Genomic DNA, 144179 nt, shown 5'->3' with positions numbered 1-144179 from the left:
GAGAGTTATGCAGGGCAACCGACGGAGGTGCCAGTCAGATTAGTGGGGCTTTGCTACTGGTTTAGTATTGGGCATGGTTCAGATTCCCTTTTTTGTGCCCAAGGAAGGACCTCCCACCAGATGATGCATATGGCCCACCATTTGCACATTCTCCACTGTCCATTAAGTAAGTCTCTTCCTTGACCGATTGTCTCTATTGGAAATAGATCCATAATTTTAATGACATGACACATTGTTAGACAGAGAATAAAATTTTAACCTTGATATTCCTTAAATTTTTAAAATTAATAGGATTTTTATTTATTTATATATATCGTTTTACAACCACTGAGGTCATATGTTATGATTGATGTATAATACAAGTGTTATTAATTTCTAACTCCACCACTAATCATATGTTTAGATAATCATTTATTGGTATAAACTTAGTCGTATGTAATGTTAAATTTATGATTGTCCATCATTTATTGTTGTTGATTACTTCAAATTCTCAATTCCAAGTATTGACTCCCTCTTTCTTAATTGTAGGACTGTGTGGGTTGTGAGCACGAAAAATAGCCCCCAAGAAATCTGTCTGGTCCGATACCGTCAGCTTTTAGATTCTATGCATCCTAAGCAGGTACCCAAATTGTGTTTCTTCTATTGTTTATGACTATTGTATTTATAACTGTAAAATAGCTCATAGTCGAAAATAATGTGACAGTTTTTAGACCCCTTAAACAATTGATTAAACCTAGTTAATTAGCCAAGTTGTTACTTAGTCCAATTAAACAAGTCTAGGTTATCACAGTAATAAAGAACAAATCATGCAAAGCAGCGAAAAATAAATAAGACAATGATATGATCACCCAAGAAACCAAACCGGTAAAAACCTGGGGAGGATTTGACCTAGCTATCCTCAAGGTAAACCTGAATCCACTATCTTGAAAGAATCGAAGTTCATACAAAAGGACTTACAAGCACCCCCGCTTGACTTCCTAATGCTACCAACCAGTAGAACTTACTGACACGACCACGTGCAAGCTCCGAATCCACGGACTCCTTCTTTCTTGGATTCCCACCAGCTACAAGCACCCCCGCTTGTGTAGTCTTTAAGCTTTAATGGCAGCAACTGAATTGATCATCAAGGTGTAGAAAATATCTCCTCCTTGAAAACCCTAAGTTTGTGTAAAGGAAAGCTCCTCTAGATCTCACAAGAGATTTACACAAACCGCAATATGAGTAACACTAAAACGTGGCTACGGTTTGCCTTTTATACTTAGGACAAATAAGAAACCCTAAAAACGTTTTTAAACAACTAGGGCTGAGTTGGACGAATCTGCAGAAAAACAATCTGCCCGAGCTTCGATTGGTCGAGCCTAAGCTTCGATCGATCGAGCCAGGCCGAAAACCACAGTGCTTCCTGCTTTAAACTCGATTCCAACTTTACATTGACGTACAACTTTGAGCTAGCTTTAAACACTTCTAAACACATTGTTTTGATCATGGTTTGCCAACAATACACATTAAAGTTCTAAATACATAAAATCCTAAACTTTAGAACCTAACATAATGGAACATTGCATAATGTGTTGCCCTTTTATTTGGCTACTTCAGGTGGTGTGGTAACCATATGAAGCTGAATTAGCCCACCTGCCTACGTTCTGTGTCGCAGGAAGGGACGTATGGACGGCGAGGGTGCCACTTGTATGTTTCTAGCTAGTAGAGAAACATACACCGGATCGTGTTCTTCGTCAGTTTGGGATGGTACAAGAAATCCCCCCATATGTTGATACTGACGACGCCCTTCATGACATAGACCTGAGGGGGAAGATTGCGGTGAACTAGAGGGACAAGCATTATGGCCATATCCAAGTGTGGAATAGTCGAGCACGATCTCTATGTCATGGAGTACGACTAGAGGGTGCTATGTCGCCTGCTCATCCATACTTCGATTGGTATGATAGGGTGACTTGGAGGTGCCAAAAACTTGTTGTGAAATTTTAAAATACTCGCAAGTGTACGAACCGTACCGAAGTATAGTTGGACAAGAACGAGGTCGATCCCGCAGAGACTTGTATGAATGTAGGAAAATTAATTAAACCTTAACCAAATTAATCCTAATCTAGTTTAAATAAAACTTGTTGGTTACAATAATATAAACTAAGCAATTAATAAAATTAAGCAAATAGTTAAACTAAGAAAAATATATAAAGTAATAAAAAGATGTAAACAATCAAGAGAAAGGAATTAAGGTTTTGGAATCCGCCTTGTAAGTCATATTAGCATATATTTATGATCATTAATTTTTCCCAACTCACTACATGATAATCTAGAAATCAATCTTGCTATCATGGAAAATATCATCATTAAAATCCTTATTTTTAAAAATCAAAAGCATGTTCTTCTTCGCTTCTTAAGTATAAAATCAAATCATCAATTGTATCCGTAGCCAAACAAATCACAAGATATATCCAATTCTAAAAATCAAATCATAAATTGTATCCATTGACAGACAAATCACAAGTGATATCCAATTTTATAATCAAGAATTAATAAACCAAGCATTCAATTAATTAAGACAAATCCTAAATCATGAGAAAAACATGATTGAACTCATATCTAGAATCTCATCTTAGGCAATTGATATGAAGCAAGAACAATTTAAATCATTAAAGAACAACTATTGTGGGAAAAATCAAATCACATAAATATTATTGATAATCCTTAACAAGGTTTCATCCTCAACCCTAATTATAAATTTAGCTACTCATAGTAATTGAAAGAAAACACAAAAATAAAATACTAAACATTAAACTAGACAAATAAAATAAAACTAACTGTCATGGAAGAAAACCAAAGAAGTAGCCGCACTCTCTATACATTCAGCCCTCAGCCCTAGCACTAGCCTTCCGCCTCTGCCTCCCTGAATTTTGCCCTAAAGAGCCCTTAAATAGGTCAAGGAATCCTATTACAAGTTGAATTCTCGTTTGGAGAAAATCCCAGATTTTTAGGCTTCACTTAACCGACTATTTTGGCCCATTTAACGTCAGAATTTGGACTTTTGGTAAACTACAAAGTTGTAGCCCTTTAAGTTAACATTCCAGCCCAACTTGAATCATCTCGATTGGACATCTGAGCCGAAAGTTATGCCAAAAATACTAACTGATGTGTAGTTTGGAATCCTAATCCGAATTGGACTTGGATTTGGAGCAAATTTCATTTGATTCCTTACTCCAATTGGACTTAAATTTAATTGGGTTGGTCTTTTCTTGAATTCATGCCTGGCTGAATGTAAGTTGGCTTGATTCAATTGGCTTAGCCCCACTTTGCATGTAAAGCCCTTGTTACCTACAACACAAAGATATTATATAATTAGTCACAAAATAACATAAAAGTAAGGCTAAATATGTAGATATGTGAGTACTTTATTGTATATATTTCATGCACATCAGTCGACCACACTACCGCGTCACTTCTTATTATGGTAATTGCTTCGACCTTTCTTTTCAAATTTTGTTGTGTATCACCATTTTTGTGTTAGATGTACTAATTGTATTTATTTACTTGCAGGTTGCTAGTCACAAGCAGTTGTTGATGCGTCATGCAGTAGGTAGTCCTGAGTACAAGCAGATTACAGCTGTACTTAAGGTAGTGGAACGCCTTCGTCGTATAACTGCCCAACTTCCCTTGGAAGAGACCGATAAGGCAAATCCAGAAGCGCCAGAAGAGACTGGACGACCAAGCACGAGCTCAACTCGTGCCAGCCATAGCCATGGTCAGCGTGCTGCACCCCATCAGGTTGTCAGTAGGTCAGGTCCCCTTCCACCCCCACATGCATCTCTTGCGCCAGAGTTCCCTCCACCCCCACATGCATCTCCTGCCCTAGAGTTTACTCCGCCTCCGCATGCATGTCCTTCCCCAGAGATCCCTTCACATACTGCTCATGTAGTTCCTGACCTAGAGATCCCTCTACCCACTGCTCATGCATCTTCTCACCCCAAGATCCCTTCACACACCCCACGTACATTTTTTGACCCCGCTCATCTTTCATTTACCCCGCCATCCTTTAATCTCGGCTATGATTTCAGTTAGACCCCTCCTGTCATGCACACTCAATCCCTCTCGTACAGCATTGATCATATAGACCATGTACCACCTCATAGTCAGTCCATGTCATTCATGCCCACTCCTGGATTGCATACAGATCCCATGACTATGGGCCTCACTCACATTTCATCTGCTACACCATCCTCCCTTGCAGTTGTAGGATTTTCAATTGTTGGGAGTCAAGCAAAACAGCGAGATGTGCATGTTGAGAATGAGCAGGTAGTTGGGTTACAGTTACCCCCACAAGGTCGACCTAAACGCACAACAAAAGCACCTCCTTGTGGGACAGGTGGTCACAAAGCAGGACACAAGGCTGGCCCCACGGTATGACAAGTCATTTAATGCATGGAGCATATTGAGTAATTGTTGTTATGGTTGGTATTAGAATTCATGTAATCCATTGTTTAGTTGTAACTCCATCTTTGCAGCAACGCGAGGAGCCTCACCAAGGAGATGTAGTACCCCTTCCCCCACATACCAGACGCTATACGAGACAGCATAAGCGTAAAATGCATTAGGATCAGCACCCCATCTGAATGTAGGTACTAGTAATGTTTTGTTGTTATTGCTTCATATCTGTTGATAATTTATGAGGTAGCTTCTATAGGAATACATAAATAAATATTTATCTTTGTGACTTGTGATATTCACATTACCTGGACTTACTTGATTTATCTGTTGACTTAACTTTATTATTATTATTATTATTATTATTGTTATTATTATTGTTATTTCTTCTTTTTTATTTTTTATTTTTTATTTTTTTTTATAGATTTACCATTAACCTGTTGGTTAATATGATTATTATTTTTGTTAGCATGCTGCGTTCCCTGATCTTGATCCATCCACTTCATTCTTTGCTGTTTACGATGACCATGGAGGTAAGAATTGGCAAGTTCAAGTACTTGAATCTATGATAGATGGCTGATTCTACTAATGTAATAGGGACTTGTATGTTTGGCATCATAGTCAATTTATCTTTGTGTTACTTTCCAGTTATTAGTTATGCTGTTATTAGGAATAGTATAATTTGATTAATTAATCCACAAGTGGTTGATTACATTACAATTTGAAGGGGATTTCATCAGATCTGATCTGCCTTTCTTCAGTTTCCTTTTTGGAATTCTAAATTGTATTTTTTTAATTGGAGGATTGACAAAACTTTTGTTGTATGCATTAATCATGCAGATTGGTTGCTATGATGCAAATTTATGTATTTATAAAATTATAATATAATTTCAAACATAATATATTTGGTTTTTTGGTGCTATTCTCAACTGGTTGCTACTGGTTTCATTATGTGTGGTTAGTTATGGTTTGTTGTTTCTAGTTTCAATCTCAAATCTTAGAACTGTGAAAATTTGAGCTCTGTTTTTTCTCTTTTTATTAACTTTAATTTAGTTTCAAATATATGTGCATGCTTTTGCTTTTCCAGTGAAGGGCAAGAAATTGTTTATTTGGCAGTTCATTTGTATGTAAGATTTCTTGCAGTATCCATCTTTAGGCTTTGTCCATTATAAATATATTTTCTGAAGCTATTTGAGAGCTCATATCTGGGTCAGCAAAGCTAAGGAACTAACACTGCTAGTTTGTCTGTATGTAATTTATATAATCATTTTGAGTCTATAGGTGAAAATGAAAAGATGTGTGGTGCTTAGAATAGAGTCTCATCCCAATGTCCAGAGCAGCAGGGCTTGATTCTACCAAATGGCATGGATTTTAGGTCTTCTCAAGGTTCAACACGTAATAAATATAATTCTTATATCTAGAAGAATTATATGGAAATAATTATATTAATTTATTACATGGAAGTAATTTTCCTAAAATCCTAGATTTAAATTTCTATTCACAAGTTACCTTTGCTAGTGTTATGTTAATGCAAATTCTTTATGTTATCTTGTAGGTACTAGTAATGACACCCCAAATATTTTTGGATGTCTTAAGAAAGGCATTCTTGAGTCCAGAAGCAGTATGCTTAATGATAATTGATGAATGTCATCGTGCTACTGGTAACCATCCATATACAAAAATAATAAAGGTGAATATCTATTATTTTCCATTTTCGTTGTTGTACACCATCTTAAGCTGATTTTTCATTCTTATTTTTGTTGTGTACTGCTATGTCATTGGCTAAGATAGGTTGGTCCAGTTTTTTAATTTTTTTATTTGCCATTATTTGTGTACTTTGTACTGTACATGTCTTAGAAACTTGTAGATTTTATGACCAAGCACAGTTTCCCAGTTTTAGTGATTTAGTCTTTAAAGCTTTAAATTGGCTACCAGTAGACAAGTATTGATAAGAGAGGATCATGCATTTCTTTAATAGTACCTATCTATCTCTCTTGGGTCAAGGAGGAAGGGTAAGGTTTGAGGCTGTAGTTTGGATTAGAAGCTTAAATTAGATTGAAACAAATGGCTGTTGGTTGAAGGAGGGGTTTATTTTTGATGATCTTGCTCAGATTGGGATTTAGTCTATGGTTGTCATCCTGGAACCAATGGTTTGAAGGGCCTACTATGTATCCAATCTGTTATCCACTACAGGGCTGGGCTATGCCCTTGCGTATTATGGAATGTGCAAGGTACTCAATTTAGTTTACTAAACACATTTATAGTGTATGATACTATGATTGTATCCTATATGTTCAACGTCATCTTGAATTTGGATGTTCTTTGCTGTATCGAATGGACCTTGTATTAATGATATAGCAACAGTTGTGATTTGCTAGGAAGTATTGTAAATACTTCAGGAACTTTTCATTTTTATTTTTTGTTTAGGAATATAAAATCTTACTACCTGACATTTTTTATTTTTCATATTTTATCTTTTAGAAAGTTCTGATATTGCTGCCTATAAGTTCTAGCTCAAATGGCACATCTTTCCCTTGAAATACCTGGGTAGAGGGTAGGTTATGCGTTCAAGACCCACCGAGTGCATGTGTTATTAAAAAAAAGAGATAAAAAGATTGGCATTGCGATACTTATAACCTTCATTCCTTAGTGCCATTCTTAACGCTATTTCTGATCTTTGTATTTGCTGATCCATGGAGTTTAACCGCAGGTTAACTCTTTTTTATGAATCAGATTCTTGAAGCACCAAATGAGGAAGAAGTTCCACTACTTCTGGAGATATATGGGTGATTTGTCTCTATTTCAATTTTCTTTTAATCCCTAATAACAGCTTCTTCGGCCTATTCTATTTGCTTGGAATCATATATTTGGTATATTGAAAAAAGAAGATGATCAGTGCATATTTCTGCCTAATATTATTTGATTTCCATTTAACTTCCTTGTGGTATGTTTCATAGAGGCTCTGTCTTACCGGAGGAAAGGAAGTTCATAATGCTATAATCAGCAGTGTATGTGATTTGGCAAAAGCATTCTCAGCATACCAAGATGAAGTACTGGTAATGACATGATATGCATGCTTATTGCATTAATGTGCACGTGTTTAATATAAGCATTATGCCCTTGAGTATCATGAGGAATGGACACATGAACTTGTTATCACAATTTGATTAGAGACTTTCTGTTGCTGAGAATTTTAAATCTTGAAAACTATAGATTCTTGGGTGTTTAAACTCACAAGAATTAGAATTTCCAAAAATTGGCATTTCTGTTTGGATATACTTAGAATTTGATTTTAACCATATTTTAGACAAACATTTTTAAAAACATTACAATTATACAAACTATATATATAAATTTTATTTGTTTAAAATTGTCTTATACAAACTCATTTAGGAAGAAAATAATTAATAATTTGAACATTATGGATAAATTTTAAATGAAAAAAATGCTCTTGAACATTGATAAACATCTTATTTGGATGAAAAATAATTATTTTATTTTCTAAAATTAACTCTATGTAGTAAGTTTAAAAAAAAAAAAAAAAACAGTCAAAATTTGAATTTTAGTGTAATGTAGGCAATTCTCAGAAATACAAGATATACGAGAATTGGCATTTCTTACTGATAAGATAGGATTCATAATTCCTGTGCTTCATGGGAATTGAGATGTTCATGGGAATTACAATTTGTAACTATTTTATTAAATAAACAACCAAATTTCATGAATTAACAAGAATTAAAATCCCATCATGAATTCCTACATAAAGAACACACCATTATAGAAGTTCTTTGCTAGGAGTTTCAAAAAAGCTTTATAAATTTATCATCATTGCTGACAGACACACACTGCTTCTTATTGGCTGACATTCAATTTTGCTCTCTTTATGTAAAAAGATTATTTTACTTTGGATCCTAATCTACCCATTGATCTATTTGATTTATTAGTACTAGTCATTTACTTATTTGACAGTAATACTAAAATATTGCCCCACTTTCCTAGTAAGCAATATGGTGCACTTCACATAAAAGCATTGCTGTTGTTTACATTTTACAAAGATGTTACAACTGGATTTGTTAGAGTTTATGTGATCCAGCTGCTCTCTCCTTTTATCTCTTCCTTTGATTTCCTCTTTTCAGGCAAAGCGAGAAGAATTGCTCCAATATGCTCAAGTTGCAGTTTCAGGATTGAAAATAAATGCTAATCATGAAAGGTGGTCAAGGATTTTTATTTTTTATAGTTGAAATTTGAGGATTACAATTAGTCTGCTGGTTGTTTTTGTAAGGTTGAATTTATTCAACCATCTAATTGGCTTTATTCCGTGCCAAATTTGCTTGTAATTCAGCATTTAGTAACCCTGTATTTAGGTGGGTTTGTTGTAAGGGTAGTGAGTGAGATAGAGTGAAGATTGCTCAAGAGTGTGCAAGAAAACAGAGAGTCGCGGCTGGGACTCGCGGGTGGACTCGCGGCTGCAAGCCGCCAGAAGCTGCACACGTGCCAAGCATGCTGGAAGATGAACAGTCATGCTAGCTGGAGCACTACAGGACAAAACAGGACAACTGGCCATACGGTTAACTCGCGACTGGATCTCGCGACTTAGTTAAGCCGCGAGGTCAAGCCGCGAGCCACCCCTGTTTTGTAAAACCTGACGTTTCACATTCCTCTCCCACTCCAGTATAAATACCCCTTTAACCCACGATTGAAAGAGAGCTTCCAGAGAGAATTTTGAGAGAGAAACCCTAAAGAAAAACAAGATTGTTTCACACACAATCCCTACCTTAGAGTCTCTTCAAATTCCCTTACTCTCTTCCTCTCCATTGTCAAAACCTTGAGAGGCATTATACCAAACCTGGTTCTCACCATCATCATCTCTATGAGACAGTCGTTTGGAGTTCTGGGAAGCAGTTAGGAAGGAGCCAATCTTCATTGGTTGATGCTACGGTCTAGTAGCAGAATCCGGGAAGCTAGAAAAGAAAAAGGTTCGGTGCAACCTCGTTGGAGAAAGAAGCTTGGAGGGCTTAGGTGCACTGGGTAGATTAGGCTTGAAGGGTCTATTACTGTCCTTGTATCCCAACTGTATTTTCTAGTGGATTGATTACCGCTTGGAGGGCGGCGGAGAGGTTTTTCGCCGAGGACTTCGGTTTCCTCTTCGATAACACATCGCGTGTTGTCTTTGTGTTTGCATCTTCCTTCCTCTCTATCTTTGCCTTTACATTATCTGCTGTGGTTTTATTTTGTTATGGCTTAGATAGTTTATAACCAATTTCTTATTATAGCATGTGTTAAGTTTCCACACACTAGTTGTTTAGTTTCCACACACTAGTTGTTTGACATATTACTTGAGTTGGTTAAGTTGTATTTTGGGGGTCTAAACGTTCAAAGGTGTTTTGTACACGTTTTTGAACTTTCAATTGGTATCAGAGCGGGTACACTGCTGTTGGTTTCATTACCATTGTGTGATCCTTGACTCCCTTTTGAGATGGATAGGTCTCAATCCCTAAATGCACCTCCATATTTTGATGGTAGTAATTATGCTTTTTGGAAGGTTCGTATGAGAGCTTTTCTGTGTTCTATTGATGAATCCGTTTGGGATGCTGTTGAGATTGGTTGGACCAAACCTGAGGCAGCCAAATCCACATGGGATAAGGCAGCACTTGCTGCATCTAATGCTAACAGTAAAGCACTCAATGCTATTTTCTGTGGTGTGTCTCCAGATGAATTTCACAGGATTTCTCACATTACCATTGCCAAAGAAGCATGGGAGATTCTGGAAACCACTTATGAAGGCACAAAGAAAGTGAAAGACACCAAGTTACAAATGCTGACCACTCGGTTTGAGGAGCTTAAAATGAGTGAGGATGAGTCTTTTGACTCTTTCTATGGGAAGCTAAATGAGGTGGTTGTCAGTAAGTTTAACTTGGGGGAGAAAACGGAGGACTCAAAGATTGTAAGGAAGATCCTTCGATCATTGCCGGAAAGTTTTCGTACTAAAGTGACAGCCATTGAAGAGAGCAAGGATCTTGACGACATCAAAGTACAGGAGCTGGTTGGTTCTCTGCAGACTTATGAGATGTCGCTGCCCAATCAATGGAAGAGTAAATCCCTTGCTCTAAAGACCATTAATGAGAAGTTGGAAGATCAAGACTCATCGGGAGAAGATGTGGTTGACAAAGATGTAGCCTATCTTGTTAAAAATTTCAGAAAGTTTTTGAAATTAAAAAATAATGGCAAATTTGATGATAAGAGAAAATTCCAAAGTTCTGGAAGGGAGAAGAGGGATTTCAAAAAGAAAGATGGAAAAGAATCCCAACCCACACAAGGTGTCACTTGTTTTGAATGTAACGGGCATGGACACTTTAAGAAGGAATGTCCAAATTATTTGAAATCGAAAGGCAAAGTGTATGCCACGACCTTGAGTGACTCAAACTCGTCTGACTCAGAATCTGAAGAGAGCTGTGATGGAGAGGGAAACTATTCAGCTTTTATGACTATTGCTCATGTTGAGTCTTCGGATGAGTTGAATCTCCTTGTACGAGACCTTGGAGAACATAGTGATGATGAATCACTAGGAATTGTTGAAGAATCAGAAGCTGAAGAAGAAGAAAGCACAGCAAATCTTCAAGAGAATTATAACTCACTCTTGGAGAAGTCGGGTGAATACACAAGGGTGGCCAAGGCTGCTGTGAGAAAAATGAAGAAGGCTGAGGAGGACTACAAAAGTCTCCTAATTCGATATAGGGAGGCCAAATGTGAGATAGAAACACTGAATGGTGAGTTGTCCGAAACTTACACAAAAGTGAGATTTCTTGAGAATGAGGTTGTGCAAGCAAATGCTAAAATAGAGAGGGTCACCACCAAGAAGCTAGATGATGTTATATCATCTCAATAGAGCTTTTCAGACAAATCCGGATTGGGATATACCGGAGGAAGTAGTTCATCTGGAAATGTCACTAAAGAAGTGAAGTTTGTAAAGGCCAAAGATCCAGTTGCAGCTGACCTTACTGGTGTGAAGCTCGAGGTGGAGGAGAAGAAGAATGTGGTGGACCAACGGATGCTGAATCATCGTAATAAGTCTGTGGGCAGATCTGGATCTCGTGCCAAGTCACGTCCACGACCACAAAGAGGTCCTAGAGGAACTTATGTGTGCCATTATTGCGGACTTCAAGGGCACACTCGACCAAATTGCCAAAAGCTGAGAGCAAAGAACAGTGCAACTCCTCAAAGGTCAGGAGGACCCAGAAATGATAGAAGAATTTGGGCAGGTGATCAATCTAGAGGTCAAAATGGAGATCCCGGAATGATGAACGTGATGAAAATGATTGGTGCATTCACCAACTGCTTGGAAAGCTTCTCACGAAAGTTTGAAAGCCCTAACTCCCGTACCCAATCCTATAAGGAAATCACCCTAAACGCAAGTGACGTGCGGGTGAATAAGGGTACTCATGCATAAGCATTACAACATGTCCATGCATTAATACTTCCTATGCTTTGCAACAATGCTTGTTTGATTTGTTTTGCTATTTTTGATGTTGGTTGTTTGCTTGTCCTCTTGTGAATATTTCTTAATTTTGTTTTATCAATCTTTTTGTTTCTTGTGTCAAAAATCCAAAAATCACATAAAAATTAGAAAATCAAAAAGCTTGATTGACTTTGTTGGGTTTTGTCTCAAAACTTGTTTTGCCTTGTACCTTTGTGCTAATGGCTTTGTGCATTTTCGAGCATTGCTTGTTTTCATGCACCTATATCTCTGTGGGAAAAAATCTTGAAATCTATGTGATTGTTGTAAATAGATCTTCAAACTTGTCATGAATGATTAGTGAATGGTTATGTTGATCTTGAGACATGCATAGACTTGTGTCTATATATCTTCCCACTCTTTATTTTTTTTATTTTTATAAAAAGAGCTCATCAAATGTAAATCTCCAAATGAAAAGAGATATTGAGCTGCAAAAGCCTGTCGCACATTCTAGTATTTGACTAGGAAAAAGGGTAAGCGACCTTATGTGAAAGTGAATGTTTATTCAAAAAGCCAAAGGCTTGTTCATTAAAGTGAAATGTCAAATATCACTCTCACAATGAGAGATGATTGCCTCAAAAGATCAAAAAGATCAAATGTTATGTTTGAAAGTGGAGTAAAATGATAAGCTCCAAGTTATGCTATCAAGTTGTGTGGGAGGTCATATATACATATTTCTATAATTGAGATAGGTCACATGATCTAGTGCTAATTGTGTATGCCTTGGTTGAATTGATCATTGAAGCTTCACATTAGACGAAGGACTATCTCATTGTTGATATCCACACACAACACACAAGTTTATGTTCAATAAATGCCATATTCATTTGTGTGATTGTACTTGATGAAATATGTTTTCACATGCTCAATCTTTGTTCATTCAAGCACAAAAAGATTTTTGAGTGTTTTAGGTGTTTTTGGAAAGTATTTTGTTTGAAAAATCTGAAAATTTCAAAAATACAGTTTTGCCCTGTTTTGGCTGCTAAGTCGCGGGTATGTCAAGTCGCGAGCCTCAGTCGCATCTTCGCTGGTCATTTTTGGCGACTTGTTCGCGAGTGGAAGGTCCAGCGCGAGGTTCACGCAGAGATTTTCGCGGCTCAGCTCGCGACTCACTCGCGGGTAGACCTTCCAGTCGCGAAAAACACTTAGAAAAATTTTTCAAAATTTTGTTCTTGAGTGCTTTGGCGGCTTGAGCTGGCGACTGTGTGGCGACTTAATCAAGTCGCGAAAATCGCGTGTTTTGCAGTAACAGGAGAAATTTTTAAACTTTTTCAGTTTTCCCTCGAACTTTTGTGACTGTTCATCTTCTCTCTAAACTCTCTCCCTCCCAAACGCTCCGTGCTCCCTTTTCCAATCTCTAGTGTTGCACTCTTGTAGCTCAAAATCGTCAAGTTACAGGTATGGGTTTTCTGTTTTACACTCTTTTCTACTTGATTTTGTGCTTTTACCCTTTGATTTTTCACATATGATTGTGTTTTTGAAATGGGTTTTTGTTTCGGTTTCTGCTCCTTGTTCATGCTTAGCTTGTGGATGCTGTTACTATAGTTTGTGTTGATGATTGTCATATCCTTATTGCTCTTCATCTTGTGCTTAGCTAAGTGTTTCTTTTATTTTAATCTGAACTTTGAGCTGTTGAGTTGTTTCTATTGGTTCATTTTGAGGTTGTGAGTTTTACTGTGCTAAATTTGCATGTTTTAGTGTGTTAATCTGTGGGAAGCTTCTGTTAGGCTCAATATACTGTTTGTGTGTCACATCATTTTTCCATTATCTGTCTCAATGTCATTTATCTGCCTTTAGGATAGTTTCACCATGTTGTTCATGTGTTTCCTATCCTAGGCTTGGTTTATCCATGTGTTTGAACTAAGTAGCTTGTTGTTTAAGTTTTTAAAGTTCATTTGTATGGTTGATATCTCTTTGTTAATTACATGGTACTGACTGGTTATGCACATATATTGCTCTATGTTGTTGTGGCCTTTTCTGATTGTTCACAGATGGTTCCCTCACCTCAGAAGAAGAAATCTACTGCAAAGAAGGCTGACAAAAGATTAAAGATGGATTCTAAACTGTTTAGGTCAGTTCACCACTTTGAGAGATACAAGGATAACTTCTTGAATGCAGGAATCATTCAAGAGAGATTTGTAGATTTGGAGGACTTAAGGCAAACTTTTATTCCCAGCTGTTTTGAAGGAAGAGGATGGGAAAAGCTTCTGAGTGGTTTCCCTGTTGTGTGTGAACTCTTAATTAGGGAATTTTACTCAAATGCTGTGATAAAGGATAATGAATTAAATTGCTGGGTGAGGGGTAAAGAATTTGTCTTGGATGCTCATGTCATAGATGATGCATTAGGGCTTGAAGGATTAGATGATGAAGAATTTATCAATTACAAGGGTAGGAGTGTTTCTATTGAAACAGTTCAACAAAGGATAGGTGGGCAGAGAGAAGGGAAATGTTTGAATACCACTGCCTTTCCAGTGGACATGAGGTGCCTTACAATAATTATGATGTTTAACCTCTATCCCATTAAGAAATTGACTACAATCAATTGTGCTAGAGCAGTCTTTCTGATGGATCTCAAAGAAAAGAACTTCATAGACATAAGTTCCCACATTTATGACACCATTGTGGATGAGACTAGAACAACCTCTAGGCCTAAATTGATCTTTCCCAGTTTGCTAATGAGGATTTTTAGAAGTAAGGGTGTTCCAATCCCTCAAGACATCAGTCCCATGTCCACACCCTCTGCAATCAACAAGCTTACCTGCAAAAGGATAAGTGTTAGGCTTCCAGGAGAAGAAGATGAAGGTGATGAAGGAGAGGCTGTCCCAATGGAGACTGAAGCAGAGGCAGCAGGGCTTGCATCAACCTCAACACCTAGGAGGAGTGGCAAAAGACACAGAGCTTCAACTTCTGCAGACACACCTCCAGATGCTTTCCAGATCATTCTGGAAAGGTTTGATGGGATCAGGGCAGTCCAAACTGAGCACTCTGACAGGATGAGAGCCATGCAAGACCAGATTGATGTCTTGGCTGCTAAACTTGACAGCTTCACAACTTAGCATGACCAGTGACCCTTTGGCCATTCCTGTCAAAAAGGGGGAGAAGTTCATTGATGATTGAGAAGCAGAAAAGCAGCTCTTAAGGGGGAGTAATTAGTTGAGGGGGAGTTGTCAAAAACAGAAACTTTGTTTATATATGTTTATGATTTGGGTATTTTCAGTGTTTTTATGGTTTTGATACACTGTGTTTTGGTGTATAGCTGTTTCTAACTCTAAACTTATACTCTTGGTTTAAACTTTAATATATGTTGATGATGTTTTTCAGGATGTTGTTGTTTTGTACCCATGTGCTTTTGTAAGCTTTTAGGGTTAATGTTTTATGCATAGTTTGTAGGCTTTATGGTTTGTACCATGCTTTATGCAGCCTTTATGCTTTTGTTGAAATCAGTACTTTAATCTAAATGTTATGCATTCTGGTTTTTGTACTGTCACTCTTGTGCCCTTGTAGGATTGTTCCTAGATGCATATGCCTTGTGTGCTATGCATTGGTTGAGTGTTGAGCATACAAGTGTCTTGCCTTGTGCTTGTTAACTTGTATGTCCTTGTGTTCATTCCAAGTGTGAATGAGCACTGTGATCACTACCTTGTGGTGTTCACTTGATTGATCAAGTCATGGTTTGTTTATTAACTCCATCTTTGCTTGATCTCATTTTGCCTGTTTCATATGCATTTAAAATTTTCTGCTTACAATGATCATGGTGTATTGTTGTGTTTCAGAAGTATTATGTTCATATGATTCAAGTACTTCACAGCTTCTAGAGTTAGGTGTGAGTGAGTTTTGTTCAACTGTTCCCAACTCACATGTTAAGTCTAGAGTCTGTTTTAGGGTTTTGTCACGGAATAGCCAAAGGGGGAGATTGTAAGGTTGAATTTATTCAACCATCTAATTGGCTTTATTCCGTGCCAAATTTGCTTGTAATTCAGCATTTAGTAACCCTGTATTTAGGTGGGTTTGTTGTAAGGGTAGTGAGTGAGATAGAGTGAAGATTGCTCAAGAGTGTGCAAGAAAACAGAGAGTCGCGGCTGGGACTCGCGGGTGGACTCGCGGCTGCAAGCCGCCAGAAGCTGCACACGTGCCAAGCATGCTGGAAGATGAACAGTCATGCTAGCTGGAGCACTACAGGACAAAACAGGACAACTGGCCATACGGTTAACTCGCGACTGGATCTCGCGACTTGGTCAAGCCGCGAGTTCAAGCCGCGAGCCACCCCTGTTTTGTAAAACCTGACGTTTCACATTCCTCTCCCACTCCAGTATAAATACCCCTTTAACCCACGATTGAAAGAGAGCTTCCAGAGAGAATTTTGAGAGAGAAACCCTAAAGAAAAACAAGATTGTTTCACACACAATCCCTACCGTAGAGTCTCTTCAAATTCCCTTACTCTCTTCCTCTCCATTGTCAAAACCTTGAGAGGCATTATACCAAACCTGGTTCTCACCATCATCATCTCTGTGAGACAGTCGTTTGGAGTTCTGGGAAGCAGTTAGGAAAGAGCCAATCTTCATTGGTTGATGCTACGGTCTAGTAGCGGAATCCGGGAAGCTAGAAAAGAAAAAGGTTCGGCGCAACCTCGTTGGAGCAAGAAGCTTGGAGGGCTTAGGTGCACTGGGTAGATTAGGCTTGGAGGGTTTATTGCTGTCCTTGTATCCCAACTGTATTTTCTAGTGGATTGATTACCGCTTGGAGGGCGGGGGAGAGGTTTTTCGCCGAGGACTTCGGTTTCCTCTTCGATAACACATCGCGTGTTGTCTTTGTGTTTGCATCTTCCTTCCTCTCTATCTTTGCCTTTACATTATCTGCTGTGGTTTTATTTTGTTATGGCTTAGATAGTTTATAACCAATTTCTTATTATAGCATGTGTTAAGTTTCCGCACACTAGTTGTTTGACATATTGCTTGAGTTGGTTAAGTTGTATTTTGGGGGTCTAAACGTTCAAAGGTGTTTTGTACACGTTTTTGAACTTTCAGTTTTTATATGCAATTGTAGATATTATGGATCAAAATAACCGCTGCATGCTTCAGTTCTGATAATCAGCAGTTGTCACTGAACTTTGTTGTCTCATGTGTGGTTAAATAACATATGTTTTATAGCTACATGTTTAAACCTTGATGAGAGGGAACTTTGATTTTATATGCAATAGTAAAATTTTTTATCAAAGTGACTGTTGCTTGATTGACCTTTTATGGGCTAGTACTTGGCTCTGTTACAATTAGTCACAGATATTGTGTACTAAATCTACTGTGTATGTTGTGTGTGGAGGGTTTGTTTTCTTTTGTTTGCCTCCAGAATACCTTTCAGCACTCTTACCTGGTAAAGCAAGGTTTTGAGGAAACCTTGTAAATTAGTTGATTTCTTGGCCAATGGATATTCCATATCCTGTAAGTTTGCGGTATATGATTAGACTATCAAGTCATCATCTACATGCTTTACCTATTGGATTCAAATCTAGCTTGATGGTTCCAAATCATAGTTGCTTCTGTGTTATTTATTATTGCACAATTGTTAAGGTTGAAATTTTAATTCTTTTTGTCCACTGTTTTGTGTGTCTTGTTTTCTGCTCTCAGAATAGATGCTGAAGTTAGCAGTCTAAAGGAAAAACTTGATATAATGAAGGAATCCCATCATTCTTTAATTGAAAGAAGTGCAAAATCACATGAAGAAATGACTTTTTCAACTGTAGAGGTGAGATTGATCTTCTCACTCACTCACACACGCACAAACACACACATGTCAAAACACCAATGATTGGATACTAATAACATTAAACAAATTTGGCGTGAACTTTCCATTGCTTGGCAATTCTTTTATTTGTATATATTTAGAAGTTCATTGTTCAACATCAGGTTAAAATTTTTACTTTAATAATTTTTCTTATGTGCACATAGTTATTTTAATTTCAACGTTTTGACATTTTTACTCCCATTATAGTGTGACCTCAATTTCTGTAGTGTTCCTATATCATTTTTGAAATTTATAAATACATAAAGGTAAAAAAAAAAAAAAAAAAAATCTCATACAAGACCTATGTATTCTCTTGGTGTCTTAAGTTAAAGGAACTTGTCAGAAAAAAAGAGTTAAAGCCATAATTTGATTAAAAAGTTGTCTTTTAACATTTTGTTCTTTGAGTTCAGCATATCCATTCTTCTATATATATTTTTTGTCATATTTTTCAGGATGCATTGAGTATTTTCATAATCATGTGCTTCAACAAATTGAATCAGGGTTTCCTTTTTTCAATGAATTTCATTCTTATTCAAAACACACACCCACGCACACAGATCATTCTGTTTTATTTTAGCTGATACGGAGTAGTTGTGTGCTGAAGGCAAGTAGTTGAATGGTGGAAATGATATGTTGAGACATATTGCAGTGATATCCTAACTCTTATTTACCAGGGAAAGTAAAACTATCAGAAGTTTTACTTAATGTTTAAAGGCACTCTTAAATCAACTTTGCATTTAAAGGCACTCCATGTGAAATGATAATTCAAGTTTTTAATGATATAATTTCTTCGCTTGATGAGTACTGTATACAGAGGCTAAATAACTGCAAAAAAAAAAAAAAGTATTTTTCATACAGAGTACTGTATAAAAAATACTTCCTAGTGACCATGTGTCTCCTTACATTTTTTTTTGCAAATTTAGATTTATTTTTTTGAGGAAGCTTGATAATCATTGAAAAAGAAAAAGGCTTCTGTTGCATGTACGAGCAATACTGTCTAGGTGTAATGCAGACAATTTGGGTAAATTTATAGCAATTTGATATAAAAATTTATCTTGTGTATTAGAATGGGCTGGTCTTTTAGATATTGAATTTCTCTTTTTATTGGCAAGTGGTGTGATGAGATGATTAATTTTTAAATCTAGCTGTTGTTTTTATTGGCAAGTTAATTTTTAAAATTGATCTAATGGACAAGATTCCAGCATGAGTTTTAAACTATTGTTAAGTTAATGATCTTCATCTGTTCGTCATCTGTTGCTTCTACTGTTTGTGTAGAGGCGGCGGCTGAATGCAGAGCGTAACTTAATGTCAAAGAAACTAGCACTGCAAGACCAAAAGAATGCATATGGTGTTGAAGAAGGCCCACTATGAAGTTATACTTTTATATAATGTTGTTTCTGCAACTGTTTTTAACTTCTTAATTTATACTTTTTCAAATTAGAAGGCCTGTTATAATGAATAACAAGGTCCTTTCGCTTATCAAAGAGGCAGAGGCACATTACCAGGAGTTTGAGAAAGACTGTTGGGTACGTTTGATGCCCTTCCGATGATATAGTGGTAAATGATTTTAATGATGATTTTAACAATATAGTGGTTAAATTTCATCAGAAGGCCATCAAACATACCAAACCGTCTTTCTCAAGCTCCTGGTAATGTGCCTCTGCCTCTGTGGTAAGAGAAAGGACCTTGTTATTCATTATAACTTCATAGTGGCCCTTCTTCTGTCGATAAAAGTATAATTGTCTGGTTAACAACAGTTGCAGCACAACACATGGAGATGCTGACACTTATCATAGAGAACCAAAGGCTTGCTGCCACCCATGTGGCCTTAAGACAAGAACTTGCTGCTGCACAGCATGAGCTGCAGATAATGCACACTCAAATAGAAGCTGTAAAGGATCGGAGAGAACAACAGATGAGGAGCCATATGGACAAGATTGCCAAGACGGAAGCTGAACTGCAATCAGCAGAGCCTGATTTCCGAACTTGAACCCGTGACCTGTCGCTTTGGGTGGAAGACATTTGCCATTACAATAAGGCCCGATCTCTAGCACTCCTAAAGGTCAAGTTCCTAATAAAGTTCCTGGAATTTCAAGCATAGCCTCTTTTCTGCCTTCTAATCACAGCCCAACAAAAAACCAATAACTTAGAATGCATAATAAGGCTTTTATAAATGGAATTCATAAAATTTCCGATATCCATAACCTTAGCTTACTGCATAACTAATCTGGAAAAATAATATTCGCATATGCCCCATTTCTAACAAACACCCCCCACCCCGCTGGGTTCTACATTGTGCAATTCTTACCATAATTTTGATAAGTGTTCTTTTGTTTCCACTAGAATTATTTAATGTACATGTCATACTTATCCTACTAGAAAGTAACTTTCTTTTTGGTTCTTCAATGTTTTCAGCCGCTCTTGTTGTTGCTTGTTCATTTTCTCATGAAGTTCATGCATACTAGCTGTTGGCTCAGTTATATAAACCCTTTTATTTAGATATATTCTTCATACGCCATATGTTGTCTGGTTTTACCACAGACAGCTAAGGGTGCGAAGATATATAGTGCTGTTGTAGCTGCTATAGCTGATGGTCATCCTCTAAAAGAGGGGGAAGAAAAGGTTAAGATGCACACTCATTCCTACTGTTGTTCGGATTATGCTCAGGTCTCTCTCTCTCTCTCCATGCATATATATATTTTTAATTTTTAATAAGTTCATACCTTCAATTTTTAGTGATTTAATTAGACAGAGAAGGCAAAATGATCCGTTACATTTTAAGGGTTTTTTTTAGGTTCAATCTTGATTATCCATTTCTCCAGTTAATCAGATGTTGACCATATTTTGGCTACTGCTAAAAGGCGTAAATTAAAAATGGTGTTGGTGTGTTGCAGATCTATGATGTCGTCAGGTACAGATTGCACCGTATGAAGAAAAAACTGAAAGATGAATTGGACAAGAAGAATACAGTTCAGGAGTATATATGCCCCAACTGTGGGAAAAGGTCTCATTAACTGCTGATTTTTCTTCTTAATTTACTTATCAAAAAAAAGAATGTGTAAGTCACACACACACACATGCTTGCATGCACAAGTCTGGATGAATTTTATATTTCTAAAAAGTTGAGTTTCAAATGTTCAGGTACACTGCATCATTACAGTTGATTTCTATGGAGGATGAATTTTTTCATTGTGAAAGTTGTAATGGAGAACTTGTGGCTGAGAGTGACAGTTAGCTGCTCAAGAAGGAGGAGATGGAGATGACAATGCAAGAAGGCGAAGGTGTGAAAAGTTAAAGGACATGCTTCAAAACTTTTAGTATTTCAACCAATATTACTTAACATTGTTAGTATTTAATTTTTATTCCAATCAATATTACATAACAAAACAGTGTTGTGCTCAGCTAAGAGTTTTTTAACTCAATTAGCACATCTTGGTTTTTTTTTTTTTTTTTTAATGAAAATGTATAGAGTTCTAATCCATCCCCCAATTATCAAATTATCAACAACCAAAAAAAATGTTGTGCTCAATATCAAGCTCCTAAGGTGGACTGCAAATTTCATGCTTGAAACAAATTGACTTGATTTCCTAGGAAGGATGTGCAATTACAAGGCTGTTTGATAGCATTCTATCAAGACGAAAAATATGAAGTGTAATGGCTTACCAGTAACAAACTACCAATGTTTAGCAAAAAAAAAAAAAACTACCAATGCTTCAACCCTTTAGAGAGAGAAGCTAAAAGCAGCAGCATCCAATGGCATTTTCCTATAAGAATTTAAGCTAACGTTATTTTAAATTTCAGCATTTATACAAATTCTCAGTACTTTTTTTTGTTTTGGGATCCATCTCCAGGACAAGTTGACAAAGCCTAAAAAACGCACCAGTATAAAACACTTGAGTGTGATAATTAATTTAGTTATTTTTAATTAAGGTTGAAGTGAATGAGAACCCCTTTTTTTTTAAGAGAGTGGGGTTGGAAGTTTGATTTATGTTCAATTACACAATTATGATAAACAAATTGAAGGGGAAAAATTGGGTCAGGTTTGCCCTCTTGAAACAATTTAAGTTAATTTCTTAAGAACATTTCCTTTAATCTCTTGAGAAATTTTAAAATTTCCTTTCTTTTCATACGTTGATTGTTGGAGCCCTAGCAATTGCACAATAACAACATATATACTGTGTAATTTAAAGCTAATGGCTAACAAAAAACCAGCTAATAAGAACCAATGGATGGAAGCAATCAACTTGAAGTATAATTAAAAACACTTAAAGAAATGCCTATTACAGATCTTTTTGTTTAGATTGGAACTATTTTGCTTTCTGCACGAGGTAACTTGAAATTGAACTTCAAATCACTAGTCTAAAAACAAGCTTTTCCATATATATATTTCTGCATATGTATATGAGCAATTTTCTTATTTCACAGATGGTATAAAAATTAAATGACCATCCAAACCAGCTTGAAGAACATCGCAATCAGACTTCCCTTTCCAATTTGCGGCTTCCCATCTAAGCTCTGAATCCCATCACCAACTCTTTTATTGATAAAACAGAGTCGAAGAAGTCTTTACCAAATCCTTCTTTTAGGCCACATTCATAGAATAGGTAATTTACTATTTTCCATAAAACATATCCATTTTTGCCTCATTTTAGGGATCTCTCTGGTAGACCATTTGTTAGTATTCAATACAAATTCTTATAATGAATAACAAATGTAGAAGACATGTGAAAGTTCAAAAACGTGTATAAACACCTTTGAACGTTTAGACTCCCGAATTACAACTTAACCAATTCAAGCAATATGTCAAACAACTAGTGTGCGGAAACTTAATATAAGCTATAATATGGAATTGGTAAAAACTATCTAAGTCGAAATAAAACACAATCCACAGCAGATAATAAAAAGGCAAAGATAGAGAGGAAGGAAGATGCAAACACAAAGACAACACGCGATGTGTTATCGAAGAGGAAACCGAAGCCCTCGGCGTAAAACCTCTCCGCCGCCCTCCAAGCGGTAAGCAATCCACTAGAAAATACAGTTGGGATACATGGACAGCAATAGACCTTCAAAGCCTAATCTACCCAGTGCACCTAAGCCCTCCAAGCTTCTTGCTCCAACGAGGTTGCGCCGAACCTTTTTCTTTTCTAGCTTCCCGGATTCCGCTAGTAGACCGTAGCATTAACCAATGAAGATTGGTTCCTTCCTAACTGCTTCCCAGAAATCCAAACAGCTCTCTCACAGTAATGATAATGGTGAGAACCAGGTTTGGTATAATGCCTCTTAAGGATTTGACAATGGAGAGGAAAAGAGTTGAGGAATTTGAAGAGACTCTAATGTATAGATTGTGGGTGAATCAATCTTGTTTTTCTTTAGGGTTTCTCTCTCAAAATTCTCTCTGGAAGCTCTCTTACAATCGTGGGTAAAAGGGGTATTTATACTGGAGTGGTAGAGGAATGTGAAACGTCAGGTTTTACAAAACAGGGGTGGCTCGCGGCTTGACTAAGTCGCGAGATCCAATCGCGAGATAACCGTATGGCCAGTTATCCTATTTTGTCCTGTAGTGCTCCAGCTTGCATGACTGTTCACCTTCTAGCATGCTTGGCACGTGTGCTGCGTCTGGCGGCTTGCAGCCGCGAGTAACCCGCGAGGCCAAGCCGCGAGTCTCTGTTTTCTTGCACACTCTTGAACAATCTTCACTCTATCTCACTCACTACCCTTACATCAAACCCACCTAAATACAGGGTTACTAAATGCTGAAATACAAGCAAATTTAGCACAGAATAAAGCCAATTAGATGATTGAATAAATTCAGCCTTACAATCTCCCCCTTTGGCTATTCCGTGACAAAACCCTAAAACAAACTCTAGACTTAACATGTGAGTTGGGAACAGTTGAACAAAACTCACTCACACCTAACTCTAGAAGCTGTGAAGCACTTGAATCATATGAACATAATACTCCTGAAACACAACAATACACCATGATCATTGTAAGCAGAAAATCATAAAATGCATATGAAACAGGCAATATGTGATCAGGCAAAAAAATGGAGTTAAGAAACAAACCATGGCTTGATCAACCAAGTGAACACCACAAGGTAGTGATCATAGTGCTCATTCACACTTGGAATGAACACAAGGACATACAAGTTAACAAGCACAAGGCAAGATACTTGTATGATCAACACTCAACCAATGCATAATACACAAGGTATATGCATCTAGGAACAATCCTACAAGGGCACAAGAGTGACAGTACATAAATCAAAATGCAAGACATTTAGATCAAGGTACTGATTTCAACATAGCATAAAGGCTGCATTAAGCAAGGTACATACCATAAAGCCTACAAACTATGCATAAAACATTAACCCTAAAAGCTTACAAAAGCACATGGGTACAAACACAAAACATCCTGAATAACATCATCAAAATATATAAAAGTTTAAACCAAGAGTATAGGTTATGAGTTAGAAACAAATATACACCAAAACCACAGTGTATCTAAACCATATAAACATCAAATACCCAAAACATAAACATATAAAAAACAAAGTCTCTGATTTTGACAACTCCCCCTCAACACATTACTCCCCCTTAAGAGCTGCTTTTCTGCTTCTCATCATCAATGTCATCAACAACAGAAAGAAACATCTCCCCCTTTTTGACCGGAATGGCTAAAGGGTCATTGTCCATGCTGGGTGGTGAAGCTGTCAAGTTTTGCAGACAAAACATCAATCTGGTCCTGCATGGCTCTCATCCTCTCAGAGTGCTCAGTTTGGACTCCTCTGATCCCATCAAGTCGTTCCAGAATGATTTGGAAAGCATTTGGAGGTGTATCTGAAGAAGTTGATGCTCTAGACCTTTTGCCACTCCTCTTGGGTGTTGAGGTTGATGCATGCCCTGCTGCCTCTGCCTCAGTCTCCATTGGGACACCCTCTCCTTCATCACCTTCATCTTCATCTCCTGGAAGCCTAACACTTATCCTTTTGCAGGTAAGCTTGTTAATTGCAGAGGGTGTGGACATGGGACTGATGTCTTGAGGGATTGGAACACCCTTCCTTCTAAAAATCCTCATTAGCAAGCTAGGAAAGATCAATTTTGGCCTAGAGGTTGTTCTTGTCTCATCCACAATGGTGTCATAAATGTGGGAACTTATGTCAATGAAATTCTTTTCTTTGAGATCCATTAGAAAAATTGCTCTTGCACAGTTGATTGTAGTCAACTTCTTTATGGGATAGAGGTTAAACATCATGATTATTGTTAGACACCTCATGTCCACTGGAAAAGCTGTGGTATTCAGACATTTCCCTTCTCTCTGCCCACCTATCCTTTGTTGAACTGTTTCAATAGAAACGCTCCTATCCTTGTGATTGATAAATTCCTGATCCTCTAATCCTTCAAGCCCTAGCACATCATCAATGACATGTGCATCCAAAATGAATTCTTTACCTCTAACCCAGCAACTTAACTCATTCTCCCTTATCACAGCATTTGAATAAAACTCCCTAATCAGGAGTTCACACACTACAGGGAGATCACTCAGAAGCTTTTCCCATACTCTTCCTTCAAAGCAGCTGGGAATAAAGGATTGTCTTAAGTCCTCCAAATCTACAAATCTTTCTTGAATTATTCCTGCTTTCAAGAAGATATCCTTGTATCTCTCAAAGTGTTGAACTGACCTAAACAGTTTAGAATCCATTTTCAATCTTTTGTCAGCCTTCTTTGCAGGAGTTTTCTTCTTCGGAGGTGAGGGATCCATCTGTGAACAATCAGAAGAGGCCACAACAACATAGAACAGTATATGTGTAGAACTAGTCAGTACCATGTAATTAACAAAGAAATTTCAGCCACACAGATGAACTTGAACACTTAAACAATAAGATACCTGATCAACCACATGGATAAACAAGCCTAAAATAGGAAACACAAGAACAACAGGGAGAATGCAGGGGAGAATAAAATCAGCAGATATATAAACTATCCTAAAGGCAGATATATGTCAATGAGACATATAATGGAAAAATGATATGACTCATAATCGGCATTTTGAAACTAACAGATGCTCCCAATGGATTTACACAATAGAACATGCACATTCAGCACAGTAAAAACTCACATCCTCAAACGGAACATTTTGAAACAACTCAACAGCTCAAGTTCAGATAAAATAAAAGAAACACTTAGCTAAGCACAGGATGAAGACCAAAATAAACAACTAAGATCATATCAAACTCTAGCAACAGCATCTGCAAGCTAGGCATGAAAAAAGAGCAATAGCCGAAACACAAACCCATCTCTAAAACATAAACAAATGCGAAAAAAAAACTAGAGGGAAAAACACAAAATCAAGTAGAGATGAGTTCAAAACTGAAAACCCATACCTGTGACTTGAAGAATTTGAGCAGAAAATATGCAACAATGGAGATTGGAAATGGGAGCACGGAGTGTTTGGGAAAGAGATAGTTTAGAGAGAAGATGAACAGTCACAAGTGTTCGAGGGAAAACTGAAAAAGATTTAAAAACTGCTCCTATTTTTGCCAAACACGCGTTTTTCGCGACTTGATTGAGTCGTCACAAAGTCGCCAGTTCAAGCCGCCAAAACACTCGAGGACAAAAATTTGAAAAATTTTTCTAAGTGTTTTTCGCGACTGGAAGGTCTACCCGCGAGTGAGTCGCGAGCTGAGCCGCGAAAATCTCTGTGTAACCCTCGCGACTGGACCTTCCACTCACGAACAAGTCGCCAAAAATGACCCACGAAGACGCGACTGAGGCTCGCGACTTGACATACCCGCGACTGAGCCGCCAAAACAGGGCAAAACTGGATTTTTGAAATTTTCAGATTTTTTAAACAAAATACTTTCCAAAAACACCTAAAACACTCAAAAATATTTTTGTGCTTGAATTAACAAAGATTGGGCATGTGAAAACACATTTCATCAAGTACAATCACACAAATGAATATGGCATTTATTGAACATAAACTTGTGTGTTGTGTGTGGATATCAACAATGAGATAGTCCTTAGTCTAATGTGAAGCTTCAATGATCAATTCAACCAAGACATATACAATTAGCACTAGATCATGTGACCCATCTCAATTATAGAAATATGTATATATGACCTCCCACAAAACTTGATAACATAACTTGGAGCTTTACATTTGACTCCACTTTTAATCATAACATTTGATCTTTTGAGGCAATCACCTCTCATTGTGAGAGTGATATTTGATCTTTCACTTTAATGAACAAGCCTTTGACTTTATGAATAAACATTTTCTTTAATATAAAGTCTCTTACCCTTTTTCCTAGTCGAATACTAGAATGTGCGACAGGTTTTTGCAGCTCAATATCTCTTTTCATTTGGAGATTTACATTTGGTGAGCTCTTTTTAGCAAAAACATAAATAAATAGTGGGAAGATATATAGACACAAGTCTATGCATGTCTCAAGATCAACATAACCATTCACTAATCATTCATGACAAGTTTGAAGATCTATTTACAACAATCACATAGATTTCAAGATTTTTCCCACAGTGATATGAGTGCATGAAAACAAGCAATGCTCGAAAATGCACAAAGCCATTAGCACAAAGGTACAAGGCAAAACAAGTTTTGAGACGAAAGCTCAATAAAGTCAATCAAGCTTTTTGATTTTCTAATTTTTATGTGATTTTTGGATTTTTGACACTAAAAGCAAAAAGATTGATAAAACAAAATTAAAAATATGCACAAGTAGACAAGTAAACAACCAACAACAAAAACAGCAAGCAAACAAACAAACATCGTCACAAAGCATAGGAAGTATTAATGCATGGACATGTTGTAATGCTTATGCATGAGTACCCTTTTTCACCCACACGTCACTTGCGTTTGGGGTGATTTCTTTATAGGATTGGGTACGGGAGTTAGGGCTTTCAAACCTTCTTGAGAAGCTTTCCAAGCAGTTGGTGAATGCACCAATCATCTTCATCACGTTCATCATTCCGGGATCACCATTCTGATCTCTAGATTGATCACCTGCCCAATTTCTTCTATCATTTCTAGGTCCTCCTGACCTTTGAGGAGTTGCACTATTCTTTGCTCTCAGCTTTTGGCAATTTGGTCTAGTATGCCCTTGAAGTCCGCAATAATGACACACATAAGTTGCTCTAGGACCTCTTTGTGGTCGTGGGCGTGACTTGGCACGAGATTCAGACCTGCCCACAGATTGATTACGGGGATTCAACATCCGTTGGTTCACCACATTCTTCTTATCCTCCATCTTGAGCTTCTCTTCATTAAGGTCAACTACAACTGGATCTTTGGCCTTTACAAACTTCACTTCTTTAGTGACATTTCCAAATGAGCTACTTCCTCTGGTATATCCCAATCCGGATTTGTCTGAAAAACTCTTTTGAGATGAAATAACATTATCTAGCTTCTTGGTGGTGACCCTCTCTATTTTAGCATTTGCTTGCACAACCTCATGCTCAAGAAATCTCACTTTTGTGTAAGCTTCGAACAGCTCACCATTCAGTGTTTCTATCTCACATTTGGCCTCCCTATATCGGATTAGGAGACTTTTGTAGTCCTCCTCTGCCTTCTTCATTTTTCTCACAACAGCCTTGGCCACCCTTGTGTACTCACCCGATTTCTCTAGGAGTGAGTTATAATTCTCTTGAAGATTTGCTGTGCTTTCATCTTCTTCAGCATCTGATTCTTCAACAATTCCTAGTGATTCATCATCACTATGTTCTCCAAGGTCTCGTACAAGCAGATTCAACTCATCTGAAGACTCAACATGAGCAATAGTCATAAAAGCTGAATAGTTCCCCTCTCCATCACAGCTTTCTTTAGATTCTGAGTCAGATGAATCCGAGTCACTTAATGTCGTAGCATACACTTTGCCTTTCGATTTCAAATAATTCGGACATTCCTTCTTAAAGTGTCCATGCCCGTTACATTCGAAGCAAGTGACACCTTGTGTAGGTTGGGATTCTTTTCCATCTTTCTTTTTGAATTCCCTTTTCTCCCTTCCAGAACTTTGGAATTTTCTTTTATCATCAAATTTGCCATTATTTTTGAATTTCAAGAACTTTCTGAAATTTTTGACAAGGTATGCAACATCTTTGTCAACCACATCTTCTCCCGATGAGTCTTGATCTTCCACCTTCTCATTAATGGTCTTAAGAGCAAGAGATTTACTCTTCCGTTGATTGGGCAGCGACATCTCATAAGTCTGAAAAGAACCAACTAGCTCCTGGACTTTGATGTCATCAAGGTCCTTGCTCTCTTCAATCGCCGTCACTTTAGAACGAAAACTTTCCGGCAATGATCGAAGGATCTTCCTTACGATTTTTGAATCCTCCGTTTTCTCCCCTAAGTTAAACTTGCTAACAACCACCTCATTTAGCTTCCCATAGAAAGAGTCAAAAGACTCATCCTCACTCATTTTGAGCTCCTCAAACCGAGTGGTCAGCATTTGCAACTTGGTGTCTTTCACTTTCTTCGTGCCTTCATAGGTGGTTTCCAAAATCTCCCATGCTTCTTTGGCAATGGTAATGTGAGAAATCCTGTGAAATTCATCTGGAGACACACCACAGAAAATAGCATTGAGTGCTTTACTGTTAGCATTAGATGCAGCAAGTGCTGCCTTATCCCAAGTGGATTTGGCTGCCTCAGGTCTGGTCCAACCAATCTCAACAGCATCCCAAATGGATTCATCAATAGAACACAAAAAAGCTCTCATGCGAACCTTCCAAAAAGCATAATTACTACCATCAAAATATGGAGGTGCATTTAGGGATTGGGACCGATCCATCTCAAAAGGGAATCAAGGATCACACAATGGTAATGAAACCAATAACAGTGTACCCGCTCTGATACCAATTGAAAGTTCAAAAACGTGTATAAACACCTTTGAACGTTTAGACCCCCGAATTACAACTTAACCAATTCAAGCAATATGTCAAACAACTAGTGTGCGGAAACTTAACATAAGCTATAATATGGAATTGGTAAAAACTATCTAAGCCGAAATAAAACACAATCCACAGCAGATAATAAAAAGGCAAAGATAGAGAGGAAGGAAGATGCAAACACAAAGACAACACGCGATGTGTTATTGAAGAGGAAACCGAAGCCCTCGGCGTAAAACCTCTCCGCCGCCCTCCAAGCGGTAAGCAATCCACTAGAAAATACAGTTGGGATACATGGACAACAATAGACCCTCCAAGCCTAATCTACCCAGTGCACCTAAGCCCTCCAAGCTTCTTGCTCCAACGAGGTTGCGCCGAACCTTTTTCTTTTCTAGCTTCCCGGATTCCACTACTAGACCGTAGCATCAACCAATGAAGATTGGTTCCTTCCTAACTGCTTCCCAGAAATCCAAACAGCTCTCTCACAGTAATCATAATGGTGAGAACCAAGTTTGGTATAATGTCTCTCAAGGATTTGACAATGGAGAGGAAGAGAGTTGAGGAATTTGAAGAGACTCTAATGTATAGATTGTGGGTTGAAAGTTCAAAAACGTGTATAAAAACACTTTTGAACGTTTAGACCCCAAAAAAAAATTAACTTAACCAAATCAAGCAATATGTCAAACAACAAGTGTACGGAAACTTAACACATGCTATAATATGAAATTGGTTAAACAACTATCTAAGCCATAACATAATAAAATCACAGCAGATAATATAAAGGCAAAGATAGAAAGGAAGGAAGATGCAAACACAAAGACAACACGCGATGTGTTATCGAAGAGGAAACCGAAGACCTCGGCGAAAAACCTCTCCGCCGCCCTCCAAGCGGTAATCAATCCACTAGAAAATACAATTGGGATACAAGGACAGCAATAGACCCTCCAAGCCTAATCTACCCAGTGCACCTAAGCCCTCCAAGCTTCTTGCTCCAACGAGGTTGCGCCGAACCTTTTTCTTTTCTAGCTTCCCGGATTCCGCTACTGCACCGTAGCATCAACCAATGAATATTGGCTCCTTCCTAACTGCTTCCCAGAACTCCAAACTACTGTCTCACAGAGATGATAATGGTGAGAACCAGGTTTGGTATAATGCCTCTCAAGGTTTTGACAATGGAGAGGAAGAGAGTGAGGAATTTGATGAGACTCTAAGGTAGGGATTGTGTGTGAAACAATCTTGTTTTTCTTTAGGGTTTCTCTCTCAAAATTCTCTCTGGAAGCTCTCTTTCAATCGTGGGTTAAAGGGGTATTTATACTGGAGTGGAGAGGAATGTGAAACGTCAGGTTTTTCCAAAACAGGGGTGGCTCGCGGCTTGACCTCGCGGCTTGACCAAGTCGCGAGATCCAGTCGCGAGTTAACCGTATGGCCAGTTGTCCTGTTTTGTCCTGTAGTGCTCCAGCTAGCATGACTGTTCATCTTCCAGCATGCTTGGCAGGTGTGCAACTTCTGGCGGCTTGCAGCCGCGAGTCCACCCGCGAGTCCCAGCCGCGACACTCTGTTTTCTTGCACACTCTTGAGCAATCTTCACTCTATCTCACTCACTACCCTTACAACAAACCCACCTAAATACAGGGTTACTAAATGCTGAATTACAAGCAAATTTGGCACGGAATAAAGCCAATTAGATGGTTGAATAAATTCAACCTTACAATCTCCCCATTTGGCTATTCCGTGACAAAACCTAAAACAGACTCTAGACTTAACATGTGAGTTGGGAACAGTTGAACAAAACTCACTCGCACCTAACTCTAGAAGCTGTGAAGCACTTGAATCATATGAATATAATACTCCTGAAACACAACAATACACCATGATCATTGTAAGCAGAAAATTATAAATGCATATGAAACAAGCAATATGAGATCAAGCAAAGATGGAGTTAAAAAACAAACCATGGCTTGATCAACCAAGTGAACACCACAAGGTAGTGATCACAGTGCTCATTCACATTTGGAATGAACACAAGGACATACAAGTTAACAAGTACAAGGCAAGACACTTGTATGCTCAACACTCAACCAATGCATAGCACACAAGGCATATGCATCTAGGAACAATCCTACAAGGGCACAAGAGTGATAGTACAAAAACCAAAATGCAGAACATTTAGATTAAAGTACTGATTTCAACATAGCATAAAGGCTGCACTTAAGCAAGGTACATACCATAAAGCCTACAAACAATGCATAAAACATTAACCCTAAAAGCTTACAAAAGCACATGGGTACAAACACATTATATTGAATAAAAACTTAAACAATATAAACTAAAAGTGCTTAAAATTTCTTCCCTTCAAAGTGATGAGAAGCTGTGATGCACTTGGAACATATATATACTTGTACCCTGAAACACTTGCACAAAACACATTAGACCCTCAAGGTAAAACAAGTAATAAATGACAAGTATAATATAACAAGTATAGAAATGACTACAATGATCACATAGCAAAGCAAATGATCATCTGAACATGCATTCAATGAAGCATAATAACATAGGGATATATGCATGTCTAAAGCACAAACATGATGCAATGAGAACAACAAAGCATAACTCAAAGCACCATAAAGTCAACAAGAAAACAAACAGAACAAAGTTTTCTAGATAACACAATGTCTTCTCCCCCTTGATATATGCATCTCCACTATGGAAAATCTCTCCCCCTACAAATGTGCATGAGAAATAGAATTTCTCCCCCTAAGGATGTGCACAAGAGTCATATAGAAATGACAAAATACTCCGAAACATACTCTAGAGTATACTCTCCCCCTTTTTGTCAGGAATAGACAAAGGGTCAAGAAGAAACGAGGGTAAGAGATGAAGGTATGAACAATGCTAATGATGCATGAGGGGTGCAAGATGAATGAGAAAAAGAAGCTCAAACCTAAGACAAAGTAACATGCTACAGAGCATAAGGTAGACATGACAAGCTAGGATGAAGAAGCAAGGTCAAGACCAATGCATGACAAGGGTAGCAAAGGTGTGTGCAAGAGGTGATTAAGTGCAATGCATGACCAATGCATGAAAAATGCACATGTGGGGTAAGGTGTGTTAAATACACAACCAATGAACCAAACATGTTCCTAATGAGGAAACATGAGAAACCCCAAAGTTTGGTACTCATCGGAGTCCAAATCAAGCAATATGTGAAATCCACCCTTAATACATGTTCTATCTGCCACAAGGGGCCAACATCCAATGCATATCAACAAAAGAAACCAATCCCATGAAGAAAATTGACAAAAAATAAGTTTTCCCAACCCCTATGATGAAAATCCCAACCAAGAGCACAAAACTCTCCAAAACATAATCTAAGGATCAAAATCAATGAAAAGAGTTTATAATTACCTTAGAGATGTTAATGGATTGAAAAACCATTCAAATTGGTTGGGTTTTGATGTAAAAATATTGAAAGAGGGGTTTTAGAGAGGATGGGAGAGGTTTAAAACAAGTTTCCCACAAAAAGCCCTTTAAAAAGCTGTTTCTGGGCGTTTCGCGACTGGGCAAGTCGCGAGGTTCAGTCGCGAGCAAGCCGCGAGCCGCGAGTTTCAGCCGCGAAAATCTTCGCGAGTCGCGAGTGAGCCGCGAGTGAGTCGCCAAAAGCTTCTGGATGAGCTCGCGACTGGGGTTTCGCGACTGGCGAGTCGCCAGCTGAGCCGCGAAAAACTCTGACACCTGTTTTTCAATTCAGAACATGTTTAAACATTGAAAAACAAAGTAAGCACTAAACATAAACACAAAAAGTGATAAAAATCACTTCCAAAAACATATAAAATGATCAAAAATCTTTTTGGATTAATCAATATAAGATTGAGCACACACACATCACATTTAGACAAGTACAATCTAACAAATGAATAAGACATTCATTGAACATTAGGCATGTGTGTTGTGTGTGTGTATCAAATGTGGAATAGTCCTTAGTCTAGAGTGAAGCTTCAATGATCAATTCAATCAAGTCATACACAACTAGTGCTAAGTCAAGTGGTCTATCTCAATTATAGAAATGAGCATATATGACCTCCCACAAGAAAATGATTACATATGATGAAGCTTTTCATTTGGCTTCTTTACAATTCATAACATTTGATCATTTTGAATCAAAACATCTCATTTTGAGATTGATGCCTGAAATTTGTGATATTTCAATTTGACGAACAAGCCTTTGGCTTTTTGGGCATCATACAATTTCATTTAAGTCGTTTTCCCTTTTTCCTAGTCGAATACTAGTATTTGCGACGGCTTTTGCAGCTCATTATCTCTTTTCATTTTGAGATTTACATTTATTGAGCTCTTTAAGCAATAAAAATAAAAGAGTGGGAAGAGATATAAGCACAAGTCTACGCAAGTATCAAAACCAACATGACTATTGACTAATCATTCATGACAAGCTTGAAGATCGATTTACAACAATCACACAAAGATGTCAAGATTTTTCCCACAAAGATATAAGTGCAAAAATAACAAGCTAAGCTCGAAAATGCACAAAGCCATTTGTACAAAGGTACAAGGCCAAACTCACATGTGATATGTGCTCAAACAAATACGATCAAACTTTTTGAATTTTTCATTTTTTATGAGGTTTTGGATTTTTACTCACACAAAATAGAAACATAAAAGTAAGATCAAAAACGAAACAATGCATACAAATAAATGCAAGATGCACAAAATGCATGAAGATATGACATTTAATGCATGAAGGGTCCTACAAAGATCGAAAGAATTAGATCAAGGACCAAAAGAGCAAAAGCTCAACCATAGGAACCCTTCCTCATCCAAACGGAACGATTGTTTGGAATGAGTGTCTCAAGAGAAGCGAGACGAGGGTTGGAAGAATGAGAACTGGAGATGCACATAGTCAAGGAGTTAAGAGCATTAAACATTTTCTTTAACAACATGCTATTTTCACTCAAATCCAGTTTACTCTTTTTAGCACAACTTCCAAAAAACTCAAGTTTCTCTTTTCTTTTGATTCTCTTAAGAGCTTGAAACTTAGAACAATGAGGTCTTAGATGACCAAAGGCACCACAATGGTGACAAACAATGTGTTTAGGTCCACTAGGCTTTTTGGGAATGGATCTAGCAACATGGTTTTGTTCCCTCTTCAACTTATGACATTGAGGTCTTATATGACCAATCACACCACAATGGTGGCAAGTTGGAACAAACTTAGATCCATCCAAAGCCTTAGGTTGAGACCTAAATGAAGGTTTTGACTTAACAGCCTTTCTCTCCACCTTTTGATTTCTTTTATGTGGAGGAATGTACACCGATTTGTCCTTTAAGGTAGAACACACACTAGGCACAAAATCGGGTACTATAACATGATTGCAACAAATATTTTCATCCTTTTTAACAATAGGTTCAGCAATCAAACACTTGGCATGCATCTTAAGAGATTCATTTTCACATTTAAGATCATCAACAAGTTTGTTAGACAAAACAAGTTTAGCATCCAAGTCCATATTCAAACATTCAAACTCTTTCAGCTTTTCATGAGAAATTTCAGCAAGTTTTTTATATTTCTCAACCAATTTGTTGGATTCATTGAGCTTAGCAATCAAATCATCCTTTTCACAAAATAACTTGCTCAAATTCTTTTGAAACTTCTTAGCATTTTTCTTTAAGAGTTTGTCAACACCACCCATAGATTCAAATAACATGTCATCACACTTATGAGGATTAACACTCATAGAGGCAATTTCACAAACACGTGGCATGTTACATTCATTACCAACCAAATCATGCAAAGAGTCATACAAAGCACAATCCATGGCAAATAAACACAAGGGGTCAAGGATCACACTTAGGTATTTAAACCACAACAAGTGTACCCGCTCTGATACCAAATGAAAGTTCAAAAACGTGTATAAAAACACTTTTGAACGTTTAGACCCCAAAAAAAAATTAACTTAACCAAATCAAGCAATATGTCAAACAACAAGTGTGCGGAAACTTAACACATGCTATAATATGAAATTGGTTAAACAACTATCTAAGCCATAACATAATAAAATCACAGCAGATAATATAAAGGCAAAGATAGAGAGGAAGGAAGATGCAAACACAAAGACAACACGCGATGTGTTATCGAAGAGGAAACCGAAGACCTCGGCGAAAAACCTCTCCGCCGCCCTCCAAGCGGTAATCAATCCACTAGAAAATACAGTTGGGATACAAGGACAGCAATAGACCCTCCAAGCCTAATCTACCCAGTGCACCTAAGCCCTCCAAGCTTCTTGCTCCAACGAGGTTGCGCCGAACCTTTTTCTTTTCTAGCTTCCCGGATTCCGCTACTGCACCGTAGCATCAACCAATGAATATTGGCTCCTTCCTAACTGCTTCCCAGAACTCCAAACTACTGTCTTACAGAGATGATAATGGTGAGAACCAGGTTTGGTATAATGCCTCTCAAGGTTTTGACAATGGAGAGGAAGAGAGTGAGGAATTTGATGAGACTCTAAGGTAGGGATTGTGTGTGAAACAATCTTGTTTTTCTTTAGGGTTTCTCTCTCAAAATTCTCTCTGGAAACTCTCTTTCAATCGTGGGTTAAAGGGGAATTTATACTGGAGTGGAGAGGAATGTGAAACGTCAGGTTTTTCCAAAACAGGGGTGGCTCGCGGCTTGACCTCGCGGCTTGACCAAGTCGCGAGATCCAGTCGCGAGTTAACCGTATGGCCAGTTGTCCTGTTTTGTCCTATAGTGCTCCAGCTAGCATGACTGTTCATCTTCCAGCATGCTTGGCACGTGTGCAGCTTCTGGCGGCTTGCAGCCGCGAGTCCACCCGCGAGTCCCAGCCGCGACACTCTGTTTTCTTGCACACTCTTGAGCAATCTTCACTCTATCTCACTCACTACCCTTACAACAAACCCACCTAAATACAGGGTTACTAAATGCTGAATTACAAGCAAATTTGGCACGGAATAAAGCCAATTAGATGGTTGAATAAATTCAACCTTACATGGGTGAATCAATCTTGTTTTTCTTTAGGGTTTCTCTCTCAAAATTCTCTCTGGAAGCTCTCTTACAATCGTGGGTAAAAGGGGTATTTATACTGGAGTGGTAGAGGAATGTGAAACGTCAGGTTTTACAAAACAGGGGTGGCTCGCGGCTTGACCTTGCGGCTTGACTAAGTCGCGAGATCCAGTCGCGAGATAACCGTATGGCCAGTTGTCCTGTTTTGTCCTGTAGTGCTCCAGCTTTCATGACTGTTCACCTTCCAGCATGCTTGGCACGTGTGCTGCGTCTGGCGGCTTGCAGCAGCAAGTAACCCGCGAGGCCAAGCCGCGAGTTTCTGTTTTCTTGCACATTCTTGAGCAATCTTCACTCTATCTCACTCACTACCCTTACATCAAACCCACCTAAATACAGGGTTACTAAATGCTGAAATACAAGCAAATTTGACACGGAATAAAGCCAATTAGATGGTTGAATAAATTCAGCCTTACAACATGTAACTCAGAAAAGCAACACTATTCTGACCTCTTGACTTGCTGATTGCATTCTTATTCTACACTATGACAAGCAAGGGTTGCAAGATGAGATTTTCTTAGAATGAGGATAACTGAATGATGCTATATCATGTTTTAGAGGGGGAAAAGAATGGTAATAATTAACAACTAATTGAAAGACAAAATTAAACATTCATAATATCACAATCTAGAAACAGGTACATTTGATATAAAATACTTCGATTACAAGTTCATTCAGTGATAAACAAAGTTACCATTGTGCCGATATAACCCAGTAGTAAGTTCAAATACACAATAAAGAGAACCCCAATTTACATCTACAATGCCATTCCAAAATTGAGTATCTGCATGCTTGACAAAAATTCAAATATTGTCGTTAAATACCAAATGCCAAAACATACGCACTAATCTATGCAACTTGGCTAATTGATACAATCATGGCATTTTATATAACAACATCACTTACCTAGTTTGGATCATTACTGCTTATCGAAGCCCCATGGGAAAGCGGGCATCTTCTATGGTTATGCCCATGTTGATGACACAGTCCACAACTCTGCTTTTGTTGAATCTCCCTCAAGTCAGAATTTGGCCTCCAGCTTCCTGGTTCTCGCCGGACCCCATCCATCTCATTCCCTATCCTAGACACCACAGGTCGACCTTTGCCCTGCAACAGGTTTGGGTCAGGCACCCACTTTGGACCGTCCACATCCCTCCACAATGTCTCTGACGTTGGCACCATAAATGCATGTGAGTAGGTGTGAATGACGTTCTCCAAACTATAGCATGGGTCAATATATGTAGTCACATCTTGCCCCAAGTGCTGAAGAGTTTTAATTGCATGTGAATCAGGGATCTTTCGATTTTGCCACTTTCCACAATGACATGTTCTGGCTATTAGGTTTACTTCATGACTATGGTGTCCCCTCTCCAGAGCTATGGATGTTGTATGCAGTAATTACTTGATATATACCATTCTGATAATTAAACGCATTTATTTGGTGGCTAAGAGATTTTTGTAGGTTTTGTCCATAGATTTTTAAGGCATATTTACTCCATACCTTGCCATTGGAGAGATCATGATTAATTTCTTTGTGTCGATCTTGGAAATACGCAACAAGTTTGCAATGAGTGAAACCATTGCAGCAATGGGTAGGCCATAGGCACCTTTGAGTACTCCATTGAAGCACTCCAAGACATTGGTTGTCATAGTCCCATAACGGTATCCACCGTCATGTAGTTGGGTCCACATGTCTAGATCCTCTTTCATTAGATATGTGTATGGCATGATGGATGAGTCGGGTTCACTTTCCTGCCGTTCGGTTCTCCGTTTCTTCCTAAGGGCCTCGATCTCGGCTTCCTTGATAGGTTGCATGTACAACTCAAACTTAGCTTCCTGAGTAGCATACCCCGCTTTCAAGGCCAATGACTTTAAAATGGCGTCTTGAAAATGCGTGTTGAAGTTGCTAGCAACATGTCGAAGGCAATATCTGTGAACTACTCGTAGTCGTCCATCATCATCTCTAGGCCAGTTTGCAATTGCATTTTGAATACCCTTATGTCGGTCAGAAATTATGCAAATGTCCTTATCTGCTATCACATCTTCCAGTGAGATCCTAAGGCGTTCTAAAAACCACCCCCAACTAGGCCTTGACTCTTTGTCCACAACGGCAAAGGCGAGAGGCAAAACCTTGTTGTTGGCATCGGTGGCCATTGCAATCAACAACACCCCTCGATATTTACCATACAAATGAGTCCCATCAATACTGATCACTGGCTTACAATGTTTGAATCCTTCAATGCATGGAGCAAAAGCCCAAAATACATAGCGCAATATTGTATCACCGAACTCGTCCCTAGTATGGTATGCCACCAATACCGGGTGCCAGTTTCTTGATCCAAGTATGCCAACAATAACTTTCTCAACCTTTGGTAAGACTCTTCCCAATCCTCGAATATCTTTGCAATAGCTCGTTGTTTCGCATCCCATATCTTATAGTAAGAAAGCTTATGTCCATAATACTTCTCTTTAATGAAATCTCTGAGGTGATAAATTGTTGCCGTGTGTTTTTCTTGCAACAATGGAACAAATTCTGTTGCAAGAAAATTACAATCCATCATTCTACCATCAAGGGCCGTGGCAAGGGGCATACAACTGTGAGGACCCCTATAAGATGTGACCATCCATAGTCCAAGTTCAGGCTTCGCGACTACCCCAACGTACCACATGCATGATTTATCGCCGCATTTCACAGACAGTCTACTTTTGGTCGACCTACTAGTCATAATGTTTCTGTTATGCTTTGCGGCGTAAATTGTTAATGCACATTTCACCACCTCTTTATTCGCAAAAATCAACCCTTTCGCAAAATTCATGTCCACATTCCAAGAAGAACCAAGTGCTTGCTGAACAACTTCAAGATCAACCATATTTTCCCAAGTATTTTCATAAAATGATGAGGCAGGAGGTTCATAAACAGGGGTCGTATTTGTAACATGCTGAACTCTAACATTAGCATCTGCATCATCTTCATCACATTCAGCCATATCATCAATATGAGGAATGAGAGTAATTTCATGGTCATTAACACCCCTGTCAAAGTCGCCATCGTCAATCCTCTCTTCGTACTCATCTCTATCGTCAAGATCTTCCCCAAAACAATCTTCGTCTTCATCTTCAACTACTGGAACTATAAAGGATTCACCTCGATGTGTACAAAATTGATCTTCATATCTATTTCCAGGTTCGCTCTCAATTGTTGCTGATGTCTCTTGAAAAGCGGGTGTATAGCCTCCTAATGTGGTGCATCAATCATCTAGGACTGCAAACTGTAGAGATGTAGTTGTTTGTACAATTTCTTCCTTTACGCCGACTTCCGCACGCGACTCCAAAGTGACGTACAACTTAAAATCTGCTGCTTGTTCCCATTTCTCCATCTTACTAAACATGAATTTCACATGTTTGTCCTCTATTATCGCCATATATCTGTAATTAATGTATCGATTGAGGACTTCATATGGAGAACGGAAAGTAATATGTATGTCATGCAAAGCAGGGTTCACTTGCAACTCTTCCATAATTTTTACTTTCAGCTCATTCAGGGTCTTTAGCTTACGGCGTATCATCATATAGGAGCAATGGATACCCGGACCTTGAAATGAGAATTCGTCATAAGGGTTGGCATTGCTAAGGGGTCCACCGTAGTATATATTTATATGGATCATTGTCAACCTATAGATCATCAAGTGCAATTGTGTTAGTGACAAATTTATAACGCTCAATCAACATCAATCACAAAACTTTGTGTATGAAATGCCAACAATACTAACCTCAACCAATTTGCATATACTCACCTTAGTAATCTTACAAAAATAGTCATTACCAATTTCATATTCTTTAAAAATTCTAAATCATTCTAGGGGCATGACTTTCAAAACCCATTCAAATAAGTTATGGTGAACAAAAATATTATATACCAACCAGTTATCCATTGAAATATCTGTTACAAATCTTAAACAAATATATCTTGAAATAATTTATGGTAAAAAGACTACTATCTTAGGTATCAAACTCATAATCCATTTTCATATCCATGATAAAGACCTAAAAGTACTAAATATTCCTAACAATTGATCACAATATTTAGTACTAAATATTCCCAATAATTAATCACAATATTAATTTTTAAAAAAAACTTAGCATATTATCACAATATTTACACTAACAAACAAAACAAATATTCCCATATGTTGTAATAACATAATAATCACAATATTTGGTACTAAATATTCCCAATAATCACAATATTAATTTTTTTTAAAAAAAAAAAACTTAGCAAATAATTTAATCACAATATTTACACTAACAAAAAAAAATTTCCCAATATGTTGTAATTTAATCACAATTATTTACTAAATATTCCCAATAATTAATCATAATATTACTAGTCACTATAGATATTTTTTCTTAAGTAGATTCATGATCTTATATAAATGTGTCCTAATATTAATTTCAAAAAAAAAAAACTAGCAAATAATCACAATATACTAACAAATAAATTAATCACAATATTTACACTAACAAATTAGAAAAACAAAACTTTTCCTAATATGTTCTAAATTTTTCTTAAAAAAAAAAAAAACTAGCAAATAATCACAATATACTAACAAATAAATTAATCATAATATTTACACTAACAAATCAGAAAAACTACTTTTCCTAATATGTTCTAAATTTTTCTTTAAAAAAAAAAAAAACTAGCAAATAATCACAATATTGTAAAAACATTACCTGAGAGTGTTGTGTGAGATGAGTGTTCTCTGTGAGTGCAAGTGAGTTCAGGAAAGTTGTTTCATAGAGTGTTTTTGAAGAGAATAAAGCTGAGTTTCTGAAGAGTATAAAGCTGAAGCTGTGAGAGACCCCACAGTAAGGAGGAAAACAGGTCCCAGTTGGGACCCACGACAACACGTGGAGGGCTGGGGACCATTCATGAAAATCGAGTCCTCTGGACTCGATTTGGGGTATGCCCACGTGACCGTTGCTGCTGTGGGATGAGACTGATGCTGCTGTGGGATAGACTGATGAGACTAGGAAATTGAGTTCCTTGGACTCGGTTTCTAGGCATAGAAACCGAGTCCAATGAACTCGGTTTCTAGGCTTAGAAACCGAGTCCAATGAACTCGGTTTCTATGCTTAGAAACCGAGTCCAATGGACTCAATTTCTGGCCTACGTGGACGATCTGGCCACCTCAGCTGCTGGCAAAATAATAAAATAACAACCCAGAAATCGAGTCCTCTGGACTCAAATTGTTAGAAACCAAATTAGTTTGAAACGTTTCCTAACTAATGATATTGTTTGGGTTTTGTAGTTATTTTCTAAAAAATCCCATAAGTAGTCGCTTGTTTGTAGCAGAGACATACTTTACACCAGCAAACCCTTCACACTATTTTCACTTTTGCAGAGTAAGGAAGAAAAGATGGCTGAACTTGTCCTCAATGTTGTTGTAGAGGGAATCTTAGTCAAGGCGATGTCACTAGCTAGTAAGCATATCGGTTCTGTGTGGGGTTTCAAGAAGGAGCTACGTAAGCTTCAAGTCTCATTAACCAAGATTCAGGCTGTGATACATGATGCTGAGAAAAGGCAAATAAGTGATGAGTCTGTGAAGAGCTGGCTACTGGAGCTTAAAGATGTAGCTTATGAAGCTGACAATGTCCTAGATGAGTTTGGGTATGAGATTCTTCGTCAAAAGGTGGAGTCTCAAAAGAGAAAGAAGGTACGCAGCTTCTTTTCACCCTCCAATCCTATTGTATTCCCCTTTAAGATGGGAAACAAGATAAAAAGCATCAACCAATCGTTGGATAGAATTAAGACTGATGTAGCTCTCCTTGGTCTTAGAGAGTCTTTGAACCCAATCCCCAAGATCAGTCTGGATCAGGAAACAGACTCTTTTATTGATGATTTGGAAGTTGTAGGACAAGGAGATGATGTCTTAAAAATTGTCAACTTGTTGATTGGTGCAAATAATCAACGAGTTATCTCGGTTGCTCCTATTGTGGGTATGGCAGGTCTCGGAAAGACAACTACAACAAAACTAGTTTACAATCATGAACTAGTAAAGAAACATTTTGATGTGAAGATGTGGGTATGTGTATCTGATAATTTTGATGTTAAAAGGATTTTAAGAGAGATTCTTGAAATCCTTGACAATAATTGTAGTGGGTTAGAAAATAAAAATGCTATACTTCACCATCTTCAAGAGAAGTTGCAGGGAAAAAGATATCTTCTCATACTTGATGATGTGTGGGATGAAGATCGTGAGAAATGGGATAGTTTAAGGAGTAGTTTGTTGGGAATTAATCAAAATAATGGAAATAATATTCTCGTAACTACTCGTAAGGACAATGTTGCACAAATCATGAAGACGAGTCTCATACATAAATTGGAAAAACTATCAGAAGATGAATGTTGGTTAATATTTAAGGAAAAGGCATTTGCAAATGAAAGAATTCCAATAACTCCAGATTTGGAGGATATTGGAGGAAAGATTGCTAAAAGATGTGGAGGGAATCCATTGGCTACAAGAGTTCTGGGAGGAATGATGCGCCTTAAAGAGGATAAAAGTGAATGGTTATTGATTCAAAATAGTAAGACTTGGGATTCGATGGAGGACAATAATGGAGTTTTTCCAATATTAAAGTTAAGCTTTGATCATCTCCCAACACCATCTCTAAAACAATGTTTTGCATATTGTTCAATTTTTCCCAAGGATTTTATTATTGAAAAGAAACTACTAGTTCAACTCTGGATGGCTGAAGGGTTCCTTCAAACACCTAAAAGAAGTTTTTCAGTGATAGTGGATATTGGTAACAAGTATTTTGATTTCTTAGTGGCAAATTCCTTATTTCAAGATCTAGAAAGGGATTCTTATGGTGATATTACTTGGTGCAAGATGCATGATCTTGTGCACGATCTTGCGCTCTCAATTTCAGAAGGGGAAACCTTGCATTTGGAGGGCAATTTGGGGGATGACATTAATGTCTCTCATACTCGACGTTTATCTCTTATATCTGATGGCCATACGACACCTGCAATCCCATTATCTAAAGATGGCATGGGTAGGTTACGCACAAAAGAGTTACCCGAGTCCATCGGTATGTTGAGACATTTAAGGCTTCTTCGCATCAAGGACACCTACATCAAAGTAATACCCAATTCTGTTAGCATGCTTTACAACTTGCAAACTCTAGTAATCAAGGGTTGTCGTCTTCTCAAAGAGCTTCCAAAAGATCTACAAAACTTGATTAACTTGAGACATATTGATATTGACAACATAATGAAATTGCCGACTGATATTGGGCGGTTGACTTGCCTTCAAACACTGCCTTTCTTTAACGTTGGTCAAGACATTGGTGGTCAAATTGGAGAACTAGGATGCTTAAGCCAACTCAGAGGAGAATTGAGTATTTATCATTTAGGGCACGTGAGAGATAAAGAAGAAGCCAAAACTGCAGATTTAGCAGAAAAACCAGAAGTACACGAATTGGAATTCTGTTGGTCTTGGCAGGATGAAAGGGAAGGCAACAACAATGATGAGGATGTACTGGAAGGCCTTCAGCCTCACCCAAATTTGAAAAGCTTAAAGATAGTATTTTTCGAAGGTGAGAATTTCCCTTCATGGCTATTGGGGAGTGATAATATTAGGGGTGGCTTGTTACTTTTTGATCATCTATTGGAGATTTGCTTAAGCTACTGTTCGAAGTGTAAAAAACTGAACGAAATGGGAAAATAGGCATAATTTCCCAACTATCTAGTTAATAGGTCCGGTTTTGAAAGAAATTGGGTTAGTAACATCTCGACTTTATGACAGTCGATTTTGGGGTGTGTAAATCGACTCTCACAGAGTCGGTTTTGATGGTCGGTGACATCTGATGTGGCGTTATTGCCAGGTGGCAGCCATCTGAAAATCGACTATCAGAGACTCGATTTCCATGTTGGTGTCACGTGCCATTGACGTGGACTGACGTGGACTGACGTGGACCCACGTGGAAGCCACCTGGAAACCGAGTCTATGAAGGTCGATTTCTAATAGGATATTTTTGAATTTAACGCTCTCTCTTCAGTCACCCACCCACTCACTCTCCCTCATACGTCTCTCTGTCTCAGCACACTCTCTTCAGTCACCCACCCACTCACTCTCCCTCATACGCCTCTCTGTCTCAGCACACTCTCACTCACCCTCTCCTTCTCTCACTCTCTCAGCGTCACCGTCGCCGACGACGGCCCCAACCCAGTCACCCTCTCTTTCAGTCACCCACCCACTCACTCTCCCTCATCAGTCAAACGCGACACTCTCACTCACCCTCTCCTTCTCTCACTCTCTCAGCGTCACCGTCGCCGACGCCGGCCCCAACCCACTCACCCTCTCAGCCTCACCGACCCAGTCTCAGTCACCCTCTCACTCTCTCGCTCACCTACGCGGTATCTGAAAGAAATAGAAGAAAAAAAGGTGAGTCCCTTTATGTATTTTGCAATGTAATCAGTTCGTTTTGTTTGTTTGTTTTTTTTTTTTTTTTTTTTTTTTTTCCTAGATTGTTGCTTCAAGTATGCCATTTCTCACTTACTTTTTTAGATTCGAATTTTATGTTCGAATTAAGACAAATTTCGAAGACCCATTTTAGATAACATCAGTATTTTTTATTTTTTTTTTTGTTTGAGTATATTATTGTGATGAAGGAGGACAAAAAAATGGCATGACATGTGGTGTAGCTTTGAAGGGGATGAATTTGGGTATTTGATTGTAGATAACACAGATGCTTCAGATTCATCTTTGGTAGGTTTTAGAAAGACCATAAGAAATGTAGAATGTACTGCTGTGCAGATAAACACTTAGAAATGAAATAAGACAAATTAATAAGCAAAGCACTTAAAAATCCAAATTTCTCTTTGACAGACCAATATATAAGATGCTGGTGTGTTCGTGTGTGTGCGTGTGTGAGAGAGAGAGAGAGATGCATTTGGCTTAGAAATTGAACTGCAACATGATGAAAAATCAATAATTGTGTCTATGCTATGTTATAGATAGTACCTCAAGAACCCCATCATGGGCAACTAATCTCCCTGCTGCTGATGTAGCACCTCCCTATAGAAAACTTGAGTGCTGAAAAACACCTTTCTTCTTCTGACCCACATACAAAGGCCTTGATGTGCTGAGCACAAAAATCCACTTAGAACCCTCAACTGTGTTAATAAGCATCCCTGTTTGCCTGTATAAAAGCTTTCCACTCTCTACAATTACTTCATATGCTTCCCTCTCTTTCTGTAATACCAAACGACAGAGAATGTAAAGTTATAACAGTGAAATATATGCACTTATCCACATTCATAAGAAGCCACTTAGTTATCTATCTAGGCACTTATCTAGGTTGCAAAGATGCTTATGGGAGTGTGTGCATGTAAATTCAACACAACAAATTTGATGAAGAAACAAGATTGGAGGGGGTCCATTTCACAGTTAAGATATTATTTTTTGGATCTAATGTATAAAGAGCCATGCTACTTAAAATTTTAAATGATGTTGCAGTGGATACACTTAAATTTGTAATATTTAATCTAAACCATGAAATGAACACATTTAAAATGGAGAGGGGGTGTATTATTGGAATGCAGTAACAGATGGTATGATTAGTAATACTTACTGGTCCAAGATACGCGATGCATTGACGTTGTAGAACAGTCCTTAGGCACCTTTCAAGATTTAGGTCTTTACCATCACCAACATCCAACCTTCAGTTTCAGAGGAGGAGAAAAATAAAGTTAGAAATGAGTGATAAAGAAGGATAAGGCTAAATCAAAAGCAATTATACCAAGAAATAAAAAGTTAATTTTCATGAGTACCAGTAGAAGAAAGGTTGGGTGCTCTTGCTATCAGACCAGACATCATAGTAGAAGTGTAAATTGTGTCCATAACGATGGCATGGATCAATCTGAAAAAAAACAAAGAGTAACAAAGCCCATTAGTCCAGCGATTCTACTTCCTTACCTATTAATTGGGGACTAACAACATGGAACCTATTAATATCCAAAAATATAAATCCATAGAAGATATGTACTTAGCTAGACCACTATTCAAAAGCCCAAAACTTGAGCTCAATTTGAAATTTCATCCAAAAAAAAAGTCACCAATTCCTATATAGGAAGCATACATTGGCCAAGTTTGACTCTCTTTTTTAAGTCTTATTATGAGAAGTGACTAGGAATACATGTCCCCTAAATTCCTAATATCTAATACAGCAGTCGTTTTTGAAACCATCACTTGACCAAAATTAGATTGTTTTGAGGAAAATATTACTTTCTCCATTTTTTGATGGAAACGTTAAAAAAAGCAGAAAGAACAAAACTGCATCAGATTTAGAAAGAAGCATGTCTGGTATAAGCATATGAACTTATAGCTTCAAGCCAGTGTTGTAGTGCTGTTGATGATTCTAGGGAATAACAAGCTTTAGCATTTTGAATATTGAATTCTTTTAGATAACTAAACTAAATTATTTTGTGATGATGCCGAAAAATCGTCAGTGAGCTACACGGCACTCACGTGCTCGAAACAACGCCTGCACAACACAAAAAGAGAAGACCTCGCAGAGAGCACCAGTGTGGTGCCAGCCAAATACCCTCCGAAGGTCAAGTTAGAACTTCTCACAACTCTAAAGTGTTAGAGAGGGTAAATTATGCGTCCCTTGGTTGGTGAGGGTATTGGGGTTTTTATAGTGGTAGAGGGTTGACCTCTCCTTATTGGATTAGAAGTCTTTTCCTTATAGGAGTCTTTTTATTTAACACCAAGTGTGGGGCGCAAGATATTTCTTTATATATGCAAACGTGGAGACCAAGCAAGGCCACGTCAGGGTCGTCAGCTTTGCCTACCCCCTCATCGAGGTCATCAGCTTCGCCTACTCCCTCGTCGGGGTCGTCAGCCTCGTTAGGGTCGTTAGCTTCGCCTACTCCCTCGTCGGGGTCGTCAGTTTCGCCTAATCCCTCGTCGGGGTCGTCAGCCTCGTTAAGGTCGTCAGCTTCGCCTACTCCCTTGTTAGGGTCATCAGCCTCGTCAGGGTCGTCAGCTTCGCCTACCCCCTCGTCGGGGTCATCAGTTTCGCCTACTCCCTCGTCGAGGTCGTCAGCCTCGTCAGGGTCGTCAACTTCGCCTACCCCCTCGTCGAGGTCGTCAGCCTCGTTAAGGTCGTCAGCTTCGCCTACTCCCTTGTTAGGGTCGTCAGCCTCGTCAGGGTGGTCAGCTTCGCCTACCCCCTCATCGGGGTCGTCAGCTTCACCTACTCCCTCGTCGAGGTCGTCAGCCTCGTTAGGATCGTCAGCTTCGCCTACTCCCTCGTCGAGGTCGTCAGCTTCGCCTACTCCATCGTCGGGGTCATCAACCTCGTTAGGGTCGTCAGCTTCGCCTACTTCCTTGTCAGGGTTGTCAGCCTCGTCAGGGTCGTCAGCTTCGCCTACCCCCTCGTCGGGGTCGTCAGCTTCGCCTACTCCCTCGCCGGGGTCGTCAGCCTCGTTAGGGTCATCAGCTTTGCCTACTCCCTTGTCAGGGTCGTCAGCCTCGTTAAGATAGTCAGCTTCGCCTACTCCCTCGTTGGGGTCGTCAGCCTCGTTAGGGTCGTCAGCTGACACTACTCCCTTCAGCTTAGTAGTGTCAGCTTTCCATTTATGACAAGTTAACCCCGTCTTCCTAAAGCTGTAGACGTCCTAAAGTTGTTCGACTGCCATTTATGACAAGTGAGGCCGACGGGTCTATTTTGAACGTCACTTCATGATACTATATTCATGAATATTCACATTCACAATTTTACCCTTATCATTTTGCATATTGAATTCTTTTTTAAAATTATTTCTCGTATTTTGCATATTGTAATAAATAAAAAATCTAATGCCATATAATTGTCAATAATCAGTTATTCAAATTATTGAACTCTCTCTCTCTCTCTCTCATATGCACTCTGCAAACCATGCAATACATACACAACAACAAGTTGCTTAATTAAACCTTTGGGACAGAGATTGTTCCTTTGTGCTCTATTTTTGACCTATTAGATGGATGCAGCTTGAAAGTAATAATTATTTGTATTTTGTGGTTTTGTTAGAGGTTTGTTCAAATAACCTATATAAAAGAAAAAGTTAGATGTAACATCAAATGCATACCTTGTTTCATTATGTATTATTATTGACAATATTTTTTAGGTTGTTTTTGTTTTTGTTTTCAATAATGTCTAGTATGTGCTAATTGCTTATCATTTTTGTGCAGTATGGCTGCTGCAAATGCTGGACAGATTAACCATGCGCAGCCTGGCCCCATTGACACGTCAGTGTTGACGTTGCAGCCCAACCATCGATCAGAAGCCATTTGGAATGGGCAGGTAAAACACACCACTAAAGATTTCACTTTTTTTTTTGTGTGGTGAATTTTGTGTGTGGTGAACTTAATTACCAAATACCCTTAATTCACAGGGATTGCTGAAATTACAAATCTTCCTCCTAATTACAAAATTAACCATAACTAATAGAGTTAAAACCCAAATCAAAAACTGTTTTATCTCTAAAACACAAATAAGTAGACCTTTAAAACCATACAAATTATACTTTAATTGGACTTCAAATGTGGGCCCCACAAAAGAAACCTTGACTAGACAAATTTGTGAAATGGTAGCAAGTTAATCTTCCATGGCTGCATTATTAGGAGTACTAGTCTTTCTAGGAAAGGGATTGGCAGTAACCTGTATAAAGGCTTTTGTATAGTCAATAAAATAGATGGAGAGATTGAATTGAATGAATTTTTTTTTTTTTTTTGATAAATAATGAAGTATTGAACCAAAATATAGTCACCCAAGTATACAGGATGTATACAATTGGGGACCAAAAACAGTCAAGCATCTAAAAATTACAATCATCTATCAAATCACAAACTGAAAATAAAGAGTGACTTTTTACAGCTGACATCCAATCCAATAAAGTTTGAAAGAAAAAAAATTCTGATCCGGTAAAGTCCTCTCTAAATCCTCAAAACTCCAATTATTCCTCTCTTGCCAAATACACCACATCAAATGATGAGGGTCAGCCTTCCAAATATCACCCTTATGATGACGCCCAAACTTCCAAATATCCATTACAATTATGCCTAAACTTTCCTTGCTAACAAGCTAATAGATCAACTATAGTCCTCGACGTCACCCAATGGATATCAAACATTACAAAAACCATAGATCATAACTCAGTAGCAATAGGACAATGAAGTAACGGATGGTCTACTGAATTCCCCACTGCCTTTGCACCTAAAACACCAGCTCCAAATCCAAACATTCCTTTTTCATGAATTATCCACCGTTAGAATTTTCCCCAAAGTTGCAGTCCAAACAAAGAAAGCAACTCTAGATGGGACCTTTGGAAAAATTCATAACAGTTGCCACATAAGCCTTCTTATCACGATTGATTCTGAATAACTCTAGAAAACACATCTTTAAGGGGCTCTCCCTACACCACAGGTCATGCCAAAACTTCACTCCAAACCCATCCCTAAAATCAAACTAAATGTATTGTAAAAAATTAGGCCAACCACATCTTATAGTCTTCCACAGACTCACTCCATGAGGCCCTGTAACAGAATTAGAGCACCAGCCACCTCCCTCACAGCCATACTTAACCCCTATCACCCTCATCCACAACGCCTCTTTCTCAATTCCAAATCTTCACAACCATTTTCCCAACAAAGCTTCATTAAAACATCGCAAACTCCTAATAGCCAAACCCCCATACTGTAGAGGAGCACCACTTGACCAAATGAAATTTGGACTCATCCCCCAAACCACTTTCTTCTCCGCCACAATCGCACATGTCTAGGTTGTGACAAATTTCTGTGTAAAGCACTGTGCCAACAACCAACCGGTCTATATGAACTCAGAAAATAGCTTATAGAGGCATTATCAAATCGAAGAGAAAATTTAAAGTGACTGAAGCCTCAGTCAAAAGATTAAAGTGAACCTGAACATAGTGGATTCATAGGAATATGCTTTTATTTCATTTAATCTTCAGTACTGTTTAGGTACTCATCAACTACACAACTCATTGCCATGGCATGGAGATTACTATCTTCAAGTGCCATACAATTACTAGTGCTTTCTATTTAATAGAACTTGCTCCTTCTCCAATCAGATGCCAGATAGTATTGAACATCTCTAACTTCATAGTTTAATAGAATTGCATCCCACTGAGCTGTAGCTCAGTTATGTCCACTTGCTACAACTTGAGACAAAACCATCATGCTTGCTACCTCAGGGAATGTTGAATTTCAGCTTTGGACCGCATTAGAAAAACATGAAATGACATCAGGTAAAAATAACACAAAATAAGACATAATTCTCTAAAGTATTACATTTGAAAGGCCTGAACAATATTATTTGGTGCTTTCAGTTTAAACTGGTTATATAATATGAGTCATATGCATCTTGCATATTATCAATTGATTTGCCACATGGTGTTTTAAAATCCAGATTGTTAAAAGAATTGAAAAAGAGAGAATCAAGATTAATGTCCCATTGAAGTTCTAACATCATAAATAATAATAAAAATACTAATTAAAGAACACACCGGTCTTTCATTGAAAAAATGAAGGGAAAATGTTTTAAAAAGAAGTGTTGCAAGTCCCGTATTGAAAGAATGAAAGAAGACGTTATGATTCTCCTTGTTATAAGGGTAGGATTGCTTAGCCAAAAAAAAGGTAGGGTTTAAACAAGAAGAGTTACAAATCCTATGTTGGAAAAATAGAGGAAGATGTTATGTTTCTTCCTCTTTAAATAGCACACTCATTCAAGTATCTTAAGTATTGAACACATGGACTAACTTTTACTTGGCTTAGTATTCTTAAGTTTGATGAATACCTTAGTCCATCTATTTTTAGTATAATAATAACAATAATTTATGTGAATATTTGATCTCTTTTCCTCAGTTGCTGGTTCAGTTGCTAGTTGCTGAGAAAGGCCCAAAAACAAGAGAAGGATATCTTTTTTCTTAAAAATTGGAGAAACTTTCAGTGTAAAAATGAACAAAATGATTCCCTCTCCCTGTGTACACATATAATTTGCTTTATGGGTTGAATGGACTTCATAACAGGTGAAATTTTTTATTTGGAAAATTTTGCAAATTTCTTTTTTCGTGTCTATATTTATCATTGAAAAAAAGAAGAAATGGCCCGTCATTCCATATTTCAGCTGCCTTAGTTCACAAAAACTTCAAAAGCAAATTTGCAAGCCCTTTTCAGGAGTAAAACTTCAAACGCAAGTGTGAAAGTTCAGAATGAGAAAAAAAATAAAAAATAAAATAAACAAACCTTATCTCAGCTGTAAGAAACAATTGAGTATGGAAGAACTTTATATGGGTTCAGTATCCCATTGGGGTCCATCAACTTTCTATTCAGGGAAAAGAAATCTCCCTTGGGCCGCCTCACAACAAACCATAGAAGACAGAACATCAAACACCCAAATGCCTCTCAAACACCATTGCAATCTATCTGGACCCTCACTACATGGAAGCACCACAATAATGACCAAGTACACCTCTAAAATCATTTTGGAACTCTAAGACAACTAAGAAAAGATATATACAGTCTGATCTAATTTTAGCAAATGAAAATTCATAGGGAAATTCCACATTACATTATTTTAAGGCTAAAAGCAAGCAATGATTTTATTGAGTTTAAGCAAGGTAAGTATTCAGCTCAAGAAAAAAGATAGAAGTACTCGTATACTTATAAGTTATAATGTCAGGAAAGACAAGAATGACCTATTGGTAATAGTAAAATGGCAGCAATAGGCTTATTCTGGACTTTCTTTATATGACTACCACCATAGAAGCTTTAGAATAACTAGCTTCTCCATGTTAACATCTTAATTTTCAAAGACTTTTAAACTATATTATATTGAATTAAACACTTTTCATTTGCATCATTTAAAATTTCTAGCTATATACTTCCCTTCATTGTTTGGGATTCTCAACTATATACTATACTTCATTGTTCAGGACATGTGCTTCGTCCATTTTAGTTTCCCATTTTGTAGCCTGTAGGAACCCATCAGCAATGAATGCAGACCCAGTAGGAGCCATTTCTTTTACAAATTACAAATAAAAAAAATTCCTACATTTGGTTCTCACCCTTTCTCTCACATTATAGACCTGTCTCAGATTTAATCAGCTCGTGTGCATTAATCATGTGCCCATGTACTAAAGGATCAACTTGATGCTGCTCCCAATCAACAAGACTGGTTGCAGCTGATGGTAATGGAGGAGGATGTTAGCAAATAGCATTCTTTCCCTATGCATACCAATATAACCAATGCCCTAAAACTTTCAATCTCAGAAGCATTCTTTCCTTATTTATATCTTTTTCTTTAAACCTTATGGTTTGCTACCACAGTACCACTATATACTGCCTTTTTATTTTCTAGATTGACTTTGTAAAGTATATGATATACTTTACTTCATTTTTCATACTTTATCTATGAACCAAGTTTTTCTGTCTTTCATGTCAATACCAAAAGTTGTTCTGTAATTTACGCTTGTAGGTTTGCCAACTTTTTGCAGCTGGAGAAATTAAAATGAAATAACTGTTAACATTGAAAATTTATTGAACATGTAATTGAAGATCTGAAGTAAAAAAGAAAAAGAACTGCAAAATCTGTTGGTTCATTTTATTATAAGTGTCAATCATCAAGACTTATTGTTGTCAATTAATATTTACGCCAATGTTTTGTACCAAGGTCAGTATTTTTTTTTTTTTTTTTTCCTTCATAGGGCTTTTTTTTTTTTTTTTTGAGACACAAACTAATTCCTAAACACACACGCACACACTTTAATTACACTCTCTCACCAAGCTCAAACACATTACTTAACCCAAAGTATTACTACAAAATAGAGATTTGGAAACTATATGTCGGACAACCATGCACAATGTGAGTTAAAGAAGTTCAAAAATCTATAAAAGAGAACATTCACTGCTTTCATGATCCAATTGCTTTAGGGAATTGGAGTTCAAACAGGACCTGCCATACAAAATCAGAATTTGATAGCATTATCTTTGCTTCAACAGTGCCATTGTGAACATGCTTGGCAATAAATTGAAGTGGTTTTCTTAGCAATTTAGCAAGATAAGTTTGGTAGATAAAGAAATGTCGTGATTTGGAGCTAGATAGTCGAAAATAGGTTATTTGTATTTTAATTAGGGGGATCCTTCTAATATCTATCTCTTTTTTTTTTTTTCTTTTTTGGGTTTATAAATCATATTTTTAGGAAGGCTAGTGTTTTTGCCCATAAAATGGAGCCAAATGAGAGATTTAACACTATCTCTTCCTCACTAAATTTTCGTTTTAAATCACAAGATAGAGAAGGGATTAATTCCCTCCCCCTGTGATTTGTTTCTAAGTCTTTTCTTTCTATGAATATTAGATGTTTATTTAGAAAAAATGAATGTTAACATTGATGCCAATAAGAGATTTTATGACCTAAATATTTTTAAAGTGTAATTTTCTTAGTTAGCATCAAGTCATTAACTAGCTTTTAGAAATTAATAATAAGTTGTATGTTTATAAGTTGTATGTTAATCCATTGCCCCGTTAATCCATGGTGGGTGTTATAAATACTATAAACAACTTCTATTGCACTCAACTTGCTGTCATATGTTAATCCATGGTTATGTTTTGTGCAGGATCCAGGGTCCCTTAAATGTCGTGCCCATAGTGAAGAGTTCTCGAATCGAGAGCCAATGGTGGATGATCGAGTGATTGACATCATTAAGGCACTTGGTTTGGAGGGACTTCTCAGGACTCCGGGTAGAGAGATTGATCATGGCCTGATAACGGCCTTAGTGGAGCGATGGCGGCCCGAGACTCACACATTCCACATGCCGCATGGTGAGGTCACCATCACATTGCAGGATGTGGAGGTTCTTCTTGGACTTCCTGTTGATGGTGACACTATAACAGGGAGCACACAAAAAATATGGGAGACTGTGTGCGATGAGTACCTTGGCTTTCGACCTGCCAATGAAGACCATCTGGAACGTAGTGGCCAGAGGATTCTCATCAAACGGCTTTTGGAGCAAGTTGCCGATCCACTGCCACCTAATGCTGAAGACGATGAAGTGCATAGGTACGCACGATGCTATGTCCTAGCGCTATTGGGGGACACAATCTTCATGGACAAATCTGGTGATAGGGTGCATCTAATGTGGGTGCAGCAGTTGGAAGACCTTCGCAACCCACAAAGGTATAGTTGAGGAAGTGCTTGCCTTGCATGGCTGTACCGACAGTTATGCAGGGCAAGTGATAAGAAAGCCAGTCAGATTGGTGGGTGTTTATTGTTGGTCCAGTATTGGGCGTGGGCCAGATTCTCCTATTTGTGCCCGGCAGTTGAGCGTGGCCCACCAGTGGGTGCTTATGGTCCTCCAGTGCGTGGTCCACTGTCCCTTAAGTAAGTCTGTACCTTAGTAACTTCATTTACAATATGTGATCATTACCTAAGCTTACAATCATGTAACTTAAAATATAAATTTTTATTTTTATTTAAAAGGGTTGTACGAATCATTTATTTCAACATTTAAAAATGTTAAACAGAGTTTCAATATATATGATTACGTTAATATACTCTAATTTTTTGTCATTGTCATGTGGCTTGTATGTGCTTTGTTTGGCTTAAGGACTTTTTTTATTCTAGTGATATTATTAATTGAGTAAATTTCTATAAGATTCTATTAGTAGTTATATCTGATTACATTATAGTTTTAATCATAATATTATCTTACTTGGGAAGTTGTAGATATTGATCCCCTGTTCTTGATTGTAGGTGGATCTGGGCCCCAAACAAGAAAAATAGGCCCGCCCAGGTCTTTAGGGACAGGTATCGGGAGCAAATAGCTTTAATGTTGCCAAACCAGGTATGAAAATGCTTTGTTCAACATGTTCAAGAAGAAGATATATATTTGCTGAACTTTGAAATAGAAAGATAGTTGCCTAATGTGTTGCATATTTGTTTTTGGGCTGTTGTAGGTGGTGTGGCAGCCGTATGAAGATGAATACGAGAACCTTCCGCCGTGGTGCGTTGCAGGGAGGGCAGTGTGGACGGCAATGGTGCCGCTTGTATGTTTCCATCTAGTAGAGAAACATACACCGGATCATGTTGTTCGGCAATTTGGGATGATCCAAGAAATTCCCCGCCATGTTAACACGGACCCGGTGCTTCATGCCATTGATTTGAGGGGGAAGATCGGTGTTGATTGGATGCGGAGACATGCTATGCATCTCACGGAGTGGGGTCATCGCCTTCAACAGCGTTGTGAAGCAGTGCTTGGTGATATGCCTCTACAGCACGAGTACTTCGATTGGTTCACAAGGATAACTCGAAGGTTTATCGATATCCCCGGTGCTAGATTCATTCTAATGGTAACTTCTCCACGTGTTCTACATTGTACCGTACTTGTTACTTAGTTTACCACTGTTTAGAGAACTCTTCTTATGTGGTCCAATGTTTGCTTAGCATCAAACCTCCCTTTTAAATTGTTGTCTGCTTAAGATTGCTTATAGACAATCTTGTTAATTTACCTTATAGAGAACTTTGTTCATATACAAATCTAATTTGGGATGCTCTAAGGTCATATCTCGTATTTCAGCCTTTAGAGTTATGGTATACATTCTTCTTTCCATTTTTATTATTTTTAATTTTTTTTCCTCATTTGAATTTTTAATTTGCATTTTTGAGAACACGATATCCGCTAACTACATCTTTAATACAAAAGCTAATTTCAATTTAGTCCAATGTAACACTTGGTGTCCCTATAATTTCCAATTATTAGTTGCCGTATCAATTTGGAACCAACCTTTATTATACTATTGATTGGCTTTCTTCATTTTGATATTGCATTATTAATATACTTGGTTTTTCCATGTGCAGATTGAAGGATATGTCTGTATGATGCGCCGTCACCCAGTGGGCACGGAGGCCCACAATGACATTATTAATGTGCTGGAGGCAGTGTATGAGATTGGCCGTGTACGACCTCAGGAACCTGAGGCCCCGAACGAGGAGGCAGCTACTCCTGCGGCAGCGCCTACTCAGAGGCCAAGCACTACTGAGAGCCCAAGCACGAGCACAGCTCCTGCCGGACGTTGCTCTCGTCCGCCTGTTGCTACCCCTCAAGTTGTCCCTACCCTCGATCCCTCTCCATCCACCGCACATCCATCCCTTAGCCCCACCATCCCTTCACCCACCCCACATCCATCCGTTAGCCCCACCATCCCTTCACCCACCTCACATCCATCCCCTACCCCCACCATCCCTTTAGCCACTCCACATGAGTCCCCTAGTCCCACCATCCCTCCACCCACCCCACATGAGTCCCCTAGTCCCACCATCCCTCCACCCACCCCACATGCCTGTCCTGGGTCTGACATTCGTCCACCCACCCCACGGTCATTTCCTGAGCTATCACCTATTCCATCATTTGACCTGGGTCTTGATCAAACCCCTCCTGACTTGCAACCCCTCCCACCTTCCCACAGTACGTCCACTGGCCCTTCTTCAGCCGTTGACCCACCCCATGTTCAGCCTGAACAGCCTGTTGGGTTAGCTGCAGCGGCAGAAGGTCGACCAAAACGCATATCTAAGGCACCTCCTTGTGGGACAGGGGGGCACAAACATGGACACAATGCTGGGCCCGAGGCATCTGACGAAGGACATGCAAGACCTCCTCCTTATTATACGAGAAAGCGTAAGGTTCAAAAAAGGTAACTCAAATGATACCTTATTCCTTTAACTGGACATTTCAAGCTGGTGTTGAAAAGTTCATGAAATTATTTTTGTGGCCAAAATGGTTTTAATGTACATTATTTGAACTAGGTGAAAGGTACAGTTGGGACATTAGCTGGAGGTAGATATTCATGTGTTTGTGAATAATACAATTCTTGTTGCTGTTATCTTGGAGGTACATATTCATGTGTTTGTGGTTATCTATGGTTCTCTTGTTATTAATGAAAAGAAGTTTAATTCCCGCTTCCGTGTGCATGCATTAACAAGAACTAACTATCTTGCTTTATGTTCTGTTTCAGCAGTAGCTACAAACTTGTTGCATCAATGATTCTTTGTTGACAATATTCTTCTTGTTTCCTCAGCTCTTATATTTATTTATAGTTTCTCCATTTCGTAAGACAAGTGACTATGTTTTGAGGTTTTTTGGTTATTGGCAGTGTATAGAGATTTTCAACTTGTGATGCTAATGGTTAGTGAACTTTGTGCAGGTATTGAAGAAGTTGCTCCAGGATGATGCCATATCCAAAGCAAGGATTAATACTGAGGTTGGTTACTTCATACAATTAAATTTGTAAATGGTTCGTGGGTGTGTTGTTTTCCATGGCATGACTTATTTCTAATAGGTTTCTAATCTTTTTTTACTGAAAAGTATTTTCGTCAAAATGGGCTTAAAGCTTCAGGTCGTGGGTTCACGTCATAACCCACGACCTGAGGCATAAATCAATAATTGGGTTCTCAAAGTTACTCACAAGTTCATCTTTTGGAGGTTCATATGGAGGCATGTTTTCAAGTTCTGCTTCAGCAGCAGCAAGATAAAGTTAGCTTTAATTATTCTATGTTTCCGAGATTCTTCTTGCTTCCTCAGGTCTTCCATTTCTTTATATTTTTTCCTAAGGGGTATTAGAAAGAAATATAAAGAAGTGGAACACGTGAGGTTGCAAGAAGAATCTGGGTAACAAAGAATCATTAAAGCTAACTTTTTCTTGTTGCTTGTAAAGCAGAACTTGAAAACGTGCCTCCATATGAACCTCCGAAAGATGAACTGGTGAGTAACTTTGAGAACCCAATTATTGCACCTGATCGGAGTAAGCTGTCAAAACGGCATGGTGCAACTTCTGCGGCTCAGGTAATTAATCTTTATTGCTTGAATTTGTACTTCATGCAGAAGTTAGGCTTATGCTCTGCTTTTTGGTCATTAGCCTTTTCTTGTTAGCCTATCATTAAATTGTAGAAATTCTGGAAGTATGCATAGGATTGCATGATTTATTTATGATTGACAAAGAATATTTGAACTATATCATTCCACCTTTTTGTTATCTTTCCTTGTATGCTTCATGATTAAATAACCATTATGTTTTGCAAAAAAATTCATCAAATTTGCAGTTAGGGTGTATAGTTGTCTATTCAACCCATTTTCTTGCTAATCATCTTTTTTGGAGTGTTAGGTCGTACCATGCTAAAATAATTGTTGCAGATAATTTTATAATCTATATCATTCACCTGCAGACTTAATTTACTATAGTGGGCTTGTTATGATTGGTTATTTAATTGTCATATCCTTGCACATCATTATCATTATTTATTCTTGAGTTGGTATTATAATTCTGTATCCCTATATATGCATTCTGATATCTTTGTATGCTTCTGGACAGAAAAACCATTTGTCTGGCTTGCACAAACCTTATTTCAAGCTATCTTTTGACACGGTTCAACAATTAATGAATGTGAAGAGTGACCTATAGCATGTCGTTCAAAGAAACCAGGAAAAATTTGATGCTGCAGAAGCATATGAGTCCATTATAGCAGGGAAAAGGTAAGGCTCTATTCTTCATTCAGGTTCCATTTGCGTTGAACCAGCCATTATTGCCCTTTCAGTGAAAAGGTTATTGTTTTCTTTCTGCAGTTCTACTCCCTAGCACTGACCTTTTACCTCTTCTTACATGTGGTATCTCTTTACTTATCCCAAAATATTTGGTATTTGATCTGCAGAGAACAAAGGCCTCAAGATTTTGTAGACTGTATTGTTGATCTCCGTGAGTATTATGTTCCTTATCATGTTCGATTTGCCATTAATAATGGTGATTTCTTGTTTCTTTCTATTTCTTTTGAGATTTCATTTTTATTTTTCTATCTCCTTTAGAGACACTGAGAAATTCATGACTCAGATGTACGATGTGGGCAATGGTATGACGTTAGTGTATCCAGTACTGGTCTTATGCTGGAAATGAGGACAGATCTTTTGCAACGTGCTGAAGTGCATGTTTGTGCATTTGATATTGAGACTACAAAGCTTCCTTTGAAATTTCCTGATGCTGAATACGATTTACTAATGATGATTTCGTACATGGTTGATGGACAAGGGTACCTGATTATTAACAGAGAGGTACACATGATTGGCTTAAGCTTAGTGCTCTTTCAGTGCCTTCTCCAATCTATTTCTTTTGACTTTTTTGTGTACACTCTTGTGCTCTGACAGCTTTCCTGATAAGAAAAGAGTTGGGGGAGATAACGTGGATAGTTCCTTTGAAGCCTCAGACCGAATAAAGATGGTAAGATTGGTTACTCCTTTCATCCTTCAAGGAATTATCCACTTCATCTTATTATTTATTTGATTGTGTTTCGCTCTGCATCTTAAGAGCCCATCCAGAACATTTGTAATCCTTAGTAATTGAGATATAAGGCCTTGTTGGGCTGAGTTGATACCTTATACTAAGCAAATGATCGTTTTTTATAGCTCTTATGCAGTGCTTTCTCAGTGAGTTTTACTTGTAGTAAATAAGTACACATGCAACTCTTGCATTTCTAATTTACTTCAATCTGGTTTCAGGATATGGGGCACTTAGAGGACCATATCAAAACCAATAAGAAGCAATCCCCTAAGGCTGAAGTTCAAAATTCTTTAAAGCAAGAGGTATGGAAGTGAATTTTTTCTTCTCAATAACCACGTTATGAAGAATCACAAGACTTAAATCTAATCCTTTTCCTTGGTCATGCCTCTATTCGGCCTATTGCAAATAGGCTCCATCTTTATAGTTGTGATTTCTACTAGTTACTTATTAATTTTAAAATATGTTGCTAGCAGATTCTACAACTTGAGAAGAGATTACAAGACCAATTTGAGGTCCGCCGGGCTTTGGAAAATGCAATGGGATATAGGTCTTGCTCTCAGGATAATACAACTGGAACAGTAATGCCCAAGGTATACCTTCTTGCCTACATCTCCCAAACACTGATGTAGATTTGTTTTGGAGAGTAATTTATATAACTTTTCTTGCTAAAGAGGGTGTCCAATGCTCTTCGAACACCTGACTATTCCCTTGAGTGTGTGTAGTCATTTTGTCCCACAAACACCAAGTAATTACAGGGAGGAATCCCTTGGGGGTGGTCCGAAGATGGTAGTTGTGGGTTTTGAAGTTTGAACCCAGGACCTCATTGATCTAATGAGGCCTTAGGAACCACTAGGCCTTGGGGATTTTGAAGAGTAAATTATTATGAACTACTTATACAGTTTAACTGCAGTTTCACCATTTATGTATTTTGTCTATAATGTAGTTGTAAATTTTATCCTAATATCTTAAGGTGTTGCATTATCTCATTATATTTCTTAATCAAAGAGAGGGAAAACCGGAAAACCAATACTGTGAACAGTCTATATCTATGGAGAATTCCCACTTTCTATTTTATTATTATTATTATTATTATTATTATTATTTTTTGTAATTATGACTTAGACACCATGTGTTATCTTATCCATAAAGGTACTTGTAACTAATGAATCATATGCTCCAATATTTTATTTTATGGTTTAATGCTACTACTAATTGTCATAATTTTTTATGATGCCCTTGTATAACCCCAGTTAACCATGGAATCATGCATAATTCCTATGTTAATTACAGCCTCTGGTTTTGGTTTTCCTTTTGCTTAATAGCTGCATTTTCATTTTCATACTGTAATTTAACGCTACTTTTCGATTACTCCAGCCAGCCACAGAGTTAATAAAGGAAATTGCAGTGTTAGAGTTGGAAGTAGTGTATTTGGAGCAAGGGTTTCTCAAGTTTTGCCACTTTCTGCAACCACATGTTCTAGCAAATATGCGCACTTCATGACTGTGGTTTCTCCCTCCACCTCTATGGTCATTGTACGGGGTAACCACCTGATATACACCCTCTGCATGATTAAAATTCCTCACAGTGTGTCCTGCAATTTTCTGCTCATTTCTACTATAGATCTCCATTGCATAATCACTCCACAGCTTACCTCGAGAGAGATCAGAAGTAATTTGTTTATGTCGATCGTGGAAATATGCAACAAGTTTGCACCAAGTGAAATGAACCATTGCAGCAATGGGCAAACCGCGGGCACCTTTAAGTACCCCATTAAAGCACTCGGAGATATTGGTTGTCATTACCCCGTAACGTCTTCCACCATCATGTGACTGGGTCCATTTCTCCACATCCTCACTCACTAGATATGTGTACGGCATATAACGTTCAATCCGCGTATCAGTAGGGTCTACACCCCTCAGTAAATTAATCTCGGCCTCCTTAATGGTTTCCATTATGGACTTAAATTTAGCTTCATTACTCGCATATCCAGCTTTCAAGGCCAATGCCTTTAGAATCGGGTTATCAAAGTGTCTGTTGAAGTTGCTAGCAACATGTCGAAGGCAATATCGGTGATATACCTGTTCTCTTCCATCCTCACGTCTAGGCCACTCTTGAATGGCACATTTAATACCTTTATGTCGGTCAGAAATAATACAAATGCCATCGTTAGGTATGACATGCTCTATGGAAGTCCTGAGACACTCTAAAAACCACCCCCAACTAGCCCCTGACTCCTTGTCCACAACAGCGAAGGCGAGAGGCAAAACCTTTTGGTTACCATCGGTTGCCATTGCAATCATCAATACCCCTTTGTATTTACCATACAGATGAGTTCCGTCAATACTAATCACTGGCCTGCAATATTGGAATGCAGCAATGCATGGAGCGAATGCCCAATATACATAGCGTAGTAATGCAGTACCTTTGTCTGGCCTAGGTATGGTGTGATAGCTGTACTGGGTACCTGAGTCCTCATCCAAGTATGCCAACAACAACTTTCGCAACTTTTGGTAAGACTCCTCCCAATCCCCAAATATCTTAGCAATTGTCTTTTGTTTTGCGTCCCATACTTTATAGTAAGAAAGCTCATGATTATACTTAGTACGTATGATCTCCCACAGCTCATCAATACGTGCAGTGTGATTTTTTTGCAATTTTCCCATAATTTCTGATGCAACAAAATGCGAATCCATCATTCTACCATCTCTTTTTAGGCCAAAGGGTATACAAGTGTGTGGACTCACATAAGACGTGACCATCCACATACCATTGAATTTAGTCTTCATGTATGCCCCAACATACCACTTGCAGTTGTCGTCAACACATGCAGCGCACAATTTCGATTTGGTCGACCTCCGGATTATAAAATTTCTATTATCATTTGCTGCGTATATTATCAATGTATGCTTCACTGCCTCTTTATTTGCAAAAGCCAACCCTTTAGAAAAATGCATCCCATCTTCCCAAGTAGAGACAAATGGTATCTGAAAACGTGAAGGATCAACCATATCTTCCCAAGTATTTGAGTAGAATGACTCAGCAGGAGGTCTGTAGCCAGTGGTCGTATTTCTATTATGCTGGACACCAATATCATCATTTGCATCACCTTCATCATGGTGCTCCATATTTTCCTCTTCAAAATTGGGAACGACTTCATGTTCATCCACATCGTTCTCAAAGTCGCCTTGCTCAATCCTCTCTTCGTACTCATCCACAACCTCAACATTTTCACTATCATTCGCAACATGATCTTCGTCTTCGTCTTCCTCCTCTAAATGTGTCTGTTGAGGATAGAGGGTTTCACTAGTATTAGCAACATGATCTTGAGATGGGAGCGTATAACCTCCCATCGTATACCCTTCCATTGTATACCCTCCCATTGTATACCCTCCCATTGTAGTGCATCTATCATCTAGGGCTGTAAATTGTAAAGCCGTAGTTGTTTCTTGCACCACCTCAGTAGTGTTATCTGCAAGCGCCTCCAAACTTACATACAACTCAGCAGCATTTACTTGGGGCATTTTCTGGATCCTATTAAACATCATCTTTACATGTTTATCTTCTTTGATCGCCATATACCCATAATTTATCCGTTCATGAAGGACTTCTTGTGGGTAACAATAAATAATCTTAATGTCATACCAAGTACGATTCAATTTCAATTCGTCCATTATTTTCCTCTTCAAATCATTCAACGTCTTCAACTTACGACGTAACATCATGTAGTAGCATTCGATACCCTCCCCTCTAAATGGGAATCCGTCAATCCCTTCAGGATTGTGAAGGGGTCCACCGAAGTATACATTTATATCAATATTCTTCAAAGATTGTGAACCTATTAGAGAGCCAAGCCAAGGAAATTTATGTTAGTGACATATTTTATCTCTTTCATTTATGTTCGAATTACAAAACCTTTTCTATCTACTCAAAGTACAAAAATTACAAGGGATCTAAAAGTGTAACAATTGCATATACTCACCCCACATCACATACAAACACACTCAATCATTATAATTTCGTACTCAAACAAATAAAAAAACTAAAAACAAAACTCACCCCCATTACAAATTTTAAACTCAGCTCTAACAAAAATATAAATAAAAATATCATCATTCCAGTGCTACGGAAATTAATGGCATACCCTATTACACTACTATTAATGAAATAACATAGAGCAGGGTTCATCAGACAAAAGAAAAAAAAAAAAAAAAAAAAAAACTAATGTGAATATGATCATGATCAATCAAATTAGACATATCATCTAATTTGAAAATCAAGGCATAAATATACAGTGAAATATACTAGATGTGATATACAAACAAAAATTTTGACTCTGAATCATAAAAATCATACAATAAAAAATCCGTCATGACAGTAAATTTGTTTCGAATCTGCTAATATGTCATCAGCTTTATGTCATCTAGAAAATGGAAAAATGTTAGCTACTTAATTAGGTGCAACTGGACTGGTGACCCAATTATTTTCATAGCTTTTACTGTATTCAATAATGTCTTTCTCATGGTTGGAATTTCATAAAAGTTGGAGGTTGCACAATTCTTTGAACCTGTTTCTTTTTTCTTTCCTTATGTGTCTATTATTTATATATTTATATAAATATATAAATATATAGTTGTATAAATATATAAATATAAATATATAGTTGTATAGATATATAAATATAAATATATAGTTGTATAAATATATACATATATTTATATTTATATAAATATGTACATATATTTATATTTATATAAATATATAAATATAAATATAAATATATAAATATAAATCTATATATTTATATAACTATATATATATATATATATATATTTATATTTATATTTGCATTTAGTTGTATAAATATATAAATATATTTCTATAAATATATAAATATATTTCTATAAATATATAAATATAAATCTATATATTTATATAAATATATATATATATATATTTATATTTATATTTGCATTTAGTTGTATAAATATATAAATATATAGTTGTATAAATATATAAATATATTTCTATAAATATATAAATATAAATATAAATAAATATAAATAAAATATATATATATATATATAAAAATATTTAAACGTATAGTTGTATAAATATAAATATATATACATATTTAAACAACCAACTAATATACATAAGGAGCCCTGCTTGGGCTTCCAGGCCGGTTACTCAAAAAAAAAAAACTAATATTATGAAACAAATATACATATTTAATACAAACAAATATCTTATCAGGAAACAAATATAAATATTTAATACAAACAAATATCTTATTACGAAACAAATATAAATATTTAATACAAACAAATATTTTATCAAGAAATGGCATGACAAATTCAATGCAAGCAACACTTTTTAAAGCAGCTATATACACTAAACAACCAACTAGATAGTGAGGAGGAGACCCTTACTTGACATGAGGATAAGCAAATATACTGCTGAGATTGTATGAGAGTGAGAGGAGCAATGTTTTGCTGCTGATGTATGAGAGTTTATGAGAGTTGTATGATGTTTTGTGAGAGTTGTTGAGAGAGGTTTTGTGATAGAAGTTGCTGAAGGTGTGAGTTGTGTGAGGCAGTCAAAATATTTTCTGAGAGTTGTGTGAGAGGTTGTGTGAGAGTTTTTTATTACAGACCAATCACCCAAAAATAAAACACGGATATGACCAATGCCAAAACAGTGCTGGTCAGACTTTTCTTTATAAGCTTTGCACATTCAAAATGACATGACCAATCACTCAAAAACAAAGACTTGATGGCACGCCCAAAAGAGACCAAAAATACAACACAATAGCTGGTCAGCGTAAGGTTCAAAAACAGACTTGATGTCAGATATTCTCTGCATGGACTTGATGGCACGCAAGAGACCAAAAATACAACACAGTAGCTGACTTGATGGCACGCAAGAGACCAAAAATACAACACAGTAGCTGGTCAGCGTAAGGTTCAAAAACAGACTTGATGTCAGATATTCTCTGCACGCTCAAGACAAAAAACATAGACACGACCAAGACGTGTGAGTTGGGTTTGACTGTGTGAAAATCGAGTCTCTGAGACTCGATTTTACTTTAAGTAAATCGAGTCTCATAGACTCGATTTCTACGTGTTCTCCACGTAGAAATCGAGTGTCTGAGACTCGATTTCTACGTGGAGTACACGTGGAAATCGAGTCTCAGACACTCGATTTCTGCGTGTACTCCACGTGGACTTTTGGTATAGAAAACCAGGTAAACCGAGCCTTAGAGGCTCGATTTAGAGGCCCTAAATCGACCCTCTAAGGCTCGAGTTGTTACAATCACAAATTGTTTGCAAACGGGGCCAACTAACTGAATAGTTAGTTTTTTAATGCTAGTTTCCTACAATCTCCTAAAAAACTTCCTACACCTGGACATTTACCCAGTCTCAAAGTTCTTGAAATACGGGGAATGGATAACGTGAGATGCATAGGAACTGAATTTTACGGCAGTTATAATGGTGAGGGATCGAGTAATAGTAGAGGTGGCAGTGGCAGCACCGTGTTGTTCCCAGCTTTGGAAGAACTTGTTTTGGGTGGCATGCGTACTCTAGAAGAATGGAATGACGTGACGGAACCAGCAGCAGAATTAGGAATGATATTTCCTCGCCTTGAGTGTTTGGAGGTTTGGAGATGCGAGAAACTAACAAGTGCTCCACATCATTTTCCGTCTCTTAAGGAATTATATATTTCCAACATCAGAGTCCCGGCATTTGAACAGCTTATTAGCGAGCTTACCACACTCACGTCCCTCCATATTTCAGAAATTTCAGAACTTGCTTGTCTGCCAGAGCATTTTTTGCAAAATAAATAGGAGTCTCGTGGATTTGACCATAAGTTGTTGTGCTGATTTGGAGTCAATCTTGCCACATGGCCATGTATGGCCCATCTGCACCTCTCTCCGATCACTCTTTATAGATGGCTGTGACGAACTGAGTACATTCCCAGATGCACTGCACAACCTTCATTGCCTTGAGGATATTGAGGTAAAATGGTGTCGTAACCTGAGGTCCTTTCCAAGTATACAAGGTATCGCATCCTTTCTTCAACGCTTGTGGTTATGCTGTAGTGATGAAGCTCTACCACCTGGGCTACAATCCTGTGTGTCTCTTCAACATTTGTTTATAGACGATTGGCCTCATCTGATATCAATTCCAGATCTACAAAATTTGCATTCTCTTACCGATTTACAAATTTACCATTGCCCTAATCTGATATCGATTCCAGATCCAAAAGAATTGCCTTCTCTTACCCAATTAAAAATTTGGGATTGTTCTAAATTGAAATCGATTCCAGATCTGCCTTCTCTTACTCTACTAAAAATTTCTGGTTGTCCTAATCTGATATCGATTCCAGATATGCGTGAATTGCCTTCTCTTACCCATTTACAAATTAGCGATTGCCAAAAGTTGAGGTGTGTGCCAGACGGATTAGACTTCACCCGCTTGAAGTGTTTGCGGATCGGTGGGTTTTGTAAGGAATTAAATTCTTTCCCCAGTTTCAATTTCAACGAACGCTCACATGCGCCCCTTGAAGAATTATACCTGTATGGGTGGGCTAGTCTCAACACTCTACCGGAGGAAATTCAATTCTTCACTGCCGTCAAAATTCTTGACATATCTGAATTTGATGAAATGGTCTCTTTGCCTGACTGGTTAGGCAACCTTCCTTCTATTCAAGAGCTATATATTCACAATTGCAAGAACATGATGTATCTGCCCACAACACAAGCCATGCGACGCCTCATCAAACTAGAACAACTATCCATTCATGAATGCCCCAAATTGAAGGAAAGATGTGCAGAAGGGAGCGGCGCAGAGTGGTCTAAGATTGCCCATATTCCGAAATTTTCTTCTAATGGTTACGGGTAAGTCTACCTAATGCTATATCCTTGCCCAATGTTTATAATTTGAAACTCTAGTTTGAAAATCGTATAAATCATTTTTTGATTTTGTTTTGGTGTGTGTTTTTTTTGTTTTTGTTTTTGTTTTTTATAAATCAGTTCGAAACTGTTAGAGTATCCACAGCCGTAATTCTCATCTCATCTTATTTTACTATCCCAAAAAGTCACTTTATCAATTATATAATACAATTTTACAATATTCCCAGCATTCCAACTTTTATTTCCCTATTCTACTCATTAAAATAATATTTCTACACAATAAAATAATATATCCCACAATCACATCATACAGTACAACAAATTATTTATTCTTTCTCCCTCTTTCTTTCTGTTCAAGAACCACAGTCACCACCACCGCTACACTACACACCTGACACCACCACCACCACCACCACCGACAACCCACAATCTACCGTCAACACCAAAAAAAAAAAAAAAAAAAAACCAGACCCACGTTGCTGCACCTACTGCCCTCTCCGACCATTAACACCACCACCACCCTCTCCGACCAAAAAAAAAAAAAAAGCAACCCATGGTCAAAAATCAGACCCACCATCACCGAAGCTCGAAGGAAGCAGATTCGCCGCTTGGAAGCTTGAAGGAAGTTGATTTTGTTGACCCACGTGGGGAAGGAGAAATGAAAGAGAGAGAGAGTTGCCGGAGAAGGAAAAACGCGGAGACCCACCACGCCGATCTCCAACTCAACCACGCTGATCTCGTTGCTCGCCAATCTAGTAACCCACCACGCCGATCTAGAGAGTTGCCGGAGAGTTTAGCCTAGAGTGAAGGTAATGAGAATTGCGCCGATCTTGTCAATCTAGAGAGTTGCCGGAGAGTTTAGCCTTGAGTGAAGTAATGAGAAGAAGAGAGAGCAGAAAGAAAGAGAGAGAAAAGGAAGAGAGAGAAGAATGAGATAATATAATAATAATTTTCAATTATATAATGTTGCTACAGTATCATCTTACAAATAAGATGGTACTGTAGCAGTATTGTAAAAATTTTTACAATTGACACATTTTGCAAGTTCGGCTGGAGCAACATTTGAAGGCTGAAATGGTAAAACATCTCAACATATGCCATATGGCATTTGGGCTGCGGATGCTCTTAGGAGGAATGCTATGATTACAAGCTTGCCCCAATTTGCACAACAGCAGAGTGGTCTGAAATTGATGGAAAACATATTGAAGGGTTGTAGCTTAGATTGGTCCAAGACAGATGAGGGGTAACATTGTCAAACAGGATGTACTTTGAAGATCATATAGATTTTTAATATTAAAAGTAATGAGTGGTAAGCTTAGTCATATCTTATATACACTTCTCTTCTTTTTATCCATTGTTTTTTCTGTATTTTACATAATATTATTCTGGCGTGATTAGTGCTGGTACTGGGGCAAGCCTTTATGAAATCTATATCTTGAGATAGTATTGTTATAATGCAAATATGCAATACAATTATCCATCTAACCTGCCAAGTAACCACCAACCTTATTCTTTTCTCCTCCGCAACTAATTAACAGAGAATTTCTGATTTTAAGAGCCATGTATAAAGTGTAGGAAATTTCAAAGTCAAGAAGAAACTATTATTCTCTTTCTTGATTTTAGAGTGATACTTTCATTTGAAACTTTCTTTACATAAAATTTTCCCACTTTTTCATTTTCTAAAGACTTGACAAGATTGTTCTTCACTTTGGATTCAAGACTATATACTCTTTCATTCTGTGGAGATTTGATTAGATATTTACCTTGAGAAAATATATTCCCCAAACGTTTTTGGATATTAATACATGTCCACATACAATTTTTAATGGTGAACTCATGAATCTTTTGTGTTTGCCTAGTTTTATTTTGTTGCATTGTTTCTCAAATTTGATAATTTATTCAGAATATTCATGGCATAGTATCATGCTTTGAGCTTTGAAATTCATAATAATAAATAGTATCATGCTTTGACCCTAGCGGAAAGATCTTTTGGTACTTGTGGAATTAAAATTAATTTATCTATTACTGATGGCCCTAATACTCTGCTTTAGTAGAAAAATGAAGGATCTTTTATATCCTGCATACACTACTTATGATTGCGAAAATTTGATGCATCTGTACCCACACAATGTCTCACCATTTTGCAGAAACTGCAAAGCATTTATTGTCCCCATCTAAAGGAAGGATGTGTGAAGGGAAAGAGCCAGGTGGTCCTAAATTTGCATGAAGAAAATAAGTTTGCCAAATGTTATGGATATACCTGGCCACAATATATAAAATGGTGAACTCATGAATCTTTTGTGTTTGTCTTGTTTAGTGCTGTTGAATTGTTATTTAGAATCAACATGACATAGAATCATTCTGTGTACATAGTAAAAGATTTCTTTAGCTATTGTGGAATTAAAGTAATTTTTGTACTAATGGTGCTAATACTTTGCTCTATTAGGAAAAGGAAGGTTCTTTTCAAGACCTGCTTATTGTAATTATGATTGCAAAAAGCTGATATAATGCCTCACCATATAGTGGAAATTGTAGATTTTTGTTGTCCCCCATTAAAAGGATATGTGCCAAGGGAAAACTGAAAAGAGCCAGGGTGGTCCAAGATTGTCCAAATATAATACAAATAGAAAGATTGTTCATATTCTGTCATAGAAATCCACTGGTAAGTCAATCTAAAACAGACTTCCTTCCATTCCCTTTTTCAACATTTTTTTTTTTTTTTCATATTACTAAAATATCAGCTTATCTTTCCTAACATATTCCACTTCCTTGAAGTTAGTCACAAATTTGGGAATGATGTGTCTGCAGGGATAGTTTCAGGTACTCATTTTTTAGCCGGGAGAATTGAGATCTACTTAAGCACAAATAGTTGCAGGTACTTCAACTCTAATTTGAAGGCTACCCTCCCGCTTCCTTCACCTCTTCCAATAAAACCTACTAAGATTCCTCCCTTTTCTCTAGGTTAAATTATTTATACTACTTACAGATGCCAATTATCCTTCATATCCTAATTAGAGGTGTACTTCAGCACAATGTTCTTCAAGATTTCCCTTGTTTTGAATATCCAGATAAACTCTCTCTCCAATGCCCTTTTGTCTAATGTTTCACTTTGGAATATGTTAGTTGTTCCTTATTGCCACACCGCATTTCTTAACCTATTCACCAAAGTTGCTGATTTCTAGTTGCCTTCATGTAAAAGAAGGATATGCCAAGGGAAAGGGTACCTTCTGTCCTAAGATTGCCTAAATTCAAATAATACAGACATCATAGAAAGCAAGTGATAAACACCTCACAGGCTGGCTTCCTACTCTCTTCTTTATTTATTTTTCTTATATGTGTTTCATAAGTGGTCTAGTATTGTTTTTTAATTAAAATAAGTGATCTAGTATTTTTTCTTTTTCTTTTTTTTATGAAAATAAGTGACCTAGTATTTCTTCACTGATATACTCACTTTTATTAAGTTATTAACAACATTTGGGCATCATGTTCTTGAAGGGCTATTTTGTAGTTATTTTCAATTGGGAGGATAGTTCAAATCTATTTGGAACAAGTCAAGGTACTTCATCTCTCCTTTTTACTAAGGCATTTTTCTTTTCATAATATAATGCATGAGAAACTGTGTTTTTGTTAGTTATTTTCTTACAATTATCTTTCCCTAGTTCTAAAACAGTACTAATACATACACTTGATTGTTATTTCACAAATGTTTAAAAGTCTTCAAATGACACTAAGTTTTTGTTCATTTGAACATTTTTTCTAACAATTGCTTAATTATCAGAGATCCAGCCTTAGAGGTGTACTTCAATGGACTATATTATATAGAGCAAGTTGCTCCTAGCTAAAACATGTACGTGTACAAATATATAAATGATATTAGTGATTATCCAGAAAGTAAATTGTAATTGGAGCTTATAAAATTTGTCAACCCTAATGCATCTTGAATCTCTTTGTCACACTTGAATTTCTTCTTACCAGCAATACACAATTAAAATTTAAAATTGGAGGAATTCTTTTGTATTGTAAAAGGAAAAGTACAAGAATCAGTCTTTTCTCCAGTCAATAACATGTCAATAGTGTAAAATAGGCTCTTCTATATGTGGGTGGCTTAATTTTTTTTCTACTCTTCATCTACGTTGAACACACTACTGTAACATATTTGAAAATCACAGAACTGAATAGTGAGAATATCTTCTATAGTGGTGTAAGTGTCATTGTGTCACAAAATTACAAATACCGGTGATCTGTCATTGTCCCAAATTAGAGGTCTTTTAGTTTAGCACAAAATGGTCTAAAATTGCTCATGTTCCAGTGAATAAGATAAACCTTTGATGCATCTTACTCCAAGGTCAAAATCATTTAAATTTGGTTTGCTCTCTCAAACCTTCTTGTGTCTGCTTGCTTTTTCACTTTGAAGTCAACTAAAAGATCATGATTTGTTCTCCACTTTGCTTTCACTTGTTTGCTTTATATATATTGCCAATGATTTCCAAAGAGTCTAGTGTCAAACCTTTAATTCATATTTTTTTAACATATTTTACTGCATAACTTTTGTGTATCTTTAAATTTTAGCTCTATTTGTACAGTTCTTGAATTATCCCTTTCCCTTATGTTTTCATGTTCATTAGACTCTGATCTGCTTGTTAAAGTTGAAGATTTTAGAAAACTTTTCTACAAAACCAGCTCCAAAATTGGAAGGTCAACTCCTATTTTGATGAAATTTCAGAATGTTGTTCCTGACAAAGAAAGCCTCGTGTTGACTGGTGTTGCTTGAAATCCCTCTCCATTTGCACGGATGGTAGGACCCACTTTGTGAGATCTTTTCTAGTTGTTATTGTTGTAATCCAAGAATGGCATTTTTTTTTTTATGTCTTTGTAGACTCTAGCATTTGTTCTAGAAAGATTGTTGTAAACACATTATTCTATAGTGGAAGATTTTACTGGACTAGGTCCCGTGGTTTTTCCCTTCCCATTGAAGGGTTTTCCACGTAAAAATTTGGTATCTTGATTGTGGGTTGTTTCTACACTTTTTTTTTTTTTTTTTAAATATTGGTTATTATGTTTTGCTAGTTTATTTGAAATACTCATTGAATTTTCACAAAGAGAGAAAAAGAAAATAATTTCATTGTGTGTTGAATTAATTGGCTATTTTTCTTGATAAAGGTTGATCTTCAAATTAGACAATTTTTGGTGCCTAACCCGTTCCATTCACCATACCCTAATGTCGAATCCTCTATGGTTATATATATTAGATCTCTATATAGAGGTCTAGCTACTTCTTGGAACTTAAGAAATTGACAACTCTACTCTTTGCACTAAGCTTGAGTTCATTATGTAATACCCTTTCCATGTGTTGGATGGATGTATATTGGATTACTCCAATTCACCACGTGTCAAAATATTGTCTTTTTTAAGAAGTAAATAGACACTTTTATGACATTTATAACTTTCGCCTTCCTTTACTTGAAAGTCATTATCTTTTTTATTCAAGTTGAGGGAAAGAAAAAAAAAATAGAGAAAATCCAAAAATAACATTAGAGGAAATGGTTTGAGAATTTTTAATCATAGGTGACTCTGAGAATGTCTATTGTTCTTTCTTTGGTTCAGGGAAATGGTTTTGGACATCACATTTGGTTTTACATTCAAAGCTTGGGAAGAATACTAGAAAATGTTTAATCATATGTGACTTTGAATAGTTCTCTGCTAACCTTTTAACTATCCTTAGACCTAAAGCTAGTTAATGGTTAGTTACCGTTATTAATCATCCCGTCAATATTGTTGGCTAACTTTGATGGTTAAAGATCATAGTCAATAGGTAAAAAATTATCAAGCATAAAATTTTTGTGTACACCCATTATTCAAAACAAGTCATTTTCACAAAAGAAGAATTAAATATATATATCTTGTACTGTATTCAATTTCATCTTCTACTAGAAAGTTATTTTGTGTGTGTTTGGGTTAGGATGAAAAATAAAAATTATTTCACTATTCAGCTTATTTTTGCTACTATTTATAGGCTCCACTGCACTTTTTGGCATTATTCATGGGCCTTACTATACTATTTCAACAAACTTTTACATTTATCTACAGTACTTTCAGCAATAATTTTTCAGTTTCAGCAAAATAAACGATATCCAAACAGACCCTTTGTTTGAAACAAACGTAAATTTTAAAGAATTTGAAATTTTTATTCATATTAATTGCTAGAGAAGTTTACAATTTACTTTATCAACAGTTTTCTAATATGGATTTTTTTTTTTTATTCCTTTAAAGATATGCTTTCCTGTTAGGCAACCCATGGTTTCGCTGCAATAGGTGCCTAAGCTAGATTAAAACCAAGATGTTTGTCATGTTCCTTTTTTTGTCCCCCTCCCCTTCATTCAAATTAGAAGTTAAAATGGCCTAAGTGTTAAAGATGATTGTATACGAGGACAATCTATGATAATCTGCTATAATATGAAAATTAATAGTCTTTTACTCTTCTATTGCCATATACATTGACTGTGAACAAATCAATAAACCACACTTAATTTCTTATTATTTTTCTTATTCAATGTCACAAAGGACCACTTTATAGAAGGCCTTGCAACCGTGACATGAGAAAGAGAAAGAAATGTTGTTATAGATTACTAGTCAGCGTAGTCACAAACTCACACAATATATGGGAATATATAATTATTTTGAGATGTGGTATAATGTATGATTTATTCTCTAAATTTTATTGTAAATAATTTGTTCTTCCTAAAAATGAAACAATTTTTAAAAGAAATTTATGACTATTTTTAAAAATATATAATTTTTCTCATTTTTGATGTTTTTTTATTGATCTTATTCTTTTTTGAAATGTTCTATATTTTTTTAACTATTGTTCTTATGCATTATATTTGCCTAATTTATTTCAGTACAACTACAATGTTTAAGTTTCAAATTTATTATTCAAACTTCTCATTCTTTTAAGAAGATTATTATAATAATAATAAATTATCAAATAATTAAAATTGATATTACTCAAATAACTGATAGCAATTCAAACCTATCTTCCATTTTTAAGTAAGTACACCAAAGTGGACAAAAATGAACTTAATGGATCGAGATAGACCTAATAGACTGAAATGGACCTAATTGACCAATGTGGACCGAATAGACCAAATTGGACCGAATGAACCGAAATCCGAATTGGACCAAATGCCCAACCATAATTAGTAAACATAACTCAAAAAATTAACAATAATTATATTAATAAAGTGATGTAAAAACCATACTATGTGATAAGTAATGGATTCCAACATGATGGAAGTGGTTTGTTGTTAAAGTAACATCATTCAAATTCTTATCACATTAATATTTTTAACTAAATTATTATGCATGCATTTATGATTCTATGTACTTGTTGAAGGTTTTATTCAAGTCGAATTTAGTTACATGTAGAGTTTTTTTTTTTTTTTTTTTTGGAGAAAGATGTAGAGAAAGTTGGTATACCACAAAGAAGCATATCAAGAAAACCACTTGCATGTAATATTTTATACAAAAACAAAAAGAAACAAATATATATATATATATATATATATATATCATATGGCCTTTATTATCTCTATCTCTTGAAATTATTGAAAAATGACATATGGTTCTCTAAATAGGAGCGGAACTAGACAACTTGGCCTTAAATACTATATTAGCATATAGATATGAATACAATTATGGAATGAGACTATCTTTTAAAGTAACTATAAACTAAAAATAAATAAATGATGTCTCCATCCAAGGTATTTGTATTACATGTATTTTCTATTATAGTTAAATTTAGGTCCAAGAATGTGCAAAGACAAGCTTGTGAAAGTTGATGATCATATCATGATTGATAAGATAATTAGTTTTGGGATGGAGCAAAGGAATAATGCATTATTACATATATTTATATTTATATAAATATTTTTTTAAGAAATAATGAAAAGAAAATGATAAAATAGCCACTAATGTGGCTCAGCTGAAACGAAGCAACAATAAAGTGTTGCAATTTAGCTTTTAAATATAGATAATATTGGTATAGATATAGATTAACTTGTTGTATGTAATAATTAAAGAATTTGAGTTTATTTATCTTTTAACACAATAATATATCTTGTTTTTCATTATTTTATTTAACTTATATCACAATAGTATATTTTGTTTTTAATTATTAGGAAAACCATGGTTCAAATTCCTATGTATGATTTAGTACCTATTAGCTACGACTTATTTCTTTAGCTTCTTCAAAATGGACCATTTGAAAGAGCTGTTTCTAAAAGAAAAAGGAAGTTTTAAAAAGTATTACTTTGAAGAAATGTGGTTTCGAAATGGGGCGTCAAAAGGGAACTAGTGTCATTATGTATAGTATATCTCTCTTGCATTTTAACTCTTTATTTTACTCATCTATTCAATCATATGCATATCTATCTGGTTCAAAATGTGAGGATTTGCAAAGATGCTGAAGGCCGTGCTTATACATTATGTATTCTGAACAGTATGGATCAATTATTCATTATAGGCCGCTGAGTATTTTGCCCACTGGGCATAATGCCACCGTAAATAGGCTGGGTTTGCTCTCATATATATTTCCATTTGGATTTTTTTTTTTTAATTGACGTAAAACCTCACCAAAGCAAGACTCTTTAGACCCATTTTTAGAGAGTAAACTATGGATATATGTTCCCACCCACCGGAGCTGTGTATCAAGTAATTCAAAAGAACTGTTTGTGAATATCGAACCTAAGATGTCAGGGTCTATAGCTCACCCCAAGCTTCCAACCACTTAGGCTGCACCCTGATGGGTTGTTTGGAAAGCAAATTAAATTGGCTCCTCTAAATAAACATGTTGAAGCTTCTTTTGTTGCATACATAAGTTACATCCAGTTTTCCCCTGCATACTTATGCTCCATTCTGGATCATTCAAATTTCATGAAAAATCATATTGCATAAGGAAGATAGAAATATGAAAGGAATTGAATTTTTTGAAGTTTCATAATGGATGCTTTTGAAACATGTTTTGTGGTAAAACTTGATATATTTCCTTAAGACATTATATCTTTGGTTCTATAAATAAATTCAACCATATTACGTATACGACAGTGTAGCACAACCATGGGACTTTTGGCCAATGCACTTCCTTGAGTATAATTACAGCTTCCATAGCTAGCTGGTTGAATTTAATTGAAAATTCCCAAGCTACAACACCTAAAATACTTGAACTAAAATACTGTATTTAAGTGTTACCCTTATAAATAAACTTATTCTGTCCACTTTATGTACGTCAAGCCAAATATGGCCTCAGGTTGGTATGTGGCACATTCAACAGAATTTAACACCATCATTCATGCAGTAACAAAATCAGACACTTGTGCTGCCATTACAAGCATTTTATAAGTTTGTTTGTCAATGGTTCACAGCCTGAACTGAATTTAATTTGGTAACCTTTTTGGTTTATAACTTTAGTCCTGAAAGACTTGCATGCAAACAAACTCTCATTGTCCACAAGGACACATAATCTAATTAATTTTTTCCACAATTTTCATTATTTCTTACAAGGACTGGGATTATGCACCTCCCGTTAATTCATTTTCCCCCAACAAATCCAAGATGCTTTATTAATCGCCTCACATTCTTTAGAATATACAAGGTGCATTTCATATAAAAGGTCATAAAAAAGCAGAGCGCCGACCTGAGAATGGCCCCAGTGAATTCTTTGCAGATATCACTTTGCTGACCAACAGTCTCCACCTAGCCTCATCTTTCTTCGCCTGCTGCTGCATTTTTTCCTTGAAATGCCTGGAAGCAAGAGGGAAAAAAGAGAACTTATTAACAATATCATTAAATTTATCATATATGAATGTTGTCCACATGTATCACTCAAAACAAGTTGCTGCATTTTTTACTTGAAATGCCTAGAAGCTGGAGAACAGAAATAATCTTATTAAGACAATTATCAAATTTATCATATAGGAATGTTGCCCAAATTAATCACTCAAAATAAACACAACTAAGATTAGGATTCTGCCAGTGTTAGCGCACTACCCAGTTACCAAGTCTTCGGTTCAATGCCAACTGAGCATTGCCCAAGTGATTGAACTAACTACTCTCAAGTCTCTAGAATAGATTTTTTTTTTCTTTAATGTCTGTCGATAACTTAGGTGAAATTCAACCTGACTGCCATTCAATAGGAGGTTTTCACCTTTGATAATGATCTTATTGAGGAAATGTTAATCTAAGACTCTGGCTGACATGTGCACAACATGACATTCTACATCTTTCATCACTTTTTTTTTTGGGGAAGTGGGGATTGGACTAATCATATACTTTCCCCAGACAATGAAGGGCATAGAGGCAAAGATGGAAGTTTCATGCTTACCTGCAAAGAGGGACCTTGCAAGAATCATGGTCATTGCACAAGCGAGAATGCAATTCAAGCAGCTGCCACATGCGCTTGCAGTGAACACATCCACCAGGAACTCGGGTCTTACAACTGGAGAAGTGACGGACTAAAGTCTCAAGCCCTTTGCAAGCTGGGAAACCACAAGCAACCTGGCTTCCTTTCAGAACCTTGTCACGAGGCCCTATTGTTCTACACCCATCCCTGCATATGTGAAGGAGGGCTTCCATTGCCTCATGCAGTTGCAAGTACACCTTTTTCTCTTCCATTCTCTTCAATCGGTCTTCTTTTCTCTGAAACAAAGAATCGAAGAAAAAGATTATGAAAGAAATGTAAGCTGATGATTGAGAACAAAAAAATTCGTTGTCCAACAAATTGTTTATCAATGACTGAAGAATATGAGCTTTCTACTTATGAAAGTCACAAATTGACAAGTATACAATGTAAATAATTTTAAATTCACCTAAAATTAAAAAGGGTAAACTATAATAGCCTCCCTCAAGGTTTAGGGAAATGTAAGAAAAACCCTCTTATTTTTATAAATGAAAATCCACCTCTTTGAGGTTTTGATTTATATTAACAAATAAGTCCTCAAGATAATTTATGTCCATTACAAATGAAGTCAAAATACATGTTTTCCAAATTAAATTCTCATCCAGGATAACCTCAATATAATGCTTACTATCCAAATTGGTTATATGAAGAAAATTAAAACTACAAGGAGTAAATGTAAATTTTAAAAATAAAAGTGGATTTCTAGCATTTCCCCAAAACACGGGAAGTTAATGTACTTTACCTAATTTGAGGGGGAAAAACATAGAGTTAATCCATTGATTAAAAAAGATAAAGAGTAGTTTTCAACAAATGGAGTGGGTCCTCTGTACTAATATGTGAAGGGTAGTGAGAAGGGTGGGGGGAAGGGAGGTGGGGGAAGTAAATAATCTTCTATATTAATGTTATGAAAAGCATAGATTTGGATATTTTTACACACTAGGACCAAGTAGATAGTCCATTGCAGGATATGTTGTGCAGATCCCAACAGTAAGAAAGTAAAGGTAGGATTTTTTTTTTACAAGGCTTAAAAGTTAACTAACCAGGAAGTTAGTATATTGTGGATCCATTAGGAGGTTGTTGAGCCAGGGATCTACCACATACCCAGTGCAAAAACCTTCCTTGTTGCCTTAATTGTTACAAAATTCAACAGATAGTTAACGTACATAAATTATAGCAAGCATATATTTATATATCCATTAAAATTTCCATGCTTAGTTCATGATGACAGATATAATTTTCCTTGAACAAAGAACAGGAACTGACTTACTGAATCTGCCTCAACAAGGCACTCTAGAAGTTCTTGTTCAAGTGCAGGATTAGCCCGCTTCATTACTTTCCAACCTTCAGTTGAAGATATAGTTTTGAAGTCTCTGATAATCCTATGAACACAAATGAAAGAGAGCCGTGGTGCATCACAATTCCTTGCCAATTGAAGTACATCTATCACGTTTTCTTTGGTCAGCCAGCCCTGCTCCAGAACATATATACAAACTCTTTTCAGCGATGGGACTGAGTAGGAGTGTGATAAAACCAACAAATGGAGAACAAACTGCTTCATTTCATCCTCTTCATAGCTGCATTAGAATATTAAAGAAGAAATAACTTTGAGCATTTTAGCTAGAATCGCTATCTGAGAGAGAGATGGGGATGCAAAAAGATGGAAAAGGACAACTCCAACATACCAGGATGAGTAAATAAAACGGATAAAAGCATAGGCAGCTTGATAAGGCACCCCGGGAATCTTGATGTATCTCATACCATTCTTAACTTTTGATTGCTGTAGAATATTCCCTAGCACAGGAGATGCAACACTCTGCATAGTGAAAAAAAAAAGCCTTTAGGCCCATCCCTGCTCAAAAATTCCTCAGCAACTAAAATAAAGAAATTCCAGGAATTTGCATGTGATGAAATTATAGTTTCAATAGTCCCATTGCCTCATTTAAACCAGCATTTCTAGAAATTGAAAAGGCAGCAACTTTGTCAGTTAATATTTTCAAGTGAATGTCTTTACACTTTTTAAGTCAGGACCAGCAATAAAAAATTGGGCTAGCTCAAAATTATAAAAGGAAGTTCAATTGACTCACCAGAATACTGGAATGAGCCAGAATATATGATTTTTCCTCTGTAATAATATAGACATCTGAACCATATCCTTCCTTGAAAAGCTTGTCCCATGTATCTTTTGTTTCCTTGGGGACGGAGCTACACTCTGAAAGCCTATTGGAATATTTGATTCTAATACAGGATTTACTAGGGAGAGAAGGTGGTTTTGGAATATTACATTTAGAGGATACAGAAGAGGAGGGAACTTCCAGCACAGGTAAAATATCGGCTGGATTATCTTCTTCTAGGTGTATATTAAAAGATCCACAGAAGGATTCACCAGTTGAGGATGGCCAGGGATAGTCAAGATCTGATGAAGCCATTATATACTAGGTATTACGTACTACACAGCTATCAAATTCTAATCAAGGATCTGCATACAAGATAAAAATAGATTATGAGAAGTATAAATTAATTGCAAGCGGCTAAAGTTCAAAATGATATTAAAAGAGTATCAATGAAACAAAGGGAACATAGTGTGCATGGTATTTAACGATGATATTAATGAAACAGTGATTATGTTGGAAACAAATCTAGATATATAGTTGCTTAAATGGGATCTAAAGTTTGCATCAAAATGTCAAACTTCTTCAGAAAAGGAATGCCAAACAGATGTAAACAAACATAGCAGAACACCCTATATTATCAAATAGGAAAAGAATCAATTTCATACATCCTTTACTATGACTTGTAGAACATTCATAAAGTTGCTTTGCTTTGAGGTTACAGATTTCTTCCATGCCCACAAAACTCAATACTAGGAAAACCTTAATTTAGTCTACCACAAAAGTTCAGAATCCACCTTAAACAGATACTTTACTTTAAACCATAACAAATTGGTTAAATGAATCTTCCATAAATCTTACATGTGCCATTCACACAAATTTAGACATTGAAATGTGCAATTGTGCATACATACTGTAACCTTTATAGGGGAATGTGTTCAGAAGAATTAATCATAAAAGTACCAAACGAAAACATACAAGGATTATAGCATCTATTCCATTGATGACCAAAGTAATTAAAAAAAAAGTAGTTGGAGATTACGATAATGATTGAAGTGTCAAATTCAAGACAAAAGTCCACACTCACACACACATTAACAATTAAAAAATTGCAAATGATACATATTGATTAATGATTACAAGAACATGCATAAAATGTAAATAAATAATAAATAAGACTTCCTTTTTATTTATTAAACAAAGATGATATCCACAGAACATGAAGAATTAAAAGGAATTTTTATATAGAAACCAAGTTTGGCAGCTAGTCAACCATTAAGCATTAATACAAAACAAACGATAATTACATGGTAGAAATTTCTTAGATGACAAGGAAGTATAAGAAAATAAATAAAAAACTTCAAGTCTTACAAAAAGTATTTTCCTTTGGGGAAAAGTTCTGGTCAAGTTTGAATTAAACAACCTGATTCAAAAATTTAGACTTTACCCACCTGGGTCTGACTGTATTTAGTTTTGGCTCATGAGTTTAGTGTAGTCATTACAATCTGTGTAAATTAGACCCAAGTGGGTAAAATCACTCTTTGGTGGATCAAACTTTGACCCAAATCACAGGTGGGTTAAATTTAATTAACTTTTTAAAGGTTTCTCAGCAATCAAATACATACACATCAGATGGGGAGAGTTACCTTCAGAAAAGGCAGCAAATCTCACACAAAAATATTTGAGATTTGTGCAATTCTTCCTAGAAGCTTAATGGTACAGAGCTATAGAACCTGAAAATCAAATTTTTTAAAAAATTATTAATAATATTCCAAACAAGCCCCTTCAAATATCTTCACAAAAATCAAAACCCAAATCAATCATAGTATTCAAAACATAATAACAAAAGCATCCTCAAGTAAAAGTCCTAAACTTTTCTTCTGCTATAGAAAATTTCTCTGATGAGAAAAATCCTAACTTTTTAAGGTGGAAATGTATTTCAATTTCCAACAAAAAATCACACTTCTTAAAAAAAACGAACTTGATTTGATTTTCAGGGAAAATATTTTATGGGTATTATTTTTATTAAAATAAAAACACAAAGAAGCAATGGAACCAAAATAATTTTCTTCTAGTAAAATATGCTCACCCCAAAAAAAAAAAAAAATAATAATAAATAAAGAAAAATCTTCTAGAACTTAGAAACTATTAAAAAAAAGAAAACCCACCGGAAAACACTGATTAAAACTGCATCAAAGTGATTTTAACTTCAAATTTCACAAGAAAAAAGAGAAAGCAGCTAATCAAACCGAACAGAATGGGAAATAGTTATGAAGGAGAAGAAATTGGAGGTACCTTAATGAAGAAGTAGATACATCAAGTGATTGTAGGAAATGGGTCAAGATTTGTTTATGGAAAATGCAATGAAAAGACTGATGGGTCTGTGAGTATTTTTATTTTTATTTTTTTTGTGTGTGTGAAGCAGAGCAGAGTAATATAGACAAAGATTTTAGTGAGAGAGAGAGAGAGAGAGGGAGAGAGAGAAAGACGTGTGCCTAAAACAGGAGGGAAATTGAGAGTAGGAGTCTGTTATTTATTGGGGGAATGAAAGGCATTAGTTTTGGTCTTTAATGTCATTTAAGTCTATTATTTATGGTAAACTTTGTTTCTTTTTCTTTCTTTCATTTTTTATCATCATGGTTGTTGCTGTTATGGTTATTTGTCATCTCATGGTATATTCAATTATTATCTTCTTTTTTTTACTTTAATATTTGGGTGAGGATTTATTTTAGATCTTGGATATCAGAAAAAGAAGGGTTTACAATATTTTTACAACATAATAAAATGTTGGAAACAGAGCATTTTTCTTATTAAAAAAATTAGAAAAAAAAAGTAAATATTTCAAGAAACTTTTTTCTCCTAACGTATGGAACCCATATGTGTGAGGCTTATAAACCTCTTTTAAAAACGAGAAAATACCTCATGGGATTTCTCTCATATAATATATGAGACCCATATTTATGTGATACATAGTCTATGAGATAAATATAAATCTTTTGTACTACTTTTTATGTTCTACTTTATATTTTACTAATCACAATTTACAATGTATTTATTCAATCTTTCTTATAAAATACTCAAAGTTGTGACCGGAAAAAAAAAAAATCAAATTGATGACCAATTGAGATTGGTATAACATGAAATGGTAGCAAAAAAAAGTGGTATAGTAATAATATAAAGGATTTAAAAAAAAAAGTAATAATATAAAGGATCTGAATATGAAACCGTTTAGTAACAAATTTTATTGCTAGAAACTTAGAATCACCAAAAAATTATTATTTGAGTTAATGCTCTTGGCCATTGAGTTATTGTCTTTATAAGACTATGGATAATAAACTACTATTATCGAAAGAGGATAATAAACTACTACTATTTTTATGGCTGAATTATTTGTTAAAGCTGAATTTTGTCCCTACAGTATAGAATGTATCAATTTTATTTATTGAAGTTTCAGAGAAATTATACCACTTGCTGTCAAAGTTGACTGTTGAAATCATAAAAATTCTTCTACATTTGAATACTTTGATTTAGTTGCAGGGTCTAGAGCTTTTAAAAAATAAAAATAAATTACATGTTACAGTTTCTGTTTGTTTTAATATTTAATATTTTCTCTCTGTTATCTCAATTTTTTTTTAAATATTTTCTATATAATAAATCACTTTCTAAAAAATATTTCCTAAAAACTATTTAATTTTTCTATGTTTAGAACTAGAAGCAACCTTAAAATAAATTGTAAAATTATCTATTGACTTCTTTTATTTAGCAACGCGTGAGATAAAATTGTTTTCCTTACTTAGCTTCACCTAAGACAAAATAATTTTCTAGAAAATTTTAGTAGAAAACAACTTTATCTCACATCAAGCTAAATAAGAGAAGTTAAGAGATAGTTTTAATTTGACCTTTTTATTTTTATTTTTAATACTAATAAAGAAAACATGAAAAACTATCCTTACATAAGATATTCTATTAAAACAAACAAAACTCATATATAAGACAATTTTCACGAACATTAGTCCATACTGAAAGAAATTGAGACAAAAGGAATATTTAAACTCTTTTAGGTACTAAATTGATACAATCGATAATTTAAGAATAAAATTGAACTATAACAAAAAGTTATGTACCAAAATCATATTGCGAAAGAAAGAACTAAAAAAAACATTTTGAGCTTTATTTTCTTTTTAAAATAAATTCCATTAACTTGATAAAATTTTAAGAAAAGGGTAGAACGAAAAATCAACCAAAAAAAAAATACAACGAATATCAGATTCAATTTCAACAACCCACCCTCCCATGCATAAATCTGAAATTCCATATTCTCTCCTCACTTTCCATTTTATCCATACACAAAACTTTAGACGTTATGTATGACTAAATGTCTTAATCATAAGAAAGGAGAAATATACTACAGTGGACTTATGCATCAAATAAATATCATGCATTAATCATTGAAGGTTAAGAAGTTTCACACTCCCAAGATTTAGAATCTAGTAAAAAAATTTATCTTATAAATATATTGAAAATTTTTAGTTCAAGTTAAATTGTTTTGGAAGCCAAGCCTAGCTTTTATGAAGGCGATGACAAAGACTTAAAATTTTTTTTGTAATTTAAAACGTATGTTTTTAACTTAATGAACACAATTTAGAACTAGAATCAAATCTTGCTTACCTCAATTTGTTTTTAGGGGAATTAATTTGATTGGAGGCCAAGAAAATTCCAGGACAGTGAGGAGCCAAAGCGATAACGTGTTCATAGCAAGCCAAGGATAAGTGTCATCCCTCATATATGTGGTGAAATTTGAGGTTAGTGAATGGCACCAAAATACCATATCGTGTCAAAAAAAAAAAAAAATTAGTGGAGGGTGGAGCCAGATAAGATTGAATCTTACCAAACCAAATTAGAGTTAAATGGCAATAACAATTATTGGAGAATCGGAGAGATTATCAATGGCAGATTTCATAATTATATAGAAAAATCTAGAATTGGACTTATAGCATAGTGATTAAAAGTGGATCATATGCTAAATATAGTCCAATTAATATTTTCATCTTTCTAAAAAGAAATATATTGATGATCATATCTCTCTCTGATCCTTAATGGATATTACAAATCTTCTTAAGAATACAAAAACATACTTCTAAATAGCAAGCACCTATTGATAAAATTGTGGGTTGTTAAAAGAAATTAGGAATTTAACTATTATTTAAATAGTTATTACATAAGCTAATAGACTAATCTTGTACCCTTTAAATTGTGCTAAGTGGTAATATCATATGACAAGAAAAAAAAAAGACTAAGATTTAATCCCAAAATTAAACTTTGGGATCAGACTTGAACGGACATACATTAGGGCCCCATGATAAATATACCTATTTTTTATATATAAATATTTAAAGTTTGGTACTTGAAAATTACATCTAACCTCATTAAAAATTCAGTTTTTTTTTTTTTTTTTGAGAGAGAGTTTCAACCTATGGCGTCCGCTCCTGATGATAGTTTTTTATTATCAGACCAAGACACCGATCAGTTTTTGGCTGGCTCATGACATATGAGCATCCTCTCCCAAAAAAATAAATAAATAAATAAATAACAAAAAAATAACAAAAACCATTTATTGAAAATTTGTTTTCTGAATTTTTTTTATTTTGTAATTATTTTATACAACAATTTTTTTTTTCTAATCCGAAAAAAAAAAAAGAAAAAAAAAGAAAAAAAGAATGAAGAACTCTAAGAAGAAAGAAGTTAATTAGAGGTCTTTAAGCAATTTTACTCTTTTATTTATTTACTATTTTTGTAATTTTTTATCATTATATTGAATATTACTTTATATATATATATAAAGATTGTATACTTGTAGTAAATTTGAATCACGTATTTGCTTTTGATTCATCATCATTTTTTTTCTTCTTTATGATTGTGTCAACGATTGGTAAGGGCTAGAAGACGATCAAACTAAAACTTGTTTACACAGTAATTATACTTGCACTAACTCTCCCAATTTTAAGAAGTATGGAATGAGAATTTTTACTTTTTAGTTAGGAATATTGTCAAAATTAAGTTTTACAACAAATAGAAATATGATTTTCTAAAGGACCTTTTGAATTTGTACAATAGAAGGGAAATTGTTATGAAATTAGTATATAATCAATAATAGATGACTTTTGAGGTTTTAAACTACATTGAATTTCATTTAATGAATGATAAATGTATTGAAAACTATATATGTATCTTTGCTTTGAGCCTTTTTTTTAACACTAAATAAATGCTATTTTTAATGTTTTATATGTTATATATTAATTTAGTCTTGAATCATCAAATATGGTTCCATCCCTTTGATGAAGTATGTATATGATTAGTTTAAGATGCATTCAAGTTAAGTTGATTAAGTTCATTTTACGGTTAAGATTTTATAGATGTGAAAATGTATATATAGAGTATCACATTATTTAAATTTTAAATGACATGATATTTAATAGACTTTTAAATTTATAATATTAAATATTTTCCCAATAATTTAGTAGTTGGAAGTCAAGAGATTTGAATCTTAGATGTCTTTATTGAAAACATAAACACTAACCAATCTATTGAGACTCTTAATATATTTAATATGAACCATGAAATAAATTTATTTTTAAAATAGAGAATGTCATAATATTATAAATAAATAAAAATAACAGTTTGCTATTATTGTGATGTCTCTTGGAACCCACCTATGCTAGGTCAAAGTACTCTGAAGTCTTAACCTATAGATTAAATTTTATAACCCCAAGCAATCATGAAAATAAAACGTACTCAAATATCAAATTTAATTTTACGCCCAAAATTATACACAATAAATTGAGAAATATATAAAATGTTAACAATCTAACAATAAATACAATCTTATTTAAACTCAGCTAAAATAAAAAGAAGATACCAAACCCCAAGTCAGCAGCCAAAGCACAAACATTTAAATTTTAAATGACATGATATTTAATAGACTTTTAAATTTATAATATTAAATATTTTCCCAATAATTTAGTAGTTGGAAGTCAAGAGATTTGAATCTTAGATGTCTTTATTGAAAACATAAACACTAACCAATCTATTGAGACTCTTAATATATTTAATATGAACCATGAAATAAATTTATTTTTAAAATAGAGAATGTCATAATATTATAAATAAATAAAAATAACAGTTTGCTATTATTGTGATGTCTCTTGGAACCCACCTATGCTAGGTCAAAGTACTCTGAAGTCTTAACCTATAGATTAAATTTTATAACCCCAAGCAATCATGAAAATAAAACGTACTCAAATATCAAATTTAATTTTACGCCCAAAATTATACACAATAAATTGAGAAATATATAAAATGTTAACAATCTAACAATAAATACAATCTTATTTAAACTCAGCTAAAATAAAAAGAAGATACCAAACCCCAAGTCAGCAGCCAAAGCACAACCAACCTCCTCCAACTAGTAAAGCGTAAAGGTGTACAGTTACAGTGCCACCGACTAAGTACATGCAAGCTCGTTAAAGAGCCCTTAGTCTACGTGGGCTGGAGTTGGACGTTGTTATTATTGGTAGCTTGTCAATTATATCATAGAATTACTTGAGTACCTATCTTTGTACTAAAGGATCCTGTGTAATATTCCCCTTTTTGCTTTTCTTTGGATGCTTGATTATTCGATAGTTACCGACGGATGAAGAATTTGAATCCTAGATATCTTAATTAGAAACATCAATATATGTAAATTAATTGAACTATAAAGCTTTTGATGGAAAGTTCAACTCGGTTTTGAAGTTAGTGTGTGTGTATAATATATATTTGTCATTTTTGAATTCCGAAATTTATACCTTCCATTATTATAAGTAATCTTCTCTCACCGGATTTATTTGCTTCATAAAAGGTAAATTCTCAATTTGAGATTTACTAAAATTGCAAATTGAGAAGGAGTTGAAAACAATATTTGATCCGTTCTGGTTACCCACAAGCAAAGTCATTGCTGATAATGGTGCACATTTTCAAAATTAGGGGCTTGTTCCTTTCTCTAATATGGATATCTTCCATCCCAACTTTCAAGATATATATGTTCAATGATGGTATGTGCTACGTAATTTTCCATAATCTTTTCCACGTTTGCTTTGTGAAACAGACTGAAAGAGAAGTATGCTCAAAGTAAATAGCACCATTCTGCCGACGGAATTTGATATTCTAGTTATGCACGCTATGGGTGTTAGAAACTTAGAATACCATAAGATTAAGAGAAATTTTGATTTAGCTATTAGGACTAAGTTTAAATTATCTAACTTTAATTTTTTAATGATGAATACTTGGTTGAGATTTTAAGAATTGGTGCCAAAAGTTTTATATCTCAATTGATTAGCATATTCTGATCTTTTCGAGAAATTTATGGTTCAAATTCTCTTTACCCCAATTGTCGATGTATACAAAAAATATATTTTATTGGCAAGGTGTTAGAAGTTCGAATAAACAATTTTGGTTTTGTTATAGAACAAATCTAATGACACGATTTGTTTTATAATTTTTTTCATAATTTATTGAAATAATAGGTTGAAGTTGTGCAGAATTAAAATGAAATTAATGATAAATCTATTTGAAAGTGATTATTTACTCCTCACCAATTATCACCATAACAAGTTGTGAGTTAAGTAGTTACCATGATAATAATGTTGGTTTGCATACTAACAAAACAAGCAGTTGTCAAAGGAAACACATGTCGCTTGAGAACAACATGGCGAAAAAGTCTATCAAAAAAAAAAAAACACATGGCGAAAAAGACTGTTGGAAGGTCCAAACTCCAAACATAACTTTAACACATTTATTTATTATTTATTACCATATGAAGTTCGACAAAATACTTTCATTAATTTGAAGCTGCTATGCCTTGAGAATTGGCTTTCTTAATTTATACTATATTTCTTTCCCAAATTTTGAGTTGTTTGAAAGAGTCAAGACTCAAGTTTGTCTTGACATTTGGACTCATGACAAGGTCTCTTACTCTACTCATTCTTTGTACATAGACCCTTGTCGGCAAAAATAATATCTTCATCGATTTTAAGGTGCTATGCCTTTGCTTTCTCATTGCTTACCCAATTTTGAGCCGTTTATGAGGGTCAAGTTGTCTTTAGATTTTGACTCATGACAAAGTTTCACTCCTTTGAACAAGACCCTTGTGTTTAACTCTTACTCCTTATGACTCGCATTAAATATCGCTTGGAATCATTGTAACCTTTTTTTTTTTTTTTTTTTTTTTGGAATTATTGTAACCATTTTTTAAGATTAAATGATAAATTATATCATTTAAGTGTGAGATCATTTTTTTATAAATATAATATAAAAATTCTACTCTAATCTAATTTAAGTATATATAGGTGTGAAGTTTCCTTCGAGAATGACCATTTTGATTTTACAATATTTTGTATTAAAATTTGGATTCCATCCTAAGATTATATATTGCTCTGATTTGAACCTTGTTGTCTATATCCATTATGAGTTAGCTATTAAATACTACTGCAACTCAAAAAGAAAAATTTATAATGTGTAAAAATTACATAGTTTTGTGACTTTTGTTCAAGTAAAAAAAAAAATTATTTAACACTTTATTTTCTATTTTCCACCCTTGTTTTAGTAGTGTGCAACAACCATACGGCCATGACACTAGATCCTTGCCAAATCCTAATTCCCTCACACAAAATCAAAAAATTAATAGAGACTCCATCCAAACCAATAATGAAAAAGATAATCTCACTCTTGTGGTCAAGGCATGAGCAACCTCATTGCCTTGTTGACCTATGTGAGAAAAATAATAACTTTACAAAGTACTCTAACAAACTTAATTAACAAGGTAAAAATAAAGTTGTTTAATCCTGTAAAGCTTTAATAATTATCTTCGAAATCTTTGAACGTGTGATGCCAATCTCAAGTGCGAGCTGGGGTGCTCTCCTTCCAACCATCATTCCCCAGATTATTACTCCAAAAAAGACAACTCCATCAAAGTTAGTTTTATAGTACCATTCTTCATTGGGGGGTTACCATTTAGAGTTTTTTGCTCTCTTGGGTACCTAATGCATGTGCACTCGTATGTCTTTGAAATTAGTGTAACCTATCCTTAGCGAGAGTTGACACTTGGTTTATCATAACACAATGTTCATTGAACTGAGTAATAGAAAATAATTATCATAAAGCAAATGTCAAATCTTCTCATTATATTATACCTCTCCAAATTTAAACTTGTCTTACCATCAAAGTATACTCCAAATAATTTAGATCACACCTCTGAAACATAACTATCAGTGCGGCGGTGGTTATAAAACATCAAGAATTATAGTCAGATGATTTCATTGTTATTATTTTACAAGTGGTCCTCTAGCTCTTGGCTGCTGGCTAATTTCCTCTATATATTATATATAACTCAAGTTGATCAATCACTTGGGTTTTGTCCTATACTTTAAGGGTACGTTACAGTCGGTGACATACATGCCTTTAAACTTTAGCAAATATAGAGGGTCGGTAAAATATACTAGCATTTCATAGTTTGTCCCTAGCCAAAAGCAAATCTTGTGGACTAGTAATTGACACTTCCTCTGCTCAGTTCAATTCTTTGAAAAATAATACATTTGATAATAAATGTGGCGGTCAGTAAAGTGTCTTTATTTGTGAATCATGATCGTAATGGTTAAAAAAGTAGGTTTGGTTGGTTAATTTATTCTTTATTGCTACTTGATTAGATTTTAATTTTTCTTTTTTCAAAGGGTGAGAATTTTACAGACAAGTGTTGTAATCTTACGGGTTGAACATGTTGGTTCTCCTCATTAAGAGACAAGGACAATAAAATAAGGAGGAAAGAATTTAGCAATGAATACCCATTATTCTATAAACACTATTATATTGATGAAGAATTTAGCAATGAATACCCATTATTCTATAAACACTATTATATTGATGAAGAATTTAGCAATGAAACCCATTATTCTGTGAATACTATTATATTGAAAAGAATATTCACGTGCGTCGGAATTTTGTATGGACAAAAACCTTCTAATCACATATGACATAACCTTTTTTGTAGTCAAACAAGTTATGTGATTGAAAATGATACATATTATTAGCGTCTTATACACTGCTATGTAATTGTTTTGAGGAGCTTTTTTCAATTCAGTTCAAAGGAAATTTGGTCCTTCTCATACTAAATAGCAATATTAAAAGTGATATAATATCTTAGCTTTTGTTTATGGGTTGAAGTATTGGTTAGATATGTGAATTGTAATATTATATGGTTGCTGGGAAAAGAATGTATGCATTCCTCGAACTCGAAGGATTCCATCCAAGGCCTAGCGATGAATTTAATATTCTAGTTTGAAGGAATAAATTGAGTTTATACTTTAGAAAATCTCTATTAACTCATTAATTGAAATTCAATTGTCAATTGTCAAAAATTTGGTAACTCAATTAACATTTTGTGGTATTTCTAGCAAAAACATCTAGGATTTAAAACTTCAAATCTCCGAACCTCCAACTATTGATGTATGAAAAATAAAAACAAAAATCAATGAATTCGTATTTTTTACATGAATTGTCAAATTCAATCATGGATGCGATTCATTAATTTCATCTACCCACATGTACTTAAATTAGTGGCTTGAAGAAATATCATCCAACTCATTATACAATTCTCAACACTGTATTAATAATGTTAGATTCCTTCCACACAAAAAAACAAAAACAATGTTGCCTCAAGTTCAACGAGGTGCATTTATAAATAGGGTCTTATTAAGAAATATACATATTCAATTATGAGCTATAAGTTCATATTTTAAAAAAAGTGAAACAAAAATGCTTTTATTAATAACTTAAGTATCAATTTCATGTACAAATTGGTGAAGATTATATGTGTTTTTCTTCATATTTATATGCTACTAGCATGTAACTCGTGCAATGCACAGAATTTATTAAATATTATTAAAATTATTTTTCTAAAAATAGAAAATAAAGTGTGTCAAATTGAAATAGTTTAGTTTGCGTCTTGTTTTTGTAAAAAGAATTAAGTTGTGTTTTTTATTTTCGGTGACTATTTCTTATTCTATTAACAATAGTAACATGTTATGATTTAAAATGGAGTAGAAATTTAGTGTTTTAGAGACCCTTGGCACTTGAAAGAGGTAAAAGAGGGATAAATATTTGGTATTTGTGTTTAATGGGAAGATGGACAACCTTTATAGATAATTATGAGGAACGTAAAAATTAAAAAAAAAATCCTTTAAGAGATCAATGGGGATGAGAGAGAGAAAGAATTTGGAAGTTTCTAAGAATTGTTGATCAAAGTTATGGATAATCTCTTTGAATTTTGAACCCAATAACTCACTTGACTAAAATAATAATAATAATAAGATAGACATGTGACGCAATTTTTTTTTTTAAAACACCATTTTAATAGAGTATTAAGTTTTTTTTTTTTTTTTTTTTAGATACAATAGAATTATAATGTATAACATTTATAACATGATGATAGCTCTTTATTATTAAGTTTAATACACCAATTAATTTTTAACATAAGCACTAATTAAACCACAAATCACTCAAAATGTGAACTCACAAAATATTAAAATACATATTAATGTGTAGCCTTAAGGTAGAAACTAGAAAGATATGTTAAAGAATCATGTGGATGAGAAGACAGGCAACATGAGAAATCAGAAAATAAAGAGAGACATGGTCGGTGTTAAGGAACAACTAGTTGGACTAGTGGGTAGTGGAGGGAGACCGACCTAGCTCGGGTCCCACAAAACCATCCTAGTATGCAAAGCTAAGCAACCAATAGTTTCTCGAAAAGTGGTGAGTTGAAATAGCGAGACTGCGTGTAAAAGTGGGGCGGCGACGAAAAAGTGTGAAAATAAAAGCCAAAAGACAAAGAAAGGGACGGTCCGTTTTGGAAAACTTGGGAATGGAAGAAATGAATGAATCATAAGTTTGATCTTTTTAGAATCAGCAAAGCACGGGAAAAGAATGATGTGTGATTTAGAGGTGGGCTCTCACGTGATGACTCAGGTGGGGCCAGTTTTTTTTGTGGATCAGAACTATGAAACCCATGGTGGGGTCCTTTTCTTTTATTTGCTCTTGTGGCCTTTACCTTGTCACGAAGATTCTTTGATTTATTCTCATTTATGGTTTGAATCAAAATTTATGGTGGAGCTGAACCCAAAATTTTTTTTATGGTGGAGCAATATTGGAGTAGTTTCTACTTTCTACACTCATCAGAAAAAATAAAATAAAATAAAATATCATAGTGTAATAAGTTATAATTGGTTAAATATCACTTTTTTATTGAACTATTATTAATACTACTTTCTTAGTAGGGTAAAAGTTTTTGTTTTTATAAGAAAAATTGAGATTTTATTAAATAGATAATTATCAGTTACATAACTCTCTATTTTTTCTCAAGCTATCACTCAAAAATTCAGGTCCATCTTCAATCCATACAAGATCATGACTTAAATTCTGTGTAAAATTATACTCATTTTGATCTTTAAAGTTCTAAGATGTTTCATTTTTCAATTTAATTCATCAGGTTTAATTTTGCTTTTCAAAATAAACCTACCATTCATGTTTGAATAGTGACTCATCTGTATTTCAATCCATACAAGATCATGACTTAGGTTATGTGTAAAATTGTGCTCATTTTGATCTTAAAAGTTTTGAGATGTTTCTTTTTTTCATTTTAATTCATCTAGTTTAATTTTGCTTTTCAAAATAAACCTACCATTCATGTTTGAATAGTGACTAATCTGTATTTCAATCCATACAAGATCATGACTTAGGTTATGTGTAAAATTGTGCTCATTTTGATCTTAAAAGTTTTGAGATGTTTCTTTTTTCATTTTAATTCATCTAGTTTAATTTTGCTTTTCAAAATAATCCTACCATTCATGTTTGAATAGTGACTAAAACAGGTTCGTTAATGAAGACTTCACTCAAACTCCTAATATCTTTAGATACATTTGGCAATATTCTCTTTTTCACTTTGATGAAGACTTTGCATTCATCAATAAGAATATTGATACAATTGCCAATACTTTGTTTTTCTCTTTGTCAACATTAAGAATATAACGCTTCCTTCATCCCACTAAATTCCACAATAGATAAGAGTTTGCAAATGGCATGCATTGTAATGAAACAAATTAAGCACAACAATCTTTCTAAAATATCCAAGAAAAAGTGACGGATGCAAGTATGGGAAACAATGGTATCAAACACACGAATCCCAACTTAGTGTGTTCAGAAAGATGCTTATAATTTATTTATTTTTTAAATTAAATTTGTGCCATTCACAACTTTGCACTTGCATAGCATGCATTTTCATATTTTATTGAAACGAGATAAATATAAACAATCTTTCCTTAAGGGGATGACCGAAAATGTGGCTACTGGCTAATACCCCTCACATCGCTCAACTAAGGGTATTTTTAGGTAGATTATTAAGTTAATTAGGTGTTATTTATTTGGAGATTGATTTGGTATTATTAAAATGCATGCCACTCTCAAACTCCATTCTATTTTGTAAGGAAGGGAATAATGATGTAATATCATGAGCCAGCATCTGAAAGAAAAGAATCAACCGGCTAAACTTGCAACTATTGCAGCTGCTACAAAATTTTAAATCTATATAGCATGAGACATTTTGTTGGGAAGAAGGGGAGAGGGCTTCCGCTCTGCTAATGCTAAGTGTGCCTTTCCTAAATTATATACAGATTGAATACAATTTGAGCAGGCCATAATGTCATTGATTTACATGAAAGGCAAAGGCTGTACCTGATAATAGCAAAATGTGTCAACTTTCCCTGAAATTGCGTGATTTTGGACAAGTAAACTGTGCATTGTGAGACACATCTGCATTGCCAAAGTGATTCCCGGAAAAGCAGCAACTTGCCACTTCAGCTGTCTGATTTTGGGTTGGTGCAATTTGAATGCATGAGTCAACCTCCATCGATTAATGTCAGCCCAAATGTGCTGGGCTGACATATTCAAGAAGTAATCTGCCTCTTGCATCTTCCTAAGAATTTATGTGGGTTTCATGCTGTTTCATGCTGCTCTGTTGAACACCATCTCTCCTTGTGGATGAATTAGCTGCTGTCCGTTCTTTCATGGCTTCCTTCTCCAATTTCTTCTTTTCAGCATCAGCCTGCCTTTCATTCTCATCTCGTGACTTATTGAACGTCTTAACAAAGACAACCAAGATTTGTGTCACTGATGCAAAAGCCACCAAACAGGTTTCATCAGTTCATATAACAAACCCAATATTTATATACGTGGAAAAAATAAATAAATAAAAAAGGGGGGGGGGGGGGGGGGTAATAATCTCTGTTTTACATTTCAAAGGAGATATATTACACCATGGACCAAATAGTAACTGCATATATCTTTTGAAGTTATGATTTTTATGAGAATCAGTAAAGATTGAAGCAATCAGAGCTTCATTTCAGAGAAACCATAAAAGTTACATCAATTCCTAACATTCCTTAATGTTGGAAATCCAGTTAATATTGATTACATGCTGCTCCCATGGATTAAACGAAATGAGGGTAAGCTCTAATTTCCTCAAGAAAAGCAAGTTCCTTTTGTGAAGGATGTAAAATATCAAACAACGAAATTTTACTAGTCTGCAAAAGGAAAGATGATTGCTTGTGCGTGTACACATATAGAGAAAAACAAATCAGACCTTGCTCAAAGGGGCACCGAGCTGGATCCTCCCCAAAGTACTGGGACAATGAATCTGCATTTCTTCCCTGCAAGGCAATACTTAGGATTTCAGTCATAGGCAGCAGTGTTTAAGAATAATTATGACTGTGTACAGGACTCACCACTTCAGAATACAAGGATATAAGTGACCTAACTTCAGCTTCAGCGGTGTCAAGAAAATTCTTCAGCACCTGAAAATGAGGAGTTTCTGGTATTCATACCTACTAAAGGTCCAAGCCAAAAAATAATGATATACAAACAACTTATTTGTAATGTGGTGCCATTGCTGACTACAATAGATTTTTTTTTTTATAGGTAAGAAAAAATTTGTACTAAAAAGAAGCTACTCCATCAAAGAGATGAAGGAAATAAAGGATTGCTGACTACAATATCCCAAGCATCAAATAACATAGTACCTTCCAATTTGTGGAAGAAGCAAATAATCCAAAAGCATGGAATTAAAACAAGTATCAAGTCATTTCAACACTAGCTAAACACAAGTTTATTCAGATGTGTCTCATTTGTTCACTAGTTGGTTGGTGTTTGCCAGTTAAAGTACATAGAAATTTAATTTTTACATAAATAAAAAATTTACAAGACATCAAAATAAAAGTGTAGGTGAATATATTATATTGATGCAAAGCCAGAGAGCCAGAGATAATAAAATATAAGATTGAGCAAAATGGTTACTGATACATATTCAAGAGATACAAAAGAAAGACCAAATGATGTAAAACTAAAAACTAGTGCCCTAATGCTACTACGCTAAGTACATATGATAAAATTGCAACGGGAAATGACATAACAATATTAACATGAAACTCAATCACAATCAATAAAAACCAAACAGGAGAATTTTTTGCTGACTTTTGTCAGAACCAAAATACAATATACTCTAGCCAATCTCAATAAATTTTGCTATTGTTGAGGATTTACTTGGTGATACATAATTTTAATTTTTGGGTCTCATGTATATATGGGTGTGTATATTGATAGGATAGGAACTCCTTGGGACATGAACCCAAAACCTAATTCTCCATCCTATTATTGGGGTGAGAGGAAGTGCCTCTGTATTTTTTTTTTCCTTTTTTTTTTTTTGGGGGGGGAGGGGGGGGGGGGATGTTAAGGGTTGTTTGGGGCAGGGTGGAGACATCTTTCTTCTACAAACCACAAAAATAGGTGATGTTCATGAAGTCTTAGTCTAGGTGATCACTTTTTAATAAATTCTTCTGCTTTGCACATCCCACTTAGCAAATAAATAAACAAATAAAAATGATGGCAGTGTCATACAAATCAAGAATGTCTTCAGGGATGCTTTATCTTTGATAAAATCAGCATGCTATAGCTTAGAGGGCTGTCAGTAAAAGCAAGCCAACTAATTAACCAAATTTTTTTTAGCACTTAAAAAAAGTATTAAATGGAAAAAATCTGCGAAATGCTTCAGACTCTCCAGGTATTAAATTTAGTTTATAAGGGAGCAAGAAATTTATCTGGATGTAATATAAAAAGGAAATTCCCCTGCAACCCTGCATATTTGACTGGTCACCATATTCTAACTAGAAAAAGAAAATTCTTCCAATGTGCAGCTAAACCCACTATCCATATTCATATTCTTAGTCAATTAGTATTTGACTATATGAACCACAGAAATAAAGGTGATCTTCAGGAGCAAAAATCCTAGAGGGGAGTGTTTAACAAAAAGAAAAAAATTCTTGCTAAATGATCTTCGATCAAATAGCACCTCCTCCACCAATAAACAACAGTTGTAGGGTAAAGTCACACAGATTTGATCCCATAATGTCAGCAGTTTACTAGTGTTTATAACAATTAAAAACACACACACATACACACAAACACACATCTTCCTGATATTCCTCACCTTTCGAAATCCCACAGAGATAGCTCCATCATTTTCTGAAGCAGCGAGTTCTTGCTCAACCTTCTCAAGACCTTTACTGACAGCTTGCATTTCTTCAGCCAAAGCTTTCAATTGAATCTAGTCATTTGTGAAGGCCCAAGCAAAAGGTTATGTAGGTCAGCTATAAACCGCCCATTAAAAAGTTACAAGAAACAAAGGAGCCAAAACTAGCAAGATAATAAACAGACCTTAGCGGCAGCTTCTAAATGACCAAGATCCTTATCAAAATCCAGTAACTCTGGCATTTTTTCAGAAAGGAGCTAATGACGAAGGAAAAAAAAAATTAATATGGAAGCATAAAAAATCCCGTCCAAATGCAAAAATAGTTCTACAAAAAATTTGAATAAAATAATGAAGGGAACCTGAACACACTGAAATTTTGAAATTGAAACATCAACAACAATAATTAGACATATAAAAATATCTTAAAACAGACAGTTTACTCCACTCTCCAGTGTATTGATCTATGATAATACTGCCAACAAAATTTGGATGTTAAAAGAATTTAACCATATGCTTATGGTGTTCATAGCTAAGTTCGCAAACTCAACACCTCTTATTAAAAATCAGAAGATTCTTTTGCCATCTATTTGGGTAAGTTCATGTTTTTAAGATGGAGGGGGTCACTCAAAAAAAGCAACTTTTAGTATTGTTAAATTATTGATTCTCCCAAAAGCTTAAGCTATTAGGATATGGTAAATTTGATCATTTAACTAATACTTCTAACACCCCCCCCACTCTCACGTGCGGATTGAAACTACCTTTTAATAGGTGAGGCCCAACACATGAGAATTTAAATGGGAGGTAGAGTGGAGGAGACAAAGATTGAACTTAGGATCTCATACTCTGATACCATGTTAAATTACCGATTCTCTCAAAAGCTCTTAAGCTATTAGGATATAATAAATTTAATCATTTAACCAATACTTCTAACAAGTACCCAATTAGATAATATTCAAATTGCCAGTGCACCCCACAAATGGCAATTGGTGACAATAGTGACAGGAAGAGTGCAAACAATTACTCCATTGTAACTCGCAACAAAGACTCTTTTCACTTAAGGAGACAGAAGCAGGTATATGTTTAGGGTTTTTTTTCCTCCCTCATCTCTTAATAGAAAGAATTCATTAATCACATTTCACATTATTACACTATCATTAACATAATAGCTTTATAACACATATTGTGATATGTCAAGACAAGCAGTGACACTTCACACCTCATCCAAGACATTGCTTTTTTCCTTCATTAATGCTGGAGGATTCTGGATCAATCAACAGTACTACCCAAACATGCCAGATGTCATGCATTGATATAAACTGATACCTAAAAGGCATGCCCTATACTGACTTGGAGTCTTGGGTAGCAGGAGGTTTCCAATGTAACATAAGTGATCAATAAAACACAATAGAGTATAATGCTGATTACTTATTTTTTTTTTAAAAAAAAAACAGAGTATAATACTGGGCATGAGGGGTGAATACCCCTGGATTATCCGGAAACTGGTTTAGGTGGGCGGGGTCAATTGCCCATAGCCGTAGGTTTTATGGTCCATCTGGATTTTCTTTAAAAAGGTTCCCTAAGTTATCCCCACACACACAAAAACTGATTTTAAAGCATTGAAATAAATATGTCAAACAACAATCACAAAATGTATCAAAAGGAAGCCTCAAACTGAACATGACCCTAAACCAGTCATTATTCAGCACAGCAGCACTACAAGCGGCCAGGAACAACCATTGAAAAGAAAAATACTAAGGATATTTTCCTCAAAGAAAGATTAAGATATCCAGGACTGACAAAAGAAGAAAAGAACAAGACCTCTCTGCCTCAAATCTGATGATAGTGGAGCCACAGGTCAATATTGTGCAGTGTGTTTGTGAGTGAGAGAGTGTGTACGTTGTACAAGCCAAGGATGAGTAGAAAGAGACCCTTCATGGGAAAGGAAAGAATCAAGAAAGAGCTTAAATGGGAGTTCCTGGTGTCAGAATTGGATAATGTAAAGGTGGAGATTATATCAAAGTAGAGTTTCACTACCATCCTCCTCAACCCTTAAATGGAGTGCTGCATAATGACAGAGAAACCAGAAGTTGCAGCAATACCAATTTGCAAGAAAATGGACATATTTTCCATTCATATATATATATATATATATTAACTTAAATTATATTCACCTTTTATAGGGGATAATTTAATGATAGCCTCAATATTATCAAACCACAAAGCCGATATTTTGTGGGAAGTTCCAAAAATTCTACCTTGCACAAATAATGCATTAAAGTCATTTTGCTGTTTCTTGCACGAGTATCAGATAACTTAAGAAGGCTATCCAATTTGAATCCTATGGCAGATCCTGCAATATCCAAAAAAGAAACATCAATCAAGCATCACAACAGCAAAAAAATCATTAAAATATTACGATAAACAAGATACTATATAGTGGTACCTCGTGCAGTGCCCTGATTCAAGGCATTTCCTAAAGTAAGAATAGTCTGCATTATCTGTCGCAATTTGGCAGATTCTTTTACCTGCAATTTGTGTATTACATTTAAGATGTAGGACAAACATATGTTCATATAGACCAATTTAAAGACAATTAATTTCAGTGGTACCTCTCTAGCAGCACCATTAATTGTATTCAAATTATTTCTCAGATCATTGACCTGAACAACAACAAGGCTATAAGCACCCACAGTTATCAACAGTACTAGCATGCAAAACCTTGTCACCTATAAAAGAACAAGCAGATCCTCAAACAATATACCTGACTAGAAAATGTGATTTTAAAAGCAAATACTCGTAACTTAGATTCTATTCGCGGAACCTTCATCAGCTCAAGGAAAAACTGAAATACATAGCAAATTCAACATTTGTTAGCAATCATATTATAGAATTTGGAATCCATTGAAGAAATTGGCATCTAGCAGAACCTGTTCACACTTTCCAAGCATTTCCTTGTCACCTGTATAATTCTGAAACAAACATAATCAACAAGAAACAATCATTTAGTAACAAGCACAGTTTCAGTGACCTATTAAACCAGTTACAATACTACACACATTATAAAATCCTCATTTTTTCACCAGATAACAATGATACAATTTATGAATGAAGCATACTCTTGACTTAATCTCTCCCTGCAAAGACTGGGACACCAGATTAGAAACTGATGAAACAACTGACTAAATTTATGCCCCTAGGACACTTAAAACTAGAAAGTACTTGACAACACCAATTAAGAAAATATAAAATTCTGCAAAGGTGCTTTATATTTATATATATATATATAAAATCTAGTTCTAAAACAAGCTATTTCAACCATTGACCAAAGTTTAAAGCTGTTTGAAACCCTAAGACATTTATAATAAAGCTTCAAAACTCCTTGACAAGACACCACATGTGGGCCACAAACATCAACAGTTCTACGTTGCCAAACATATCACTCTAAAGACAACACTTTAATATTCTCCCTGAGTAGGAGCAACTTGAACTTAGTTTTGTAATGTTGCAGTACAAGAATTCTCAAACTACAAACTTGCATTGACTTTTCTTCTGCTTTTGATAACAAGGTTCATTAAAATATATATATATATATATAGACACATCATTTTTTCTCCACATTTTCAGGTTCATTTGGAATGACATATACAATGATTTGAATAGGATGAGTGTGAGTTTGGATTAGCTTTTCTCTTTTAGTGTTTTTTTGTTTATTTGCTTATGTACAACTTTTTAAAACCTCACTTTTTCTAGGTATGACTGTACTTTTGCCAAATTTCAGCAAATAAGCTTGAAAAGTTAATCTGGACACAAACGAAACAACTAATCTTTGATCATGTCTTGTTCAAAAAGAAATAACGTTTGATCTCTTCTTGCTCCTTTGCAATCTTAAGTCTTTGTCTTGCATCCTTTATTCTCTTGAACCTTCTCTTTACCCTCAATTTGTATCCACAATTTCAAAGCTTACTACTCTGTTTTTGAACTCTTAAGCCTCAATTTAGTCTGGATATTTTTCTTGCTCAACTTTGCATCCATAATTTCAAAATCTTACTAATCCGTTCTGTTGTCTACTTCAATGGCTACATCTTGGCCTCCAATTCCTCACCATTGGTACCAAGGAGTTTACTTCCATGTAATATAAAAAGAAACTGAACCAAGAAAAAGTGAACCATCTTTTGGTACAACTATCATAAATTGCAATTCACTAGACTAATAAATTGCTATAAATCTATTTCATCCTCAGATTGGTAAACAATTTGGCCATCAATGATTTCTTATGGGGTACCTTGCTGATGCTGAATTAAATGTTAATTTGTTTAGAGGTGGTGGATCAATGTGAACAGAAGAAGTAGCAAGGACACAAGAATAATAGCTTAGATAGGCTAGAGCACCATTGCCTTCTATGGTTCCTTTGCACGTAGCCAAATAATAAAAAATCTTCAAGAAAGAAGAGCTCCTACCTTTAAGCTGATGGTTTTAACCTTTTTTTATTTCCTTCTGAGGAAATATCCTTAGCCCTTCCATCTTTTTTTTATTTTATTTTTTTGAGTCTAAATCTTTTCAGCTTAGGCCTTGCAGCTTAGTATACCTCAAGTCACTCTTTTCTTTAAACAGATTTCTTTATTCATCTAACAAACCAAGCATAATAACTATGTTCCTAATTGTGAAAGCAACAAGGGACACCTTAACTTCAGTTTCAAGTTAAATGCAAGCATGAGAGAGAGAGAGAGAGAGAGAGATTACCTTAAGCGTTTCCATTTCTTCCTTTGTGGGACAGAATTTAATAAGATTTTCAACCTGATCAATGTCTAGAACAGAAGAATCCAAAGCCAGAACTGCACTCTGGAGGCACAGATGACAAAAGTAGGACAGTCAACTAACAAGTAAAGTTTCACAAAAAGGTTAAGCTTTGCGAGCAAAAAGAAGAAAGGGCTGAGCCTTGAGACTATATAAGGGAAGCAATATAACGAACTTTACGAAAGAAGAGCACACCAGTATACTAACATAACATATCAAGATCAAAGAGACAATTGTGAGCTAATATTAGGTGATTCCTTAGTCTAATAATTTAGAGAGTGTTAAGAAAATCAAAAGCTAATAGATGCCACTCCTGACCATATATAGAAACAATGTGAGGCGTGATAACAGTTGTATTAGAAAATTAAGCAAAATGAATGAGATAATTGTGAAATCACTGAAAACATCTATTATTTTGATAAATTTTACGATTTACAAAAAAAGCTGGAGAAAACATAAAAAAGTGAAACAGAAATGCACTCCCATAATCCCCAATTCCCCCTTAAGCAACCAGAAAAGATAACAAAATCATACATAAGCAACAAAGACAAGCCCATTTATTTGAGAAAATTACCTTGCCTCCTATTACATTATGCTAGTTTTCCTTAATGAGGTCCAATGCACTCAAACATTGTGGTTCAACTCAATCCTCAACAATGAGAACATGCAACGTTATCATTTGTTTAATCTCTTCTCTCCAAGGTCCCAAAACTAGGGCTCACAATTGATCCATTTGGGATTTGAATTTAACTAGTCCACCAAATTAGGATCTGATTATTATACCAAATCATTTTTTTTAATTCAATTTCACATCACATTTCCAAGTTTCAGTTATTAGCAATAGGGCAGATTCTGATTTGAATATTTATAATTACGAAATTTCACATAACACTCAATATGAGGGTTGACTAGTACTAGAGCCAAAGGAAGCTATGAAGACGTGATTGAGAAAGTTCAGAACTAGAATTTACGAGAGAGAGAGAGAGAGAGAGAGAGAGAGAGAGAGGAAGATCGAAAAGATAAGTGGTTATGGTCAGTCGGCAATATGACTAAAGGGAGAGAGAGAGAGAGAGAGAGATAGTAAAAAGGTCATGCTCATATCACAAGGCTCCTGTTTCAGTAGGGTCTTAGAGAGGTGGTTAGTAGACAGCCTTAGGTTCAATTTTTGGAGTATGATTCTTGCACTCAAACCCATGACACGTGTTTGGGCAAAGAGAACTTGCTATTGGACACTAAAATTCAAGAATTAGGAGAGAAAAACTTGTAACTTATATTTTTTTTAATTTTTTATTTTATCAATTGTTTCATTTTAAGGACTGCATTTTCTTAAGCTAAATTAGCTTTAATAGAAATATTAACTATAATTATTTATCAAACATAATCTTATTAATCAAGTTGATAACAACCTAAATTATTTAAAGAATTAGCTTATTTTTAATTATTTCTTAGTTTAGATTATTTTTACTTATTTACTGGTACTTAAAACCACACTTTTTTTTTTTTTTGATAGGGACTTAAAACCACACTTATTAGTTTGTAAGTTTTGTTTAGTTGTAGACTTTTCTGTTGGCCTTTCAAATTAAGAATCCTAACCTTATTGGACAGGAAAAGTGAGGCTCTATAAAGATGCCATCTTAACCAAAGAAATTTAAGTCCATAAGTGAGAAGTAAATGCTCCATTTTGTGGAACACATGAATACCTAGTGTGATTCTCACTTTCTTTCTTCTTTTTCCTTCTCTCCTTGATTAGTAAATATAACTCAAGTAGCCACATAGGATTAAAACTGTTATCTCACCTCCATCCATTGCTTATGGGAAGAAAATGCTATTTGGATAAAATATCATTAGCTTTTCCTTCTTTTTTATTTCCTGTTGCTGTGCACATGCAGTATTCATAGCTTATCAATTTTTTTTCGCCTCTTTACCACCCCAAGTTAAACCTCTCCTTTTCAGGACTTAAATCATTCAACAAGTCCTCACAACCATAAGCCAACATGATTCTTTCATTAGACAGCATAAAACTAGATGCAGCCATTTTTTAATAGTTAAAAAAGAAACCCACAAGACCTACAAACAAGCTCTTTCCAAGATCTGTCAAATTGTATTTCAGTTAGTTGAGCGAGTAGCAGGAGTAAAAGAAAATAACTTACAATCATATCTGGCAAAGGAATTTTTATTTTTGAGAGCATTATCTCACAGTTGTATGCTCTACGCAAGTCGACCTGACAGAAAGAAATACAGCACAAAAAAAAAAACTTGAGTTTAGATGCATTTGGAATAACTGATCACAATAATGTCACATTTAAGTAAAACAATTACACAACAAAAATAGGAAGATAAAAGCATTAGGTACACCATATATGATTTGTTGATGGAGAAAGTTATTATGAACTCCGGCAATAAACGGTCAAATTTAAAGTTAATTATGAAAAGATATAAACAAATATTTGCCACAAATAAAGATAATGGTATGATATGATACAGATACAAGAATTCTTGAAAAACTATGATGATATGATATATGGGGAGGACACATTAATTAATATATATTTATATATATATATTTGTGAAAATATTATTTTAATTGTTTGTGTTGAATATAAATAACAAAGCACACAAGGTTTAAAAACAAATCTACAACAAATTTAGAAGCAAAAATATAAAGCAAAGGACCACATTTGTCCTGAATCTTTGGATCATATTTCCATAGCTCTAGGTACAAATTAAGTTGATAAAGTGAACAGCTGTGATATATTGGCTATGCATCACTAAGGCTCCTTTTATATATAGAGAGATTAAATAAGGCTCCTGAGTATTGAGTTTTCTTTATCATTCAAATTAGCCAACGTCACAATTCAAGAGTTTCATATTGCAGATGTTAAAAGTATCAGACGTGAATCATATACTTGTTTCAAATGATACACTTCACATCATAATAGAATTGTTTTTGGTATTCATTTGGATGCTAATTAACTGCAGCCATTGTATATTCATGTTATGGTTTTAATTCAGGCAGAAAGTAGTTACTCAAATATTCTTATACAAATCTTAATTTACTGCCTTTAGTCATGACTAACACATGATAACCGTAAAGGATTTCATGGAGGATCTGAAAATTAAAGCTTGGTACCATTAAGCTGGGTTAAGTGGTTTGGAGTTTTTAAAATTTTTTTTGTACAATGGCTTCAGGAACTTCCTTGGTAAGATATTGTCCTTGAACTTCCTTGGGAAGCATCAATTCCTCACAGTGAATAAACAAGGACTGCAATTATAAATTTTCCATCCCAAATAGGACTTCTTCAGGCTAATTGTAGCGTTCAATGTTAACTCCTTTTCTAAGGATTTGTCTGTGTCACTTAGAACCTAAAACAGGTGCTTTTATCATTAAAACTACATACTTGGTACAGATATGTTCCTGATCATTCATAACTGAATAACATTAAAAAATAGCAAATCATAAATATTAAACTTGTCAAAAAAATTAAAAATGAGTCCATAAAAGTTATAAATTGTTCAGCACAAAACTACTTTGATACATACAAAAATGCAACACACACACACACACACACCCATGTGCGCACACACACACGGACACGGGAGCTTACCAGTTGCACTTTCTCAGGTTTGTTCATGTTAGAACCACGTCGACCTCCACCTTTAGTGCCACTCCCATCTGAAGCAGAAGCCGCTGAGAAAAGACTCTCAAGCTCTGTTATATCTATTTCAGGAGCCCTAACAAAAAATTCCAACAGTATATGAGAAGTGTTACAAGAGCAAACCCAATTAAACCCACCCCCAACAAACAGACAGAGAACAAAGCAAAAGAACAGAAAAATAATGCAAATCAACTAAAAACACAGGAGAACATAGTGTTACATTCAGAAAAAGAGAAAGTAAACAGAAAATGTGAAACTAAAGGTAGAATGGCTGCTCTCAAGTTGATGTTCAATTTAACATACTCAGCCTTTGATTAGAATGAATTGATTCGTATCAACAAGTGCCATTACCATTCAGTATACTGAATAAGAGATCTAAAAACTTCATTAATTCTTATGAAATAGTTCTAGACATGCATAAGTTACTTTAACATCTAAAAGAAGATATCACATGGGACATATAATATCCATGCTCGGTTCTTTATGCACACCTTGACTGATTTTCCTGTTTTTGAGAATCAGCCCATAAACTCCCTTGCATTGCACGTGTAACTTTCACCCAATGTAGGGGCTTTAGTGAAGCTTTCTTTGGGGCAAGAGTAGCCCCACCAGCTGCTCGACCTCTTCCAAGACTTGCTGGCCCTAAAGAAGCCTTCCCTCTCCCTACTGATGGAGGTGGCGGTGGAGGCGCACCAGTGCCTTTTGCTCCAGGTGGCAGGGGAGGAGCTGGTGTTGCACTACGACTTGGCAATGGAGGAGCACCAGGAGGCTTTGGTACTGGTGGTGGAGGCGGAGGGGTCAAACCTGGCTTTGCAGGTCCTGAAGACAGTGGAGGTGGAGGAGGCCTAGGGACATTACCAGAGTTACCAGCAATCGGAGGGGGAGGTGGAGGTGGCCTAGGGACATTACTAGAGTTACCAGCAATCAAAGGGGGAGGTGGGGGTGGCCTAGGGACATTACCAGAGTTACCAGCAATCGGAGGGGGAGGTGGAGGTTGAGGTGGCCTAGAGCCATTACTACGGTTACCAACAATAGGAGGTGGAGGTGGAGGTGGAGGTGGAGCTGGTGGAGGTGGCAGTGGCACCCCACGAACGGAAGTTACATTAGATGTAGAACTCAGAGGAGGCAATTTTGAGGGGGGTGGTGGTGGTGGTGGTTGCAACTTGTTAGTTGTACTTGCCAAGGGCGGCGGTGGTGGTGGTGGCGGTGGCGGAGCTGGTGCTAGTGGTGTTGTCAGCTTTATAGATTGTTGACTAGATATAGAGGAACGTGGGGGAGGTGGGGGAGATTTAGATGAATTGAAAGGTGGTGGTGGAGGAGGCGGTGGTGGGCATTTACTCATTATAGAAAATTCCGTAGAAGAATCTTTATAGGAAACACTAGGAGGTGGAGGAGGGGGTGGCGGAGGTGGTGGACAACCCCTATTGGGAGTGGGAGGGGCAAGTATTGGAGAATGACTGTTGGGAATGCTAAATGAAGGAGGGGGTGGTGGCGGAGGCGGAGGCCCTCTACTAGAATCAAGAGAGAGAGGGGGAGTTGATTGATGGGACATTGACAAAATATTTTTGCCAGAAGTAACAGGTGGAGGTGGAGGAGGAGGGGGAGGAGGTGGTGGGGGTGGGTAACTAGCAGGAGGAGGTGGAGATCCTTTACTTGGAATTGCTGATTGGTCATGAAGAGATGATGGATCATTTCCAACTGCTGCAGGAGGTTCCGAAGCAAGATTTACATCATGTTGACCATCACTTTCATATGGTAAGGGAATTGAATCAAAAATGTCCTCTGCTGCTAATTTTGTTACATTTGTTGAAGATTTGGGAACATCAAATGCTTCATCTGAACTATCGGCAGTGCTAGATGCATTATTGTCTTCTTCAGAATCAGCAGGTGATAAATATAACCTTGCTTTACTTTGCAACTTTGAAAGTTCTTTCACATCACTTAAAACAGAAAGTTGTTTAAGTAGCCACAAGGCAGCATCATCACTGCTATCAACCCACTCAACACCACTGAAAAGTTCTTGAACCCTAGAAAAAGCTTCAATTGGCAATCCACCTTTCTCCTCACCATTCAAAATAGCAATGGGAGCTTTTGGGGGAGAGATGCTTTCAACCTCCCCAAACAAAACCTGAAGTTAGAAAGTTTATTTGATTAGATTAATATTTGTAGATGAGCTTGTGTGTGTGTGTGTGTGTGTGTGTGTGGGTGGGGGGGGGGGGGGGGGGGGGGGGGTGGAGGGGGGTGGGGGTGGGTGGGGGATGCATGAATCCAATTGAAGTTTTAGGTTCTTTGTGGATATCAAAAATAAATGAAGGGAAAAAAGTGTCCCAAGAGGACTAAATAATCTTAATTCTCTTAGGCATCATCAGTAACAATTTCTCTTGTTCGATCCAAGATTGAAAATGAGGGTTAGTGATATGCTCACCTCCGCTCTGAAACCTTTTGGATACCGCTCCTTTGAATTCCAAAGAATGTCCAAATTCTCAGAGTTAAGCATCAGTATGTTGGACCGGATAAATGCTGTGTTGAACATTATTCGAAACATCATAACTTCCCTTTCTGGATCCAAGTCAAAATGAACACACTCCAACACAACATCTCCTTGCACCAAGCACTGAATGTCAATTTTAATCACATCACAGTCTGCCTGCAATAAGAGAACCATCATATTGGCATCAGTTAATGCAACTTAATACAGACAAAAACAAACCTAAAGCAAGAACATTTAGAACCCCCCCAAAAAAAAAGTATAGAACAAAAGACCTCTTACTTGGCAGTAATGCCGAAGGGTCTTCTTCTTCTTCTTGTCCATGGAGAACAACATCTGGGTCGAAAGCCCACCCTTACTAAGGAGATTCCTACCAAAGATACGGATAATTGGCCGGCAGCCATTCTGAGAATCAAAGCTTGGAATGGCTCGAAGAATGACACAATCTAAAGAAAGCGCTCGTTCAGGTGGTGGCCACTCCGGAGCTATGTTTCTTCTTGCTACATACTGAAGGTAACGAAGCTGAGATGGGAATGGATTTAAAGGAGACAAGAGCTGCAAGAAGCCTTTAGGAGCCTCTCGATGCACAATTTCAAGAGTCTTGCGTTCTCCACTATGCAGTTTTTGAAAGATCAAAAAGCTAGCTAAGAGGAATGCCAAGAGTGGCCAACCCCCCCTCTCACAATGTAGAAGAATAATATTCTGTTGATTCCCAAGTGAAAGCCAACTCTCACAAACACGAAGAAAATGTTGAATCAAAGATAATGGAAGGAGAGGGCAGCCCTCATACTGTCTTGGATAATCCATAATGGTAACATCATATTCACATAGAATTTCCGCAAACTGGCTCCGTTTCTCACCCTCACGGAAATTGAACGCAAGAAATGATGAGCCTGGGAATTCCTCATGTAACTCAGTTATGATTTCATGCAAGTATATTTGGTACATTCCATCAGGCAAGACTTCGGTGGAAAAACACGAATCAAAAACTGCAGATATTCATAAAACCAAACAGTGGGTATGCAATTATAACACATGCATGGATTCATAATTCACAAAAATACAAAGCTAAATAGCAATTTATTCAAGATTAAGGAATGAAGGCCATTACCATATACTCTGTCAACAAATTCAAGCAAGCCATCTGGGGGTCTTCTGTAAAAGAACCTACTTAAAAGGGACATTTTTGCTGACCAAATCACATGTGCTTTGTACTAAGCCAATAAACTCAATACCTGAAGAAAATGGAGTAAAAGAACTAAGTTCTATTCTTCAATTTTCTCATCTTCATTACTTAATACTTGACATCTAAAATAACAAAACAATAACATAAGATAATAAAGTTCAAGGCCCAACAGGCACCAGTTGCATGTGTAACTTCTTTTTTATATATAAGTAAAAAATAGGTAACGGTAACCAGATTCATACATGTGTAACTTACTAATCAAAACAAGGACATAAGATTGTTAAAAAGAGAAAATCATATATATCCTCCCAGAATTTTAGCCTAACAGAGAGCACTTGAACTGCACATGAGACTCCTCTGGCCCTTTAAGGTCGCCTACCAACGCCCCTTACACAAGATCAATTTTAGTACCCATGATTTCTTCAACTCAGCCACAGAAATCTACTGGGCATAGAATTCACACCAATAAGTTCTTTCATTCATTTCCCCCTCTTCCCAATTCTTGATTTAGCCACAAAAATAAATAAATAAATAATACATTGCTACAAGAATTTAGGGTGTGCACGTATGTGTGTGATCATAGTTCAACCTTCATGATCAAGTATAGAGATTCAACCACCCTTAGTTCCTCAACCCATATGAAAAACTCCCAACAAAATTCATGCCACACCAACTCACAACAACCAAGTTTAAACAATTCAAATCCAAAATCCTCAAAAGAGAATCCCAAATACATCTCCAACATAAAATAAATCAACAAAACCCTCAAACCTTTTTTTTCTATTGGTAAGTTCCACGCTCACGAAATGAGTCCTGACTCCACAACAATACCCTCCAACTTACTCTCACAGCGGAATGAAGTGCCCTAAATCCAGCACTTTCCCGCCCTTCAAATTCACATTAACAACTGACATTCTATCAATTATCCCTAACTCATGGAAAACAATAGGAATTCAAAACTCCCACACAAATCATACCACGCGAACTCACAACAAAAAAGTTTCCACCCAAGAATTCAACTTCGAAATTCTCAAAACAGAATCCCAAATACATCTCCAACATAAACCTCAACAAAATCCTCAAACTTTTTTGCTTACTTGTAACTTCAAAACTTACCTAACAAGTCCTGAACCTACAACCTCACCCTCCACATTACTCTCAAAGGGGAACGAAGTGCCATTTGAGCTATACCTAATAAACTTCAACAAAATCCCATGAAAACATTCAAAACCCACTTCCCATTTTCTCAATAATTCGAGCACATGAAAGACGAAACCCTAAAAACGAAACCTTGAGAACCAAAAACCTCCATAATTATCCAAAATTGAGGGTTTCTTCAAAATTCACATTATCAACTTACATTCTATCAGATTATTCTTTACTCTCTCTCCCTCTCTCACACAAACACACAGACACCATGTAATGTATAAACAAAAAAACACGAATCGAACAAAAGCATTGAGATTTACGAAATTTGAATAAATCACCTTCATTTTCAGTGATGTTGATATTGGGCTAAGCCCGTAGCTCTGGAGAGCTCGCCGGAAGTTCGTCGCCGGAGGAGGGACGGTGGTGGAGCGGTATCGTGTGGATGTGTGAGCGTGAAGAAGAAGAGATATCAGAAATGAGAAGAAGAGAGAAAGAAACGATGTTACTGTGCTGTGCTTCGGTGGGATTTTTTTTTTTTTTTTTGGTATTGGAATGAGACAAAAACGGTGTCGTTTTTCTTTGTTTTTGGGGATTTTGAATCGTGCGGAAAGAATTCAAAATCGAAGGCCTCTCTCTCTCTCTCTTCCAGTTTTGAATGAAGAAAAAATCTGAACTAATCATTAATCAAAGACTTGTTGTGATTTCACTTTATCAGGATTTCTTTTTTCTTTTTTTAGATTAACTTTGTCATAGTAGATAAACTAAATAGAAGACACAACACAAAGAAGAAGAAAAACTACTAAACTTGGACCAATCCAACTATCTTACATTTTTTTTTTGGGTCAAAAAAATAGAAATTTTATTGATAATTCTAATCAACCACCCCCCAAACAGAATTGTCTCCAATTTACGCTGCAAATTTCTCACACCTCACCTCACCTCATACCAAACTTAGTTTTCATCACTTAAAACTCAAAATTGGTGGCATCATTTCTCAAATCACTTATTTTCTTTGTACATAGAAGTGATATTATCAACTAAGTTTCAAATATATATTTGCTTGAAAATAAAAGTATTCATAACTGTTCGAGTATCTAGTTATTACATGTGTAGTCCCACATGTTGGGTATAAACATGTGAATAAGTTTTACATTGAATAACAATTATAATTGTCACGCCCCGAACCCAAAAAGAGCTAGGCACGTGACAACAGCCACGCACTTATAAAGTTTACACTTTACAAGTGTGTAAGGCCCTCTTAAACAATTAAATAATTATCCTTAAGAAAATTTCATCAATAAATTTAAGAATGTCCTCAATAAAGAAATTCTCAAAAGATCTCCAATTAATAATCTTCCAACATCAAATAAAAAATAAACTAAATCCTTTAAGTCTGAAGGATTACACAAATGGTAATCTTAAAACATAAAAGTTCAAAACTTATTCCATTGATTTCCTAAACTTCACTCATGCGCACATCCCAGCGGAAGCCCAAACATATGCTACTCTTCCTTATCAAAATCTGAAAGGAGAAAGAGGAGGGGGGGGTGAGTTGACAACTCAATAAGAAACCAAAATCCAATTAAGTTCTATCCAACAATAGATCTATGAAGTAATAAGATGTAATATGAATCTTCAAAAGTTATACTATGCTATGTGTTTTCAAAAATAACTAAAGAAATTTCATAGTCTTAAAATAATAAGTTGCAAATAGATCACATACTTTAATCTTACAAATATATCATAGATGGTTTAGAAAGTAGTCAGTTTTTCATATATCAAAAGCTATAACTTACAATAGGTTCTAAAAATACATAAGCAATTTTGAAGACTTAAATTAGTTCAAATACTCAAACGTAATTCATATTCTTAACAATCTTATAACTATGGTCACGCTATATCCCCGTGACTGGGCATCAGAATACCAATGAATAACCCCCATTGGTTTGGGTATCAGAATACCAATGAATAACCCTCATTGGCTGGGTATCAAAATACCAATGAATAACCCCCATTGGTTTGGGTATCAGAATACCAATGAATAACCCCCATTGGTTTGGGTATCAAAATCAATTCATAGTCAATTTGTTCATAATCATATATAATCATATTTTCAATATTCAAATATATTTGTGATATTTCTATATTATGTACTTTAAATCAATATAGTTAAAGGAACAATTAAATAAATAAATCATATATTCAATGCTCATATTTATTTGAGAAATTTCTCTATTCTTTACTTGAAATCAGTAATACAATAGAAATAAATAGTAACAACTGTAAACAATTTTCAGTAGTTAAAATACGCAAAATAAAACCCATTAGGATAAGGTTACTTACCTCCAAATGCTATTCCAAAATGAACTTTTCCTTAACAATTCCCCTAAAATCTTTAGATATCACCTAGAACAATTTTCAAATACTATACTCAATAATCAAATAACTCAAGAAAACTTATAACGGTATCCAACCAGAAGAGAGACTATTCAAAATAACTAATAATTTCCCACTATCCACTCACACCAATATCCCACATAACTTTACAATATATATATATATATATATATATATATATTTTTGCTCTCTTTATTTTCTGCTACTAATAGTTCCTAGGAATCAAGTCTATAATTACACCATACCTATAGGCCTAAAAGGGCCAAAAGTAGATCACCCATTATTATATTCATGAGTTGATATATATATATATATATATATATAATCACTTAGTCAGACCTACTGCTTCCCCTTTATGCCTCAACTAGCCAAATAAACAAATATAATAATAATAATAACAATAAAGAAAAAGAGCTGGCTTTGCTTTCTCAATGTGGTAATTCCGTTTAACATATATACATATATAAATGTTTTTTTTTTTTTTTTTTTTTTTTTTTTTTTTTCTTTCCTGCTAGTGCCGCTGACCATGGTTCTCTTTTGGGCATGAGGACAAAACTAAGAAAAGCACCATATCAATCCTGAGTCAAGCTCCTGACATGCTTTTACAGAAAAAAAATACTATTAGACATATATGTTAACTCCGTAATTCATCACACTACCGACCAACACAAAAACTCTTTGCTATTCACCAAAATTCAATTCGGTAAACCTGTGCAACACTTACAGTTACCGCAACACCAGCAGGGAAAATAGATCTAATTCCTTCTTCATCTACATCATCATATTTCATTGGATTTTTTTATTTTATTTTATTATATAGTCTCACTATTAGCCAAAATACCCACATAAAAAAAAATACTCTAATTCTAAATAAAACTTAGATTTGACAAGAAGAAATTCTTAAGCTCTTACCTCTATTGTGCAGTCAAATCTTCTCTACTTCAGTATTTTGGGTAGTCTCCTCTCTCAAACATCTGTCAGTATACGCTGACTTAAAATTAGACTATATAAACTAGGGTTTCCAACCTTATTTTCTAAAAACCCCTTAATAATATTAATTATAAAAGTTGACCCCATAACAAATTTACTTAAATACCCCTCCTTTTATTTTATTTTACTTTATTTTTTTCCGGGTATTACATTCTCCCCCACTTAAAAGAAGTTTAGTCCTCTAAACTTGACATACCTGAGTCCTCAAAAAGATATGGGTATTTCTCCTTCATTTCATCTTCTAACTCCCATGTAGCCTCTCTCACAGACTGGTTCCTCCATTGAACCTTGACATAATGTATGGTACGACGCTTCAACTCTTGCTCCTTCTTGTCCACAATTTTAACTGGCTGCTCTTCATAAGTTAAATCATCTCTTAACTTTAGAGGCTCATACTCTACTACATGACTGGGGTCTGGAATATATTTCCTCAACATTGAGACGTGGAAAACATTATGTACCCCTGATAAGGAAGGTGGTAAGGCAAGCCTATAAGCAACTTTACCCATCCTCTCCAAGACTTCAAAAGGTCCTACAAAACGAGGGCTCAGCTTACCTCGAAAACCAAATCTCATAACTCCTTTGGTAGGTGAAATCCTCAAGAACACATGATCACCCACTTGGAACTCTAATTTCCTTCTTCTAACATCTGCATAACTCTTCTGCCTACTCTGAGCTGTTTGGAGCCGCTCTTTAATCACTTGAATTTTATCTATTGTTTGCTGTACAATCTCAGGACCCAACAATCTTCTTTCTCCAACATCATCCCAACATACAGGGGACCTACACTTCCTACCATACAAAGCCTCATATGGTGCTGCTTTAATACTTGCTTGGTAGCTATTATTATATGCAAACTCCACCAAAGGTAGATGTTCATCCCATGAACCTTTGAAATCAATTACACAAGCTCTCAACATATCTTCCAATGTTTGTATAGTTCTTTCTGAAAGTCCATCTGTTTGAGGGTGAAAGGCTGTGCTAAACTTCAAGTTAGTACCCATTGCCTTATGCACGCTCTCCCAAAATTGAGACACAAATCTTCGGTCTCTATCAGACACAATGGATGCAGGTGCACCATGCAATCTCACTATTTCATTAATATACAATCTAGCTAACCTTTCGAGTGAGAAATCCACCCTAATGGCCAAAAAGTGTGCAGATCTTGTCAATCGATCCACAATCACCCAAATTGCATCTTTACCAGTAGGGGTTCTAGGCAGCCCCGTCACAAAGTCCATAGTAATGTCCTCCCACTTTCGTTCTGGAATGGGAAGAGGTTGCAAATATCCAGCGGGTCTTTGATGCTCCATCTTGACTTGTTGACACACTAGACATTGAGCAACATATTGAGCAATCTCCCTCTTCATGTTGTTCCACCAAAAAGTCTCCCTTAAATCCCTATACATCTTAGTGCCTCCAGGGTGTATCGTGTAACTCGTGTTATGAGCCTCCTTTAGAATTTCTGCCTTGAGGTCTGGATCATTTGGTACACAAAGCCGATTACCAAACCTCAAGGATCCATCCTCATGAATGCAAAACTCAGATGGAGAGCCTAGATTTATCAAATCTCTTATCTTCTGCAATTGTGGGTCATTACTTTGTGCAATCTTTATTCTTTCAATCAAGGTAGGCTGAACTCTAAGGTTTGCCAGATGTGCCTCTGCTTCATGAAACCGTACTTCTATCCTTATTTTCCTCAAATCTTCCAAGATGTGTTTTTGTGTAGTCAACAATGCTGCCAAATTTCCTGTAGACTTCCTACTTAAGGCATCAGCTACCACATTGGCTTTTCCAGGATGGTAACTAATAGTCAGATCATAGTCCTTTAATAGCTCCAACCATCTTCTTTGTCTCATATTCAACTCCTTTTGAGTAAAGAGGTACTTGAGGCTCTTGTGATCAGTGAATATCTCACATTGTTCTCCATACAAATAGTGCCTCCAAATTTTTAGAGCAAAAACCACCGCAGCTAACTCCAAGTCATGTGTGGGATAATTTTGCTCATAAGGCTTCAACTGTCTAGAGGCATAAGCCACTACCTTTCCATGCTGCATAAGAACGCACCCCAAGCCTTTCCTAGAGGCATCACTATAAATGGTGAAACCTCCACTACCTGAGGGTATGGTGAGAATGGGTGCTGACACCAACCTTCTCTTCAATTCCTGGAAGCTTTCTTCACACTTTTCGGTCCACTCAAACTTAGCTCCTTTTTGGGTCAAGCGAGTCAAAGGCATGGCTAAGTGAGAAAATCCTTCAACAAACCTCCTGTAATAACCAGCCAGTCCCAAAAAGCTACGAATCTCTGTCACACTGTTCGGTCTATTCCATTCAACTACTGCTTCCACTTTCTTAGGGTCAACAGCAATCCCATCTTTAGATACAACATGCCCAAGGAATGCAACACTGTCTAGCCAAAATTCACATTTTTTAAGCTTTGCATACAACTTCCTCTCCTGCAATAGTTGCAGCACAAGCCTCAAGTGATTCTCATGCTCCTCCACACTCTTGGAATATATCAAGATATCATCAATAAATACTACAACAAATTTATCTAAGAAGGGTTTGAACACCCTATTCATCAAGTCCATAAAGGCTGCCGGTGCATTGGTTAAGCCAAAAGGCATCACCAAAAATTCATAATGACCATATCTTGTACGGAAGGCTGTCTTGGGCACATCAACAGTCTTAATCTTCAATTGATGGTAACCGGAACGAAGGTCAATCTTAGAGAAAACCTGCGCTCCTTGGAGTTGATCAAACAAATCCTCTATCCTTGGTAAAGGGTACTTATTTCGCACTGTCACCCTATTCAGCTCCCTATAATCAATGCAGAGCCTCATGCTCCCATCCTTTTTCTTTACAAACAACACAGGTGCACCCCAAGGGGATACACTAGGCCTGATGAAGCCTTTGTCAAGCAACTCTTGCAACTGTGCCTTTAATTCCCTTAACTCAGCAGGTGCCATCCGGTATGGGGCTTTAGAAATTGGGCTAGAACCTGGTAATAGGTCAATAGAAAACTCTATCTCCCTATCTGGTGGTAACCCTGACAAGTCTTCTGGAAACACATCTGGGAACTCTCTCACTATAGGAATGTCCTCCAGCTTCAATTCACCTTGTTGTGTGTCTCTCACAGTGGCCAGATATCCTTTACACCCTTTCTTCATCATACGTCTAGCTTGTAAAGCTGAAATCACCCGTGGAGAAGTACATGCCCCACTTCCCACAAAACAGAACTCAATCTCGCCAGGTACTTGGAAAATTACCTTCTTCCTATGACAATCAACCATGGCATAATGTGCAGCCAACCAATCCATCCCAAAGATTATGTCAAAATCCCGCATCTCCAGCAGTGTTAGATCTGCTAGTAATTCTCTATCTGCTAATTTGACAACACAAGACTTGCAAACACTATCAGTAACTACTACACCCCCAACCGGGGTATCCACACATAATTCAGACTCCATAGGCTCAAATTTAAAATTATGTTTCTTTGCAAAATTAGAAGATATAAAGGAGTGAGTGGCACCAGGATCAAACAATGCATAAGCATAAGTTGTGGAAACCGGAATAATACCTGTTACCACAGCATTAGAAATATTAGCATCTTGTTGAGTGAGTGCATAAACTCTTCCTTGTATCTTGGGCTTTTGGCTTGCTCCCTGATTCTGTCCTGTTGTTGGTCTTGGGGTGGTCTGAACCTCCTTCCGTTGGGGACACTCAGCAATCCTGTGACCCCTTTGTCCACAAGAGAAACATGCTCCAGTATTCCAGTGGCAATCCTTATCTGCATGAGGTCTACCACATCGAGAGCACTTTGGCAGTGCCTTGGTATCAGTACGTTGTGTTCCTTGTTTCTTGGCTTGAAAGCTGGAGCTTTGCTCTCCTTGCCTAGGCCTCTTCTTCTGGTTATTATCTCTATCTGCTTGAGCCTCATTAAGCCCCATCTCCACTAGTAAAGCCTTACTCACCACCGCCCTAAAGGTAGTCAACTCAAAGGGCACAACTCCTTGCTTAATTCGAAACCTTAATCCATCTTCAAACCTTCGAGCCTTAGCTTCTTCATCCACCACCATTGTTGGAGCAAATTTGGCTAACCTGGAAAATTCTGCTTCATACTGAGCAACTGTCATGTTACCTTGTGTCAGCTTGATGAACTCTTTTTCCTTCTGAAAGCGGATGCTCTTAGGAAAATATTTCTCATAGAATACAGACTTAAATAGCTCCCAAGTCCAAGGCTCAGTCTCTTGGCCACGTTTTTCTTCTTCCAGCCGCCACCAGTCATAAGCATCTCCACGCAACATATAAGCTGCATAAGCCACTTTCTCACCCTCTGAGCATTCAAGAACTCTAAATACTTTCTCCATCTCAATGATCCATTTTTCTGCTTCCATAGGCTCAATAGTCCCCTCAAAAGTTGGAGGAGACAACCTCTTGAATTCAATCATCCCACCATGATTACCTCGGCGTTGCTCCATCATCCTAGCCAAGTTATCTCCAGTAGTGACCTATTGTTGGACCACTCCAACCAAGGTCTGCATCATTTGGATCATCTCTGGTGGCTGGCCTTGGTTGTGCCTACAGTCTCGGTTCGCATCTTGCTGATTCCTACCATTGCCAGAGTTGTTGGGAGTGTTCCCAGTGTTTTTACTGCGAGGTGGCATCCTAACCTCTCTGTTCATTAAGCACATAACAAACTAACATGTTATCAAACTAAAAAAAAAAAAAAAAGATCAAAAACTCATCTAGTATATATATCATACAACGTATCCCCAAATGTCTAATTTTCTACCCCTCTCACCATTTAGTTTCATAAATCAATGCCTAAGGATCCAACCTGGAGCTCTGATACCATAAATATTGTCACGCCCCGAACCCAAAAAGAGCTAGGCACGTGACAACAGCCACGCACTTATAAAGTTTACACTTTACAAGTGTGTAAGGCCCTCTTAAACAATTAAATAATTATCCTTAAGAAAATTTCATCAATAAATTTAAGAATGTCCTCAATAAAGAAATTCTCAAAAGATCTCCAATTAATAATCTTCCAACATCAAATAAAAAATAAACTAAATCCTTTAAGTCTGAAGGATTACACAAATGGTAATCTTAAAACATAAAAGTTCAAAACTTATTCCATTGATTTCCTAAACTTCACTCATGCGCACATCCCAGCGGAAGCCCAAACATATGCTACTCTTCCTTATCAAAATCTGAAAGGAGAAAGAGGAGGGGGGGGTGAGTTGACAACTCAATAAGAAACCAAAATCCAATTAAGTTCTATCCAACAATAGATCTATGAAGTAATAAGATGTAATATGAATCTTCAAAAGTTATACTATGCTATGTGTTTTCAAAAATAACTAAAGAAATTTCATAGTCTTAAAATAATAAGTTGCAAATAGATCACATACTTTAATCTTACAAATATATCATAGATGGTTTAGAAAGTAGTCAGTTTTTCATATATCAAAAGCTATAACTTACAATAGGTTCTAAAAATACATAAGCAATTTTGAAGACTTAAATTAGTTCAAATACTCAAACGTAATTCATATTCTTAACAATCTTATAACTATGGTCACGCTATATCCCCGTGACTGGGCATCAGAATACCAATGAATAACCCCCATTGGTTTGGGTATCAGAATACCAATGAATAACCCTCATTGGCTGGGTATCAAAATACCAATGAATAACCCCCATTGGTTTGGGTATCAGAATACCAATGAATAACCCCCATTGGTTTGGGTATCAAAATCAATTCATAGTCAATTTGTTCATAATCATATATAATCATATTTTCAATATTCAAATATATTTGTGATATTTCTATATTATGTACTTTAAATCAATATAGTTAAAGGAACAATTAAATAAATAAATCATATATTCAATGCTCATATTTATTTGAGAAATTTCTCTATTCTTTACTTGAAATCAGTAATACAATAGAAATAAATAGTAACAACTGTAAACAATTTTCAGTAGTTAAAATACGCAAAATAAAACCCATTAGGATAAGGTTACTTACCTCCAAATGCTATTCCAAAATGAACTTTTCCTTAACAATTCCCCTAAAATCTTTAGATATCACCTAGAACAATTTTCAAATACTATACTCAATAATCAAATAACTCAAGAAAACTTATAACGGTATCCAACCAGAAGAGAGACTATTCAAAATAACTAATAATTTCCCACTATCCACTCACACCAATATCCCACATAACTTTACAATATATATATATATATATATATATATATATATATATTTTTGCTCTCTTTATTTTCTGCTACTAATAGTTCCTAGGAATCAAGTCTATAATTACACCATACCTATAGGCCTAAAAGGGCCAAAAGTAGATCACCCATTATTATATTCATGAGTTGATATATATATATATATATATATATAATCACTTAGTCAGACCTACTGCTTCCCCTTTATGCCTCAACTAGCCAAATAAACAAATATAATAATAATAATAACAATAAAGAAAAAGAGCTGGCTTTGCTTTCTCAATGTGGTAATTCCGTTTAACATATATACATATATAAATGTTTTTTTTTTTTTTTTTTTTTTTTTTTTTTTTTTCTTTCCTGCTAGTGCCGCTGACCATGGTTCTCTTTTGGGCATGAGGACAAAACTAAGAAAAGCACCATATCAATCCTGAGTCAAGCTCCTGACATGCTTTTACAGAAAAAAAATACTATTAGACATATATGTTAACTCCGTAATTCATCACACTACCGACCAACACAAAAACTCTTTGCTATTCACCAAAATTCAATTCGGTAAACCTGTGCAACACTTACAGTTACCGCAACACCAGCAGGGAAAATAGATCTAATTCCTTCTTCATCTACATCATCATATTTCATTGGATTTTTTTATTTTATTTTATTATATAGTCTCACTATTAGCCAAAATACCCACATAAAAAAAAATACTCTAATTCTAAATAAAACTTAGATTTGACAAGAAGAAATTCTTAAGCTCTTACCTCTATTGTGCAGTCAAATCTTCTCTACTTCAGTATTTTGGGTAGTCTCCTCTCTCAAACATCTGTCAGTATACGCTGACTTAAAATTAGACTATATAAACTAGGGTTTCCAACCTTATTTTCTAAAAACCCCTTAATAATATTAATTATAAAAGTTGACCCCATAACAAATTTACTTAAATACCCCTCCTTTTATTTTATTTTACTTTATTTTTTTTCCGGGTATTACAATAATAATTAGTGGGTAATACAACATAATTGGACTCAAACTTATAAACATAAGTTTTTTGGTTAAGTCGTGTGGGAGGTAGGGACAAAGCCAAGCCTTATAGTCTTTGCTACTAGCTGTGTGTGATAGCTCTAACCTCTTGTGCTACTACTGCTTAGCCGCTAAAGGGTTTTCTTTTTTAATTTTGTCTTTGATGTGTGCACCTGCTGCTAGAAAAATGAAAAAATTATTTTGTTTTAATCTTTTTTAAAGGGCTAAGTTGTTTGTTTTGGGTGAAATTGATTTATGAATAAGGATTTGTTGCAAACTAAATTGCAGCAATTCCTGCAAAACGCACGTGTGTCAATGCCTCAAATAGGAAAAAATATTTTGTATCAAATGATACTGCGTCATGCGTATCAAAGTCCGATAAAATGAGAGACATGTATGCAAAAATAACTGCCCACTAACACATGTCTTTCAATTGTTAGTAGGTAAGTTATTAACATGTCTCATACTTATTGGATTTTGATATTGCTAATATGGTATCATTTGATACCAAATACCTCATCTTCAAATAGACCCCATTAGGTAGAAAAATCAATCTTGATACGAAAAAATATAATTTTTTAGGCTTAATTGAATCTGGACACGTGTGCATTTTTGCAAGAATTGCTGCAACTTAGTTTGCAACAAATCCTTACCCTTAATTTATTAGACTTAATTTTTTTTAGATTTGCTATTGGTAATTTATGTTGTTGGGATAATTTTTTGGGACTTGTATATTTTGTTTTAGATTTTATATCTATAAAAATTTTTATGGCCTTTAAAAGGAGGAAAATGCTAGAGTTACAAATTTTTTTACAAATTACTGATGTGGTGGGTGATTATTGATAAGTAAAAAAAATAATTTTGGTAGAACAACCATTTCCTCAACTTGTTTATGTGGTAACTTGTGAGTGATGGAATTGTGAACTCACATCGACCTACCATTTTTTCTACCACTTACAACTCACCACATAGGTGAGTTACAGCCAATGTTGTGAAATTATTGTGGTAGTAGACTTATTCAAATAAAAAAGTGATATAAATGGTAGACCCATATATGAACCAATAAGATTTTGCCCCTTAATAGTTTATAAAAATTTTGTAGAAAATTTTGTGCCTATAGTATTCCTCCTGAAAGAATTAATGATATTTTTAAAAGAATCAATGGTCTAATGGTCATGGGCTCACTCTTAAAGGTTTGGAAGGTTGAGACTCATCCAAATCCTATGTTCTCACAGGCCCATGCCCAGCGAGTAGGATGTCATTATGATCATGCCCGAGTGAAAGACGCCGCTTCCCTACCCTTTTTTTTTCTCAGCTAAACAAAAAAAATACTACATATATACTAATATATTTATTAAAATAAATAAATAAATTGGGGGCATTGCCCCCAAAGCTCATGAGTGGCTCCATTCTTGGTGGCAGCGGGGGAGATAGTTGTTGCTTTTTTCTTTTTCTTTTTTTACCGGTAATGTGCATATTGGAAAATATCAAAGCATTAAATGCGAGAATGTGGTGGAGGAGATGAACTTTATCAAGAATAATTTATTAATCAATAATTAATTATTTAACTTTGTCAATATTCAAATTCCTCACTTGGCTTGTTAGTTGATTAATTAATGAATACTTGATTCTGTTAAGAATTTAATTCCTCTCTTGGCTTGCCACTTGATTGATTAATGAACACTTGATGTTATTAGGAATTTAGTTTTACTTTTGGTTTGGGACTTAATTGTTGAATTCTTGACTTTATCAAGTATCTAATTTCACTTTTGGGTCACATGAATTTGGCTGTGGGGATTTAGAATTAGCCCCTTCACTGCCCATTGATATATCAAATATCTAACGATTTTCAATTTTTTCCTTAATATTCACATGGTCAAAAATCAATGGGCTTTCACCATAATGGTAATACGAGCAAAATGAATAATATGGAAGAAAATGCAGAATGAATTAAAGTGCGGGGTTGTATCTGCAACAATTAAAAATCCAAGATTTAATATAGGGTAATTATAAAAATCTAGAAATTTATATAATTATTTCTAATGAAAATGAATAGTGTTTTAATGAAAAAGAAAAAGAAACTCAAAAGTTCAAGTTTCAAAAAAAAATTCATCATCGCAACTAAAATAATGTTTGTTGTAACAAAAAATTAAAATATAATCATAATTCAGTTCGATGATGACTTGTTTTAGATAGACCACACAGTGCCAAGCTGGCAAGGGAAAACAAAACAGAGAATAACTCAATAAGGGAAAGAACATCAAAATCAAATATGACAAATGAAATCACAGCAACTAATTATTATGGTTAACTAGTTGCAGACACATGCGTTGCGCATGATAATTTTTAAGTAAAATACTATTTTAGTCCCTAGACTTTGTAAAGAATTAAAAAAAAATAGTTTTATCATATTTTTTATAATCTTGTTTATAACATTTCTTACCATTATCATATATTTACTGGTTGATGATTTGCATAACCTAGACATTAAATAAGAGGTAGAATTGTTCGTTAGATTTTTTTTAAGTCATGGTGTGTGTGTGTCTATATATATATATATATATATATATATATATATAAGGTTAAATGAAATGTCAAAAAATGAGATCATAAAATTTTTCAACTTTATTTCTAATATAATTTCTAAATTACTGAAGAACATCTGATTTTTAGTTATGATAGGAAATATAATTTCCCTAGTTAGAGTTTAATTAGTTTTAAGTTTAAATTTTGTATTATTATATTTAATTGTTGATTATTGATTTAATTAAGTGAATGTAATGGTTGATTTTATTGCACTATAAAGATTTCAATGTCCTCTGTATAGTCATTTCTATTTTATTTCTTATTCCTTTTGGCCACATTTATTTTCCAAATAATGGTTACTATTGACGTTTGATTTCATTTCATTTTTTCTTCTATAATTTATTCTTGATTGCTTTGTATGTTCCCTCACTAGTTGTAGTTTTTATGGTTATCAATAAGAAATAGATATCATGGATGACTTAAATAGTTATAAATATAGTTACGTTAGTGGTATATCAAAGGTTTTTTTTCCTCCTTTTGAATTTTCAAGGAAATATGAAAGACATTTCTCTAGTTTGGTCTCAATCAATTAAGATATCCATAATATCTTAATGGAAGTAATAATGAGCATTAATTTTTTTTTTTTTAATGTATGAAGCGGTTAGGTTTGTGGTATGTCAAAGTTATAAAAAAAAAAATCCAAAGAAATGTATAAGGCCTTTTTTTGAAAAAAAGAAATGGGAACTTTTTGAATTGTAGAAATATGATTGTTTTAATTACCTTATTTATAAACTTCATTATTAAGTTATAATCATCTAAATTATAGTAGACCACATATGTATAGATGATTTTTTTTTATTTTATTCATGAATCATTATTTCATTGTTTACTTATAAATATCTAAATTAATTTTTTTTTAAATAGAAATCAAAATAGATGAATATGTAGAGATAAAACTTTATGAAAAGTTAAAACTACCCAAGATGAATGTTTAACCATTGATAGATATGTGTTTTTTTGAAAACTAAAAGTTTGCTTGATTGCTTTAGCTAGAACTATATAACTATGAAAATATTGTTACAAATGGTTCCATCATTTGCAAATTATCAAGTTTGGTGGCCTTACATGAACTCCTGTCTTGTGACAACTTTTTTTTAAATTTTTTTTTTTTTTTTTTTTTGTCGAAACAACTTAAGAATATTAAAACTTAAGTTATCACATGTGATAACTGTAAAACATGTCAGTGATATGAAAATAGAAAGGTTTAAATTTTTAAAAAGCTTTTTTGGTAGACTATAATATAAAACATTTTTTTCTCAATATTTTATGTAAATTTTCCCATAAGATCAATATTGTTGGCATCCTTTAAAGATAATACATAATATTTTTGAGAAGAAGAAGAAGAAGCAGACATGATTCTAACACATAATATAAAATTATTAAGTTTGCGTGATTTAAATTTGTGGCAAAAAAATTAATATATCTATGATAAAAGTTTTTATCTAAATGATATATAGTAGGCCATATTTTTTTAGTCTTGATTCAAAAAGTCCATTCTCAATAGCCTTATAAGACTACAAATTGCTCAATCTATAGGCCTAGACACATTCAAAGAGTGCTATCTAAATTATAAATTATATGACCCTTTATCACACAAATATTTTGATTTTCCTAATGTATGGTAAAAGAAGGCAAGTGTGTGTCTACCATTTTCTTGATTTATGCTACATAAGTATATATGGAGGATATGACAGAATTTAAATGTTGAATAAAATAAGATAAGAAGAAAAAAGAGTAAAAATAAAATATATAACAATAAACATCAAATCATCCAAGTCATTCTATAATTTCTATGTAATATAATAACATTATATTATTATATATTATATGTATAATGCAGTAGGATAATATTTAATAATCAAAGAGAATAGAAAAGACAACAACTTAAAACGCAAAATTAAATTGCATCAACCCAAAGTAGAAATCTAATTAACACAAAAATTCATCAACCTAAGTATGGATGTAATAAAAAAAAAAAATGAAAAACAAATTGTGTGTGTGTGTGTGTGTGAGAGAGAGAGAGAGAGAAGTAACCTTTTTTGTGTGAGAAAACTATGCATAGAATGAAAAAGAAAATGTCAAATTTATAGTAATATGTTGAGAATAAGAAGAGTCAATATAAAGGAAGAAAAAAGGGTAGAGAATGAATGATATTAAGGTAGAAAGTAGTGAGGAGATGAAGAGGTAAAAGGGAGAAAGAGTTTTCAAAAATTTATAATAAATATAATGGTTAAAATATATTTTAATTTTTAAATAATGTAATTTTTAAGTCAACTTAATAATGAGAAAATGTTTTAGAAAGTATATAGGAAAAATTAGAAACAAAAAAGGATAATGACATGGCTGCTGAGGTGGCTCAACTGGAGCGTAGCAATAATAAATGCTACGCTTCAATTTTTAGATATAATATATATATATATATATATAGATAAATAGATAGATTACAATCATCCACACTAAATTACTAGGGTATTTGCATTAATGTGCATTTTAAACCTTAAAATTTTGCAATCAACACCCTAATTCGATGTTAGATTGCAATCTTCACCAGTGTCTAAATTACTATCAAACTCAACATTTTTTGTGGTAACTATTTAACTTAAAAAATGAGAGAATTTGCAATGTACAAATTATGAGAGCATTTATAATGTGTACTACTAATTCGGACTTCAATTTGAATAGTGGGGGTATATCAATAATTATTCTTAAAGTAAGGTATTGATTGGAAAGTTTTGTAGTTTAAAATCTACATTGTTTATTGTTTTATAGTTTCAACTAATGACATACACTCCCGAAATAATAAGAGATTTTACCAGTTGAACTAACTGGAACTTACTATTGTTTATTGTCTTAAACATGTTAAATGGGTAAATAGATTATATATATATATATATATATAAGTCAAATTATGAACTAATATAAACAATTCCTTTATTTTATTTTCTGTAATAGATAAAGGTTGAACTTATCAATTTAAAAGAGACGTATAAAATGATATATAGGAAAATAGCCGTTTAAATTTTCTAGGGTACTCTACCAAATTGATTTCCTTAAATCCTACCCACTCTTTTATGATTTAAGAGTCTAGATTCTGCTATGTCAGTATTCCACTAACAATACTCTTAAAATAATAAATAATGTTGCAAACAAAAAAATTAAGATTATTATTAGTGGAATGCTGACATGATAGAATCTATACTCTTAAATCATAAAAGAGTGGTTAGGATTTAAGGTAATCTATAAATAGAGTACCCTATGAAATCTAGAGGATCTGAATCCGAAAATAGCTAGGTCACTTGATTAAACCCATAAAAACTTTTAGTGGAAGTGACCAAGTAACTAGCTCTAAAAATTGGCTACTCATTAATAGAAATTTAACTACTTAAGCTATATAACAATATTTCTGGATTTGTGAATTCAAAATTAAGGGTTTTTTTTTTTTTTTTTTTTTTTAAAAAAAAAATACTAGTTTAACTTGCTTGATTGTTTGATGTTTGGAAAGAAGTCAATGATTGGTGAGCATGGTCAATGGTTAGTCTTAAAGAAAGGGATATGGTAAAGAGACAAGAGAGATAAATTATGGTTGAGATTTTTTTTTTTTTTTTGGGTAATTGGAGTTTATTTGTATAGGTTTGTTGAATATGTGACATTCCAAACATTGTCTACCACTCTATCAGAGTAGTTTTTCATTGACCCCATATGTTTTTTTGTTGACTTGTATTTACCATTGTAACAAACACCAAAACATACAAAACATTGACCTCAACAAAACTAGTAGGCATGACTCATGAGTATTTTAATTTATGCATCTGAGTTGTTTTAGATTAATAAAGTAATAAAATATTATACTCAGTCCCACTATAATTGAAAACAAGGATGTTATAAACGTGTGGTGTCCATACATTTTTCTTTGCATTTTGCCTAAATAAACCTTAGCATCAAATGTAGCCATCTAGCCCCCACAAAAGAAGAAAAAGAGAACAAAAATTTTAGTGATGAAATGCGACCATGATGTAACATTTCTAGGATAAGATTTGGTTATGTTGTAAAAGTGAAAGCTTTGACACCAATTCGTTGAGAATATTGGAAGCCAAAATATCTAATTGTTATGTGTGTATCCAAATAACAATGAGTTTATGCAAAATAAAAATAGAAAATAGAAGAAACAATCAGATCAAAAACACAAAGATTTCCATGGTTCAATTTTTGGCCTATATTTACAAGTCGCGTTGAGAAAAAAACTTCATTTACAAAAGGAGGAGATTACAAAAATGGTACTCTCACAAATCTAAACCCCAAATACATCTAAATTTAAAGCTCTTAGTTACCAAAAACACCTAATCACTAAAGAAACCTGAAAATTTGTTGAACAAACTCACAGCTTGAAAACTCTAAACAATATCCAGCTCTCTCACACACAAACAATAGCCGCATAACTCAATATGTACAATAACAAATTCCAAGTTGGACTTGGATTTTTTAAGTCGGCAAACTAAAACCAACAAGAACTTGGTTTCCAAGTCCTTCAAGACAAGGACTATGCTTTCCCACATGCACACAATTTACTACTACAATAAAATGTATTTTCAGTGACAAAAAATTTTGTCACCAAAAGTCCAATTTTTCATCGCCTATGACTTTCGGCGACAAAATCTGTTTTTAGGCGACGAAATTGGTTTCGTTGCTAATAACCCATCACTAAAAGTCCTGGTGATGAAAAATTTCATCACCAAAAGGTCCGACTAGTTTAAAAGGAAAAAAAAAAAAAAAACTTTTAGCGACGCAACCAGTTCGTCACCTAATGTTTTCCTCACTAAATAGACTATTTAGTGACGAAACAGTTTTGTCGCCAAATGTATTTTATTTTATTAAATCATATTTGGTGATGAAAAATTTCTTCGACAAAACCATTTAAAAAAAAATCGACTATATAGAGCAACAAAAAAGTGCGTCGCCAAAACCATTTTTGAAAAATTTCAGCTATATTTTGCGATGAAATATTTTGTGGCCAAAACAATTTTTTTATTATTATTTTTTATTTCTTCCATATTTGGCGACAAAATATTTCGTTGCCATTTTTTTTTTAATTTTGCTATATTTGGTGACGGAAAAATTAGTTGCTAAAACTAAAGATGGGATGAAGTTGAAATTAAGTGAAGTGTTCTATGTAATTACCAGTCGTGCTAGTTACAGTGCTAGTAGGATGTGCCTCCACACTAGAAGAACTTTGGGTGGAAGGATCTATTTTAGGAGGTGGCTTCGATGATGTTCCCATAGATAAGACCACTGGGAAAGATGCCTCACCTCGCGAGCATGTTAGTCGTCCTTATGGTTTTAAAAACCGATATGGTGAAAGAACTGGAAAAGAAACTGGTTACCGGTTTTTTGGTTGGACCGGCATCCGACCTGTAAGGGTAAAATTCCCAAGTCAACAATGGGCCTTAGGCCCCGCACGGAGTCCAGCTATGACCAAAAGGGAAAAGGGGGATCAAAAGACTTCCAGCCCAACCCTGTTGAGCCCAACTTATTTAAAAAGACGTCCGAGGAGGAATGTCTCCTCGGACACACCAAGTACGGGCCCAATGTGCGCCCCATCCACAGTGAAGAGTCATCCCAAACAAATGTGGGTAGTAGGATGAGCCTCACAAAGCAGGAAGAAGGAAGAAAATGTAAGACATCCAGGAGGAAACCACAACTACCGCATTAAATACAAGGAAGCTACTTTTCCAGCCGCATTAATGTGGAGAAGACGGGTGAACAGTGTTACATTGGCTAATGCAACTCACAGAAAGATAAGGTGGATGTCCGATGGGACAGGCACTCAAGTGAAGGTCCAAATGGTTAACAAATGTAAGGCTCTTATCAATTTAAGGAGGCTATATAAGAGAAGGAAATCCCCATGAAGAAGGGATTGGAAATTTGAAAACAAAAAGGATATAGAAAGAGAGAGGAAGGCAATAGTCTTTGATCAAAGCCAGAGGTGCACCCATACGTCTCCTCGGACTGAGTATCCTGTGGACATTAAGGAGATATTCTTACGTTCAAACTGCTGTATGGCATACAATTAACGCTCACTTCGTCCAGCCTTAGTTCTGTAACCCGCTCTCTACAAATTCATTGTCTAGGGTCCTTTGGGCCGGAACCACTTACTTACTGGGCCTGGGCCCCAAAGACCGACCCTACATGACCGATGGTCGAACCGTGATGTCATAAATAATTTAATTAATAATTTTTTAAGTTATATAAATAAATAATAAATTTTTATACTAAAATTAATTAATAATTTATGAATACACATGTAAACTAAAATGCTCTATAATTCATTAACTACTAATAATTGAAAGAATAATTGAATATAAAAGTTACCTGTGGAGTAGTGTACTGAATCTAATAATATAAATAAATAAATAAATATATATATATATATATATATATATATTATTTGAATGTTTATAAAATTTAATTTTTGGTGAAAGTCCATATAATATGTTATGCATCTTTATAAATGATAATAGTAACTAGTTAGTTTATATTCAGCAAAATAGTAACTAATTAGTTTATACCTAACTCAATGAACTTATAAGTTATATATATAATTATAAATAAATAAATAAATAAAGGGAAAGAAAAGACCATGAGACAAGACAAGAAAACATTAAATAAGAAATGGTAATGATGGTCACATTGGGGAGTAAAAAATGATTAAAAAAATTAGAAACTTGTGGATTTAGAAACCCCAAAACTCAAAAAGCCAGCCATTGCCGTTGGAACTTTAAAAAACAGTAAGCCACTGCTAGTCATTTTTATGTTTCCCACGTCTTCCAATATTTTATTAAAAGATTTTTTTTTTTTTTTTCTATATCACATCTTCCTAGTACCCATTTCAAGTTTAACTCTTCACTTTTCAGATCTCTAAAGTCTAAATAAAATTTCTCTGCTTTAGGCTTTCAGCCTCTTCCTCTACTTTCAAGCTTTTAAGTTGCAACATCTTTCTTTCTATGTTCATGCCGTCAACCTCAATTTGCAAGTTCAATGAATCAATGGTGTCACCAAGCCCACCACCTACCAACACTGTCCTAGTGTTAGGCTAAGAACCTAGCAACGCCATCCCAGTGTTAGGCTCTTGTCAATGGCGTAAAGACAGAGTGGCCAATAACCGGTTCAACCATACCGGTTCCGGTTTTACGGTTCAACCGTTCGGTTTCCAGTTCATTCCGGTTTTTTGTTATTTTTTGGTTTTTAATCATAACCGGACCAGATTAATGGCCGGTCCCCGGTTGAAACGGTCAGTCCGGTCCGGTTTTTAAAACCATGGTCGTCCTGGTGCCATCTGTAACTAACAAACATACATATAGATGAATAAAGTCATTACAAATAATGGAACAACAAAATTATTATCTAATCTAATCATTCTAATAACAATAACATCTATTGTAGCAAACAATAAGTCACATATATAGTACCTTATGGATTAAAGAATTAGATGACTCATCATCATTGTCATCGTCACCGATAGGTGGTACATAGTCATCATCATCTACCATAACACTAGCTCTATTTCTTTTCTCATTTGCACAATTGAGCTGAGTAGAATCCTTTAGAGAAATTGACAAATGTTCCAATCCCAAAGCATCAATTCTCCTTGGTTATACTTCATTCTATCCAATCTTGTCATCTCGTACTTCGGTATATTATGAGTATATTTGGCTTTTTGGGCATTTTTTGGAACTATATATTGACATGAAAGATAAGTACAATTGCTACTAACTTTACATATCATAATCCACTTCATTATTTATATCAAGCAATTCACAAGTGCAAAACTTTAACACAATTGTTACTAACTCTACACATCATAATCCACATCAATTTCCATATCAAGTTCAAGATAAATACAAGACTTTAAGAAATTGCTACTAACTTTACATATCATAATCCACATTATTATCCATATCAAGATAAAGACAAGTGCCAAACTTTAACACAATTGTTACTAATATTCTACACATCATAATCCACATCATTATCCATATCAAGTTCAAGATAAGTACAAAACTTTAAAACAGTTGCTACTAACTCTACACATTATAATCCACATCATTATCCATATGAAGATCAAGACAAGTGCAAAACTTTAACACAATTGTTACTAATATTCTCCACATCATAATCCATATGAAAATGAAGACAAGTGCAAAACTTTAACATAATTTTTACTAATATTCTACACATCATAATCCACATCAATATCCATATCAAGTTCAAGTTAAGTACAAAATTTTAAGACAATTGTTATGAACTCTACATATCATAATCCACATTAATATCCATATCAAGATTAAGACAAAACACAAAACTTTAAGACAATTGTTATGAACTCTACATATCATAATTTATATCAAGATCAACATCATGTATTTATGCTCTTCATTTTAAATACCGTCTCTTGAAGTTCCACCTTCAGCTGAACCTTAGCTTCAACATCACCCATACAATACTTAACATTATCTTTAACATTGATAGGGACAATATCAATAATCGCTTCTTGTTGGAATGCGTTGGATTCTCCATCCCGACTTCCGGGACATCAAACACTCCCTTATGTTGGATGCATTGCACAACTTTATAAATGTTTAATTTTTTTTTTTAGTATGTGATAAAATTCAAAATGTCTTACATGTTCTTTGAACCACTTGGGAAAATCTTGTCATTATATTTAAGTTATGGCTTTTCTAGTAGAATTATGCAATGTGTTTTTGCTTTCATTGTTCAAAACAAGGTGATTTATATTCAGCTAAGCATTGCAAATAATATTCAATACAACTCAAACATTATATGCATATGACATCACATACTTTAAATAAGGCTTTAGCCTGAGACTATTGTACAATAAATACCAATGAGCAGTATCAAGCAATGCACGAGACAAGTTGTCATTCCGTCTACCCCTGTAGGTCGTGTTGTTTGTGAAAAAACTGTCAATCATTCGCTCTATTCACCAAAATCTTCATTTGTTTCCCTCTGATTATGCATAGTTTCAATCCCATTAATATACAAAGACCAGTTGTTAATACATTCTTTAAAAATGTAAGCCTCTACAATCGAACCTTTTGGTCGGGCTTGGCTGAAAACGTATCTTTTCAATTTCCCAAGATACCTACGAGGAAAAAGTATTGGAAGTATGATTAATTATGTATTTTATACCATATGTAGCTAAATTTATTTATTTATTTTTTCTATGGAAAAGATACAATTAATGAATGCATCAATGGAACTAATTACCTTTCAATTGGGTACATCCACCAATATTGTATTAGGCCTCTTAGAATGGCTTCTCGAGGCAAGTGAACAGTAAGATGGACCATAACATCAAAGAATGCTGGAGGAAAGAACCTCTCGAGCTTGCATAGTATGAAAATTATAGATTCTTCTAGATTCTCCAAGTCACTCCGTTTTAGGGTCCTTGAGCAGGAGACTTGATTAATTTCAAAAAGTCATAAAAACCATCCATTTCATTAGGTTTTAATAAAAAGAAAGCCCGAGACTTGTCATATGATCCATTAGGATGTTTTTTTTCAAATGCAATGGGTGCCTAAAGTTCATATTTTGCAAGTATATCTGTGCCTTGTCCGTGTCCTTGTTTTTCCCCTCAATGCCCAACAAAGTACCATTAGTACTCTCACTAATATTCTTCTCTACGTGCATGACATCAATGTTGTGCTTAAGCTTCTTATTTTTCCAGTATGGTAGCTGGTACAAAATACCTACTTTTGACCAATTCGTCTCCCCAATGAGTGATCTCTTCTTGTTACTTGAATGTTTTTCCAAAATTATATTTGGCATTCTATCTAGCTGCTCTTGTATCTTTCCCACCGGTAACTCTAAAGACCTCTTCTGTTTCTTTAATAATCCATTATGCATCTGACTATTTCACCAATAATGTTCCATAGGCAAATAAGCTCGATGATTAATGAATCTAATTTTACCTTCCAAAGATTTTGAATATGGTTCGTCATTGCAAGTGTAATAGGAATCATAACCCTATATCCTCCACCGAGATATGTTACCAAAACAAGAATAGTCATGTATTGTCCACAACAAAGTTGCACGTATTTGGAAATACTTTTTACTATAGGCATTGTAAGTTTCTGCACCTTTTTCCCACATCTCCTTCAACTTGTCAACCAATGATTTCAAATAAATATCAATTTCATTTCAAAGTTGATGGGGACCAAGAATAAGTAAGGACAATATAAAATATGGATCCTTCATAATAACCAACCAAGGCAATAGGTTATAGGGGATAAGTATGACAAGCCACATACTATAGTTGTTGTTCATATTCTCAAAAAGGTTGAATCCATCTGTAGCCAACCGCAACCTCACATTGTGAGGTTCAAGGGCGAAATCAGGATGTTGCAAATCAAACTCCTTCTACTCCTTACTAACAGTTGGATGTCTCATTATCCCATCATTCACACGTATGTCTAGATACCATCTCATGTCCTTAGCTCTTTGTCTTGACATGTATAATCTCCTCAGTTTCAGTGTCAACGGAAAATAATGCAATACCTTATGAGGAATCTTCTTACCATAAGTATGTGTATCCTTGTACCTAGGTTGCTCACACACTAACATTTATCAAGGTTTTCATTTTCCTTCCAGAATAGTACACAATCATTTTTGCATGCATCTATATGCTTGTATGACATGCCCAAGTCACATAATATTTTCTTTGCTTCATAAGTTGACCTCGGAACCAAGTTACCTTTCGGTAAAAACTTTATTAACAATTCTAGCATCATATCAAGTCCCTTATTAATCAAGTTGGTCATTACCTTTACATTCAACATTTCAATAACAAACTTCAATATAGTATAATCAATGCAACCCGAATACACCTCACGCTTTGCACCTTCCTTAAATTTGTCAAAATTACCTTAAATTTTATCAAAATTACGCACTTACTCGTCTTGATTTGCATTTCTTGGTTCCTCTCTGAAAGTTCAAATATGTGTATAAACACCCTTGAACGTTTAGACTCCCAAATTACAAATTAACCAATTCAAGCATTATGTCAAACAACAAGTGTGCGGAAACTTAACATAAGCTATAAACAGAATTGAAAATCAATCTAAGCCAAATATAAAAGACATCCACAGCAGAAAATAAGGCAAAGATAAAAGGGAAGGAAGATGCAAACACAAAGACAACACGCGATGTGTTATCGAAGAGGAAACCGAAGCCCTCGGCGTAAAACCTCTCCGCCGCCCTCCAAGCGGTAATCAATCCACTAGAAAATATAGTTGGGATACATGGACATCAAAAGACCCTCCAAGCCTAATCTACCCAGTGCACCTAAGCCCTCCAAGCTTCTTGCTCCAACGAGGTTGCGCCGAACCTTTTTCTTTTCTAGCTTCCCGGATTCCGCTACTAGACCATAGCATCAACCAATGTAGATTGGTTCCTTCCTAACTGCTTCCCAGAAATCCAAACAGCCCACTCACAATGATGAATATGGTGAGAACAAGGTTTGGTAAAATGCCTCTCAAGGATTTGACAATGGAAAGGAAGAGAGTTGAGGAATTTGAAGAGACTCTAATGTATAGATTGTTGGTGAATCAATCTTGTTTTTCTTTAGGGTTTCTCTCTCAAAATTCTCTCTCAAAATTCTCTCTGGAAGCTCTCTTACAATCGTGGGTAAAAGGGGTATTTATACTGGAGTGAAAGAGAAATGTAAAACGTCAGGTTTTACAAAACAGGGGTCGCTCGCGGCTTGACCTCGCGACTTGACTAAGTCGCGAGATCCAGTCGCGAGATAACCGTATGGCCAGTTGTCCTGTTTTGTCCTGTAGTGCTCCAGCTGGCATGACTGTTCACCTTCCGGCATGCGTGGCACGTGTGCTGCGTTTGGCGGCTTGCAGCCACGAGGCCAAGCCGCGAGTCTCTATTTTCTTGCACACTCTTGAGCAAACTTCACTCTATCTCACTCACTACCCTTACAACAAACCCACCTAAATACAGGGTTACTAAATGCTGAAATACAAGCAAATTTGGCACGGAATAAAGCCAATTAGATGGTTGAATAAATTCAACCTTACACTCTCTAATTCAATCACCTGCGAAGGCGTCGATACCATCTATATGATCACCATCCAACATTTCATTATCATTAATGTTCTCATTCAATACACGAGGTTCTCCATGATCATACCATTTAGTGCAAGATTGCATAATCCTACGATGAAGCAAATCGACACGCACAACATAAAGAGATTGTTGATAGCAATTCATACATTGAATACATGGGTACAAAATATTACCACTCGAGTCCATAACCGCTATTGCAAAATTAATAAATGAATTGACCCTAGTAATATATGGTTCACTTAATCTGCCATTAGGTGTCTTACCCAGTGTCATCCAAATTTTATTCATGTTGGACTACAAATGCAAGATAAATGTTACTTCAGCAAAATAATGACAACTCATGCATAATGTATTCTAATATTTAAGTCTATAATCTACTTAGATAAAATCATATCCCATTTAAGAACACACAAGTCTATGTAGACCTTAATACTTAAACAAATATACATAAAACAATCAAACACTTCCAATATCAATTTATACCACCTTATAGAACGCTTACAAGTATAAAAAAAAATGTTAGTATAATCAAATAAAAGTTAATCAACAATATCCATCTATAATTCCAAAAAATAAGACATTCCCAATATAAATTTAAACTATCTTCTAACACTATGCAAGCCACCAGCTTACTCTAACTTAACAACCCACTACAATACCAATCATCAATATCACAATATAAAACGTTTACAAGTATTGAAAAAAACGTTAATATAATCAAACAAAAGTAACTCAAAAATATCCATCCATAATTCCAAAAAATAAGAAACACTTTTAATATGAATTTAAAACAATTTATAACACTATGCAAGCCACTTGCTCGCTCCAAGTTAGCAACTCACAATAATACCAATTATCAACATTAAAATATAGAAATTTACAAGAATTTAATGACAAATTACTTACTATGCTCAAGTTAGCACACACCTCTACCAAAGAAATTTGAAGTGACAAATAAAAAATGTTTAACCTGCCAATACTAGAAAAATAAAAAATTATAATAAACATAAATCTTAAACAAACCGATCAAAAACATAAACCTTAAACAATTAAAAAATGCCACATGTCATCAATCATTTATAGTGTGCTTATATTCTAGAGATACATTACTCACAATTAGTTGAATTTCTCAAAGCTGCCTCTGGAAAGCAATGGGGATAAAATCCTCAAGTCCTCTGTAAGTGCATGATTGTTGAAAGAATGATTAAAAGCAAAGAAGTCATAATAAATACCACAGTGACAGTTTAAGAATTGGGAGAAAGAAACCTGTATTGATAGCTCCCACTAAAAACCTCACTTCATAAATTATAGACTTTCATAACCAAATCTGAAATATAGAGCCACTAAACAATTGTAAGAGCACAAACTAGAGTATGTTACTTGTAAAGAATTGATCAAAGGTTAACCAATAGATAAGAGTGATACATTAGCTATAAGGTTCATAAAAGCTATAAAAACTAAGGATATGTAGCAAACAACTTGTAATCCCATCTTAGTTTGATAACGACTCAGATAAATCTCTATTGTCACCAGGTTCCAATCTTAGTTGAACAACAATTTTGAATGGACTTTATCGCAACCATGGTCCATGATAATGCATCTCAGAATGGGAAAGAACAAAATCATTTTTCCATATCACAAAATGCATTGACGTGTAGGTGATGGTTTGTAATTTCTTGTTTCTATGGCGAGGCTGCCATTATGACATTCAAACTGCCCTCCTTTATGATTTACGGGATTTTATTATTAAACTAAGTAGTAGCTTATGCAAGTTCGCCACTTCCATCTTGAAAATAAATCAGATCAGCAAATATTGCACTTAACCACCACTATTCAAGAAGCAATAGGAACAAGACAAAAGAATGTTATGGAAGAAGCATACACTCTGGAACCTCATTTGGCATTGTGCAGCTTCCCTAAACAAACTCACTCAATTGAACAACCAAAGTGAGCAATTTCTCAATAGCAAAAAAGTTCAAGCAAGCACACAAAGCATATAACTTAACATCCCAAACCATAAAATCCTTGTTGTTTATTTCCTTACATTTTCTGAACCTAAATACAAATAAGCACTTTTATAAATAAAGAAATCTAGAGCAACCAAATAGAGCACAACACTGCAAAAATCATAAATTTCCCTCCCTATTGCTTCTTTTCCCTACATTCTTCTTCATAAACTTACTAAATTGAACCCCTAAAAAATAAACAAATGAATTCTGAGCAACCAAATAGAGCACAACTTGAAGCTTAGAAAAAAAATTCTAATTTATATTTTTTTTTAAAAGGAAAAATAAAAGGTGAGGAATGCTAGAGTGACATACGAGTTAGCGATGATGGAGAGCTTGGAAGAGTCCCATTGAAAGGGACAAACGCTGAATTGAAAGGAAGAGGGAGGCGGCAAGGCAAGGGTGAGGATGATGATTGGCGGTGAAGGAGTGAAAGGCTCGGTGGCGAGGCAAGGGTGAGGGTGATGATCAATGGCAAAGGAGTCAAAGGCTCGTTGGCGGTGTGGATTGGAGGGAGGCGGTGATGAAAAAACAAGAGTTGTAGCTCAGCGGCGGTGTCGATCGGTGAAGATGGGGAGGTTAAAGGCAAGACAACGGCGAGGTGGAGGGGTGAATGACATAGTGTGGATCAGTGAGGTGTAGATCAGTAGTGGCGAGGTGGAGAGACTGAATGGCACAAGAGGGAGAGAGAGATGTAAGGGTGTGGGTTTCTGAAAAATGAGAATAAAAGGGGGTTTTATATAATATTTCTAGACGTTGTTATTGGCCAACGAATATCGGTTTCATCACCTAAAAGTTCTCTTTAATATTTTTAGCGATGACTTATTTATGACCTTTAGTGACAAAATGTTTTTCGTTGCCAAAAGGTTCCCAAATTTATGTCATTATTTTTAGCGACGACTTTGTTTCATTGCTATTGGTACTTTTAGTGATGAAATCAGTTTCGTCACCTATAATGTTCCCAGCAACACCTCTAGCGACGAAACTTTTAGTCGCTAAAAAGTTAGTGACGAAATAGTTCATCGTCATAGATTAATTAAGAACAAAGTTTCTCTTCAAACTAGTTTGGAGAGAAACTTTTCAAACTTCTTATATATATATATCTTTTTTTGGTGTGAATTTTGAAAATCTAACCGTTGAATTTCATGTTCCTTATGTTCTTAACATGTATATCAAATTTCGTTCAAATTGGATATTATTTACTATTCGATCAATAAACTTATTTTTTATATACAATTTTAGATCATAAAAATTTGAAATTTTAACATTTGTTTGATGAGATAACAATTGATCTTTGATCTTCTTGAAATTTTACATGCATGAAGAATATAATAAGAACATGCAATCTAACAGTTAGATTTTCAAAATTCACACTCAATATAGAGATATATGAGGAGTTTGTAGAGTTTCTCTTCAAACTAGTTTGGAGAGAAACTTTGTTCATTAATTAAATTCACGCCCACTTTTTTCCCTTTGCCGCCCTTATTTATTTATTTTTTTTGAGAAATAATTACAACATGCTGCTAACCCTGCAGCTCGAACCCTTTCCCCCCTAGACCCCCAAGCACTTTGTGCATGGGGAGGTGCCAATTCAGCTACAAGGCCTTTGGCATTGCCGCCCTTATTTTAGATCAACAAATAGCGACGAAATTCAACTTTCGTTGCCAAATGTTACTATTTTTTTATTATTGGTGACGAAATTCATATTTTGTCGCTATATATAAGTTTTCAGTGACGAAAAATATTTCCTCACTAAGATTCATTGTGAAAAATATATTTTATTGTAATGTCAATCCACCACATCAACAAGTTACATGGGAAAATCATAGATCCAAAGAAATATAGGAATCATGTCCATCTTGTTTTTTTGAAGTGCAATTAAACATCATCCATCAACTTTGCTAGACATGCTTTGCACGTCTTGGCTCATTTTTCTAAATGGAATTTTCAAGTTTCTTCTATGGAAAAAATAAAACACCATACACATTAAAATGGAAGGGACAAAGCATGTAATATATAGACAAATAGACATATATAGTGTAGGAAATTAGGAATTGAAACTTCGGAAAGACGGCTAAAAAGTAAAAAGTAAAAACTATAGTTTCTAAGTAACTTTTTAAAACCCTATTTTTTATTAGATTTTGCTTAGCTTCTCCAATTTGAAAGACTTGAATACAAATATGCCTTGTAGTAAAGGTAAGAGTTTGAGATCCGCTTATTTTGCTGAAATTGAAAACTTTTTGCTGAAAGTATTGTAGATAAAGGTAAAAGTTAACTGAAATAGTAAAATGGGACTCATGAATAGTACCAAAAAGTGCAGTGGGACTCATAAATAGTAGCAAAAATAAGCTGAATAATAAAATAAGTTGGCAAAAATAATTTTTGCCAAACAGACACTTAAAGAAACACTTTAATTTAAATGCAATGACAGTCTCTCAATGTACATATCATTACAAAAGAGTTATCATTCAACATCTCTTTATTTTAACATATATCATTAGAAAAGAGTTATCATGTGATTGTCTTTAAACTTATTACAAGTACTGTGAACTTTGACAGAAAGAGTCATAAACCAAAGGATTACCATGAGATTGTCTTACATAGGTTTCCAACAGTTTTGTACCTATTGTTTTTATGCATACAAGCATCTATACAAAGGATCATCCATGATCCAATTAGCAGTTTTGTTCTAACATAACATACATATTATTAGAAGGGAAATGTTAATAGATGCCCCAAGGGCATTTGTTAATGAACCGGATTTAGAAACCTTTTTTAGGAAAAAAAAATTAATTTTTTGACAACTTTTTATATTTTCTACAAAAGTAATATTAATTTTTTTTTTAAAAAAATGGTTTATTAACAATAGGACATTCGTTAATAAGGCCCTTATTAGAAAATAGTTACCATCATTGTCTTTGATATTGTTACAACAAGAAATATAAAGACTATGAACAGAAAAAGTCATAAAGGAGTAAAGGACTCTTTTACCCAACATATATAAAAGTCATATACAGAGTAAGATTGTCTTTTAGTACCTTTTTTTTATGGTAACCTTTATGTAATGGTAATATGGTCATTGGCCTGTACATATGTTAGTTAAAACAGTTTTTTATGACTTTTTCTGTTATCTATCTTAAAGAAAATTTCATAGTATTAAAATAGATAATAATCTCATGGTATTAATATCATCTATCTTAATACCCTGAGATTGTCTTTTATGTAGTAAAAGTGTAAAATTTCTAGTACAGTTTTATTTGGTTGGGAGATAGAAAAGTAGAGAGATGAAAAATCTTTTGTTTGGTTGAAAAAAAAAATGAGATAATAGAAAATATGGTTTGTATAAAAATTGATTTTCATGCCCTTTTTATATAAAAAAATTTCTATTTTAAAAGAAAAAATTTTTTGTCAATAAAAAAAGTAAATGTTAAAGTTGAAGAAAGAAAGATAAAAAAAAAAAAACAAATGCAAGTGGGAGAAGATGGGGTAGATGAATAATTTCCCATTAAGCCCTGCAAGGGCATTGGCTTAAATAATATTTTTAGAAACTTTTTATAGGAAAAGAGAAAAAATAACTAATTTTTTATACATTATTTTATATTTTTCATAAAAGTAGTATAAAATTTTTCTTAAAATGATCTATTAACAAATGTTCTAAGAGCACTTATTAATTGTACTCGAAATTAAAAATATGCCTCAACTTTTGAAATTGCAAAGAGAAAACCTAAACGTCTTTTTCTTTTTTATTTTATTTTGGGAAATGTTGAGTTGCATACTTAGCTTCCTTCTACAAATAGGGCTCATCAAATGATGGCAAGATATGCAACTCTCTTCCTAAGATAGCTCTCAAGTTACAAAGAAATTAAACTTATAGTTTTAAGCTAGCTCCCAATTGAGAGATGGAAAACAAAGCATACAGAGGCCATGTCTTAGCTTTTTTTTTTTTTTTTTTTTGATAAACCAATGCTGAAATAGATTAAGTACTAATAAGTTTGTTACAATAAAGCTCGGCTTTGTCAAAAGCCAGCAAATCCTCTGCCATGTCTTAGCTTTACCATATCCAAGCCAAGGTCACATAAATCCAATGCTCCAGTTCTCTAAACGTTTGGTCTCCAAAGGGCTTAAAGCTACAGTAGCCACAACCGTTTTCATCCACAACACCATGAAACCCCAATCATCAGTCTCACTCCAATTTGATACAATATCAGATGGCTATGATGAAGGTGGGTTCGCCCAAGCAGAAAACATCCAAGAATATCACACTCGTATGGTAGCTATAGGCTCAAAAACACTAGCTGTCCTCATTATAAAGCACAAAAACACTGCAAACCCAATTGATTGCACAATCTATGACCCTTTTTTACCTTGGGCTTTGGAAGTAGCTAAAAAATTTGGTATATTTGGTGCTGCTTTCTTTACTCAAACTTGGCTGTGAATTTCATATACTATCAAGTGCATCGTGGACTATTGAAGCTACCAATTACTTCCATATCCATCTCAATTCCTGGTCTACCTGTGCTTGAGCTAGAAGACATGCCATCTTTCATTCGTATGTCTAATTCGTACCCATCTTACCTTGAGCTGTTGGTAAATCAATTTGCTAACTAGGAGAAAGCTGATGCCGTACTTGTCAACACCTTCAACGAGCTAGAGGTGGTTGAGGTGAGTAATTATGTAATAGAGATGTTGCTTTTTTTTTTTACTTTTCAGATGTTGTGACTTTTTATATCAATATGTCCAAGCAGCAAAGCACAAGTTTACAACTGATCATGAGCCATTTGCATATAGAATGTTTCTGTAACCTTTGTACCAGCCGAAATTTGATTATATTGTTCATTTATCCTTTCCCATATCAGGTGGTGGATTCCATGTCTAAATTCTGTCGATTACTACCAATTGGGCCAACAATTCCATCTTTCTATTTAGACAACCGTGTGGAAAATGACAAAGACTATGGACTTAACCTTTTTGTATTAGACTCTTATTGCACTAATTGGCTCAACACTAAGCCAGAAGGATCTGTTATTTATGTGTCATTTGGTAGCATGGCCAATTTGAGCAACAACCAAATGGAGGAATTGGCATTTGCTTTAAAAGGAAGCAATTTTTATTTCTTGTGGGTGGTTAAGGCTTCAGAGGAGGCAAAGCTCCCTGAAAAGTTTGTGGAAGATATAGGAAATAAAGGGTTGGTAGTGCAATGCAGCCCCCAATTGGAAGTGCTGGCAAATAAGCTATTGGGTGCTTTTTAACACATTGTG

At 35.3% G+C, this 144179-nt stretch overlaps 5 protein-coding genes, 5 long non-coding RNA genes and 1 pseudogene across 20 annotated transcripts; 5 read left to right on the top strand and 6 right to left on the bottom strand.

Annotated features, from left to right (window-relative positions):
- The first annotated feature begins 7132 nt into the window (after window positions 1-7132).
- On the top strand, window positions 7133-8630 carry LOC126702851 (uncharacterized). Its single transcript, XR_007647863.1, has 3 exons — window positions 7133-7223; window positions 7397-7493; window positions 8574-8630. It is a non-coding gene; the product is annotated as an uncharacterized LOC126702851 (long non-coding RNA).
- Window positions 8631-42132: 33502 nt separating this feature from the next.
- LOC126703737 (putative disease resistance protein RGA3) lies at window positions 42133-44451 on the top strand. Its single transcript, XM_050402817.1, has one exon. The coding sequence runs from the start codon at window positions 42139-42141 to the stop codon at window positions 44449-44451; it is 2313 nt and encodes a 770-aa protein (XP_050258774.1). The 5' UTR covers window positions 42133-42138.
- A 1277-nt stretch (window positions 44452-45728) lies between these two features.
- On the bottom strand, window positions 45729-47019 carry LOC126703736 (IQ domain-containing protein IQM5-like). Its single transcript, XM_050402816.1, has 4 exons — window positions 47011-47019; window positions 46557-46645; window positions 46358-46445; window positions 45729-45978 (listed from the first exon to the last, which is right to left on the bottom strand). Exons 1-4 carry the CDS (start codon window positions 47017-47019, stop codon window positions 45802-45804), a joined length of 363 nt encoding a protein of 120 aa, XP_050258773.1. The 3' UTR covers window positions 45729-45801.
- Window positions 47020-50707: 3688 nt separating this feature from the next.
- LOC126703396 (uncharacterized) lies at window positions 50708-52252 on the bottom strand. Its single transcript, XR_007648044.1, has 2 exons — window positions 52039-52252; window positions 50708-51004 (listed from the first exon to the last, which is right to left on the bottom strand). It is a non-coding gene; the product is annotated as an uncharacterized LOC126703396 (long non-coding RNA).
- A 6713-nt stretch (window positions 52253-58965) lies between these two features.
- Window positions 58966-61547, top strand: LOC126702315 (uncharacterized). Of its 2 annotated transcripts, none has more exons than XR_007647722.1 (7): window positions 58966-59316; window positions 59493-59536; window positions 59644-59886; window positions 59980-60052; window positions 60331-60414; window positions 60586-60702; window positions 61487-61547. It is a non-coding gene; the product is annotated as an uncharacterized LOC126702315 (long non-coding RNA). The 2 variants fall into 2 exon arrangements; XR_007647723.1 differs by having other exon boundaries at window positions 58967-59316; window positions 59669-59886.
- A 4955-nt stretch (window positions 61548-66502) lies between these two features.
- LOC126702971 (putative disease resistance protein RGA4) lies at window positions 66503-73025 on the top strand. Of its 7 annotated transcripts, none has more exons than XR_007647899.1 (6): window positions 66503-68009; window positions 70172-70231; window positions 70471-70686; window positions 70833-70899; window positions 71520-71580; window positions 72650-73025. XR_007647899.1 is itself a non-coding variant. In XM_050401856.1 (2 exons), exons 1-2 carry the CDS (start codon window positions 67501-67503, stop codon window positions 70200-70202), a joined length of 540 nt encoding a protein of 179 aa, XP_050257813.1. In that variant the 5' UTR covers window positions 66817-67500; the 3' UTR covers window positions 70203-70456. The 7 variants fall into 7 exon arrangements, 1 of the variants encoding a protein (XP_050257813.1); XR_007647900.1 differs by having other exon boundaries at window positions 70172-70234; XR_007647898.1 differs by having other exon boundaries at window positions 70172-70305; window positions 70548-70686.
- A 4326-nt stretch (window positions 73026-77351) lies between these two features.
- On the bottom strand, window positions 77352-83099 carry LOC126702054 (BTB/POZ and TAZ domain-containing protein 3). 3 transcript variants are annotated; one of them, XM_050400661.1, is made up of 8 exons: window positions 82881-83099; window positions 82232-82318; window positions 80562-80953; window positions 80160-80290; window positions 79741-80051; window positions 79518-79603; window positions 78403-78716; window positions 77352-77822 (listed from the first exon to the last, which is right to left on the bottom strand). In XM_050400661.1, the coding sequence occupies exons 3-8, from the start codon at window positions 80901-80903 to the stop codon at window positions 77693-77695; spliced, it is 1314 nt and encodes a 437-aa protein (XP_050256618.1). In that variant the 5' UTR covers window positions 80904-80953; window positions 82232-82318; window positions 82881-83099; the 3' UTR covers window positions 77352-77692. The 3 variants fall into 3 exon arrangements, with proteins under 3 accessions (XP_050256618.1, XP_050256619.1, XP_050256620.1); XM_050400662.1 differs by lacking the exon at window positions 82232-82318; XM_050400663.1 differs by lacking the exon at window positions 79518-79603 and having other exon boundaries at window positions 79745-80051; window positions 82881-83097.
- Window positions 83100-95191: 12092 nt separating this feature from the next.
- Window positions 95192-112179, bottom strand: LOC126703581 (formin-like protein 14). 2 transcript variants are annotated; one of them, XM_050402546.1, is made up of 18 exons: window positions 111862-112173; window positions 110300-110423; window positions 109471-110177; window positions 109126-109347; window positions 107192-108828; window positions 106650-106776; window positions 105195-105266; window positions 102991-103089; window positions 101178-101219; window positions 101012-101092; window positions 100860-100910; window positions 100694-100775; window positions 100506-100600; window positions 98436-98507; window positions 98209-98325; window positions 96452-96520; window positions 96310-96376; window positions 95192-95837 (listed from the first exon to the last, which is right to left on the bottom strand). In XM_050402546.1, the coding sequence occupies exons 2-18, from the start codon at window positions 110370-110372 to the stop codon at window positions 95644-95646; spliced, it is 3807 nt and encodes a 1268-aa protein (XP_050258503.1). In that variant the 5' UTR covers window positions 110373-110423; window positions 111862-112173; the 3' UTR covers window positions 95192-95643. The 2 variants fall into 2 exon arrangements, 1 of the variants encoding a protein (XP_050258503.1); XR_007648131.1 differs by lacking the exons at window positions 95192-95837; window positions 96310-96376; window positions 96452-96520; window positions 98209-98325; window positions 98436-98507 and having other exon boundaries at window positions 100507-100600; window positions 100860-100926; window positions 111862-112179.
- Window positions 112180-112939: 760 nt separating this feature from the next.
- On the bottom strand, window positions 112940-114888 carry LOC126703405 (uncharacterized). The gene is made up of 3 exons (XR_007648048.1): window positions 114833-114888; window positions 113867-113929; window positions 112940-113045 (listed from the first exon to the last, which is right to left on the bottom strand). It is a non-coding gene; the product is annotated as an uncharacterized LOC126703405 (long non-coding RNA).
- Window positions 114889-120057: 5169 nt separating this feature from the next.
- LOC126703404 (uncharacterized) lies at window positions 120058-121978 on the bottom strand. The gene is made up of 3 exons (XR_007648047.1): window positions 121921-121978; window positions 120948-121010; window positions 120058-120126 (listed from the first exon to the last, which is right to left on the bottom strand). It is a non-coding gene; the product is annotated as an uncharacterized LOC126703404 (long non-coding RNA).
- A 20765-nt stretch (window positions 121979-142743) lies between these two features.
- The window catches only part of LOC126703417 (UDP-glycosyltransferase 74F2-like), a 1900-nt pseudogene continuing 464 nt past the window's right edge, over window positions 142744-144179 (top strand).

The sequence above is a fragment of the Quercus robur genome, chromosome 10 (genome assembly GCF_932294415.1).
Source record: "Quercus robur chromosome 10, dhQueRobu3.1, whole genome shotgun sequence".
NCBI classification, from domain to species: Eukaryota; Viridiplantae; Streptophyta; class Magnoliopsida; order Fagales; family Fagaceae; genus Quercus; species Quercus robur.
The sequence above is the reverse complement of the archived record's forward strand: the minus strand, read 5'-3'. Positions and strand labels throughout refer to the sequence as shown.

Bases quoted from the DNA above. Each gene is read 5' to 3' on its own strand.
- LOC126703737 (XM_050402817.1), top strand. From the start codon at position 42,139: ATGGCTGAACTTGTCCTCAATGTTGTTGTAGAGGGAATCTTAGTCAAG.
- LOC126703736 (XM_050402816.1), bottom strand. The intron at 46,446-46,556 runs GTACTCATGAAA...CTGAAACTGAAG, and splicing joins ACCCAACCTTTCTTCTACTG to GTTGGATGTTGGTGATGGTA. The intron at 45,979-46,357 runs GTAAGTATTACT...TTGGTATTACAG, and splicing joins GCATCGCGTATCTTGGACCA to AAAGAGAGGGAAGCATATGA.
- LOC126702971 (XM_050401856.1), top strand. From the start codon at position 67,501: ATGCGTGAATTGCCTTCTCTTACCCATTTACAAATTAGCGATTGCCAA. The intron at 68,010-70,171 runs GTAAGTCTACCT...ACCATTTTGCAG, and splicing joins TTTTCTTCTAATGGTTACGG to AAACTGCAAAGCATTTATTG.
- LOC126702054 (XM_050400661.1), bottom strand. From the start codon at position 80,903: ATGGCTTCATCAGATCTTGACTATCCCTGGCCATCCTCAACTGGTGAA. The intron at 80,291-80,561 runs GTGAGTCAATTG...TTCACTATGCAG, and splicing joins TGGCTCATTCCAGTATTCTG to AGTGTTGCATCTCCTGTGCT. The intron at 80,052-80,159 runs GTATGTTGGAGT...ATTCTAATGCAG, and splicing joins CGTTTTATTTACTCATCCTG to CTATGAAGAGGATGAAATGA.
- LOC126703581 (XM_050402546.1), bottom strand. From the start codon at position 110,372: ATGTCCCTTTTAAGTAGGTTCTTTTACAGAAGACCCCCAGATGGCTTG. The intron at 98,326-98,435 runs GTCTGTTTATTA...ACAAATGACTAG, and splicing joins ATTTAGAAGCTGCCGCTAAG to ATTCAATTGAAAGCTTTGGC. The intron at 96,377-96,451 runs GTGAGTCCTGTA...ATTGCCTTGCAG, and splicing joins TATCCTTGTATTCTGAAGTG to GGAAGAAATGCAGATTCATT.